This window comes from Lytechinus variegatus, chromosome 17 (assembly GCF_018143015.1).
Source record: "Lytechinus variegatus isolate NC3 chromosome 17, Lvar_3.0, whole genome shotgun sequence".
In the NCBI taxonomy this organism is placed as follows: Eukaryota; Metazoa; Echinodermata; class Echinoidea; order Temnopleuroida; family Toxopneustidae; genus Lytechinus; species Lytechinus variegatus.
In genome coordinates, this window is record NC_054756.1 from 1,004,099 (window position 1) to 1,148,277 (window position 144,179).

Here is a 144,179-nt window from a genome sequence, read left to right on the forward strand (position 1 = left end):
TTTTGTCAAATTTGACATGTGATTAACAAAATGAAAATCAAGCCTAAGCCATTTCATGTAAATCACAGCTCAGAGTAAAGCAAATATCGTCACGATGGCCTTGGTGTGTGGGGGAGTGGGGTGGTGCACAATGCACTCTTCGAAGTGTTTTGGGCAAGGAAACAAGTTAATAAAGGTAAAATATATCCTCAAATATATTTTACTAGCTAAATTTCACGTGTTCTTCAGGATTAAGGTCTATTCGCAAAACTATTTCAAAGTTCTGCGCAAATCATTTTTCACTAACTTTTCGACAGTTACATCATCATTTGCTTTAAATGGATCTGTACCAATGTTAAAATGTGGAAACATTTTCAGGATATTACCAATGTATGATTTTACAGGATTCGTGTAAACTTTTTTTTGATATGTACTATATATATATATATATATATATATATATATATATATATATATATATATGTGTGTGTGTGTAAAGCTTTACATGTACAACAGCTTTTGGCAACTCTTTTTATTCAATATTTGAATAAAAAAGAGTTGCCAAAAGCTGTTGTACATGTAAAGCTTTACACATTTGTATTTCTTCTCCCATACGTGTACTGTATCAAAGCAATAGCTTCGATCCAGAGGCATGGCGGCTTGTCATTGTTCAAAACTCACCTTTACCCGACAAAGGAAAATATAATTGGTATAGTGTCGAAAATCTGTCTATCTGACGGTCAATCGGATCTGGCTCGCCCTAACCATTAACCCGACTCTGTGGTCTAGTGGTTAAGACACCGGCGTTCAAAGCTGGGGGCCCGGGTTCAATTCCCGGCAGAGACATTTTTTCGGCATCACCAATTTTTCCAAAGGGTAGATAGCTCTGGGGAACCTTGATTTAAGCTACGCCTACCATTGTTCTCTTCAACCATTTCTTTACAATATATAGGCCTATATACTTCTTCGGTTTGGACCCTAACAACTTTTCCAATACCAAAATAAATGGAGCCATGTCGTGCACCATCTCTGTTTTGGAGTTGAAATGGAAACCCTTCTTGTTGGCCTTGTCAAACTTGTTCTTAAAACTCTTTAAAATCGTGTGCACATCCCTGGTGACCACGACATCAAACGCAGGCCTACAGACGACTTAAACGTGCATAAATCGATTGAAGGCTGCGATTCCCTTTCGTGATCTGGTGTAATGACCTTTCCTTTTCATTAATTGACGTAACTAATTGGTTTTGTCTGCAATACCAACGAAATAAAGTTGTTTATTCTAAACAGTTGCTCTGAATCAAGTAAGCGGATGTCCATCCCTACTCCATGGTCATGATGGTGAACCTCTAGGGATCCAAAATGGCTCCATACCAGACTCTTATATCACCAGTTCGTGTAGTAGCACCAAAGTTACAATAGGGAGACTCGATCATTCTGATGATATTAATCATTCTGGCCAATGTGATAAAGCTTCTGACGATTCTGATATCTGGGTAAAGGTAAATATTTTACTTTACGTATGTAACGATAAAATTTGCACATGAATTCACTTGAATAACTTGAAGTCTTATACACCATTGAAAAATACTAATGTTTCTTTTACTTCCATTGAAATACGCAAATTATTTTCATAACTTATTTACCAGAAAAAGGAAGCAATCTTCCGATGATACCTAACGATTTCAAACCGGTTTCTTACCCCATCAATTTTAAACGCCTTGTTATTAAAGTGCTGGGTCAAACTTTGATGTGTAATCACGTGACAATGACATTTATTCCCATGTTACCCATACAGTGGGTATTGGAGAAAACAATCATCAATGATATTTCTTCAAGTAATTTACAAATCATTTAGAGTACATTCTATACATGTAAAACCAAAGCAAAAGTTAACATTAAAATAATTTGATAAGTACAGTTGAAATAGTTTTACCCGGAAGCTTCAAAAATATTGTGGCGTAACCGGTCCCTGTCGGGATAGTGTTCTGCCGTATTGCAGTCTCCAGAGCCCGGTCCATGCTTCTCTTCATTGTCATATTTCTTTTTGGGCAGATTCGTTTACAAAAGTCTACTGTGCAACGTGATACACTCTTTAATTCCTCTGATATGTAACAAATCACCTGCTCACTTATCCCAAATCATGGAAATGAAGCAATTTTTGAGATATTCGATATACAGTTCAACTTAATTTATTCGGAGCTCCATCTTACAACCGAACGCCACCGCAGCTCCCTAGCGAACTAACGTACTTCTTCAATAATCGCAAAGCATATCAAAACATAAAACATCGCCTTTTACGATTTATCTATGAGACACATCTGAAATGTATAACTCATTATGCTACAACATAATCAAAATTCATATATCATTAAAAAGGAGAGAAAATACAAGCAACGACATCATCATATCGTTGGCTATCATACCATAATTAAAAAGCTCAAAATACTTTTTTTCGATTGTAGCAAAGTCTAGAAAATTTGAAAATTAGGCCTACAGTTGAAATAAAGGATTAATGCCCTGAAGCTTAAAATGCAGCTTTTTAAACAATAATTAGCATGTGCATACAGCATTACGTCTAACAGAAGGCAAGTAATGGTATCAGCATATCGTTGGATGTTATACCACTCAAGAAGTAGCTCAAAATAATGAATTTCGAGCATAACCTTTTTAGAAACGGATGTGTCGTTTTTTCACAATCAAATAACGGATGCATTCTGAGTGTATGAGGTCTGTGAGTGTAATAATTTTTTTTTTTAGATGAAACTACAAAAAGTGATTCTATCATTTTCATTCATGTTGACGACGTCACTTCCTAGACGAAGATCGGTTTTCACTGATTCGCGCTCTTCTAGGCGACCCAGATTGGCTGGCTCCTCTAATGCGCCTTTGAATATCTTTGACCAGATATACATGTATGGCTCTTTACAAATGCTGTGCATCGTGATCATCTTATACACTAATTCGCGTGTTTCATGATACACATGTGCAAGTTGGGTACATATTGTGACGTCACCCATAGGCAATAATCGACCTGCTCATTCTTCGCAGTCTTTCTGTTTCAAACTTAAACAGTTTTTTTGCTAGTTATATTGATTAATACTGAATTCGGATCGACGTAGTAAAAAAAATGATTATATATAAATTTTTCTTCGAATTCTTACTTGCAGTCCATGCTTTAATATATTGCCTCCTACGGTAGCTTTTTTTTTTATTCGTTTTCTATATAGATCGATCTTGGAGAACCCTTTTCCATTACCGGTATCATCACCCAAGGAAATCATTCCTATTCATATTGGATTACATCTCTCTCCATTTCCTATTCGATCGATGGCGCAACATGGATATTCGTCTTTGAACAGGAATGTGGTTCTCGAAAGGTTAGTACAAAACAAGCGTGCATATTTTATGAGAAAAAATACTGCTTTCTTACTATTCGATAATAATAATAATAATAATAAAACAAAAGATCAGTTGAAAACGGGTTTATTGAGAAAAGCACGTGTCAGAGTCAAAAGCTGGATGAATTACGTGTAAAAGAATTAGTATTTGCGAATTGAATGACCTAACGGATAAGATATTAAACCATCTCGTCATGAATTGCATTAGCGTAATACAAGGGAAGGCGTGAAAAGAGTTTCATTATGATCATGGGCCCTGTTGTACAAAGAGTTAAGATTGATCCGATCAATCGCAACTATGGATGGCCAGCAACGTCAACATCTATTATGCATGTTTGTTCAAAATATTTTCTAGCTGTGATGTATATTTATGCATTCATTGTTTTCAAGAAAATTCGCTGCGCTTCTCTTTGCATAAAAAGGGCATTGTGCAAATTTTTCGTAGAAAAAATCATGACACTGATGGATTTCAAGAGTTGCAATTGATTGGATCAATCGTAACTCTTTGTACAACAGGGCCCCGATCCCTGTAGCATACAACTTTTGTTAACATAAAACTCTGCAATATAAACAAAAAACTCTGGTAAATTAAATATTGCCGTTAACACTTAACAAATTCAGAATCTCTGCCCCCCAAAAAAATTGTTTTTTCTGTTATGTAACAGACCCCAGGTGTGCTTCGTTTGTTTGGTAATTCATGTCAGCGCTATACATGCAGTGGCCGGGGTATTGCAAATAATACTGAATGATTTCAATTCTTCCTTCTCTAAAATGTCAATTTAGACCAAGCAAATCAAGTTTCAAGTTTATTTCATTTTTCAACTCGATCCCTTGATGTATCTCAATATTTTGTTTTTTTTAAATCAAATTCGTGAAAACCAATTAGTCACTGGCAATCAGATCGGAAATAGGGGCCCGGACCCCTTAAAAATTCGAGAAAATTAAGAGGAAAAAAAAATCAAAGGAAAGAGACATGATACCATTATATGGATAGTATACAGTGCGTATCAAAAAAGTTTACACTTTGAAAAAGACCTGGCAATTGAAAAATATACAACATGTGGGCATTTTTTCACACATATTCTTGGGTTTGTGTCTCATCTATCTAATGAAAGTAAAAGTGTTTACGGAATATTACACTTGAGTGAACACTGTCCATTTTTGTGAAGCTCGCAAAAATCTTTTTGCGCAGAAATGCTCGTTTTCATGCAGTGTCAAGGGGAAAGGGGCGAAATCAAACATTTCTCATACATTTCCCTTGCCCTTTTAATCATTTGAAATAAAATGAATACATTCATACATTTTATAACAATTTTGCCACCCACACTGAAATTTTAACACTTAATTAGAACAACCATTACCTTTTTTGTGCCAGCTGGATCTGAGGACATAACTGAATCTGAACAAAAGTTTACATCAGACATCTCCTGCATATTTCCCTAAGTTTTTATCATTTAAAATGGGTTTACATTTTATTTTCCATTTAGTACTCGTTTCTCCACACTTTTCTCAAGCTTGACAATGATTTACAAAATGGGAATCAAGCCTAAGCCATTTCATGTAAATCACAGCTCAGTGTAAAGCAAATATCGTCACGATGGCCTCGGTGTGTGGGGGAGCGGGGTGGGGCGCAATGCACTCTTTGAAGTGCTTTGAGCAAGGAAACAGGTTAGAAAGGTAAACTATATCTTCAAATCAATTTAACTAGGTAAATTCCACGTTTTCTTCATGATTAAGGTCTAATTTTATTTCAAAGTTCTGCGCAAATCATTTTTCACTAACTTTTCAAAAATAAGTATTGCTCACCAAGCGGAAGTATTTTTCGACAGTTATATCGTCATTTGCTTAAATGGATTTCTACCGACATTAAAATGTAAAAAAATCACCAGGATATTACCAATGTATAATTTTATAGGATTTGTTTATAAGTGTAAAAATTTTTTGATACGCACTGTATATAAAAGATTACCAATTCAGATTCTTGTATTTTTAAAAACAAAAATCTTAATGTTTTTTTTTTACCTTTTAAGGACGTTCCACAATTAAAATGAATTCTATGTCATTTTCACCATATTTTTCAAAGAGTTATTCTGGTATCTAGGCATTATGAAATTGCAAATTATGATATAGGTTCATGTGCTTATTTTTTTTCTACGGGTCTTCAAAGTCACCGTATCTGAATGATATGCAATATTGCGCAATTAAGAGAATTATGCCTCTCTTCTGACCTGACGAATTCACCAAATGAGTATAAATCATCTTTACTCCTTCGATATCGCATCAAACTTCATCGAACTTTCGGGATATATAACTAAGAGGATACCAAAGTAGGAGAATATCTTTTGATTAGCAAAGCTATATATATTTGGAGTCAGCAGCGCCATTAATTGACAAGAATGTTGCATAAACCTCCAAAAATACATATACAAAAGACGTGAAACTACTCATAACTAAAAACAGTATAGTTTAAGGTTCACTTTATTCGAATTCCATGACATTTGATTCAAATTCGGCAAAATTGTAGAGGAATGCATTGTGAAGATGCAAGAAAATTGAAAATATGGGGTCCATGTGCTTGTTTTTGTCTCACCTGTGAAGCAGAGTGAGACTATAGGCGCCTCTTTTCCGACGGCGGCGTTAAAAAACGTTAAAAATATGGGGTCCAAGTGCTCGTTTTCAAGCTATCAGTGTCCAAAGTGTTGCAAGCTGGCTAGAAGCAGCCGAAAATGTGCCGAAAACAAGCAAAAAGTCTGATAGTCTGTCTAAAAATGCAAATGGTTCCATAGTATTGCTTCGAAACAGTGAAAAACCATATATTGTCATACTTTCCACATAGATACTTAAGCACCTGAATATTCAAAATATGCAAAAGCTAACATGGGTCCATATGTTTGTTTGTTGCTGTTGTTTTTTTTTTTTGCTATGAGCATGAAGTTCACCCAAATGGATGTTCTAAGAATTGCGCATTTAAGAGAATTCGGCACTTTTAAACCTCACGAGATTAAAACAAGTAGTTTAAACTTTATTACTTAGGAAAAGTTAATGAAAATTTTATCAAATTTCGCAAAATGAATAACAATTGTATCCTTAAGTTAGATAATCTATTTATATTGCGATTAATTGTTTGCTCTTTTAAGTCTAAAACTTTCAGTTCTTAAAAAATAAAATAATATGGGTTGATATGCTTGTTTTTAAACGATGAGCACTTTTATTAGAGCAAATTTATTTTCAAATCACCCCCAAAATCTATGTGAGGATGTATTCAAAATCAAATTACCATTAATCCAATTTCGGGGTCATATTCGTCATACTGTGCAGCAATGCAGGGTAAAGTATTTCGAAATTGTAGAGGATTAAAAAAAATCCATGGAATGATTTCACTTTATCATCTTAATAAAATAACACATCAGGACCGCAGTTAGTGCAGATAGGGAGAAAGATCGGGGGGGGGGGGGCGTTTCATGAAAGGACTTGTCGGACGTTTTATCCGACAAGTCCCATTGTATCTGACAGTTACCATAGGAACAGTGCCTCTAAGCCAAGCAAAATCATGGAAAGATGTCAGATCTGACATTTTGTCGGATGAAAATATTGATGAAACGCTCCCCAGCCCATACCTATAGGGCACACAGAGAAATGTTTACAGAAAAAATGTAAAAAGTGATGTAAAATAGGAACTCCATAACTTCTGTGTAATTTTTACCTAACAGTAAATTTCACAAATATTATGTAAATCATTATGTAAACTACAAAACCCAATTTATTGTGTAAATATTACCTAATTAAAATGTTTTACAGAAATTATGGAAAAAGTGATGTTAAATAGGAACTCCATAACTTTTATGTAATTTTTACCTAACAGTAAATTTCACAAATATTATGTAAATCATTATGTAAACTACAAAACCCAATTTATTTTGTAAATATTACCTAATTAAAATGTTTTACAGAAATTATGTAAAAAAGTGATGTTAAATAGGAACTCCATAACTTTTATGTAATATTTACCTAAAAGCAAATTTCACAAATATTATGTAAATCATTATGTAAACTACAAAACCCAATTCATTGTGTAAATATTACCTAACTTGAATGTTTTACAGAAATTATGTAAAAAGTGATGTTAAATAGGAACTTCATAACTTTTATGTAATATTTACCTAACAGCAAATTTCACAAATATTATGTAAATTATTATGTAAACTACAAAATCCAATTTATTGTGTAAATATTACTTAACTTGAATGTTTTACAGAAATTATGTAAAAAGTAATGTTAAATAGGAACTTCATAACTTTTATGTAATATTTACCTAAAAGTAAATTTCACAATTATTCAAATCATTATGTAAACTACAAAACCCAATTAATTCATTTTCTATTTCCAAAACCAACCTACATACCTGAGGCCTAAAATATTATAGTTTACATTGTAAATTACCATGCAAAAAATCATAACCATTGTGACATAAAATGATACAGGTGTAATAAGTATAGTTAAACTGCCTTTGAAAAAAAAATCTAATTGTGTCAAGATATTTCCCAAATAATTTTAGCTAAATTAGTGTATTACTACCTTCCAAATGTAGACGGGAGGGGCAACATTTGACTATGTGAACATGCATAGAAAATTAAAATGCATAAATAAGTCAAATATTTGACAAAGAAACCATGTACATTATTTGGTGTTTATTTCAAGAAATAACATCCCTTGACAATAAAACATCAGATAGAAAAGAAATTAAGTTCTTAAAATTAATTAACCAACTTGCATTGAACTTTTTTTAAGGTAAAATAATAAAGCTGCAATATGTTCATTACAACTTCTCTACAAAGAAATCTGGAATTTTCTGTGACATGCCATGACTTACATCTGAAATAAACATAAATCCAATCTAATCACTATATCAGACATATTTATAAAGAAAATGGGCCTTTGCTCTCTCGGTGTCATATTTCAAGACATACCTCCCCATCACCAGGGGGGGGGGGGGGGTAGAAGACCAAAAACTCTTTCTTGTAAGCTTTTGTTTACAATAGACACATGTGACCACCAGATAAAGACTTCTCAGATATTTGTGCCACCTATACGGTATTCTGTATTTCTATCAATTATGCAAAATTCTTGTAATGGCTTAGTACACAGTATCCAATGTAAATCTGGGGCTAGTACTATCTCTTATAATCAATATCACATGATTCAATTGAAAAATTGAATATTGTCATTGAATGGTAAACTTTTACCTCCACATGTTTGTAAACAAATGTATGCCCTATCACATACAACCCCATTTTGTTTTTGTTTTTTATTTTAAATTGGTTGCATGTTCGAAGCAACTTTCAGAAAAAATTATCTTAAAATATAAATTAAATATTGTATTCTAAAATGATTTCATTGTATTGGGGGTATTGCATATTTGAAAATTAAAATATATTCAGAAATGTCCCCTTTATTGAATACCCATACACACTGTTGATATCTTTTGAACCTCTGGTTTCCCTATGTCTTTATAAAATTATTGACAAAAGTGCTTTCACTCTTAACATTGGTATCAATTACATTTTAAGGCTATAGTCTCAATAGACAGAGATGGATTCTTGGCATATCTTACCATTGTAGCCTGAACTGATGGCAATTTTAATCTATACAGTGCGTATCAAAAAAAGTTTACACTTTGAAAAAATCCTGTAAAACTATACATTTGTAATATCCTGAAGATTGTTCCACATTTTATGATTGGTACAGGTCCATTAAAGCAAATGACGATATAACTGTCGAAAAATATTTCTGCTTGAGTGAGCACCACTTACTTTTGAAAAGTTAGTGAAAAATGATTTGCGCAGAAATTTGAAATAGTTATGCGAATAAAAGTATACCTTAATCATGAAGAACACATGGAATTTAGCTGGTAAAATTGATTTGAAGGTATCTTCTACATTGTTTGACTTGTTTCCTTGCCCAAAACACTTCGAAGAGTGCATTTTGCCCCACCCCACTCCCTACACACCGAGGCCATTGTGACGATATTTGCTTTACACTGAGCTGTGTTTTGCATGGAATGGCTTAAGCTTGATTTTCATTTTGTTAATCATTGCTAAGCTAGGGAAAAGTGCGGAGAAACAAGTATTAAATGAAGAATGAAATGTAAACAAACTTTCAATGATAAAAACTTAGTGAAAAAATGCTGGAGATGTCTGATATAAACTTTTGTTCAGATTCAGTTATGTCCTCAGATCCAGCTGGCAAAAATAGGGTAAAGGTTGTGCTTATTAAGTGTTGAAATTTCAATTTGGGTGGCAAAATTGTTACAAAATGCTTGAATTTATCAGTTTTATTCCAATTGACTAAAAGTGCAAGGGAAATGTATGATAAATCTTTCGTAGTGTAAGTTTGATTTCGTCCTTTCCCCTTGACACAGCATGAAAACGAGCATTTCTGCGCAAACAGATTTCTGCGAGCTTTACAGAAATGGACAGTGCTCACTCAAGTGTAACATTCTGTCAAAACTTTTACTTTCATTGGATAGATGAGACCCAAACCCAAGATTATATGTGAAAAAAATTACCCGCATGTAGTATATTTTTTAATTCCCAGGGCTTTTTCAAAGTGTAAACTTTTTTTGATACACACTGTATAGGGAGCAATGTGTCATTGAATTATGTTTATGCTACACATAAAATGCAATCGGGTGTTCTCCCATTTTAATCTAAAAGACTTGACATGACCTCTTGAGAGGGATATCAACATTAAGCATTCTTACAGTTTATAGGAAACACTTTGAAATATTAATAATTGAGTTCACAATTAATACTGGACAGTTTTTAACCTTTTTTGGGGGGGCCAAAATGGGTGCGGAAAAATCTACCATTTATCTTTCTGGCATCTTAATCAAATAAACAAGTCATTACAATAGAATATGACTATCAAATCTATAAAGGTTCCTCCATTGTAATTACTTCACACAGAGCTCTATAAAACTAGAAGGCCATGAACCATTTACTGGCATGTTACACCATATAACACTTATTCAGTTTACACATGGTGATGGTAATAACAGTTCTCAATTACAACTAAGATCAAAAGAATTAAAAAAAATGATATCAATGTAGTTTCCCCCTGTAATGTCTTCAAAGAAACATGCATTCTTGAACAACTTACATGTATGCTCTATAAATGACAATGATCAAAATTGAGTTATAAAAAAGAAATAATGAATTTCTTAAGGCTAAACCTTTTAAAAAGCCTGTTGAAAAAATGTGTACTAGTTCCTTTTAAATATAAACAATAAAACAAACAAAAAATATACAAATAACAACTAAAGGTGTTTCCCTTTCTAAACAGTGATTGTTTAAAAGTCTTACAAGAGCCATGATTTCTTGGCAATAACACTCCAAGTTAACAGTAATTAAAATGCTTTGTAAATGAGCTAAAAAGCAGCTACAAGGTCTGATAGGCTTTCTTGAGAATCATATTCAGTGTCATTAACGATATCAGCATCTACATTCATTTCAACACGATTACAGTCATCGTCACTTGATTCCCCATGACTGCTTACATTAGATAAGTCAGATATGTCAATATGAGGAACTCTATTAGCTTGGCACTGGTCATCAGCGTGAACTGAGGGGGTTGCAAATGCCCTATGACATGTATGAGGTGCCTTTTGTATGATGATCCACTGCGCAAAATTTCCTTACATTCTACACAAACAAGTTTTGTGCAAGTAGATTTTAGTATACCATGGACTACTTTCAGGTGGCAAAATAGCCCAGAAATTCCTCCAGGAATTTTAGAAAGACATTTGCAGCAGATGAAAGATGACATGTTGATTATTTTTGGCAGCAGTTACTGGAGAAAAACAAAATGAATTATTAAATAATCAAAACACATCCCTGGAGATACATACACTTTGGGATGAGGCAAGAATTATTTGAAAGCAATTTTGTCAGTTGAAAAAATATAAATTCTACATATGGATAAACTTAACTGTTAAAAGTGATAATGAACTATTGATATTTCTTTTTCAGAAATTTATTTTTCCCGTTTCCTGTTATTTATTAAAATCTTAGTACATGTATCATTTGTATTTTTTTCAGTCATGAATCAATTTTTCTTTCGTTGTCTTAATTTAATTCTTATTCATATTTTAATCTGTTTTTCTTTTGGTTTTATTTATTTTCTTAATATCAACAAGGTCTCATCATATCTTTCTAGGTTGAAACAGATTTTACTCTAAAATTCAAATTCAATAGTTCAGGAATATCAGCAAAGTTGTAATCAAATGAAAAAAAAATACAAGCATGTACCTGGTAGGCAATGTTTCAAAATTACCCATCATATTAAATATTCTTATTTAATATTTTGAATATAAATGATGATTAAAGCCTGTGTATAGCTTTGGTAAAGGGTCAACAATGTGATTGATAATCAAATATAATTCGATATAAAAGTCTTACTGAAGCATAGAGACCGCTAGATATTTTTCCAACCACCCCTTCTGAGAAAATTTCAAATCTTCAAATTTTGGATATCAGCGCCTTCTCTCGGCGATGCTTGTTTTTAAATTTGAAAAAAAAATGTCTTTTAGCATTTATCTAATTTAATAACAGACAAAGAATATATCCTGAAAGTTTCAACCCATTCCATGCTCTGAAATAGGTTTTAATTGAAAAAACAAAAACATGCAGATATTTTATTTTTATTTGGGCACCCGATCAAATTAAATTTTCATGTAAATCGCAAAATTTATCCTGTAAAATACATTTTCATTTCATATCCTCCACCTCATAACTGTTATAGGGCATATCCATTCATATTAGCTAGCAATGAATTGGAATAGTGTTAGGTGCATTTTGGTGGATTTACCTAAACTATACACATGCTTTACAACTAGAATACAAAATAGTCATACCTGTACAGAGAATTTTTTGATGAATTTTAGCCTAGGTCCCATCTTTGGAATAAGCTCTTTAATTTCCACGCTCTCCAACAGCCAGAAACTATCATCATCAATTCCATTTACTGTTTGTGGAGAAACAAATATTTGAAAAGAAATTAATAATAAGCTTAAATGTAAAGTACTTCACATTTATGATAAACAAGTGGATCCCCTCTGGCAGTTTCGCCTTGATCACATAATTCATTATTGCAGCAGTGCTGACTTTGAAAACAACTACATGTAAAACAGAGAGGAAAAAGAGTACACATGCATGTGATAATGGTTATATATAGCATGTTGACTTTGACCTGAGATCATGCACATTTGTCCATTTGCTGATACTTGATTTATGTGAAAAGGATATAGGGCCTACTTGCAAAATATTCTTCAAAAATTAAAAATGTTATATTTGATTAAGAATAAGATTTCAGTGATGTCACCCCAACATGGACAAAGTTTGACCCTTAATGATCTTTGACCTAGATCATGTGACCTAACACTCATACAAGATTATCAGCAATACTTAATAACCTTTTAAGCCTCATGAAATATGCCCTTATACTTTTAAAGTAATGAACATAAAAAAATGAGCATTTTCTAAGTACATTGACCCTGAATTACCTTTGACCTTAAACGTGTGACCTGGAAACTCATGCAGGATGATCAGTAATACTTGGTTACCACTATGTCCAAGTTCATGAATTAGGTCCATATATTGTTTAAGTTATAACATTTAAAAAAAATCAACATATTTTATGTTTATTGACCCCAAATGACCTAGATCTATAATCTAGATCTAGTAGAATCCTAGAATCAAACTGTATGAAGTGCATAAATGGTGATGGCTAATTTAGTTTTAGACATACCAATTTGTATTGACATTATTGGTTATCCGCCCAATTCCCCCCCCCCCCCCCGCCTGGGCATCAATGGCATGCGCCTATAGCCCTAGGCCCGAAAGCTGCCTGGCTAAGGAAAGGTTGGCCCTCGGTGCCGGCAGCGCAGGGCAGGTTGTCACGGGCGAACGGTACCGTTAACTTCAATGACGTCGTATGCCTAGGCTACAATCTACGAACAACGGTAGATTGTGAGTCGGCCAATTGATTTTCAGCCATTCAAGTTTAACATTTATAAAGACCAAGGTAAAACGCTACAAAGAAAAAAAACGAAACTCACCTTCGAAAGTTTCAATGAGGACTTCATGGTCCCATTCTTTTAATAAGATTTGCCAGGTCGTTATTCTGATACTGGTCAGTCACTCTTAACTTCAAGATCTTGCGAGCGCTGGGTCTGGGTACCGGAACGTGGGGCTGGCGCGCCCCCCGCCGACCGCCGGTAAACGGTAGCTAGCTTTTGTACTTATTGCACGTACGTGGCCACGCGCGCTGCGCTGTGTGGTCTCTGCACATGTACCGTCAGTACATGTGCTCAATCGCATGATGACCGTCGCCATTTTTCAAACGGTAGAAAGAAATATAAAAGGAAAATGTGAAACACCGGGGTAAAACATCGCGTTACTTTTGTTTAGGGGGGGGGGGGGGTTGGGAAAGCTAACACCTTTTTCCCCTGTTGTTTTTTATGACTTGATTAATAAGCACGCATAAATTTAGGGCCTATCCACCTTGATGCACCGTGAAGCATAATATAGCCTAAAATGTCAAGTGATTTACACATGGACTTACAACATTTTGCAATTTGATGATTTGACAACTGAAGTTCGTTGTGCTTAACGAAATTTAGATTACAGAATGCAAATATGTAATCCTTACAGAAGAATTAGGCCTTTCATAATTTTTTACATAATAGCCAAAAAATACAAAAACTGAGAAGTGCATAAAGAAATATTACAAAAAAATAAATGGGACCTTCTGCCAGTCTATGTTATGGCTCACTAATAGTTTATTGAAGTGGCTACACTGGCTGCCCCCAAAATAAATGTTATTATTCATTGATATTAGGCCTACATAATTAAATTTTATATAATTATGTGCAACGCTTAACCAAAAACCTTGCAAAAGGAAGTTTAAATAATGAAATATTCAGTAAACATCAGAATTTTACATTTTGGCAAGGCATGAAGAATGTAATTCTTACCGTTATTACATAATGAAATTACATTGAAACAACTAAAACATTTACAAAAGGAAGCATACTGAAATATACTTTAAAATTCTATATTTTACAAGCCATGTGAAATGTAATTTTTACAAATATTTCTTAAATATTACTTAATGAAATTGCATTGTAACATTTGTTACATATTTATTAAGCAAAACATTCACAAAGAGAAGTTTACATAATAAAATATTAAGTAAACATTATGATTTACATTTTACAAGACATGTGAAATGTAATTTTTACAAATTTTTCTAAATATTACCTAATAAAATTACATTGTGACACTTGTTACATATTTTTTAAGCAAAACATTTACAAAAGGAAGTTTACATAATGAAATGTTAAGTAAACTTTAAAATTTTACATTTTACAAGACATGTGAAATGTAATTTTTACAAATATTTCTTAAATATTACCTAATGAAATTACATTGTGACATTTGTTACATATTTTTTAAGCAAAACATTTACAAAAGGAAGTTTACATCATGAAATATTAAGTAAACTTTGAAATTTTACAGTTTACAAGACATGTAAAATGTAATTTTTACAAATATTTCTTAGATATTACCTAATGAAATTGCACTGTGACAATTGTTACATATTTTTTAAGCAAAACATTTACAAAAGGAAGTTTACATAATGAAATATTAAGTAAACTTTAAAATTTTACATTTTACAAGACATGTGAAATGTAATTTTTACAAATATTTCTTAAATATTACTTAATGAAATTGCATTGTAACACTTGTTACATATTTATTAAGCAAAACATTCGCAAAATGAAGTTTACATAATGAAATATTAAGTAAACATTAAAATTTTACATTTTACAAGACATGTGAAATGTAATTTTTACAATTACTTGTTAAATTTTACCTAATGAAATTAATTTGCAACGATTTTTACATATATTAAGCAAAATTTTACAAAAGAAAGTTTACATAATGAAATATTAAGTAAACATTTCTCTGTGTGTATAGGGCACATGAGATTAACTCATCTGCGCGAAAAAGCATGTCGGACAGGCGTAATAAAGATCACATGATTTTATTGATTAAATACTTCATTGAAAATAGTTCAAATGTTTGTATATCAAAGGAAAAACAATAGAGATAATGTTATGTTTATACTCTTTCATAATTAAGGCGTTTGGGGAGACTAGACTGCATTTTTGTATTTCATTTTAATTATTATTACCACCAGTGCAGTTATGGTTTTTCTGACAATGAACTGGCCGAAATTATGGTTAGTCTTATTTCAGGCCATTTAACTTTTGATTGAGCTGGGCAAGTACCCGATTGATATATCAATTCTTAATGTACTGTTAATTGTGACTAATGTCAGTGAATTAAAGCAAAATCTATCGAGGGATTGATTTTTAATGATTTTTTGATGAGCTATGATATAACATGTGAGTGAATGGGAGTTTGTAATACTCATGTGTTCCCTATAACGCGACTATACCTCTACACTGTCGTTATATATAATAAGCTACTGAAATGAACAAAAGCTGTGGCAAAAAAAGTCAATCCTGACTGGTTGCCAACCAAGGAAAGAAGAAGAAGTTGCTATGGCTGGGCGTCGCAAAGTGGGCCAGAATGGGTAATTGAAAGTGCGCCAAAATTATATTCCGTGTTAGATTTTTACTTTAACATGTTGACTATGGGTAATTTTGGGCGTAGAATTGACTGAACATAATTTAAAGCCGATATGACGTCAACTTGATACCAAATTTTGATTGGCTACTTGAAATATCTGTTAAAACACAAATTACATAGTGTAGTATATAAACTTTGTGCTATGTGATACTTTAAAGTTGGCGAGAGTGAATGTTAGTTTATGCTTAAAAAGTGTTTTAAGAGATGCCGAAAATAATTTTTACTGCATCAAATTGATTATTACATTTATAAACAAAAAAACTATAAAATCTGAAAAATATTAACCGTGCTTTATCAAGCTGTGTTGACTTGTGTAAAACGCAGAGTATAAACACCACGAATATATCACTATTACGAGAGTTTTGGGATGATATTATTCTACAAGTAAAGTTTTTCCCTGGAAGAGTTGTGGGTATAGGCCTAATTTGCTTTAGCAACATTTATTTTGTTTAAATTATGCCCGGAATCCATATCACTTTCATGGAATGGAAGGGGAATCGTCCTTGCCGTGCAAAAGCGAACGGCAATGTACCCCCATGCGGTGCGCTAAAAATGACTGCGCGGCATAAAAATGACCGTTTTTGAACAGGTTTTTGGGGTGTTGTGTCAAGTTAAATCGGCTCTAATATAAAAACGGGCAAATACGGGCAGCTAAATTTGATATCGACTTAGCTTAGACAACGGGAAAAATGATGTTTATAGAATTTAGACGGAAATCCACGGAAATCTAAACTATTCTTTTGTAAATGCAAAAAACATGGATTTTTCAGCCTATTTCGAGGAAAAATCATCCTATAAACCTCTTAAAATTTGTCTTTTATCTACTTTGAACCCTTTCACACGAAAAAAGAATATATCAGGATTATCTGGGAGCCATTTCAGATTCCTACATGAAAAACCTCCTGTGAAATGGCCTGTTTTTCAACTAGGATGTCATATACGCGACATTTCGCAAAATGTCACATTTTACGATTTGAGGTAGGAAATTAACAACTTTTATGCAAATTCCGGAATGAAATATTTTGCTGAAATATTCTTCAAAGTATTGTCTTTCAGCTGGGCATGACAAAAAATAAAAATCTGAAGTTGCCCAAAATGATTTTTGGCGCACTTTTGCTTCGCCCCGGCCCGCTGTGCGTCGTCTCAGTGCTAGAAATTATACAAACTGATAGGTTATATTTAAGAGCAGTTGATAATTATATAACTCGGCATTTAGTGCATTTATCGCTTACGATGCCGAAATGACGCTTTCAAATGTATGTTCAATGCTTATTATCAATTTTTTTAAGTTTCTACTGCCAAAAGGAGAAGTTGGTTTGAGAGAATGAAATGAAATAAGAAGGGATTTCAAAATGATAAATAACTGCAAAATATTATCAAGGATTCCTATTTTCAATATTTAGAGTACGCAGAGAAAGTAAGATGAACAAAACATTAAAATACATAAACTTGTTTCAGTCAGATATTATACATCATAGATTGCGCACTTGAATACTATTCACTTCGTTGAAAGCTACGGGAGGGGTGGAGCAGAGTCGGGGTACATACCCCATCCTACTGGCTCGTAAGCAGGGCGGGGTTGATGCCCCCTCCCCCTCCAACTTAACGGTTACAATGAGGAAGAGACACAAAATGAGCAAAAGAAATGCTTACACTCTTTGTTTGTTATCAATTTTCTTTTATTTATTTTGTTTATTTTTACTTTACTTTTTACTTGTAGCTGCAATACCGTAGGAAGCGTACAAAATATGTGAATGGAACACTGCATTTTTACATTAAAATGAGGGGCGTCTAATGAGAGGTTTTCTTTTCTTTTAACACGTTTAGTCAGATTAGGTATTGAATGCAAAGTATCAATCTTTTCAGGAAAACCCACTCTTTATTTTGAGACCAAAATTTTCAAATTTTTGTCATTTGACCTCAGTATAGCTGATTGATTACCCGTTCATCAATTGTGACGTCACCCCGCAGAGTTTGAGGTATGCGCAGATAATGATGCGTACAAACATAGCTGTTGAACGTCCTTAAAAAGGTCAAAAATATTTTCGTGGTTGATATACATAGCAGCTTGTTACAACAAACTTGACTCAACGCCTGCCCCTTAAAATGTATAACCCACTACGCTACCATGGCTACTGCACTGCAAAAACTCTGGTGTTGATTTAACACTAGCCCGGAATCTATATATGTCCACACCAGAGAAGTGTTAAACAACACCTTCTTCGTTTTTGTCTAACACCAGATAGGTGTTTATACAACACCAATTAGTATTAAAACAGCATTGGTTTGATGACAAACTGGTGTTGTTTCAATACTCTTCTGGTGTAGACATAATACAGATTCTGGACTGGTGTTAAATCAACACCGGCGTTTTGCAGTGTGCATGTATATAATAGACGCTAATAATGGGATTTTATCAAATGTGAGGGCGCCAAAGCAATGTGTTAAAATATTACTTTGACAGCTGATTGCGTGGTTGAAGTCTTGAAGAGGTCTGAAGAATGAAGTATTGATAAGATGAACATAAATGAAATATCTTTAATTTATATCTTGTTTAAAGTAATATCATGGTTTGAGAAGTCTGTTAGAAAATAGGTTCTCATTCAAATCCCTCGTTTCATTATCAAACGTAGAACTACACAACATGGACTATTCCTATTAAAAAGAACTTACTCAATTTTGTTTCCAGGTGTTCGCTGCAAACTTTGATATGCATTCTCACGTGACTCTGGATCTCATTCTACCAATCCGCGCACGATACGTCAGAATACATCCAGTCACCTATAATCAAGTCCCATCTATAAGGTTCGAACTACTGGGTGTAAGACGTACTACTGAATGATAAACGTATTTTGAAATTGAAACAATATTCATTTGTTAACTTTTCAAAATAAATACATTTGTTATTTTGATCCACTGAATTAATGGGATATGAATATTCATAAACATGGTTACGGATTGACGCAAAATGGACATGCATATTTGAGGAGAAAACATATTGCTTAAACTCAGTGAATTTTGAATTGCTATCATAATTTTGATTTATTGATTCGATTCTATGTTGTTCTAGCTTTAATATGCTGCATTACATTAAAACATTGGTGTAATAATTCATTAATTACGACTTAAAATGTAAACCCATACCCAGTTACGAAGTGACGGTTACAGAGTGACATCAGAAATATCCACTCACGGGCAACATAAAATGAACTTATATTTTAAATGTTTTGTTTGATATGATGTAAAATGACGGCCTTCAGATTATCCAAAAGAAAATTTTACAAAAAAGCTATAGATTTCTGTTAAATTGAAATTAAGTAAAAAACAATAAAATGTAGTCCCAGAATTTCTTGTATGGTTTGGATTCTCCTATAAGGAGATGCAAAAAAAATTGTGGCTAATTATGATCCCCTTTTGTATTCATGAAATTCCACATGAGTTTTGATAGAAAAAAATGATCCAGATTTTAAATAGAGCCTATATACATTCTGGGGAAATGTCCACTTTTGCTTGGAATTGCCCAACTATTATTGAACTTATTGTTTGATCATTGCTGAAGGATTATGTGTTTCAATTATTGTAAATTTAAAATGACGTTCATATATTACGGTGCACTCTCTTGTACATATATTTTCCATTACACCAAATTGAGAGTTATTTGTAATTATATCTACGTAGAGTGACAACAATTCTCCACGCAAGTCTTAGCATATTTAAAAAAAAATAGTTAAAGGACAAGTCCACCCCAATAAAAAGTCGATTTGAATAAAAAGAGAAAAATCCAACAAACATAACATTGAACGTTTCATCAAAATCGGATGGAAAATAAGAAAGTTATAACATTTTAAAGTTTCGCTTAATTTCACAAAACAGTTATATGCACATCCTTGCTGGGATGCAAATGAGGACACTATGACGTCATCCACTCACTATTTCTTTTGTATTTTATTACATGACATATGAAATCTTCGTATTTTCTTATCATTAGCATGTAATACAACGATTAATTCCTCCCTGAACATGTGGAATTAGCATGGTTTAATACTTTACGGTTCAGTAAACTTGGTCAAACCTTAAAAAAAAATGAAATATTGCATAATTCAAACATTAAAAAACAACACAAATAGTGAGTGATGGACATCGTCGACTGACACACCCAGTTGTGCATTATCACCGTTTTGTAAAAAATAAGCAAAACTATGAAATGTCATAATTTTCTCAGTTTAAATCCGATTTCTATGAAATTTTTAGCACTATGCTACTTTGATTTTTCTCTATTTATTCAAGTCATCATTTTCCTGGGGTGGACATGACCTTTAAATACCTTTGTTCTTTTTGCAGTAAGGCGGTAAATAAAAGACCCAAAAGGCATTACTATGTACTGGATGTTCCTAAAGGCTTATGATTCAGATGTACTCTTTGAAAACGGGCTCTGTCATATGTGATTAATGCAACTGCTACCCTTTTAGAATAATGTTTTTGAAGTAAAAGGAAATGTTACAAATTAAATGTAGTGAGATGTTACACTGTAAAACTTTGAAGTGCTAATTTAGCACTTACAGTGCTTGTATCGTGACTGCATTACGAGTGCTGATTTTTTAGTTTAATTTTGAACTAGAAAATCAGCACTCACTATGTAAGCACTGTAAGTGCTAAATTAGCACTTCATTTTTACAGTGTAGCAAGTACATGTACATGTAGTAAAGATGAGTCGAATAGCAATTTCAAATTAAACACAAAGGCATCAAACTTGCTCATCTCTATGTAAGGAGTCTAGTATGGAAGCATAAAAGTGCCACCCAGATATTGAGATAATTATCTTGGGAAGTCGAGATCATGATAGAAAAAGATCAGATGACGAGATCCCAGATCTCATCATGTCGACATCATGTAGAAGAGATGATCAAATGACAAGATCCCGGATCTCGTCATGTTGACATCTTGTAGGAAGAGATGATCAGATGACATGGTCCCGGATCTCATCATGTCGACATCTTGTAGAAGAGATGATCAGATGACAAGATCCCGGATCTCGTCATGTTGACATCCTTTAGAAGAGATGATCAGATGACAAGATCTTCGATCCATGATCATGACATCTGATCATCTCTTCCACTGGATGTAGACATGACGAGATAGAAGATCTTGTCATCTGATCATCTCTTGTACAAGATGTCGACATGACGAGATCCGGGATCTTGTCATCTGATCATTTCTTCTAAAAGATGTCGACATGATGAGATTCGGGATCTTGTCATCTCATCATCTCTTCTAAAAGATGTCGACATGCCGAGATTCGGGATCTTGTCATCTGATCATCTCTTCTAAAAGATGTCGACACGATGAGTTCCGGGATCTCGTCATCTTATCTTTTGCTATCATGATGTCGACTTCCCAGGATAATTATCTTAACATCTCGGTGGCACTTTTAAGCTTCCATAGTCTAGTAATTAAGGTTGCTGATGTACAAAATTTGCTTATTAATAATCATTATGATATATTCAGTTTGTCTGAAACATGGTTGATATTCTGATGGTTTATTTTCTGTTAAAGAATATAAGTTTGAGAGAAGAGATAGGGGAATCCATGGAGGAGGAGTGGGGTGTTGCATATCTGATTACTTTCTACGTGAGAAGAAAAGATCTTAAACCTGTAACATTAGAAGTACATGTATTGTGGCTCGAATTGCTGCATGCTAATAGCAGCTCACTGTTCGTTGGTATATTGTATAGGAAACCTAATAGTCACTTAGAATTATTTGAGAGTTCAGAACAAAATCTCGAGAAAGTATTTGCCAAGTCAGGCAATGTTATAATTCTTGACATGATTGAGGATTTTGACTGTAACATGTTAACTGATACTTGTCTGTCAAAAAAAAGTTAAAAATCTATGTATGACCGAGCAGATGAAACAGGGTATATCTGAACCCACGAGAGTTACACCAAACAGTCAATCACTTATTGATTTGAATAGTATTTCTGAATCACTTATTGAAAGTGTCATTTAATCAGGAGTACAAATAACACGTTTAAGTGATCACTATGTAATATTTACTGTAATTAAAGGTACATGTAAATATGAAACTCTTTCTCCAAAGATAAGCAAATTTCGCTCGTTCAAACATTTTGATTTTGACACATTTAAAGAAGATAATGAGCAACATTGACTGGAAAGAATTTTATTCATCTGGTCATGATATAGAAAAAATATAGAAATGTTTTAGAATTACTCTGTTGGAAATTTGTGATAGACATGCCCCATTTATATCAGTGAGTCTTAAGCAAACGGGTGTACCATGGATTAATGATGACTATCTGAATCTAGAACGAGAAATTGATAACTGTCGAAAACAATTCCGAAAAACCAAATTAATATCTTGGTGGCAAACATCTCAGCATTTTCGAAATAGAGCAAACAATTTGAATAAACTTTTTAAAAAGAATTACTATCAGAATGAATGTCAAAACTGTGGTAACATTCAGAAGAATTGGAGAGTTCTTTCAAACTTATACCAAAGAAAAATAAGAAAGACGATAATGATATCAAACTTACAATGGGAAATGAACAGATACCTACCAAACAAATAGCCAATGCTTTAAACAAAGCCTTTAATGACGTAGGACTGAGACTTCAGACTCCTTTGGATAATACATCAGTTGATGCATTAAGTAGTTTACAAACATTAACTTTACCCGAATGTGAATTTAAACTCAGTGAAAAAAAAATATTACGTTTTAAGGCATTGTCAAACATTGTTTGTTCAAAGGCTGTTAGAGTAGATAGTATACATCCCAATTTTCTTAAGCTGGCTGCTCCTTTTTCAGTAGAGCCATTGGTATATTAATACATTTCTTTTCTTTGCCTCTTCCTTGAGGATTTATTGTTTCAAAATATTTACATATATACATATTTACATGAGAATAACTTTTTCACAAATGATGTAACATTTACAACAGGAATGACAATATATCATTAATTTTCTTGAACTCTATAATACATAAAATTGTTTAGATCCGTAATGATTTAAATAAAACTTCAAATATGAAACAAAATCTGTGATCAGTCTCTTATTGCTGTGATTTAGATTCGAAGGTTGCATTTTACATAATGTTTATAAACTACAAACAGGACAACATTGATCGTCAAATTTATAAGATCAAATTTGGGGTTGTCTATTTTATATCCAATTAACAATGTTTTCATAGTCATCACCATTTCTTCTTTGAAAAAAAAAATCATCTTCGATGTAATTTTTCAATAAACTTTAACCTTTTTGCAAAAAACAGAAAATGGCCAACAGTCTCGATTTTATTAGATTTCACATTGATTCAATATGCCAAGTGTTGTAAACTCGCTCAATATACAGTGCGTCCCAGAATAAACGAAACCGAGATTTAGCGATCATTTATCATTACTTAATCATAAATAAAATAGACAAATGACCTACCAATTTAAAGCTTAGAATATCCTCTTTCATCTGATATTACTTAGCTTATTTCTTATTCACGCATGAGTGAGCAAAAACAATTTGAAGAAAGGATACCAAAAAGTCATTTGGCGAGGGGTATCTGGGTTTCAAAAAAACCCCCACATTTATGAAAAGTTAAATATTTGCTCTTTAATTTGGTACCTCAATTACAGAAAATGGTCAAGAAATAAAAAAGTTCTGGTCATTTGAAATAAGGCTTGTATTTCCATAATTTCATGAGATAAACGTGTTTTCACCGGTTTCCCACAGAAGCTTTCGCATGGTGAACAAAAGATTCAATGCATGGCTGATCGTCAACAAAACGGAGTGTCGAGTGAGTTTGAAAGCCAGCCTGGAGAACCTCTTCATTTTATGAAATTATTGAAATTCAAGCCTTATTTCAAATTACCAGAACTTTCTTATTTCTTGACCATTTTCTGTAATTTAGGTACCAAATTAAAGAGCAGATATTGAACTTTTCAAATATGTGGTTTTCTTTTTGAAACCCAGATACCCCCGCCAAATGAGTTTTTGATATCCTTTCTTCAAATTGTATTTGCTCACTCATGCGTGAATGAGAAATAATGTAAGTAATATCAGATAAAAGAGGAGATTCTAAGCTTTAAATTGGTAGGTCATTTGTCTATTTTATTTATGATTAAGTAATGATAACTGATCGCTAAATCTCGGTTTCGTTTTTTCTGGGACGCACTGTATAGAAGTCAATGACAGGACTCGTTGGATGGGCGTAGGATAGGACGTAGGATTTTAGGATAGGATAATATGATTATGGCTAAGAGTAAGGAGTTGTAAAAATGTTCTTTAATGACCTTCATGACACATTTTTTTTGAGGCCACATTATTTGGGTAATATTGGGTAAACAGATTAATATCAGGTGGTACACTGTAAAAACTTCGGTGTTAAAACTGACACCAATTGAGGACCACACCCTGAGGTGTTAAAATTACACCCTAGAGATTAAACATAACACCAGAGAGTGTAAATGTAACAACAAAGAGTGTAGTAGTAACACCTATAGGTGTAAAACTAGCACCACCAATGTAATACCGGTGTAAAATAACTGGTGTGGTCCTCTATGTACACCGGTTAACACCACAGTTTTTGCTATGTAATTTCCTGAAAATTCTTGAAATATTAGTAACATCACACACTGTAAAATATGATGTACTAAGTTAGTACAGTGCTTTTATAGTGACTGCACTACGAGTGCTGATTTTCTAGTTAAAATTCAAACTAGAAAATCAGCACTCGTAGTGCATGCAGTCACTATACAAGCTCTGTAAGTGCTAAATTAGCACTTCAGTGTACTGGTTATTGGGTAAATGGAGTAATATCAGGTGGTAATATCATGAAATTGCTGGAAATAATAGTTACATCATACCGAGAAATATTGGGTAAATGGATCAGGTCCAGGTAATAATAGTGAATGCAGGGAATGGATATACCATTTGCCAAAAGTCGCTCTTAACTTACGAACTACGACACCGCTTCCTTCAACGCAAAAAAAAATCCTTTGAAAATGCAAGTCAAATCGCAATGGAAAGCTGAGAGGCTTTTGTCGAAAGTTGGTTGACCGGGACAGCATCGGAATCTCCCAACTCTGGACGACATACAATGCGTCTCTTCGGATGAACTGCTATCCCGGTCCACCAACTTTCGACAAAAGCCTCCGAGCTCTCAATTGTGATTTGACTTGCACTTTCAAAGGAATTTGTGCGGTGGAGAGAGCGGTTCCGTAGGAAATGCGAAATCTCTCTATTGACAAGCCGAGCGCAAGAATGAATTTGATATACTCTTTGATATAATGACACTATTGAATATATAGCATCTACAAGGCTCCGTTTGTCTGGTTTTCTATTGAAATTCACACCATTATCACTGATTATTTCAATCAATTTAATAACACGTACCAAAAAGGTACAAGAATGTATTCTATTATCTTCCGACGATAAGAAATCATGACACCGCTAAGCAACCTATCTCAACGGTTTTTATGTCTCCGCGGAAGAAAATAAAATACTTTGATTAGTCATATGGCACGTACAAAATTTTACGGCAACATCGATCTTATCCTTTTTACTGGTTTGCAGTTAATCTGGAAGACAAGCACCTACCAATACACATGCCCGTGCGTGCACCCACACACAAGCTCCCGCGCGCACAAAACTGACATTTTGAGGAATCATTTTATTGTTGTAGAATCATTTTTACTGTAGGCCTGCTTCTTCTGGTGCCTTGAGAATGGAGGTAAGTCTGTCTGCAAACATTGATATCTACGGCTGAAAGGCCTATCAGGCAATGTAACTTCCTCTTCAGTATATGACAGGAAAAAAGGTGTTTTGTTTTGCATTCTAAGTAAAAATAAAGGCACGAAAGTTATATTTTTTAAACTTGTTTGCAGTGTTTGCAATCCTACATGCAAATGTGCAGTCTGAACTAATCTTTTTTGCGTTCAAATTAAAGAGGTAAGTTTGCACCTTTCATGAAAGTGTTATGTACAAAACAGTTAAACATTAAAAAAACATGCAGAAAAACCCTAATTCCAAGGGTTAAATTACACCCTTTTTTCTTTGAGCGTACAATATCTTTCATCATTGCTAGAAGTTTTTAGGCATCTTATTCATGACAGTATTATCCATTTTATTTCACCTCTCTTTATTTGTACTAGCGAACTTTCTGGGTTTTTATAGGGGCTATCTTGGAATGAGCGATGTTACATAAACCATCTTTATTTCATAATCAAATAGGAAAGGGAGAAATTACTTCTTCTGTCATGCGTGGATTAAAATTTACGACCAAGACAAAGGCTGTTTTAGTTGGAGGAAGGGTCGCAGGAAAGGTTGGAGTACTTTAACCTTCATCCGACCACGATACTCCTGGAAACCACTAGGAGTTTCTTTATCAGAGGAAGGTCGGAGTAACTGTCCATACGAGCACTACTTCGACCTTTCTTTCGAATAGGCTTCATCCGATCCTTACTCCAACCAAAATAGTCTTTAGGCCTTTTCTCCCGAGAATTTTGAATCATCTTTATCAGAGGAAGGTCGGAGTAACTGTCCATACGAGCACTACTTCGACCTTTCTTTCGAATAGGCTTCATCCGATCCTTACTCCAACCAAAATAGTCTTTAGGCCTTTTCTCCCGAGAATTTTGAATCATCATTGTGATGATGATTGCAATAAGTCATTAGAATCATAGTACCATTCACACGTTCACTCAAAAACTGTGATTTGAATTCGAATTCCTAAGCGAAGGCGGTATTGTGTCCTTGGTGACTTGTCAATCAAACCCAATCAAAGCACTGCATCGCAAAAAAGAGAAGAAACTACGACGAGTGCATGACAATTGTATTATCTACGGAAGTGCTTGAAAGGTCACATAAGCTCGCCCCTCAAATGATGTTGTGCAGGTAAACCCTTTTAGACGTAAAATTCGTACCGTAATTTGAGTGAAACTTAACTGGAATTCACCTCCGGAATATAATTTGTGATTGTGATTAGCGTTCGTGATTCTAGTTTGGTTTCACACGTGCTAAAAAAAATCGTCTTTATAATTATTTTTCACTGGAATTATAATTCAAATTACGATTTGGGTACAGTGTGAAAAGCCGGTTTGTCTTGGTAGTAATAAGACATATCTTTGGAATTTTAATCTATGCATAATCATGATAATAGAATACTATTCCGACCAGGACCCCACGCATCTGATCAAGGCTAATATTTGGGCTTATTACTCGTCTATTTTAGGAATAGATATTTACCGTTATATCCCCAAGTGTTTTGTATTTTTTCTTACAAATATGTCAGTTTCACGTGCAGCTGTATGAGTTGAACAATAATTAATATTTGATATTGATTTAAAATATTCAAACTTGAACTTTATTGTATTTTCATGTACAAAATTATCGTAATTTTTAACTTTGTAGTGAATGTTGGTACCTCTCAAGGGGGGGGGGGGGGGGCACTGCCACTGGATTCGCCAGTGGATTTCATGTATTTATGTTTGAACGTGTTTTTTATCATTTAATTCTTTAGTCTAAGGCTACAACCACAAAAATAAATCCGACCCAAAACCGATCGCTAGTCTTTCATAAAAAATAATGTAATAACTTTAGTTGGCCCGGAGTCACTCTGACTGTGGTAACAGAGAGTCCTGGCTCCGCGATGCAGAACGCTTTCAGGAACGTAGTGAATATATTGTCAAATGCTCTTCAAGCAAATGAAGTCTTTGACGAGGGTTGGTGAATCAGAGCACCAGTTTCGTCCATGACTCTAGACAAACGACATATTTTCAATTTTTCGTCAGCTCCGAAATGTAGGACGAAACTACTGTCCCGATTCACCTATTTTCGACAGACTTCCAGCATTTCATTGTGATTTGACGGGCATTTTCAGTTTATCTGCTGCGTGCTAGGATTTGTTATGCCCCACGGTAAGAATATCCCCTATATCATGTTTATCCGAAGTGAAAGATATCCTATGCGATGTGAGCAAACTGTAAGATTCTCAGTAAGTAGGTTGGTTGTATTAATATTATTCATTTGAAGTATTCATCTACAATTTTTAAAACGATTTTTTTTCTTCAGAAGAATAGGCTGTCATCTTTTCTGATGCTTATTGTCACCACGATGAGTGTGATGTTGGGTAAGTCGAGGTAACATGCGTAACTATTGAGTCCGGGATAATAACTATTATCTCAAGGGAATAGGGTTTGACAGAAACAGAGTTAGAATATGTACGTGCTGGAATAACTGAATACGGTTTAGACCTGTTTTGTTCTTATCGAACCATAATTAGGGAGAGCAAATGATTTTGTTTAAAGAAGAAGTATTGATGTATCTTCATCGGCTCATTTTTTTTCTTCTAATGCTTTCTTATGTTCAGTGCCTCACAAAAATTGTGTTCTTTTTTTTTTTTTTTATACCCGGCAGCCGATAGTATGGGGTCTGCCGCAAAATTTGAGTTCACATTCATCATGTAATTCAATGTTGACATGGTTGAAGGATTCCAGAAGCAATTCACACTATTTCATGAGTTTTAAACGTCAGTTTATTATGAACATCTCAATTGGTAACCTAGTCCGACGCACATCTTTAGTGCATATTTTTATCAAATTCATTTATGAGCATCCCCGTAAAATGGCAATTGATGATACGTTATTTTTTTCAAACATCAGTGCTCTGTGCTTCTACTGAGGCCCAACTTGAGAGTCTGACATTCTGCGAGGACGGGTACAAACTCAACTACACCTTACCCATGTTGAAGCAATGTGAAATGAAGGAGAATGCTGAAAAGGATGGCCTGATTCAGACCATACCCAAACTGATCCCAACCCCGTCAATTGACAGTGGTTGTTCTCTAAGACAGAATCTATCAGGAATTCCTCAGGGACAGCGCGTCTGCAAAGTACCAGGTGGGTGTTTAATAAAGCGGTTCGTAAGTTAAGAGCGACTTTAACAACGACTAGTGGTCCTTTCTACGCGCTAAATAATCACGATAATGGTAAATATCATTTACCACAAGAAAGAGTCACCAGTCGTTCTTAAGTCACTCTAACTTACGAAAAGCTTTATGAAACGGTCCCCTGGTATATATTACACCCGTGTAAAGATGGAGGGAGGGTGCCATGGGGGACCTGGAACCCCAAAAATATGACAACGATAAAAGAGTAATGGAAATAAATGGAACGAAAAAAGGGGTGAAATTTGATATTTTCTGAATATCGTGTCAAAATCTATCACAAGATACGATTTTTTGTCACTATCAAACATATTTTTTGCTTGATCACAGCTTTTTATGAATTTTTCCAAATTAGCAAATTTGGTACCCATCAAAAGTGTCGACTCATTACACCACTGTGGTAGAATATAATCAAATTCGAGTTTTCTTTTATTGAATGTTGTATAAGCCTCCAATTAGAATATATGAAAACATTTCACTGAGGATGAATCAAAAATATATTGTTGATTTTTAGAATGCAGAATTACTTCTCTTCCAACTCAGGTTGGAGGTTTTAAAATTTTACAATAGCTTACTTCAGCAGTGTGCAAGATAGAATGTTCATCCAAAAGATGAAATAAAGCGCGAATTCTACCTCCAAGAATACCCTTTTTGTACCATTTTTTCTTGTGTCGTTCGGATAATGTTTCTTGAATTTGCTCTCGGTGTGACAAAGGTATTTTAGGTACTATTTTAATTTAACGTTTTATCTATATCTTCCTTAAATCTGTAATCCTAGACTGTTGGAATTCACCGTGTGAAAACGGTTGGTGCGAGGAGACTATCTCGGGTTATGTCTGTCATTGCTCAGCGATGTTCACCGGTCTGCACTGTGAAAAACGTAACGCATTTTGTTTTCTTGCGGTATTTCTTCACACATTTTCAATACCAATCAACACAACAACGAACACATACATATTTACATACAGAGAAGAGAATAAACCTCAAAAGAAATACTTCAACCCTCAATTATAAATAATATCGTAGAAAGACGATAAGCTTATTAGGAATAACATTGTGATAATTCTGATTTGATAAAGTAAGTGTTATGAAGAAGTATAATAATTACTATCAGCATTATTACTATTATAATTATCATTACATTAATACAAATTTTCTTGCAAGTAATATAATGAAACAAATGACAAATTGTAATATAAATATGAAAGTGAGAATGAGGGACTTAAACAAAAGTCAAGTTTGTTATGAGGAGCAGACCTTTAATCATGAGAATGCGATTTGTGCCAATCAGGTGCCCGTTGCAGAAAGAGTTGCGTTTAAACCAAAACAAAAAAATCAATCACAAGTCCTAAATTGCCTCTGTTGATTGGTTGAAAATCAAGTTGCGCATGATTTTTTTTAGTTGCGTTTGATTGCAATTCTTTCTGCAACGGGCCCCTATTGTGAGCAGATAAGGCATGTTTTCACGTTTTTTCTCGTCTCCACGAAGCCTCAAACATCTCATATTCGGTATTCGTTTCCATAGCAACAATTGTCAAACAACCATCGAAAAAAAGAAACAACATTAAGTCTTGCATCTTCTACTCGTGGTGTGTTGTTATTCCAGGGAGGGTGTGTGTGTATTTGAAATAGTGTGTATGAGGATGTACTTGTGTGGGTGTGCCCCTGGGTGCGTGTGTGTAAGAGAAAAATTGGGGGATTTGGGGAGTGTGCCAGCCCGTCGCATGGATGTAAGGTTGCTGTACTTACCGTCTATAACCATGACAACAAGATCAATAAACACTTTGACTCGAAGCCACAGACTACACTGCAGTTTATTACCACGACAACGTCATGAGTGGATATTTTATGATTGCGACGCCCCAATTTATGTCATGAAAAAAATGATGAAACTGCGATTCGCCATGATATACATGTAACCCATTTCTAACAAAATATATACATATAAAGTAAGAAAGATAATAAATATCAATAATAAGTGTAATAATGATCAAATTTATTTTGATATTTTGGACTTATATCGCGCCCACTCCAGTGAGGAGTGTGGTGTGTCATGACCTTTACCCCAACTTGCTAAATATAAATATAAACATAATTATAGATTAGTCTTCATTTATCCTCGCTCAGACGTTGATTTTTAGTCGGGGTATTTTTTTTTATTATGCATAGATTAAAATTCCAAAGATAACGTACTAGGCTGTTTTAGTCTGAGTCAGTGGCGTAACTACGGGGGGGCATGGGGGGGGCACGTGCCCCCCCCCAATCGGCTGACCAAAAAAAAAAAAAAAAAAACGGGGAAAAGGAGAAAAAGAGGAAGGGAGAGAAACGTAGTGGAAAAGAAGACATTATTGTTCATTATAATTTAATATTATATCATAATTATGTTATATTACATAAGAAACATTTCTTTTCATAACTTTATGAAACATAATTTGCATAGGGCCTATGTCTTCATTGTTCCTGGTGCTCGCATTGTCTATTAACCGAGATATATAATCCTGTTATACTATAAAACTTCCCGTTTTCAAGTCAATATACATCAAACTGCCAAATGGATTTCCTCGCACTTCGAGTTATTATTGTTTTATGTACAATAGTGTGCTTCTTTTTCATGACTACTTAAAAGTGATGGCCCCATTTAAGGTCTTAATATAAATCATTTCCTGTCCGTGCTTACGTTCGCAGTAGTGGCTTTGTGTAATATGTCTGCTCTCCATGAATTCGTAGAATCAGTCCTTAAAATGTCCCTTTTTCTGATCTGAATATCAAAAATTTTCAGCTCGCGCTTCGCACTCGCATCATTTGGTTAGTGAACTACGTATGGTCTTCGTGAATTCCTACAAATAAGCCTTAAAATGCCCCCCTTCAGGTCTGAATTTCCTAAATTTTCAGCTCGCGCTTCGCGCTCGCAAGATTTGATTAGTGAGATGGGTATGTTAATCATGATTACAAGTGCTTTATGTGCATGTTTAGATGTAATTCTAACAAAATAAGCAAGCGCTTATGGGCAATCGCATTAGATGACTATGGTGAGATGTGTATACTCTTAATGGATTCCTAGAATATAGTCCTTAAAATCTTCCTGTTTGGAGAGTCAATATTTAAAAAAATTTCAGCTCGCACTTCGCGCTCGCATTATTTAGCGAGACAGGTACGTATCATGGTTACAAAAGACTGATTATAATGTCCCTATTTAGGTCTGAATATCCGTTTAATGGCACTGTCCTTAAAATGTCTCTGTTAGGTCAGTATACCTGGCAACTGGGCGCGCTTCGCGCGCTCACGAAGTGACTCAAAATTTTTGCTGGTGCCCCCCCAATGCCGTGACCCACGGTACGCCACTGGTCTGAGTAGTGTCCGTCTGGAAATACTTTGACCTTCCTCTGACTACTAAAATTCGGCACGTTCAGTTCTAAGCTTTTTTCAAAGCAGCAACAAATTCAGGGGCGGGGGCACACTTTTTGAAGCATTAAAAGGGGTTTTTACGCTTTATATGTTTTAGATGTTACCAAGCGCCCTTACTCATTAACTCCCTTTTACCCCCAAAATGCCCCCTTCGTGAACGTGTTCTGTGCCCTTTTCATGGACCCGTTTTATGTGTTAGCGAGTGCCATATCTTGCATCAGTGCCAAATTTCCTTTAAAAAAGCCCCCCCCCATGAACGTTTTATGTGCCCCTTTCACCTAAGAAGGGTCTATTTTATGTCGTTAGCAAGTACTCCTTTGCCCTCTTATATGTGCCCTTTCTCGTATCAGTGCCTCTGTTTACCAAAGAAAAGTTCCCGGCATTGAAATTGTTCAATGCCCCTTTCACATAAAAAGGACATGTATGTGATAACGAGAGGCCCTTCGCCTTGTCCCAGGTGTCTACTCTTCATATCAGAAAAAAGTTGCCCTGATAAAACTACTCGTTTCGTGCCCGATGAGTGGCCGGTTTCATTATTTAGGACCGTTCTCCTTCCTTCTGCAAGTGCATAATGAATGATTTTTTTTGTTTCATGAATCATGTGAGTGGGGGTAGATATGTCATTTTTTGTTTTGCCATACACAGCAGGGGGGGGGTTGTCAATTCCACTTAAGAAAATGCAAAAGCACCTCAATGATTATTAATATATCATATATATATATTCATATTATATATTATTATACTCATTACCAAATTCGAAAATTTGTTTTGTCCTAGTTTCGGAACTTTCAGTATGTTCATCTAACCCCTGTCGCCATGGAGGCACATGTGAGGAAACCGATAAAGGGTTTAGCTGTATCTGTCCAGAGAGCTACAGTGGTCAGACTTGTGAACATGGTGAAGATAGTAAGATGATTATTCTGAAAGCATTCATCAGCACGTTATTCATATTACGAAAACGAAGTTTGGGGAAATTTCAAGGGATAGGGTTGAAAGTCAAGTTCACCCCAGAAAAATTATGATTTGAATAATTAGAGAGAAATCAAACTAACAATACGCTATAAATTTCATCAAAATCTAATGAAAAGTAAGAAAGTAATGACATTTTAAAGTTTCGCTTATTTTTCACAAAACAGGTAAATGTACATCTCAGTGACATGCAAATGAGACAGTCGGTGATGCCGTCACTATTTTGTTTTTTATTGTTTGATATATACAATATTTCATTTTTCAGGACCAACTTCACTGAACCATATAGTACTACAAGAATGCTATTCCAAATGTCCAGAGAAATCAATCTTTGTTTCACTTGACAATGAGGAGAAAATTAGAATATTTGATATTTAATATAATAAAATACAAAAGAAATAATGAGTAGATGAGGTCATACACGTAAGTCCCTTCTTTTGCATATCGACCGGATTTGCATTTAACTGTTGTGTGAAATTAAGCGAAACTTTAAAATGTCATAACTTTCCTATTTTACATCTGATTTTGATGAATATTTTAGTGTTATGCTTGTTGGATTTTTCTCTATTTATTAAAATCAACTTCCTGTCGGGGTGGACCCAATCTTTAACTTTCAACCTTTAAGTCCGCCCAAACGGAGTTTACGTGCCTTTTCTTAAACTTGTAGCATGCCAGATAGTTTGCAGCTTTATATACTGTTAGAAAATTTATCCTTAAAATAAAAGAAGGTCCTGCAGCAGAGTCTCGAGAACACCTGTAATCTTACCAGATTGCGTAATCCTACAGGAATTTGGAATATGGAACCTTCAAATTTCCTTCTAATAAAACACCCTTTTCCCCTTTTTAAACAGACCTGGGGCCTGTTGCATAAAGAGTTGCAATCAATCGCAACTCAAAAAATCATGCGCAACTTGATTTTCAACCAATCAACAGCGCGCATTTGAGACTTGCGATTGATTTTTTGACTTGCGTTTAAACGCAACTCTTTTTGCAACAGACCCCTGTTCTGTTAAATTGCAGAATAATACCTGTTTTGTGAATTTACAGAATGATTCTGTTATTGTTTTCTGAAAATCTTCTTTTTCTGTAAAATCAGTGTTTTTTAACAGTGTAGGATCTATTCATATTACTTGGCGGGTGGCAATTGTTGGCAGCAGTATGTTGAGATTAATCACCCTAATGTTCATAGTCAAGGAATGTATTTAAAAAAAACCCATACAAAACAGGTAGATGTTATTGGATATTAATGAACCAACCTAATGGGGTTGTGTGCAACAGCAATACCTTGTACAAAAGCCAAAAACATAAAATCTTGCCGCCTGCTGAAATCGAAACCCCTTACGAACATCATAACAAAATATGATTCATAATGATAGAAACATTCTGTTCAACTACACCATGGTATAGGAAAAGGAGAAACAACATGTGTCGTGGGAATTCAAAGATGATTAGTGTGATATGTAAATGCCAAATAATTAGCATCAGCTGGATATTACCTTGTAACCATTTTCATGCACTATAAACAATTGTGAAGCTTATGTTATTAATGTAAAAATATTTGTTTATTTACGTTACCAAGTATTGCTTAGATATTCTTCACTCAGATTTTGATTCTATTTTCATATATGATATGATGATTTATGTTGCAATTTTAATTTTGTTTTCATCAGGTCATTGATGAAAGTGAGCTCTATGCTGATATTTCGTACCTGGATAAATATATTCTAGTAAATAAATAAGGTTGCACTGTTTGCAATTGGCTTGTATCTATATTTGAATTTAGATCCCTTCATTAAGTCAGTGAAACTCGTAGGAGGAGAAGGTAGTCACGATGGAATGGTAGCATTCTCTCCATTTTCCAACCTCGGAATCTCTAACACATACATACTGATTCACCTTGCTGGATGGAACTCTAATGCGTCCCGGCTCGTTTGCCAACATCTGGGATTTAAAGGTATGGTACGGTGCCCCGAGACTGTCCAGTGCCCCATGTTTGCCCAAATGCGTACGTATCTGCGCGATTCTACAAGAGAAAACACGTAACAACATCAAAATTCACACCTGCAATGAAATCAATGGACATTCATTACAAAAATCCGAAACAAAATGTTTGAAACATTGAATTTCAGTCATTTGCTGTGACGGCCTCAAAGTCGGCCTTTCTTCATCAAAGTACCCGAAGTGATGTAAAGTAAACAATTTAGCAGACATGGAGCACTATTTTTGGTTCAATTCGAAAATGACTAGCTAAGGGTTTTTCTCCAGAAAATATATTTCTCTCAAATTTAGAATATTGCGAAGAAGCTACAGTAAATGGTCACTGCTTGTATACTAACCAGGTAAACCCCTTGGGGGAATTCGCATTGATCCTGTCGCTTAAAACAGTGTGGAAACAAAGAATAGCGAAATTCAAAGTAGTAGAGAACGCCCAGACGTTTGTTAAAATCAATTTTCTCAGTGCCATCCTTTTGTTTCTTCAATATTAAATGCACTGTTATCTTCGAGCATATACTATGATGTGTATCATCCAAGTACCATCATTATCTTCGTGCATGTTGGCCACATAGGCGGCGGAGCAGAGGATTATCTTTTGTGTTTGGGGGGACGCAACAATAGCCGTCCTCCCCCCCCCCAAACACAAAAGATAATCCGCTGCTCCGCAGCCAATGGTTGACCATACTTTAATTCATTGTTTTTGAAATTAGCTTATGCAAATGAACAAAATGGTGACAAAAGAACGTAGACGGCGTCAACACGTTGCAGTTTTATCATTGTGTTGATACCATCTTCGTTCATTGGTCGTTACTGGATGTTAATATCTATTGTGTTAGGCGTATACTTGACCCTGACTGGAAGTCACTTCAATGTGTCATACATTATGGATGACCTCACCCAATCCGCCAATGTGGATTGTCCTGATACTGCTTCAGACATCAGCGACTGCAGCTGGTATAATGAGACACAGAATTACAAGATTGAACTATCTATCGGGGTTGTCTGCTGCTCGGGTAAGTATGGACCTAAGTCGGGTATATTTTACCCTGAGATCAATTAAGTTAATACCAGGGGCGTCGATCCATTTTTCAGATTGGGGGGGGGGCAAAATCATTAATGTTCCAAAGGCGCTCGATCGTACAAAACACCCACACAACACACACACACATATATGACTCATGAGACCCAGACACGTATCTCACAAACAAATTAATGCGAGCGCGAAGCGCGAGCTGATTTTTTTTTTGTATACTGACAGGAAAAGCGTGCCTGTTTAGGACTGTTTGTAGTAACTCATGAGGAGGATACATATCTCACTACACAGATAGTACGAGTGCCGAGAGTGAGCTGAAATTTCCTTATATTCTGACCTGAAAACTTGATATTCTAAGCATTTTTGATACCAATGATAAGATTTGTATCTAAAAGAACAATAGAGCTGAAAATTTTGATATTTCGATCTGAAAAAATGACAGTTTAGTGGACGTTTTTGATGATGAACAAGATATATATATCCAAGAAAAGATGATTGCAAATCGAAGCAGGAGTTTTTTTGAGGCTTAGAACTGAAAGTGGGACATTTACATTCACCTATTTAATCATGAAAAGTATGGGTTTTTGCTACAGAAATGATGCGAGCGCGAAGCGCGAGCTGAAAATTTGTATATTCCAATCTGAAAAGCGGACATTTTGAGCACGATTTTAAATAAAGAACGAGTTGTGTATTACCATCTCGCTTGCTGAACATTACAATCTTGTTTTTTTTAATGCATATCCGGAATTATTGGGGGGGGGGGGCAAAATGATATGTTTGCCCCCCCAATATTTTTATTGGTGGGGCAATCGCCCCCCCCCCTGCCCCCCCCAGGATCGACGCCTCTGGTTAATACGCTGGGAGCCAATGAACTAGGTAGTTGTACACACGCGTGACCAGTGTCGAAATTAGCAAAAAACAGGTACCCGCCCTATCGGCTGGCAGAAATGGGAGAATGAAAGAGAAAACGCAGAATAGTAAAATATTTGGAAGCACTCCTTCACCAGGCACAGTATAGGTAGACCAAATTTAATCAATGGAATGCAAGTTAACGGTCTACGACTGTGTCACATATCCAAAGCAATAGCCATAGCTGAATGTCTCCTATTTTACATGAAACGGCACTCTCGATAGTTATCAAAATAAATTTCAACACATCGCTTCTATCATAGTAAGGTGTTTTTTTTATCAACAGTATGCATGAAAAACAGAAGCAAGATGTTTAGGTAGTGAGGAAGTTCTGAAATCACAAACAAGTTTAACCAGCTCGGTCGCTTTGTTCCCTTGCTATTCGTATTTTCCTCGCGATTTACGTTCCTTGTCCTCTATAAAAATGCTATATCCCTCACCCTGACAAGTAGATAATGATCCAAAAGCATGAGTTGTTACTCAAAGATTTGGGTCTCATTACCCTATAAAACTCAAATACATTTCACCACGGTTTTTTAAACAGAGAGCCTGTTCTGCAGGGAGTCTGGAGACCCAGTTGGCCTTGAAAATGGCTTCATTCCCGACTCAGCAATTACAGGATCCAGCTCCTACCGTGGAAAAGAACCTTTCCTTGGAAGATTACACTCTTCCCATGCATGGGTCCCCCGCCGGGAAGACAGCACACCTTGGATTCAAGTCCACTTCAATTCAAGTTACCTCATTACTGGTTTCATTACACAAGGGAACGTCGATCTATTTAGGGTAGGATCGAGTGATGACGGAGTAGCATGGACACTCTATATGGATGTGAACTCGGCTGCTGAAAAGGTAAACTAAATACCCTTCCATTAATCATTGTTGAACGATATGCATGTTACCTCGTCATGAGCAATTTTTTTCTACAATCCTATAAATATTGCAATTGCTTAATCATTCTCGATTCTAATAATTTGGAACTTGAGGAAACGGAAAGAATGGGTAATGACCAAGGTCTTCAACCACATATAAAGTGATTTCGTACAAGAAAAAAAATTGACAAGCAAAAAAAAGATCTTTAAGATCAAAGGAGCGGGCCAGGGATCAGTTGTGATTCGTCAGGGGGGGGGGGGGGGGATATATCCGTTGCATCACGCTGGTGGTAATGACCTAAACCCCAGAAAATTTCAAGTTGAAAAGGAAATTATTTCAAGAACCCATTAAATATTAAAATTTTAAGTTGAAAAGGAAATCATTGAATGTACCCATTAAATATTGATTCACAATGAGCTTATTATACGTAGCAGTCTGTTGTTGCTATATTCTACATTGTCATCCAGAAAACACTCTTCATCACCTATCACACTAAGAATTTTTCGCATTATTTCCCAAATAAAAACGTTGAATAATATAGGACAGTAAGAGGAAAGAACTTTTTTGTTAAGTATTGAAAATGTTTATGAAAAAAATAAATTAACTTTACAAAAAAATCCTCACTTTAAATTCGTACTCGAGTGATTAAACGAACACATGCTGTCTCCAATGACTCTGTACATGATTATTCAAAATGAATTTATCTGGTGCACAGGATAGGAAAGAGTAACGTCATGAACACAGATATTTCATTGCACTGTCCACCGGCGGCCCCTTTCATAAAGGCAAAGAGTCAGTGTCCAATTCTTACTTGCAACGTCAAATTCGATATTTGACGCTTCGGCGCATTTCAGAGAATGTTGACGCTCAAGCATAGGAGCGTCAAATATGGTTAAATATTTGACGCTCGTCGAGGAGGAACGTCAAGTTGACACTGCTGAGTGTGAAGTTTTGAAATAAATTCTTGCAAATTGGATGATAGTAGATCGACTAAGCTCTAAAAATCACAAAATTATGAAAATTATGACTAAGGCATGAAACTTTCACAAGTATTAGTATATGCCGTAAGATTTATTTCAAAGATGGGAGGTGAATTTTACAAATGCAATTTTCGGCCGTTGCCATGGCGACGGATCAATTTCTCCAAAATAGCATGCATTCCCATGTAAATAGTAAATAAACATGATATAGTTGACCAAAAAAGATAATTTTTAAGCATCCAGTCGAATGCATATGAAATTTTAAAATATTCAAGATCACCGAGATAGTTCCAGTTGGTCTGTTGCCATGGCAACGGTTTTTGTCTTCCCCAGAAAAGTAAACATTTTGATCTAAAAAAACGTTGCAGAATCTAATTTATCTTTAATTTCCCTAATTTCAAAGTGTTTAACAAAGATATGTTGGTTGCTAAATGTATAAGTAACATTTTAAGTCATTGCCATGACAACCAAATAATATCTAATTAACGAAAATAACATGGTTGACAAGAAAATGCACAGGTCAAAAATAAATTAAGAATTGACTTAATCTGTTGGCATAAGTTTGGACACACTCATTTGAACAAAAAATGTAATAAGTGTTCTGCATGTGTTCTTTAGAAAGATAAAAATAGTTTTGCCTTGGTAATGCTTGAATTTAATGAAATGTTGCAAAGGACCTGTTGCCATGGCAACAGTTCATTTTTCCTCCAGAAAGGAAAAAAATGCAGAATATGATCATTTCATTTTCCCTAATTATAAGGTACTAAGGTATTAAGGTGTCTGTGGCTAAACATATTAATATAATAGCCATTGTAATCGCAAAAAGATAACATTTAATAAAAAAAAACCAGCACGGATGACAAGGTTATGGACAGGGGGAAAATACATTAAAAATTGAATTAATCTACTTGCATAGGGTAGGGCGCACCTATTAAATTTTTGAAGAAAAATTGGGTTCTGCATGAACTCATTAGAATTATAAAAAAAATGGCTTGGTTACGCCTGAATTTAATATCAAGGTTTGTTATATATCTTGATTGCTCAAGATTGCATATCATTTAAATACGGCGGCTTTGAAGACTCATAGAAGAAAAAGTTAACCTCTATCATTTTTGCATTTTCATAATGCATAGATAACAAAGTAACTATCTGCAATATTTTGTAAAAATGACAGGGACTTAACTTTAACTGTGGAATGTCCTCGAATGAAACTGGAATCACAAGCTGAATATCTGTGCATGAGGACCCAAAAAACTTGGCATTTTAAGCCCCTTGTTTCATTTACTTCTGTCATCTTATTTTATTCTCACCCCTTCTCCCTTTTCCTTGTTCCCCGTCCTTTCTTTTTCTTTGCTGTTGTCAAACGGTGGGGTTCTGTGAAACCCAGGTAACCCTTTCTGGTTATGGACCTATGCCATTTTTACACCGAACCATCTATTGACCAATGCAAAAAATGCATGGTCGGAAATTCCAGGGGGGTACACGTCCCCCTACTCAAAATAGTAGGGGGGACACAATATCAAATGTCCCCCCTACTATTTTGGGTCTTTGGTGATGCTGAGAAATATATCATTCAAAATGGGAATAAAACGTGCGTTTTAGTACGAGATGACCTTTTTTTTTGCTTGTCAAATATATTTTCGTCGAAATGATCTTAAATTTTAAATTTTAGGTAATAACCCTTTTTTTTCTTTGCTTGTCAAATTTTCCAGACCCTTGTCCCCCTACCTTTTGGGAGAGATTTACGCCCCTGAAAAAACGTTCTATGGGCAGGGATGGAAAATGCTTCACACTTTAAATGGCAGACATCATGGTCTTCCCGTCTGATATATAAAATACACAGGGTCATTTTATTCCCTCCAAATTCAGACTTTTCAAAGGAGTGTCAATTACCAACCAACTATCTTCAGGAGACCAGTACTCTGCCGTTTTTTTAGGATTTATCCGATCAATAACTTTTACTCCCCTTCTCTCACGTTTGAGCTGATTGGACATGGACCACTAAATTATGACGTTGGTATGTATAACATTTAGTTGATATCGTACTGATAGCCCTAATATGATCTGAAGGCAAGTCAACACCACAATCGTCCATGCCCCCCCCCCTTGACAGGCACAATTGAAATTTGATATGTAAAACATGCCGTTATGACACAAGTGTGCCCCCCTCCCCTTTAGAAAGCGAGGACTTTCTTACTTGCATGTCACTTTTTGTGGACGAAATGACTTTAATATTTGGGTGATAACTTTTGTTTCCTTTTTGGGGGCTTGTCAAATTTTCATCAGGATAATGTGTCTCCTCCCTCTTTCGAATGTCCTGGATGCGCCCCTGTTCCATTCCAACAGTACATATAGGAACGACGGATCGATAGACTATCGAGAATATACGGTGCGTGTCAAAAAAAAAGTTTACACTTGGAAAAACTCCTGTAAAATTATACATTTGTAACATCCTGAAGATTTTTCCACATTTAAACACATTTAAACACTGGTACAGATCCATTCAAGCAAATGACGATATAACTGTTGAAAAATATTTCCGCTTGAGTGAGCACCACTCACTTTTGTAAAGTTAGTGAAAGAAGATTTGCGCAGAACTTTGAAATAGTTATGCGAATAAAAGTAAACCTTCATCACAAAGGGCACGTGGAATTTAGCTATTAAAATTGATTTGAAGATATCTTTTACCCTTTTTAAATTGTTTCCTTGCCCGAAACACTTCAAAGAGTGCATTACGCCCCATCCCACTTCCCCACACACCGAGGCCATCATGACGATATTTGTTTTATGCTGAACTGTAATTTACATGAAATGGCTAAGGCTTGATTTTTATTTTGTTAATCATTGTCAAACTTGGGAAAAGTGAAGAGAAACGAGTATTGAATGAAAAATGAAACGTAAACCCACTTTAAATGATAAAAACTTAGTGAAAAAATGCTGGAGATGTCTGATATAAACTTTTGTTCAGATTCAGTTATGTCCTCAGATCCAGCTGGCACAAAAAGGGTGAAGGTTGTGCTATAAGTGTTGAAATTTCAATTTGGGTGGCAAAATTGTTACAAAATGCTGGAATGTATCCGATTTATTTCAATCGACTAAAAGTGCAAGGATAATGTATGCCAAATTTTTTGCAGGGTAAGTTTGATTTCACCCTTTCCCTTTGACACAGCGTGAAAAAACGAGCATTTCTGCGCAAACACCGGTTAACACCACAGTTTTTGCTGTGTTGAAAGCACATAGAGACGTTATTTATAATGTGGTATGTGCTATAAAGAACTGACTATTATTATTATAACAATTATTATTATTATAAAATGTCCAAAAAAATCGAGCTCGCATTTCGCGCTCGCATGGTAATTCATATTCAGGCCACATAAACTACATTACACTGCTTCCGAGAATGAAAACATAGTTTGGATCGACTAACCATTAAAAGAAAAAAATGGCGGCCGCGACGTAGAAAGTGCGGATGAAAATATTTTCGACCGCCCCCCCCCCCCGCCCCTTTATGAAAGCTAGAACTGCTATTGGCATGACGAAAGAAAATTTGACTAATGAGAGTGTAGAACATGAACAAGATTCATGGTCGTGGGACGTCGGTAATCGGTGCCGATACTTGTCGGTAATCAGGTCCTCTATACTGGAAAAGGCCAGGCCCTAGTCTGCAGGCACAGACCCTCATTGGAACTTTGATCCACAAGTGTGCCTCCACGCAAAGACTAGCACATACAAATGAGTAGGCTGCACATTCAGACCCTTATTTCGAGTGAAGGGTTTGCCCAGCAGACTAACATCAGACGTAGGCCCACGGACGACTTAAACGTGCATACATCGATTGAAGGCTTTGCTCCACTTTCGCGATCAGTTTTAATGACCTTTCCTTTTCATTAATTGACGTAATTAATTGGTTTTGTCTGTATGCCTTACCAATGAAATAGATTTGTCTATTCTAAACAGCTGCTCTGAATCAAGTAACCGGATGTCCATCTCCTATCCACGGTGAACCTCTGGGAATCCAAGACGGCTCTATACCAGACACCAGTATCACTAGATCGTGTAGTGGCATCATGCCAAAAGCTACAATAGGGAGACTCCATCGTTCTGATGAAATGAATCTTTCTGGCCAATGTGATACAGCTTCTGACGATATTGACTATTTTGATAATTGGGTGAAGGTAAATAACGACGAAATTTGCAGTTGAATTCACTTGCAAAAACTCGAAGTCAAAAATACCATTGATAGACATATTTTTTTATTTTTTTTACTTTCATGCAAATACGCATATCATTTTCATATTTGCCGTCAGGTGTCATCGGAAGATGACACCTGACGACTACATACAGATTTCCCACCCAGTACGAAACGCCTTGTTATAGTAGTGCTGTGTCAGTTTAAACTTTGATCTGTAACCACGTCGATCGGCCCTCACTAACTTCCGTGCTTCATGATACGTGCGCAAGTTGGGCACATATTGTGACGTCACCTATAGATAATTAAATTTATCACAGTCTTTCTGTTTCAAATTGATTACAAACCTCATTAAACGTTTTTATTTTTTCCAGGGGTCTCACTGCTAGTTATACCGATTAATCCTTGATTGGAATCAACGTACATATATACAGCGCGTCCCCAAAAAATGTCCCTCTGACATAGGACAGAATTAATTCTAAAATGTGGTAGGATTTTCAGATAAATGTTCACGAGTAGAAAGCTCATTTCATGTTCTAACCTCTCTGAAAATTTCATTTGTCACGCTTCAGCGGTTTTGAATACACACTATGTTACGTAACAATGGTGCATTTTAGCTCATTCCAAGTTTGCAGCATTGATGCATTTCTTCATTGTCTATGGCATGTTAACCCCCATTCTTAGATCCAGGATCTGAGAAGGGATAATTCCCTAATCATATCTAGGCTCATCAAATCATAAACTTGACCATGTTCAGAAGGACAAGAAACATAAAAAAATAATTTTGTTTGATGATTGATAAGGGGAATCAGTGCACCAACTTGAAAGAAAATGTGAATGATGGATGAGTAAAATGAGCTGAAAAAGGGGAATCCACAAGTTAATCACCCTTTGCGAATAGGAAAATTTTGACCTTTTCTTTTAAAACGTTACACTAAATTATTAAACTTGACCTTAGTAGCTAATTAACACAAAAAAGTAATGAAAACAAAAATGCAGTATTGTTGGAATTATGCATGAAACAGACATGACCCGTTGTCTCAATCATTGTGCATCTCCCGTTTATCAAACATGAAATGAACTGTCAAATACTGTTTTTACCCTTCTGAACATGCTCAAGGTTGTGATTTGATGAGCCTGGTTAGATCATGGAGATTTCCCTGGTCAGATCAGGGAATTCCTTGGTCAGAACAAGGAGATAGAGGTGATATCTCTTTGGTCAGAGTGGTCATAGGGGGTTGATATGCAAGAAAGTGCAGAACACAAAGCAGTGTTGCATGCATACAAACTTGGAATAGGCTGAAAAGCACCATTGTTACATAATAGGCTGTGTATTCGAAACCACTGAAGTGAGACAAGTGAAATTTTTATAGAAATTAGAACACGAGATGGGCTTCCTATATCCATACATTTCATTGAGAATAATTTTTATTTTGGGAATTTATTAAGCCGCATATCAGAGGGACATTTTTTTTGGGACGCGCTGTATATATATATATATATATATATATATATATATATATATATATATATATAAATATATATATATATATGTTTGTATATATATATATATATATACATGTGTATGTATATATATATATATATATATATATATGTATATATATATATATTGTCTAAGAAATGGATGAACAGTACAACAGCTTTGGCAACTCTTTTATTTTAGATATTGTGTAAAGAAATGGATGAAGAGAACAATGGTAGGCGTAGCTTAAAAAAAAGTTCCCAGAGCTATCTACCCTTTGGAAAAATTGGTGATGCCGAAAAAATGCCTCTGCCGGAAATTGAACCCGGGCCCCCAGCCTTGAACGCCGTCAATTGGATCAGGGTCGCCCTATCCACTAACCCGTCTCTGTGGTTTAGAGGTTAGGGCACCGGCGTTCAAAGCTGGGGGCCCGGGTTCGATTCCCGGCAGAGACATTTTTTCGGCATCATCAATTTTTCCAAAGGGTAGATAGCTCTGGGGAACTTTGATTTAAGCTACGCCTACCAGTTCTCTTCATCCATTTCTTTACACAATATTTAAAATAAAAGAGTTGCGAAAGCTGTTGTACATGTATAGCTTCTCACACATTTATATACTTTCTCCCATACGTGTTTTGTACCCGGGGGCCACTTACATTGACGAGTGGATACCATGCGCGACCAAAAAAACACGTAAAAAGGATGTCCTTTTCACGATAGGGCACGTTACGTACGTAACGTGAAAAGGGTGTCAAAAACACAAAAATAATGAAAAAAGGGTATCTATTTTGCTAGGAAAATTACGTGTTTAGGGTCGAATTTGCGGGGATGATAAAACAAAATTAAAATGTTTTATAAAGGATGTCTTTTTTGCCCCAACACTACGTGTTTAGAGTCCTATTTGCGCGAGGTGTAGAAGGTGGGGTCGTACTAAACCAAATAAGGTAAAGCCGACAACCAAAGGACCCGTAACAATAAAACATTCCTGTACTTGTTTAGGGGTTCATTTCAGGGAATATTTGCCAAGAGTATCGTTTTGTTTCCAATACTTGTTAAGGGTAGGGTTTCACACGCCAATACTTGTTAAGGGGTGCATTTTCAGAATATGGAAATTACGTGTTTAGGGTGCTTTTCAAGACTCCATGGTCACGCATGGTATCCACTCGTGAATGGAAGTGCCCCCCCCCCCGGGTTTTGTATCAAAGCGCTAGCTTTGTATCAAAGCAATAGCTTTGATCCAGCTGAGGCATGGCGGCTTGTCATTGTTCAAAACCCAACTTCACCTGACAAAGGAATTTATAATTGGTATGGTGTCAAAAATCTGTCTATCTGACGGTCAATTGGATCAGGGTCGCCCTATCCACTATCTCTGAGGTCTAGTGGTTAGGGCACCAGCGTTCAAAGCTGGGGGCCCGGGTTCGATTCCCGGCAGAGACATTTTTTCGGCCTCACCAATTTTTCCAAAGGGTAGATAGCTCTAGGGAACCTTGATTTAAGCTACGTCTACCATTGTTCTCTTCATCCATTTCTTTACACAATGTTTAAAATAAAAGAGTTGCCAAAGCTGTTTCAGAAACGGATTTTGAATTCTCTTTTTTTTGTCACATCATGGGCACTTACGAAGAGTGTGACTTTACCTTTCATTTTTGAGAGCTATGCTCCTTTTAAAATCTATGATTTTATTTCTACGGCATTTACTAAACCATTTATGATTATTTCATTTAATATGCCGAAGCAGACTATTTCTATTTTACATAATATATACTAGTGGTCCTTGCTCTGTTGTCCCCTATAGGGCTTTAGGAAAGAAAGGTGGTACACTGTAAAAACTGTGAAGTTAAATCTGACACCAATTGGTGTTAATAGAGGACCACACCCCGAGGCGTTCAAATTACACCCTAGAGATTGAACATAACACCAAAGAGTGTAACTCTAACAACCAAAGGTGTTGCAATAACACCTATATGTGTAAAACTAATACCACCAATTTAACACCGGTGTAAAATAACTGGTGTGGTCCTCTATGTACACCGGTTAACACCACAGTTTTTGCTGTGTAGCTTCACAAACATCTCATGATAATGGACGTTGGTGGTGCATATTTTGTTTTCTATACAGATCGATCTGGGAGAACTTTCTACCATTACTGGTATCATCACCCAAGGAAGTAGTTCCTATTCACGTTGGATTACGTCTCTTTTCATTTCCTATTCGATCGATGACGCAGCATGGATATTCGTCTTGGAACAGGAATGTGGTTCTCCTAAGGTCGGTGCAAAGCAACGTGCATTTTTTGGTGATAAAAATTGCTGATTTCTCACAATTCATGAAAAGAAAAAACCCAAACAGATCAGTTAACTTACAAACGGTTTTGTTGAGAAGAGCACGTGTCGCAGTCAAAAGATAAATACGTTATGTGCTGATTAATTAAAGAATGACAATACTTTGAATGACGAAAATTGCAAGGCAAATTCTTCGCGTTTTCTTTTGTGTGTTGAGGACATAAGATCAAATTCTCCTTATGTTCAACCAACACAGATGCAACTTTTATGATCGTTAACCTTACTCAATTTTGTTCCCAGGTGTTCACAGCCAACTATAATATGCACTCTGACGTGACTACGCTTCTTCCTCGACCAATCAGCGCACGATACGTCAAAATACACCCAGTCACTTATTACGCAATCCCATCTATGAGGTTCGAACTACTTGGTGTAAAACATACTTGACTAATAAACGCATTTCAAAATTGAAACAACATTCATTTGTCAAGGAACAGTGCACTTATATTGTATAGCTTCGTTAATAGTCAATCACCTGTAAATTGGTTCGAATTGTGGACCTTGTAGACTTTGCATCAGTCATTTTTATGATGATCTAATTGGCGTGCTTTGGAGAAAATCGCTACAATTTTGAAGCGTACATGCCTTGATTGTACAGTAAATATTAGGAATTATACAGAGGATAAGTTAAATTAACCAAGAATAAAGTAAAGTAAATCATTAATAGGGTTATTTTACATTGCATTTATGTGTTTTACCTAGATTTACGTATTCCAAAATAATGTTAGTCGACCCCTTTACACATTTTCTTAGTCCAGTTTATGATATTGCTACTCTAATTTATGTATACTTCTACAAAGGCTATTTCTAAACAGGAAGCGGTTTGGGAAATTAGGATGACGGATATTTTTCTTTTCTTTTCAGAGTAAGTGATAAAAAAGACAGGCCTACTTTCAGCCGATTATTTAATTTCTGTAGAAGCTTATTAAGGTATTTTACCTTATAAATAAAAGTAGTTAAGTATCAACGGTCTATCTCGAAAATCGCTGTTCTGAGAAAAATTACTTTAAAGTTTAGAGGTTTCAGCTTTATTGTGAAACGTAAATAATGCATTTTTAGCAAAGGGAAAATAAGAAGCACAATAAATACTAATGACTGCAGAATTCTTAACTTTGGGGGGGGGGTTAATTCTGAACTAAATGAGATTTTTTTGTTTAAAAAAAATTAACGCTGGTGTAAAATAACTGGTGTGTCCTCTATGTACATCGGTTAACACCACAGTTTTTGCTATTCAATAGCACTGCAAAAATGGCGGTGTTAATTTAAGACCAGTTCGGAATCTACATATGACCACACCAGAGAAATGTTAAAACAATACTGGTTTGGTTTTTTACTATTTCCAGATAGGCATTTATACAACACCAATTAGTGTTAAAATAGCATCGATTTAACTTCAAACCAGTTTTTTTTTTCAACACTCCTCTAGTGTGGTCATATATTAATTCCGGAATGGTGTTAAATTAACACTTTAGTTTCTGCAGTGCAGATATAGGCTTTTCCATGCTGTACTTACACTGTTAGAAAAAATAGAAGAAGTTCCTGCAGCAGAGTCTCGAGAACACCTGTAATCTTACCGAATTGCGTAATAATCATTCTGTAAATTCATAAAACAAGAATTTTTCTGCAATTTAACAGAACAGGTCTGTTTAAAAAAGGGGAAAAGGGTGTTTTATTCAAGGAAATTTGTAAGATTCCATACATCAAATACCAATTTCCTGTAAGATTACGCAATTCGGTAAGATTACAGGTGTTCTCGAGACTCTGCTGCAGGAACTTCTTTTATTTTTTCTAACAGTGTAGTTGTAGATTTTTTTTTACTTTTTACGAGTATTGTTTCACTGCATCTGCCAATATTTATTAATCTTCATTTTTTTATATATCGGGGAGTGACATACGGTAATGTTACAGTACTCACATCGTTACCCAATGTACATTTAAAGGTCAAGTCCACCTCAGCAAAATGTTGATTTGAATAAATAGAGAAAAATCAGACAAGCACAATGCTGAAAATTTCATCGAAATCGGATGTAAAATAAGAAAATTATGACATTTCAAAGTTTCGCTTATTTTTAACAAAATAGTTATATGAACGAGCCAGTTTCATCCAAGTGAGAGAGTCGATGATGTCACTCACTCACTATTTCTTTTGTTTTTTATTGTTTGAATTATACAATATTTCAATTTTTACGAATTTGACGATTAGGACCTCCTTGCCTGAAGCACAAAATGTTAAAATAATGGAATTCCACGTGTTCAGGGAGGAATGAAACTTCATTTCACATGACAATGACGAGAAAATAAAAATATTTCATATTTCATATAATAAAATACAAAAGAAAAAAGTGAGTGAGTGATGTCATCAACTCTCTCATTCGGATATAACTGGCTCGTTCATATAACTATTTTGTTGAAAATAAGCGAAACTTTAAAATGCTATAACTTTCTTATTTTACATCCGATTTTGATGAAATTTTCAGTGTTATGCTTGTTGAATTTTTCTCCTTTTATTCAAATCAAGTTTTCGTTGGAGTGGACTTGTCCTTTAAGTATTCGACAGTTTTTACTACGCTTCAATTTACAGATTCGAATATGAAAATAAACGCAAATCGCTCTTACTTTCCTACAGTTTGAAATTAAATAAGACGACACTATCTAGTTTAGCATTAAGGACAGGATTCATTGGGAGCGTGGAGCGTTGTGGCCCAGTGGATTAGTCTTCGGACTTCGAAACAGAGGGTCGTGGGTTCGAATCCCAGCCATTGCGTAATTTCCTTCAGCAAGAAACTGATCCACAATGTGCTGCACTCGACCCAGGTGAGGTAAATGGGTACCGGTATCGGAATCTACATATGACCACACCAGAGAAATGTTAAAACAACACCGGTTTGGTTTTTGACTATTTCCATATACAGATATAGGCGTTTATACAACACAAATTAGTGTTAAAACAGCATCGATTTAACTTCAAACCAGTGTTGTTTCAAGTGTGGTCATGCATATATTAATTCCGGACTGGTGTTAAATTAACACCGCAGTTTTTGCAGCGCAGATTAAGCCTTGTCCATGCTGTATTAAACTTGATTATTTTTTACGAGTGAAATATATTGTTTTTAATGCATCCGTCAATAATCAATCTTGATTTTTTTTTTATTTAGGGGAGTGACATACGGTAATGTTACAGTACTCACATCAGTTACCCCATGTAGATTATTTTTATGAAAATAAACGCAAATCGCCTTACTTTCCTACAGTTTAAAAGTTAGAAGGACGACACTACACTGTTAAAAAACATGATTTTACAGAGAATACATGATTTTACGACTGACGTTGTTTTTACTGTGTGTTGATAAGTCTATATGTTTTTTATGATGCTTTTACAACCAATTTTTCAAATCAATTTCTCACTGTTTTATGAAAACAATGAATGCTTATATTCTCTTACATCATATTTAGGACATACCAAACGGGTCGTCACGTGGATGTTTGAATAGTTGGTCTTACAGAAATTACGACTTCTTTCCACTTGACAGAATCCAATCCTAATACTTACATTTTTAATCATTTGATATCTTATCCTTAGGGTTGCATGTTTTAAACAGTGTAAAAATTATTTGAAAAAATGATATGTATTACCATTCTGTATATAATGAAAAGGTTTTAAGTCTAAGATACCTTTATTTTTCCTCAAAATGACCGATTAACAGCTAATTATTCCATAGATCTCAATGTAATTATGAATTTTGAAGTGTGTTTTCTCTCATTGGACCTGCTGGACATAAAATGGTGTGTCGAAAGTTAATGCAACATTTGATCACCCTAGTATTTTGCAATTTTAATCTTGTAACATCAATAATTAAATCTGTAACAAAAATCGAATAATTATCTGTTATTGTGTGCATATTAATTGCACTTTTCAGGTAAAAATATTTCATTTCACATTTTTGCCCCAAACATGCCTGTTATTCATATGCTTGGCAAAATGACTATATCATGGGTCGAAATATTTGTTGAAATGATACACAATTTTTTTACTAACAAGTAAGTTTAAATATTTCTGCAGTTTACTAAATGATTCGGTTGCGAATCAGAGCTGACATACACATGTATTTCATTCCTGCATAATTTCAAAATTGTCAAATTTGTATAACACTGAGTTGTTCCCTGCTTTTAACTGCCTAGACATATGAGGCTTACCGTCGTATTTATTATATAAATACTAAGTCAAGTTAGTTTTAATTAACATTCACCGCATCCACCGGCTCCGCCACCCCTGTTACTGCAAACTTAATGTGCTATATACTGTATTGAACTAATTTATAGTTATATGGATAGCCTATAGTTCTCGCTTCGAAATGAGATCTTACTCAATAATTTGGTCAGGATGCCGTGATCTCGCAACAACTTATCCATGGCATTCGTGTGGATAAGTGTTCATCCGCCACCCTTTTAGCATAACCATCCATTGAAATGAGACCATAGCTGTAATGTCAACAATCCCATACTTTTTCTTCTCATTGTAAAATTAAGAAATATTATCGGATCGATTTATTAACCAAGGTATATAAAAAGAGGAGACTGTTTCTCAGTTATTTTTCCGCATAGTGTCATATAAGCCCTACAATGGGCCCACACTGTAAAAACACTGTAAAAAACCAATTGGTGCCAATAGAGGACCACACCCTGAGGTGTTAAAGTTACACCCTAGAGATTAAACATAACACCAAAGAATGTAAATATAACAACAAAATGTGTTGTAATAACACCTATAGGTGTAAAAATAACACCACAAATTTAGCACCGGTGTAAAATAACTGGTGTGGTCCTCTATGTTCACCGGTTAAAACCACAGCTGTGCATATAGCACTGTAAAATAGGCGATGTTAATTTAACACCAGTTCGGAATCTATATATGACCACACCAGAGAATGTTAAAACAACACCGGTTTGTTTTTTTATTATTTCCAGATTTATACAACACCAATTAGTGTTAAAATAGCATCGATTTAACTTCAAACCAGTGTTGTTTCAACACTCCTCTAGTGTGGTCATATATTAATTCCGGACTGGTGTTAAATTAACACTTCAGTCTGCAGTGCAGATATAGGCTGTTCCATGCTGTAATAAACTTAGTTGTAGATTTTTACGAGTTTAATATCATGAATATATTGTTTCACTGCATCTGCAAATATTTATTAATCTTCATTTTTTATATATCGGGGAGTGACATACGGTAATGTTACAGTACTCACCAATGTACATTTAAGTGTACGACAGTTTCCACTACGCTAAAATTTACAGATTCGAATATGGAAATAAACGCAAATCGCTCTTATTTTCTTACAGTTTGAAATTAAGTAAAATGACACTATCTACTTTTGCATTAAGGACAGGATTCATTTCTAACGAAGCCAAACTTTATAAAAATGTTTCCATGAAATAACATTAACAGAAGTAACCTCTGTATAAGTGATCAATTTCAAGCTTCTAAAAATAAATATTTTTATCCATTTAGTCAACGTTGTTACTATCGTACTTTATTCTTATAAATCAAGTGAGCTCCATTCCTAAGTCACTGACGAAACTGCACGTTTTAAACGAAATGCGGCATCAAACATTTTTCCTTTGAATTCAAATTTGGGAAATCAATTTGTTGGAATTTAACCTATATCATTGCTACTATTTGAGATGAAATATATAATTAAATATTTTAATGCTATTCCAAATTTGTTAGATGATCTACGAGGGCGGGGGGGGGGGGTCGGTTCACCCTACCTCGGGCTACCAAATAAAGAGAAAATAATGCCCTACATTTTTCACCAACCCCTGTTTGTGTTTTCCAAATTTATAGGGACAAAATAACATTCATTTTATGGTGAATCCCTGATTTTTTTTTGCTTGTCAACATTTCTCGGTAACAAAATGACCTTAATTTGTTAATGAACGTACCCTCCTTTTTGCTTGTTAGAATAATATATGTGTAAAAATGATCTTCATTTAGAAGTGGAAACCCTCTCCCCCTTTTTGTTTTGCTTGTCAAATTTCTAAAAGCTAGATCCGCCTCTGATCTTTGTCTTATGCGTCTGTGACAAATATCTTTTACCATGCGATTTAACTCAATCTACTTGGATGCATCAGATAGTTTACGTATCACTATAGGGCCCCTACCTTTTTAGTATGAGCTAATTATACACATAATTACTTTGAGGAAATAGAAACGCAAACAATTATTATTTCACCACTAAGTGTGTATAATTACCAAGCAAATAGTAATTTTCCACTATAGTCACATTTCAACCACATCATACTTATGTATATATAACGACTGAAACTAAAATTTGCTAGTCATCCGTATTCATGGTCCTAACACGTGGCACTCCTCTTCATACAATCGTTTCCAAACCATACGAAATCAAATGTAATGTCTTTTATCTCCTTATAAACACCAACTTAAAAACTATAGGGTATTCCTGGATTAAAAATAATTAAGAGTAGAATGAATAGGGCCTAAACCTAATTGGTTATAACAATTTACCTGTGAGGGTTAAATCACCTAATGACGCACACACACACACACGAACACACGCAAGCACACACACACTAACACACCCACCCTTACAGACACACAAAGTCCCATCTACCTGGGCACTCTCACACAAAATAAACATTGTGAGGAATAAAGTAATAAACAAATGAAAACCAAAACAGATAAATGAATAAGTAAATAGGAAAATAAATATCTTAGAGAATAAATGAATAAATAAATGAGTAGATTAATAGATACAAAATAAAAAATCGACAAAGTAAGTGATGAAATTAGGTGCAGTAGATGAATCTTATAGTGATGATTTTCCCGTGTATTCCCCCCTGAGGCCTGACATCTCTATTCCATTGTGAACGACGAGCATGTAATATATTCAACACAAGCTTCGTTCACACGTGGGTTGCTAATCGGAGTATGATTATATTATGTATGGATTAAAATTCCGAATGCTATTTTGGTCGGAGAAAGCCATGTCAGAGGAAAGATGGGAGTTAGTCTGCTATACAGACTCTGAATTGCTCGTGAGGTGGGATCTTAGCGCGCGAAGCGCGTTGCTGCTGGTTTGCAAAGCCTGAAAGGGCGAGCGAAGCGAGCCATTTCAGATGCAGCCACAGTAGACCTAGTCTGCTATGCAGACTCGCTGAATTAGTTGTGGTACACACACTTTTGTAGACTAGTACCCTTTTCATAAACCTATCCTCCAATTAGCCGCCTAAGAGTAATGCGGATAATTCAATAAAAATTGCATTCATAAACTCCGAAAATAAGCTGCATTATTTTTACGAGCGCCCGTCCTGAAAAAGGCGGATAATCGCCATGACAACTGGACACGCCCCCTCCGATGCGGTTGTGTTGGAAAAGGGTGACCTTGTGACCGCACCATGGCAATTATCCGCATTATTTGGAAATGCGTTCATAAACTCAAAATCTTGTCCCGATGCTGCTATTATGCGGATAATAGCAGCATCAGAGTAATGCGGATAACTCTTGTCCTCCTCCAATTTTACGACCAAATTATGCTGCTATTAGCCGCCTAATTCATTTTAATTGGTTTCGGAGTAGTGCTCGTCTGGACATATTTACTCCAACCTTCTTCCGACCAAGTTACTCCTGAAAACCAGTAGGAGGATCTTGGTCAGAGTAACTCAAACTTTTCCTTTGGGCTATCTCCGATCAAAATAGCCTACGCATGGGCCGTGATAAAATGAATAACTTTGTAAATTCAATCAATGTATAATATTTTTTCTCCGAGTAGCAACCCACGTCTGAACAAGGTTTCGATCATCAAATGCATCAAATGACAACATTTTTTGCATTCTATTCATGGTGGTATTGGTGACATCGTCGCTTTACGCGACGAATGGTTTCGTTTCCTCTCTTCCTTAGTTTTGAACCACAAAAAACACGCACACCCTCTCATATGTACCATTTACACAAACAGTTGCGTTGAGGAAATACATATCTAAACGGGTTTTTTTTACCACTATCTGTGTAAATATTTGAATGCACAGCGAGAATGATTTTCCACACTGATTTCCCCATCTCTCTCTTTTAAAAGTTACTGATCCGGAAAACCAGGAATTGGTGAATATTGTATGGAAGTATTTGAAAACGTCATTTTAAAGCTGGTGTTCCTGATTTATTACATTCCTTGCACTTCATAGGTCAATGGCAACACATACGTATTTTTCGTGCTTTGGAGCATTTTTTTCAGAACTATACAAGAGCGGACTAGTGTAATACATTGTAGTTCGAAACTAACACGGGATAAAGCTGAGAAATCATGGAGCGAGGTTTGGATCTGAGAAGACTTCATGTCTTTCTTCAGTCATCATTGTCGCTACTACTGTTGTGTCCAGCACGCTTTTCCATAACAGCAGGGAGTTCAACAGATCAACCATGTAGTAAGATGTATCATTAATTTTGGCCAACAAGATCATGGTATGGACGAGAATGGTCGTGATAGTGGGCATATGGCAGTGATGAGGACCTTCTTCATGGTAGTGGTATGGAAGTGGTCAAGGTAGTCGTAACGGTGGTCATGGTGGTTAGAAATGTACTGAATTCTGACCAACAAGATCATGGCATGGACAAGAATGGTCGTGATAGTGGGCATATGGCAGTGATGAGGACCTTCTTCATGGTAGTGGTATGGATGTGGTCGTGGTAGTCGTCATGGTAGAGGTCATGGCAGTGGTCAAGGTAGTGGTCATGGTAGAAGTCATGGTAAAGGTACGGTAGTATGATAGTGATCATAATAGTGGTGTGACAGTGACAAGGCTGGCACGTTTTAAACGGTGTGTTTTAAAACACGTGAGAAAATGCGTTTTAAAACACACGTATTTGCGTGTTAAACCAATTTGTGTGTTAAACCATTGTTAAACAAAAAACGCTTTTTAAATCACTGCATAGACTTGTGTGTTGTAAATTTCCATGGATATGTGATTACAGTGATTTTAGAAAAAAACATTTCTTAAGTCAGTGGTGCATTATTTTATTCTAACTACCCCCAAACTCCTTCTAAATAAAACATAACTGTTTTTCACCTCTTTCTCGATCTATTTCCCCGTTATTCTCGTTCTTTCTAGTATGCATTTGATCAGAATTCCTATAAAAAAGAAGCTGTTTAAGGGCATTTTAGAGTTAGAACCAGATTTGTAATTAAAAACACTAACATTGGCATTTGATTTAAAATGAAATAATTTGGATTCAATGAAATTAAGCTTTGAAACCCCATAGATTATGTCATTTTCTATCATTGTGCAAATTCATAATTGTCCACCCTAGATTGACAAGACTTGAAATTCCCTGGGATTGCATGTACATGTACACTTATGAGAAAAAAATATTCATCTTACTTCAGTGTTTTTTTTTAAGCATTCAATTTCCATGATTTAGTAATTTGGGGAAATAGCTTGTTGGAAATGCGGTAAGACATTTGTAGTCATCACTTTTACTTACTCCAAAAATGTATTTAAAACATCAACAGGTCTAGCTTAAATCATACTATGTGTTCACTTGATTTACAGAAAGTCGCATCATTCGCTGGAAGAAAAAAAACCCTTTTAAAACGATAACAAAAAAAAAAGTTCTATGATTTTGTTTTCTTTTTTGATATAAAAAACGCTTTTTATTACAACCATGGATGGTGGTATGGAAGTGGTCATGGTAGTGGTCATGGTAGAGGTCATGGTAGTGGTCATGGTAGTGGTCATGAAAGTGGTCATGGAAGTGGTCATGGTAGTAGTCATGGTAGTGGTCATGAAAGTGGTCATAATAATAATAATAGGCATTTATATAGCGCCATCTATCTAGAAGTATTCTATTCCGAGGCGCGTTGTTATCATTATCATGGAAGTGGTCATGGTAGTGGTCATGGTAGTGGTCATGAAAGTGGTCATGGAAGTGGTCATGGAAGTGGTCATGGTAGTGGTCATGGTAGTGGTCATGGTAGTGGTCATGGAAGTGGTCATGGAAGTGGTCATGGTAGTGGTCATGGTAGTGGTCGTGGAAGTGGTCATGGAAGTGGTCGTGGAAGTGGTCGTGGAAGTGGTCATGGAAGTGGTCGTGGAAGTGGTCGTGGAAGTGGTCATGGAAGTGGTCATGGAAGTGGTCATGGAAGTGGTCGTGGAAGTGGTCGTGGAAGTGGTCATGGAAGTGGTCATGGAAGTGGTCATGGAAGTGGTCGTGGAAGTGGTCATGGAAGTGGTCGTGGAAGTGGTCGTGGAAGTGGTCATGGAAGTGGTCGTGGAAGTGGTCGTGGAAGTGGTCATGGAAGTGGTCATGGAAGTGGTCATGGAAGTGGTCATGGAAGTGGTCATGGAAGTGGTCATGGAAGTGGTCGTGGAAGTGGTCATGGAAGTGGTCATGGAAGTGGTCGTGGAAGTGGTCATGGTAGTGGTCATGGTAGTGGTCATGGTAGTGGTCATGGTAGAGGTCATGGTAGTGGTCATGGTAGTGGTCATGGAAGTGGTCATGGAAGTGGTCGTGGAAGTGGTCATGGAAGTGGTCATGGAAGTGGTCATGGAAGTGGTCGTGGAAGTGGTCATGGAAGTGGTCATGGTAGTGGTCATGGTAGTGGTCATAGTAGTGGAAATGGAAGTGGTCATGGTAGTGGTCATGATAGTGGTCATGGAAGTGGTCATGGAAGTGGTCATGGTAGTGGTCATGGTAGTGGTCATGGAAGTGGTCATGGTAGTGGTCATGGTAGTGGTCATGGTAGTGGTCATGGTAGAGGTCATGATAGTGGTCATGGAAGTGGTCATGGTAGTGGTCATGGTAGTGGTCATGGAAGTGGTCATGGTAGTGGTCATGGTAGTGGTCATGTTAGTGGTCATGGTAGTGGTCATGTTAGTGGTCATGGTAGTGGTCATGTTAGTGGTCATGTTAGTGGTCATGGAAGTGGTCATGGAAGTGGTCATGGTAGTGGTCATGGTAGTGGTCATGTTAGTGGTCATGGTAGTGGTCATGTTAGTGGTCATGGTAGTGGTCATGTTAGTGGTCATGGTAGTGGTCATGTTAGTGGTCATGTTAGTGGTCATGGTAGTGGTCATGGTAGTGGTCATGGTAGTGGTCATGTTAGTGGTCATGGTAGTGGTCATGGTAGTGGTCATGGTAGTGGTCATGTTAGTGGTCATGTTAGTGGTCATGGTAGTGGTCATGGTAGTGGTCATGTTAGTGGTCATGGTAGTGGTCATGGAAGTGGTCATGGAAGTGGTCATGTTAGTGGTCATGTTAGTGGTCATGGTAGTGGTCATGGAAGTGGTCATGTTAGTGGTCATGGAAGTGGTCATGTTAGTGGTCATGCTAGAGGTCATGCTAGTGGTCATGCTAGTGGTCATGATAGTGGTCATGTTAGTGGTCATTGGAGTTGTCATGGTAGTGGTCATGGTAATGGTCATGTTAGTTGTCATGTTAGAGCTCATGGTAGAGGTCATGGTAGAGGTCATGGTAGTGGTCGTGGTAGTTGTCATGAAAGTGGTCATGGTAGTGGTCATGGTAGAGGTCATGATAGTGGTCATGGAAGTGGTCGTGGTAGTGGTCATGTAGGTGGTCATGTTAGTGCTCATGGTAGAGGTCACGGTAATGGTCAGGTAGAGGTCATGGTAGTGCTCATGGTAGAGGTCATGGTAGTGGTCATGTTAGTGGTCATGGTAGTGGTCATGTTAGTGGTCATTGGAGTGGTCATGGTAGTGGTCATGGTAATGGTCATGTTAGTTGTCATGTTAGAGCTCATTGTAGAGGTCATGGTAGTGGTCGTGGTAGTTGTCATGAGTGGTCATGGTAGTGGTCATGGTAGAGGTCATGATAGTGGTCATGGAAGTGGTCGTGGTAGTGGTCATGTAGGTGGTCATGTTAGTGCTCATGGTAGAGGTCATGGTAGTGGTCAGGTAGAGGTCATGGTAGAGGTCATGGTAGAGGTCATGGTAGTGGTCATGTTAGTGGTCATGCCCCTACAGAAATTTAAGCGTGCCGCTTGCTAGTAACTAGCATGCGACTAGCAGGGCGCTCGCTTAATAAGCGAGTGCATGCTAGCGAACAGTCCCTGCTCGCTAAAAGATCGCTTAACTATTACTCTGCACGCATATTACACGCTTATTAAGCTAGCCGCATGCTAGTTACTAGCATGCCGCAAGCTTGCGCAAGCTAGTCGCACGCTTCCCGCAAGCTTGGAAATTTCTGTAGGGGTGGTAGTTGTCATGGTAGTGGTCATGTGAGTGGTCATGTTAGTGGGCATGATAGTGGTCATGGTAGTGGTCACGAAAGAGGTCATGATAGTGGTCATGGTAGTGGTCATGTTAGTGCTCATGGAAGAGGTTACGGTAGTGGTCAGGTAGAGGTCATGGTAGTGGTCATGGTAGTGGTCATGTGAGTGGTCATGTTAGTGGTCATTGGAGTGGTCATGGTAGTGGTCATGAAAGAGGTCATGTTAGTGCTCATGGAAGAGGTGGTGTTAGTGGTCATGTTATTGCTCATGGTAGAGGTCATGGTAGTGGTCATGGAAGTGGTCATGATAGTGGTCATGGTAGTGGTCATGTTAGTGGTCATTTTTATTTATTTTTTTATTGATATATTCATATTCCACAATCAACAATGTACATTTCGTAATAAATCATGTTTACAATGAAAAAAAAATGCATAACACTTGCAGGACTCAAACGAAGCAATGAAATGAAAAAAAAATGAAGGGTCCTACTAAAAAGTAGTGCTTGTAAAATGTAGACCCCCTATGAAAACTTTATACAAGGGTAATATAATACAAAAAGAGTAAAATAATCAGCAAAATTCTATACAATTATATAAATATAAACACTGTAACACAAATGTATATACACTACATACAAAATTAAATATTGACTTCGAAATAATCAATACTACCGAGGATAAGTATGAAGTTCACAAATATTAGATTGAATCAATAAGAATTCAGAAGAAACTTTTTGATGAGTAATCTAAATCGGTTAAGATTAGCTGCCTCTTTAATTTCTCTGTCCAGAGACGAATTCCAGAGTTTTGGTCCTGTGAAAAAAAAGAGTTTTGCTAGAAAATACTGTTCTGCTTTTAGGTGAGTGATAGTCATTTGATTGTCTCGTATTATATGAATGTAAAGTATTGTTTCTCGTAAATTTCTTTTGTAGGACATTGGGTACACTATTTCTATCTAGCTGATACATGAATTGGAATAGTTGCAAGCGGTACAGGTCATTGACTTTAAGGATACGTTTCTGACAAATCAATTCATCCGTATGAGCTCTAAAGGACATAATGCCTATTATTCTCATTACTGTTTTCTGAAGTGGCAAGACTTTATTTAGTCTCGTTTGAGAGGCATTACCCCATGCCAGAATTCCATAATTAAGATACGGTAGAATTAATGAACAATACAACATGGATAGCGCCTGTGCTGGAAGAACTTTTTAAGGCTTATTGATGACTCCAATATTTCGTGACACAGTTTTGCAAATAGTGTTGATATGATTCCACGTATTAAAGCTTGTTATCAATAGTAAGACCTAAGAATTTTGTTGTTTGCACTTCTTTGATTTCAGTATTATCTAAAAGTATTTGATAGTGGTCATGGTAGTGGTCATGGTAGAGGTCATGATAATGGCCATGGTAGTGGTCACTAGCTGCTGTGGTCAATGTAGTGGTCATGGTAGTAGTCATGATAGTGGTCATGGTAGTGGTCATATTGGTAAAGTTTAGTGGTCATGGTAGTGATATGCTAGTGGTATGATATTGGTGTGGTAGTGGGTATGGAAGTGGGTATGTTAGTGGTATGGTAGTGGTCATGGTATAGTGGTATGGTAGTGGTCATGGTAGTGGTCATGGTAGTGGTCATGGTAGAGGTCATGGTAGAGGTCATGATAGTGGTCATGGTAGTGTTCACTGCTGTGGTCATTGTAGTGTTCATGGAGGTAGTCATGATAGTGGACATGGTAGTGGTCATAGTGGTCATAGTAGAGGTCATGATAGTGGTCATGATAGTGGTCATGGAAGTGGTCATGGAAGTGGTCATGGTAGTGGTCATGGTAGTGGTCATAGTGTTAAAGTTTAGTGGTCATGGTAGTGGTATGCTAGTGATATGATATTGGTGTGGTTGTGGGTATGGAAGTGGTTTTATAGTGGCATGATAGTGGTCATGGTAGTTGTATGGTAGTGGTATGATAGTGGTGATATATTGGTATGGTAATGGTCGTGGTAGTGGTATGTTAATGGCATGATAGTGTGATCACTATTTTCGTCATTATTATCAATACTTTATTATTAATGGATATGTGACAACTTCAATACTGAAAACTCTGATGGAAACGATAACGATGATAATATTTATTATTGTACCATCATCATCACCAATATTCTAGTAAAATAATAATGATGATAATATTACGATAATTGATATCATCATTGTTATCATTTCCATCATACTTTTCAGCATTAAAATTATCATGTATTATTTTTGTCTTTATGTAGTTTTGGGTGCTGTTTGGTGGTCCATCATAGTATTCGTCATAATTTATCATCACATGTAACTGCAGTTATAATCTAATATTAATTTGCAATTATAAATTGACCAAGGTAATTATTATTTATGTCGTTTTCCTCTCACCTCTGTATTTCTAGATGTCCAGCCTATACATAAATGTCTCATCAATACATATGACATGGAAAATAATCCAACGTCAACTTCTGCTCCTCCTATTATAACAATGTCATGTCCTGATTATGAGAGTAACGAAGATCAAGAATTCTACTGGGCAAGCGGGGATTCATGTTGCCCCCAAAATGAGGTTACTGCAGGTGACTTTCATTATTTTTTTCTTTGTGGATACATTTATCATAAGAAAATCGTTTTTATTCACGAATGAAATATACATGGCATAAGAAATTTCGCCAATACTCTGAAAGTAGAGAACTATTAACAAACTAAAATAATATATGATGAGACAAAATACTTAATTATTTATTCTTTATTGAAATATGAGAAGTGGTTTTTTTTAGGTACATTGACAAGATTTTTTCGCTCTTCTGGTCAGAGATGGTAAACTCTACCGCCACTCCCCGAATCCGCATTTGCTATTTGTGATTTTCAGTAAGCAGTTTTCATGATTTTTGGCAAATATCTGCTAAAGGGGGCAGGCATTAAATTTGCGCCGTGCTACGTGCAAAATTGTATACTGTCCGAAAAAAGACCTTTATTATACATCGCTGCCCATCCATCTCCTGTCTTGTTATGCGCCATTAATTTGAAACTATGAAGATTGCTAAAGTTTCTTAATCAGACAAAAGGAAGCACTTAATATGAGCGAAATTACACATTTTTTTTTCTCCCAAAATAAATCGCAGAGGTTCTCCGTCCTTCGCGTGCATGGGAATGGAAGAATCTTTTTCCTGCATCATCCCTTTGACATTTTGAGCTACTTTTTCTTCGTAATTGAGTTGTATAATATAAGAAATATCAAAATTAGAGCAGGTTAAGGTTTCAGACAAAATTCAGAGCAGCAACGCCATTCGTGGAAAGGAATTTTTTTCATCCTGCATAGGCCTACTTACATGTATCTTTTACTCTGTTTTGCAAATGTAACGTAGCTACATATTTTGCTATCGAATCTGATCTAACCAAGGTAGGCATTTTAAACCACTTCTATTTTTTAAGTTTTAGGGAATATTTTTGCTTCTGCGTTTCGCGCGGGAAGAGAAATTATTTCATATTTCTCGATCTTTCCCATATTTGGGGTGCTCATATTTTTTTAAATCTTAGTGTTCAAATTAAATTCGAGTTCAAATCGGTACTAGAGACTAAAGAGACTTCTCCTTTTGATTTAAATGTGATGAGACATCGAAAGCGCTTCGCGCGGGGGAGGGGATTCTCCCCACCCTGCACCCTAGGGAGCGCGCTTAGCGGGCAAGTACCGCTCCTACAAAATTAAATCCTGGCTACGTGGTTGTAGTAGAAGTAGTTTTGTAATAGAAGTAGTAATGGTAGTAGTGTTAGTAGAAGTAGTAGTAGCAGCAGTAGTGAGAGCAGTAGTAGTAGTAGTAGTAGTAGAAGTAGTAGTAGTAGTAGCAGTAGTAGTGAGAGCAGTAGTAGTAGCAACAGTAGTAGTAGTAGTAGTAGTAGTAGTAGTAGTAGTAGTAGTAGTAGAGTAGTAGTAGTAGTAGTAGTACTAGCAGTAGTAGTAGCAACAGTAGTAGTAGTTGTAGAAGTAGTAGTAGTAGCAGCAGTAGTAGTGAGAGCTGTAGTAGTAGTAGTAGTAGTAGTAGTAGTAGTAGTAGTAGAATTACTAGTTTTAGAAGTAGTAGTAGTAGTAGTAGTAGTAGTGCAAGTAGCAGAAGTAGTAGTATTAAAAGTACAGTAGTAGTAAAAGAAGAAGAAAAAGAGGAGGTAAATAAGTAGTATAAAAGAAGAACCAGAATAAGAGGAGTAGGAAAGTAGATGCATAGAAATAAGAGACGTAGACAAGGTCAATTAAACTGTGTGGAAATTTCATTTTATATGCATTTGCAGAAGTAAACCTTAAACCTGGAATGAGAACAAAAATAGAGTGTTCGCTGGTGGCCTCGGATCATGACGCCATCACGAATCCTGTGATCTACGAGTGGACAATGCAGGCTCTTGAAGGGTATCGGATTATTCTGACAGTAGTTACACACGACGTCTACAACACATTTACAGCGACAGATGAAGAGGGCGACAGCGAGTTCACATTTTCTACTAGAAGCTTTTTCGAGGTTGGGGACTCCTTCTTATCATCGTCCAATGTTGTCCACATGGAAGCTTCTTTAGAGAGTTTGGATTCACAATTCACCGTCATTGGGCAGGTAGTCAACATATTAAGTGAGTTGTTAACTTTGTTTCATATAACTTTGCCGTGATGGCTGGCTTCGTTATCAAGTGCCCGCTAAAGCAATTGTGATTCAAGTGTAACTTAAAATATATATATATATGGCACCTTTTTATTGCATATTTTTATTTTTATATATTTATTGATATCATTATAATTATGATTATCATTACTGTAAATAACTGATCTTATGTAGTCACTACTCAGCTATTTTAAAACCGAGGTAATGACTTGACAATGAACAAGAACAAATTCTTTATTATTGAATAAAGTGGAATTATCGTCTTAACAATATTATTATTTTTATATATGCAAAACGACGAATTGCAATATTATGAAGAAATCATGATTTCATGTAATCACAGACATGACAGAAGAAAGTGGAGATGTGACATCATCAGCACACCTAATGAATATTGATGACGACCTGCATACATCTCTTTTCACAAAATATTGCTAAGGTTTTAGGGCAGCAACGACATCTGAAGAGAACATTATCACCATTCCGAGTGAATATGTGAAGTTTGTTTGTGATATTTCCCTCAAAAACAAACGTAAAAAGTGATATTCGATTCATAACATGAATAAATGTATTGCTACAGATACATTCGACATCACCGATGATCCCCAGGGGTGCTCTGACAATGGAAGGAACTTATGGGATACAGATACAGGTAAGGACCCGAGCTCCATAAAGCTGAATAACACAGGCGCCGGAAGCGGGCACTTTTTTTTTTGGGGGGGGGGGCAAAACGAGATTTTGCCCCCCCTCCCATGTGTTTCCCTAAAAGTAGGAAAATCATAAATTATTTAACATGTTTAAGGACAAAAGTAAACGATGAAGGCACTTTTCTGCCTAAAAATTGTCATTTCCATTGTCAAAAATGAAAAAATTTCGCCCCTGACGGGGCAATTACATGTTAGCCTCGCGTCTTTTGACGAACACGTCCCTCTGTGAAACATACATCCGATAAGCCCATCTTTCCATCATATTACAGTGTGATAACTTTTAACCTTTTAAAGAATACATTTCAGACTGAAACCGAATGGCAGATTGAAAGTGATTTACCAATGCATGCTGGCTGTGTCGGCTAACAAACGCGCGGTCGCCCAGAAACGCTCAGACCGAACACGATATCACTAACGAGCCTGAACGCTAGTAATTACTCTAGAGAAATATGAAATCTATGTCATAGCTGTCAAGCCCAGAAACCATAACATCTCGAGGTCGTCATATATTACTCTAGGACATACTCTCAATCACCCAATATCTCGCCTATCAATTTTACGTCTTCCGAAGAAGCAAAATTGAAGATAAATTGGAAGATAAATATTGAGAGTAGGTCCTAGAGTAATATTTCTTGAAAATGTGTGTAGTTCTGAAAATGACTGTAAAACAGAAAAGGTTAAAGAGGCTTGAGTAGTTGGATTATTGGATAAATGAGAAGAGGCTAGCTTCAGTCGGCGAATGGAGTGCAGAGCAGGAGCTAACACTCATCTATCAACTAATCAAGCCTCTTCAACTCTTCAACCTTTTCTGGTTTACTGTCTTTTTCAGGACTACGCTCATTTAAACAAAAAATTACTCGGCTACATAGGCGGCGGAAGCGGGGGGGGGACGTGTCCCCCCTAAATTTTAGGTGGGGGGGACGGTCCCCCCCTAAATTTTTTGTTGATAACCTTTTTTTTTTTTTTTTTTTGCTTGTCAATTTTTTTTCCTGCGTCCCCCCCTAAATTCACGCGTGCCCCCCCTGAAACGTCTGTTGTCCCCCCTAAAATTTAGGTTGAAGATCTTTGTTTTTTTTTTTTTTTTTGCTTGTCAAAAATTTCTGGGGCGCATGTCCTATTTTTTACACGTGTCCATCCCAAAATTTCAGGTGGACACCCCCTAAATTTATTGGCTTCCGCCGCCAATGCTCGGCTATCAACTGTCCACTCCCTTATCAATTTCACTTCTTCCTCTATCCACTTTTTCGAATACTCCACATGGTGTACCGTCAACCACATCTGCTATTGGAATGTAATTGTTTTCTTCTAAATAAAGTTACATAATGTACATTATGAACTGCCGTAGTTTGTTAATCAGTTCATGCTTATTTACAAGTGAATATTTCCTGGAATTTGATATTCATCATTTCCTAGTTATGGTCACATTTTCCCCAGAAAATATGTAAAGAAAAAAGAAGATTTTGAAGGAGTCATCCAAAAGTGCTTCCCCAGCCATACAAAACATGCAAAGGAAACACATAAATCGAGTAATGTTTTAAGCTTTAATGATTTTCAGGAAAAATTTAAATTGTTAGAAAATTAAGCTTGTCAAATTTCTTTCCCCTCTACTTACAAAATATGAAACGTATTGCCAATGCATGGATAATCAGGGACTATCTCCAATGCTGATGTCAGAAATGATTTGCATAGAATGGAGATTTAAGTGCTTATCGACGTCTGCCACCTCAGAACAGTATGACACTTTGAATTTGAAAAGACATTCATTAGAATTTCTTTTGTTTCTGTTGTTACGCTTATTCTGCTTAATACACTCCTTGTTCTGACAGGAATTACTTGAAACTTATGATGATTGTGCTCTCTCGCGTCGTCCGTGTATGTAAATGCACATAAATAAATGTTTCTGAAAGGACATTGCATGAAAAATGTAATTCCTGTATTTTGAGTCAGTATAAGCGTAATACGTAATTTAATTGATCAGACATGAAAACCACATTTCGAAACGATCGTTTTGCGCGTAGATTTCATAGGTTCTCATAAATTATTGGCAATAGTCTTTCGTAGTGAATTCTATGTTTAATTCTCAATAAATTTATTTTTTGAATGCTCTTGTAAACGCAACTTTTATACTCCATTTTTACACAAAGTTTTTACCGTGGGGGCGCCACACCCTCTCCCGCTCGATCGCTTTGGTTTCTCACGCTGTCAAAAATATTGTGACCCCTTCGGGATTTTGTCTCCCCCCCCACAAAAAAAAAAACTGAAAGTTCGTTGATATTCCAGACTTTGAATTTAGAAAATTATTTCAAATTCTTTATTGATATTTAATATAATATGTTTTAGGTATTTCACTTCACTTATTGCTCTCGATTCGTTCGTCCTTTAATAATCAATATCATTCATTCGAATATAAAATTGTAAAAGATTGAATTCCTCGTGCTCACGTGTTTTTTTTATGGTTAAGTGCAATTCAAATAGGTAAGTTTATAAACTATACACGATTCATGATTGAAAATATGACATAATTGTACCACAATCTATGATATCCATTATGGTGCAATTCCATTTCGTACACTTAGATAAGATATTTATAAGATATTTATTTATTCGTCTTTCTGTCTGCACATACATTTATCTTACAAGTGTGATTTCACATTCTACAAATGAAAATCAATTAACCATACATCATTGTTACAGTAGAGAAAAAAAAGAAACACAGCAAATAACTAATTACGTATTGAGAGAAAGACAAGGAGAACCCCTGAAAAAGCAAGGCTTGTAAGGCTAGGGTCTCCTTTGTTTCAAGTACATGACTAAATAGTATTCAGTGTGTACATGTAATATCCTTAAAAATACAAGAGAAACAAAACAACTAAAAAAAAGCAACAACAATAAAACACACACAAAAAAGAAAAACTAAAACTAATCAATGACAAAAAACACACTAAAAATAGAATACATTGCTTGAATGTACAATTATGAAGTCTAATAAACTAACAATATGATATAATTAAGGTATATATGATGGAACAAGAAATAAGTATGGATAACATGGCATGAAAAAAAGAGGAAGATCGTATGTAAAATAGTAAAGTAAAAAACAAAACATGACAAAGGTAAAAGATACACAAGAAAAGAATACAATAGGAAAAAAAACATGGGCTGACCCTCTGCAGAAGAATCCAGTTAGACAAGATACAAGATAAATAAATATTGATATATCATAACATTCTCCAGTCTTATATACAGTTTTTTTTATAGGCTCCAAAATTAAAAAATAACATAGTATATAAAAGCATATCTTAACCTAGAGCAACTCACAAATAACAATTAAGAAGATAACCTTTAAGTACACGCTGAAAAGTATAAATGCTTACCGATTTTTTAATATTTGAATTGAGAGAGTTCCAGAACCTGGGTCCTGTATTTATAACTGTCCTAAAAGCAAAACTTGTATGTAACTTTGGTAAGTGGAATGCAGAAGCATTTCGTGTATAATAATTATGTATGTCACTATTTTTCATGAACATTGTGACCAGAGCTGGTGGCATGATGCCTGCATTGTATGCATACATTAGAGTACCAAGTTGAAAATCATAGATATCTTATAATTTAAGAATTCTATGCTCATAAAAAAGTGGGGTAGTATGCGAGCGATAGTTAACATTACAAACAATTCTTAAAGCTCTTTTCTGAATCAAGTAGACCCTTTCTAGATTGGTTTTAAGAGAATTACCCCATGCAAGAACACCGTAATTGAGATAAGGGAGAATTAGTGTTGAATACATCATACAAAGAATATCAGTAGAGAAAAAGGATTTCAATTTGTATATTACACCACAATTTTTTGATAATGTCTTACATAGATGATTTATATGGGTTTTCCAAATCAGTTTTTCATCTATATGCAACCCCAGAAATTTGGTCGTCTTTACTCTATCTATTAACACATCATTAAATATAACATCACCTGGAACTTCTCTAATCCTGTTGCTAAAAAGCATGTAATTTGTTTTCTGCAAATTTAGAGATAATTTATTTGCTTGAATCCACAAAGTGACTTTCCTCAGTTCACTATTAACTGTTTTTAAAAGGGTCTCAGGATTTCTGTGGGAATAATACAAACTTGAATCATCTATATAATCATAATCATCAATATAACATCACCTGGAACTTCTCTAATCCTGTTGCTAAAAAGCATGTAATTTGTTTTCTGCAAATTTAGAGATAATTTATTTGCTTGAATCCACAAAGTGACTTTCCTCAGTTCACTATTAACTGTTTTTAAAAGGGTCTCAGGATTTCTGTGGGAATAATACAAACTTGAATCATCTGCAAATAAAATGAATGATAAAATATCAGAGGAATAGTGAAAATCATTAATATACACAATAAATAATAACGGACCAAGGAGGGATCCCTGGGGAACACCACAAGTGACATTCTGTAAACCTGACTCAGCATCCTTTATCGAGACAAATTGTTTCCTGTCAGCTAAGTAACTCTTGAACCAGTCCAATGCTGTACCCCTGATACCATAATGTGATAACTTGCCAATCAAAATATCATGATCTACTGTGTCAAAAGCTTTCGAATAATCAAGAAATATACCAATTGTATGCATCTGTTTGTCTATGGATTGTGATACTTTATCAATAAAATGTAGCAAGGCATGGGTGGTGGTATGTTTCTCACGAAAGCCAAACTGAAATTTAGAAAATATATTACTCTTGTTGAAAAATTTCAGAGTTCTAACATAGATCACTTTCTCAAGAATCTTTGAGAATGCAGTCAATAGAGAAATAGGTCTGTAATTATTCAGATATTGAGGGTCCCCTTTCTTAAAAATGGGTACGACCTTCGCAATTTTCATGTCAGTAGGAACTTCCCCACATGACATTGATAGATTAAAGACATGAATTAGGGGTTGAATAATTCCTAAGATAATTTCTTTAATTAAGTTGTTAGTAACCCCATCATAACCGGGACTTTTCCCGTTTTTAAGAGATTTCACAATGGTAAGCAGTTCTTCCCGAACTACTGGTAAGAAAAATAAACTTTTACTATTTCGCTCTTTCATAAAATCTCTGTAAGTATGCTGAGAAAGTGGCACTGCCCGTGAAAGTTTTGGACCAATGCTGCAAAAGTAATCATTAAAGTTGTCTGCTATAATATTCCTTTCTTCCACCACATGACCGTTAATTTCAATACTCTTTACATGTGATATCTTTTCCTTTGATTAGAATACTTTCTTAATCACTTTCCAAGTTCCCTTGATATTGTTTCTTGTTGCTTGAAATTGAGTGCAATAATATGATTTCTTTGCAGTACGAAGAACTGAAGTAAGCGTATTTTTATAATTTACATAACGTTTACGTGAAGATTCAGTACCACGCACTTTATACGAATAATACAGCTTGTTTTTCTTGTTAATGGATCTCAACAAAGAAGCACTAACCCATGGCATAATAGGAACAGTTTTACGATTTCTTCTACTTTGCTTTACAACTGGTACATTTTTATTATACAGAGACATGAATTTTTGTAAGAACCTTTTAAACGATATGTTCACACCATTTTCTTTAAGAACTTCACTCCAGTCAGTTTCCATTAATGCTGCTCTCAGCTTTGCGATATTAGCGGAAGTGTTTTTCCGAATTGATTTGGATTCTTGTCTACAGCCTCTATCCAAGTTTAGACGAGCGAAGATTGGGAAATGATCTGAAATATCTGATACAATGATCCCTGAGGATGGAAAAGGTTGTCTATTACAGAAAATGTTATCTATGAGCGTAGATGAAGCTTCAGTTACCCTTGCTGGTTTAATAATTAATGGCATTTAGGAAAAAGACAGCATCATATTAAGAAACGCATCATAATGATAATTATGATTAGACACAAGATTATGACCAGGAATACGATAAAGATTTGAGTCATTCTCACTCGAGAACCACGTCTCAGTGACTCCAATCACTGTTCCACTATCGTACACTTTGTATTACCTTTCCTCTGTTCATCCAATCATAAAAGCAAAACGAATGAGATGATAATTGTAAAAATTAACTTTACATCCTTTATTTACATTTGTATTGTAATTAGTTATTTAAGTTTCGTTAAATGTGTATACGTACATGACGTATGTGGATGAACGTAATACATTAAACATCTGAACATGTTTCATGGTGCTGAAGTCTCACAGCAAAAACTGTGGTGTTAACCGGTGTACATAGAGGACCACACCAGTTATTTTACACCGGTGTTAATTCGGTGGTGCTAGTTTTTACACCTATAGGTGTTATTACAACACCTATATTTGTTACATTTACACTCCTTGGTGTTATGTTCAATCTCTAGGGTGTTATTTTAACACCTCAGAGTGTGGTCCTCTATTAACACCAATTGGTATCAGTTCCAACACCACAGTTTTTACAGTGCTTCAATACCGCATTTCTATAAATTTCTGTACAGCAAATTACTCAGTCAAACCACTTGGCCACCGTCATGCGATCCTTCACGAAAACCACGTTTGGCTTTCGTAAATTCTCGCCCCCTCCAAAAAAAAAAACTAAAAAGGCTCTTTTCAAGAAAGGACACGTTACATACGTAACGTAATAAAGATGTCAAAGGCGCTAAAATAATGAGAAAAAAGTATATATTTCGCTTGGAAAACTTCGTGTTTACGGTCCAATTTGTGAGGGTATAAAAAGACTAAAATACTTTACAAAGGATGTACATGTAGGATGTGTTTAGGGTCCAATTTGAGCGAGGTGTGTGGGGTGGTACTACACCCAATGAAAGTAAAGGTAAAGCCGACATTTGTAACATAACAATTAAGATATCGTTGCACTTGTTTTAGGGGGTCAATTCAGGTAATTCTTGCCGATGGTACCGTTTTTTATCCGGTTTCGCATGCCAATACTAGTTAAGGGGTGCATTTTCAGAACATTGGAAATTTCTTGTTGAGGGTGCTTTTCGCAACCCCAGGTTCACGCAATGGTCAATGGAAGTACCCCTCCCCGGCCAAAAAGTAAAAGCAATACTGCGTGTTGCTTTTGAGCATCGAGGCTGCTGGTAACCGCTTACATACACGAAGGGAAAAAACCATGGCATAGAACCTTTAGTCTAAAAATTGCTCAAACAACTTTTGAATTCATCATTTAATTTACATTCATGAGTAAGACAAAATAGAGAAACAACAATATCATTGACTCATGTTTGTTCTTCACCACCCTCCTATTGTAGGATGCAGCGACGATTCACACAGATTTGAGGGATCCTGTTACTTCTTCTATTCAGTGGGGACGGATCTTAACTCGGCGAGGCAGATGTGTGAGGCAAGGACCGAAGGATCCCATCTCGTATTTATTGACAACAAGGAAGAGCAGGATTTCCTAGCGTCTACCTCTGATGACATCAACCAAGGTAGCAAAGATTGTTCAGATGACCATGACTGTGATTACTGGGTCGGAATTGAGCGGAGTAATGACGGAGAACTTACTTGGATGGATGGATCACAAATAATTTATGAACATTTCAAAAAGTTCGACGACGATGATGAATGCTTTCGGTTGAAGAGTGAGGACGACTACGTTTGGGAGTCACATAATTGCAATCACAGGCATTACGGCTACATCTGCGAAAAAGAAAACGGTAGGTTTGGTTTGTGAAACCGGACTCGTAAGTGATGTCAAGTCAAAGTTGATTTTCATTTACAACAGCAATGTTGATTAATGTAATTATGGCCTGATTTTTTGTCAAATATGAATTTGTTTTCACAAATCAAATAGAGTACCAAATACAGAAATCAAACAATACAATTACCGATGACTTTATTTTTTTTTATCCTTCTAACACAAGAGAAATTATTAATATTGTTAATAACTTACAGACCAAGAAGAGCCCAGGTTTTGATGGTATTCCTAACGGTTCCAGGTAAAAATGGCAAAGGTAATAATGGTAGAGGTAATAAAGGCAGAGGTAAAAATGGCAGAGGTAATAATGGCAAAGGTAAAAATGGTAGAGGTAAAAATGGCAGAGGTAAAAATGGCAAAGGTAATAATGGCAGAGGTAATAATGGCAGAGGTAATAATGGCAGAGGTAATAATGGCAGAGGTAATAATGGCAGAGGTAAAAATGGCAGAGGTAATAATGGCAGAGGTAAAAATGGCATGCGTAATAATGGCAAAGGTAATAATGGCAGAGGTATAATGGCCGCAGAGGTAAAAATGGCAGAGTTAAAAATGACTGAGGTAAAAATGGCAGAGGTAATAATGGCAGAGGTAATAATGGCAGAGGTAAAAATGGCAGAGTTAAAAATGACTGAGGTAAAAATGGCAGATGTAATAATGGCAGAGGTAAAAATGGCAGAGGTAATAATGGCAGAGGTAATAATGGCAGAGGTAAAAATGGCAGAGGTAATAATGGCAGAGGTAAAAATGGCAGAGGTAATAATGGCAGAGGTAAAAATGGCAGAGGTAATAATGGCAGAGGTAAAAATGGCAGAGGTAATAATGGCAGAGGTAAAAATGGCAGAGGTAATAATGGCAGAGGTAAAAATGGCAGAGGTAATAATGGCAGAGGTAAAAATGGCATGCGTAATAATGGCAAAGGTAATAATGGCAGAGGTATAATGGCCGCAGAGGTAAAAATGGCAGAGTTAAAAATGACTGAGGTAAAAATGGCAGATGTAATAATGGCAGAGGTAAAAATGGCAGAGGTAATAATGGCAGAGGTAAAAATGGCAGTGGTAAAAATGGCAGAGGTAATAATGGCAGAGGTAAAAATGGCAGAGTTTAAAATGACTGAGGTAAAGATCATGACATGCTACATCAACAAGGAAAAGACAGAGCCTTTCCAGTTAGTTAATATCAGTCATAATTATTGGCCTTGAATGGAATCATATCGACGGAATGAGCATTATGAACTGAAAAGATATAATTTAGATTTTTTAATCATTTTAGGTCAGCTCTATACTTATCGTTGATATCAAACTCAAATATTTTCATGCAAAAATGATTTCAATTAGTGAGTGATGACAGGATTTATCCTGGCCATTTCGTAGAGTAGAACAGCACTTCATCACATACATACCACTCGAATTTTAGTGTTAACACCAAAATGTGCGCTAACCATAAACACACTGAAATAGACAAGTTCGGTATTTCTTCGAACCACTTGCAATACTTGGATAACAGAAAAATAACAATACGTTCTGTAATAAAAGTTATTTTTCATATTTCAACATCATAATGGATCCGAATAGATATTGATATGATACGTATTTATAATGTAAATGATATAATGATAGCAATTAGTGTTTAATTTTTCAGAGCAATACCTCATTGCAGCTTGTCCAGTGGATGGCAGGTTCCTAAACTATTTTCTATGGTAACAGTTACCGCATGAATTCGGAAATGTGTATCGAATCAAGAATTTTATTTCAAATTTATAGGCTTTTCTTAGGTACCATTCTATCGACCTGTTTTGAAGGGGAAAATCACCCCGACAAATGATTTACTGTAAAAATAGCAGAAAAATTTATTGGTGAAGGGTTACAGAAAACCCATCAAAGATTAAGAAAGTTATTAGAAGTTTAAGTTTTTGATCTGTGACGTCATGTACGAGCAGCTGCCCCGTATTACTTTTCAAACTTTTAATCAATGGTTCATAATGGCTAAAAAGTCTTCCAGGAGCGGATATGAAATGATTTGTATGTTGATATACTACAACAATTATTTAGAGGGGTCCACACAATACAAGCACTGCTTTTTAGAGGATCCTTCCATTTTCTCAGAATTTTATAATAATATTTTGCTAATATATAATACTTTGTTTTGTTTTACTTATGGAAAAATATCATTTATTGTACTTGCCTCAGTATTGTCTGTATAAGTTCATTGTAATTATTTCGACCACCTATACTTCGTTCTGTTGAAAAGGAAATAAATTGAAATTGAAAAAATTGAAAAACAATTAAAAACATTTTCATTTTTTTAATGACATTTCATTGATAGTTTTTATTACACCAGATTTGGAAAAAAATGCTCGCAAATGACGTCACCATTAATATATACAATTCTAAAAGCTTTTTAAATCTTGATGGATTCCCTTAAACCCTAACCAATATCATTTTAATTACATGTATATTCTGCTATTTTACAATAAACTTTATGTCAGGGTGAGTTTCCCCTTTAATGAACTAAGTACAATACTTGGGATCCAAAGTGTGCTTCAAATTTGAATATTAGAAGAGCAATATGACATGAGAAGGATTTGCATGTAAGTCCAGGAATAAATTAAGAAAAAAAAACAACTCGGGTGTTATAAATTTGGTGAAGAAAATCTACAGTATGATTTTAAAATGTTACCCTTTCCATTAGTCAAACATTATAATGCGAATTTTATTCTCAGAACCTTTTTTATTTAATCTACTGTACATGGAGGGGCTTTTTGATTTTTGGCTTGGGGGTTGAAGACTGGCCATTTTTACCTTTGCCATTTTTACCTCTGCCATTTTTACCTCTGCCATTTTTACTTCTGCCATTTTTACCTCTGCCATTTTTACCTTTGCCATTTTTACCTCTGCCATTTTTACACCGAGCCTTCCTAACTTCCTACTTAAGAAAAATATTTTAACTATCCGCGTCGATCCTCTGGTCCACATATTTAATATTTCTATGAACAAAGGGATGGTACCTAATCTCATGAAAATAGCCAAAGTCGCCCCCCCCCCTTTACAAAAAAGGCGATAATCAACTTGCTTCTAACTACCGTCCTATTCCATTGCTCACTTCGTTATCTAAAATTATTGAAAAAACTTATACATACTCGTACACTTACGTTCTTTGATAAATACAATACTTGTTAGAACAATTTGGGTTCCGCGAAAATCATAGCACCTCGCATGCAATTCTGACTTTTATTCATAAAATCACTTCTTCCATAGATAAAGGTTATCATACTGTTGGTATTTTCCTGGACTTCTCCAAGGCCTTCGAAACCATTAACCACGAAATACTTCTTCATAAACTTTCGTTTTATGGTATTGGGGGGAAGACCTTGGAGTGGTTCAGGAGCTACCTAACAGACAGGTCTCAATTTGTGTCAGTTAACAACGTTATTTCTTCTACTCTTGCTATTACAGGCTTATTATATTCACTCGCGTTTTTTATTTTTGACCATTTTTTTTTTATTTCGGTGCGATTTTTTTTTCCACGGTGTCTTCAATGGGACAAACGTACTGGGAAAATAAAATGAAATTGAAATTCGAGTTTCGTTTTAAGCCGGAAAGTGCAAATTTTGACTACTGTTTTAACATAATCACATTCCACATATTTGACCTGATTTCTGTTGATTTGTTTACATCCCACATCGTTATCTCCCATTTACTCCAACATGTACTTCTCTCTCTGCACACTGAGCAATTTGGTACCGGCACTGTACTGAAGTTTATTGGTCGCAAACACACGAACTTCTAATATCTACGGTATCCTTAAAAAGATTCTTGTGCAAGTCATGTTTTTTACTTTTTCGTGCTCTCTGGACACTCTTAGCCTCTTGACACCTAACTTGAATTTCTCTGAATCTCTTATGTCTTTGTTGTTGTTTATTTTTGGTCGGTGAAAATCATCCAATGCATGAGCGTGCCAGCGAGGGCTTCAATGACATATGATATTCATGACTGCATGAGGCCGAAGATGATAATACTGTTGCTGGAACACTACGATCTGGAAGCATTAACTATTTCATTAGGTGAAATGATTCCTACACGTAAATTACGGTAGGCCATTGCACGCCAGATTAAATCTTAGAGCCATAGGCGGCGGAAGCGGGGGGGGGGGGGCTCCTCCTAAAGAGAGAGAGAGGGAGAGAGGGGGGAGAAGAAAGGAAGGGAAAAAGGGAGAAATAGAGAGAGAAAAAGACAGACAGAAAGAAAGGAATGACGAAAGAAGCTGTTGGTTGTTACGCTGAACTCCGTTGGCGCTCCACTCACCAAATACAGAGAAAAAAAGAAAAATGTTTGAAAAAAAAACTCCTCGAAACAGCTGTCTGGGGCGGATTGTTATCTTGGTACTTAGAACAGTAGTCGAGTATATTTTATTTTAAGGCACTTAATTGCCGGCTTAAAACGAAACTCGAATTTCAATTACATTTTATTTTCCCTGCATTTCTGTCCCATTGAAGACACTGTTAAAAAAAATCGCCAAAAATTCAAAACCCGAGTGATTACGAACCGCACGCGACGCGAGTGTTAATAAACTGCCCTATTACATGTGGAGTACCATAGGGTAGTTCACTTGGTCCTCTTATTTTATTACATATATTAATGACAGTAAAATAAGTTCAAATTACTAACATTTCTATTGTTTGCTGACGATTCGAACATTTTCTTTTCTCATGATAACGTAAACAAACTTGTAAGAATTGTTTACTCAGAACTCATACATGTCACTGACTGGATTAAGGCGAATAAACTATTACTTAACTTACAAAAGACGAATTTTATGCTTTTTAGTAACAGAATAAATACATTACCTGATAATCTCATTTTTGATAATTAGTGTTCTTTATAATGTTTCAGAGAACAGATTTGGGGGGTTACTATTGATAATAAACTATCATGGAAACCCGACACATCAATAATACATGCAAAAATTATCACCTACCCCCAACCCGTACTATATTACCAAAATACTCTTATCTTTTTTGGACATGTGTATTGGAATTCCCTGCCCAAAGACTTTAAAGAATCAACAAGCCTTAATATTTTTAAACACAAACTTAAAAAGATGCTCATTTGTCAATACTCCACACCAACAAACCACCTAAACTAAAACTATAAAATGATTTAACCTTTTAACTACCAATAAATTTCACTTATTCTAAAAAAAAAACCGACACAGCATGATACAATACATTACGCCCTGTGCACCTGCCATATTCCTCTTTTCATTTACACTTTTTATTTGCACCTCCCTTATCTCCCACTTTCTTTCCTTTGCCACTTTTCCCTCCCTATTATAATTTTGTAAGTTTTATTTATTTATCATTTTTGTTATCACTGTAATTATTATTGCATGAACTACTCTTATTTTTTTGTCGCGTATTCGCCTTATTTTTATATTAGTGGATTACTTGTTTTAAGCTCGTCTTCGGCGTCCGTCTCGATTGTTGTACATAAACTCCTCAAAAAATTTTGGAAATCTGATCGATAATTCCTCCTCAGTTTTAGTAAATATCAATGTGTAATTAATATTAATGAATAGAGCATTTAATTTTCTTTAAAATGATACATGGTATGATCATGGTTCACATGTAGGTGCAGTGCCTTGAAATGTTGGGCAAGGTCAAAATTCAAAAGTTGCAACAAAATTACACAATATTGAAAGTCACTGTTCTTTTTTCCGTGATGATGAGTGAGTTCCTCAGCGGTTCCTTTTGACTTTGATCGATAATTCCTCCTCGGTTTTAGTAAATATATTAGTAAATATTTTAGTTTTAGTAAATCAATGTGTAATTAATATTAATGAATAGATCATTTAATTTTCATTAAACTGATACCCTACATGATGTGATTATTGTTCACATGGAGGTGCAGTGCCTTGAAATGTGGGGCAAGGTCAAAATTCAAAAGTTGCAAAATGACACAATATTGAAAGTCACTGTTCTTTTTTCAGTGGTGATGAGTGGGTTTCTCAGCGGTTTCTTTTAATTATTTTCATGCACTTTATACATCAACATTAACATGGAATCAAACACACCTCTGCGCAAGCAAACACATGACAAACAAACATACATGGGTATTTCAAACCACGACTCAATCCATGTTATCTCACAGAACCAGTACTACAGAATCAAGGGCTTGATTTGAATGGATTTCAATCTCTACTGACACAGTCAAATGAATCACTTTCTTTATTGACCTTTCATGACTATTTCTGCTCGTATTGCAGCTTTTCAATTCAGACCTCATCCAACACATTTGAATCCTGCTCTTTTCGTGATGGCATGATCATAACAAGCATGGTATCATTTTAAAAAGAATTAAATTATCTTTTGAATGATGTAAAATATGCATTGTGTAAATTGGGAGTTGAGAGAAATTAATGGCTAAACACAGATTTCCAAACTTTTTTTGAGGGGTTTAGTTGTATAATTATATAGTTTGTTTATAATTAGTATTGAAACTAAGTTTAGGGGCTTGCCTTCTATACAAGCTTTGCTTTTCTTGGCAAGTCGCTCCGTTCATTTTTACATTCTTTTCATAGATAAAATTATTGCAACACACTGTAGTTTTGTTTAATTTATATTTAATGTGTTACGAAATGTAATTGATTTGTCTGTATATATTGAATATGTATTGTTACTTTGATTATATTTTGAAAATTTTGTTGAACGGAAATGAATAATTTAAATCTACTGCATATTCTTTTCCATATTTTCTTGAATGTATTTTTTTTTCGAAATAACATGGTTTTCTTAACCAAACAAAAATATTCCGTGAAAAAACATCGCTTCACAACAAGGAAAACACAAATGTCTAGCTTGTGTTCTGCTGTGACTCTTTCCTTTTCATTCCATTGACATTCCCTTGTTTTGTTTTTATTTTATAACAGACTGTGAGCAGAATTCTACAACTTTACCTGTGTATGAACCTTTGTACAGATATGGAGGATCATGCTACTATTTTCACTCTAACGAGCCCATGGGATCAAACATTGACGGAGCAACCAAAGCGTGTGAGGGGATGGAAGGCTTTCATCTCGTTTACATTGAGAAAGCAGAAGAGCAGACATTCCTAGTTTCCACTTCTCAAATGATCAATCGTGATGAAGGCAGAGATTGCTCAATGGACCATGACTGTGATTACTGGATAGGATTAACAAGGAACAGCGAAGACCAACTCGTGTGGATGGATGACTCGCCAATCACCTACAAATATTTCAAAGCATTCGATGTCGACGATGAGTGCTTTCGATTGAAGAGTGAGGACGACTACGCTTGGGAATCTCACGATTGCACTCACGACCACTATGGCTACATATGTGAAAGAGAAGTTGGTAGGCAAACGTACAGCAAGTTTTGTTATTTAGGGTAAAGGAGCAATGTTACCAGGAAGGGGTGGGTTTGGGATTTATCGGGAGGTACGGGTATTTGAAGAAAGAAACGTAGAAAAAGGGGCAGGGCTCGCACGATCCTTTAGCTCAGCGTCTGTAATGCAGGTACGAGCCCCCAGAATATACGGGTGTAAAATCACATATCTTTCTCTGTCTTCCCCTTTTTTTTGCTTGAGGTCACTCTCATTACTGTTTTCCACCAAAGCGTGCTTTCTTTATCTCAATGGCACAATATGAGCAACACGCAAATAAAACGCGCTTCATGATGCTACAAAACGCTAACAAAATAATGAAAGATGGGTCTCTTTTTTAATTAATGGTTAATTATGTGATGACAGTGTCCTGGACAGGTCCTTAGACCTGGGGGGGATGATCCCTAGCTGGGTCATACTTTATATATATATATATATATATATATATACATGTATATATATATATATATATATATACATATATATATATATATATATATATATATTTATATACATATATATATATATATACATATATATATATATATATATATATATATATATATATATATATATATATATATATATATATATATATATATAGAATGAAGGAGATAACGTACTCGATAAAAACAAAATATCATGGGCCAAAGCAGACGAGTTAAAGATAACAAAATAACACGATCTGCCTCATGGATTATCTCGTGTGTCTTTTAATCACTTTGCTTTCAGCAATAAACAGGGCATCCAGTAATAAACAAATTTCCTTGCACATTTTTCATGGCAGTAATCTTTTGTTTGATTAATGACAATGAGTAAAGATGATCATAAGAGAAATGTCATTTGTCGGATGTCTAGTTATCATCTTGGTCATGACAGTCCTGCTAAACTTGATCTAGAATAACTAGTATTCCTTATTTTACTAGTATAGTAGTATACTCTTTTAAAAGTAGCGATATTGTTAATGATCAAACGAATGAATCAACAACTAAAGGAATAAACAAATAAACAGCCAAATAACTAAAAAAATATCAATTACAATTATAGTAATAGGGGTAAAATAAAAAAGCTCAACATTATATTTCTTATCCACGTGCAGATATGCGGACACTAAAATGATAAGCACACTCTGTTTAAAATTACCATGATTACAAAGGCTTGATTGAATTAAGTATGGAAATGAAATAAACCTCACCGGGTTGTCGGAAGTAAACTGTATAGATATTAACTTGTTATAATTTCGATTCATTTCTTATTATGTACCTTGTTATGATGATTATGATAAAAACATAGGTAAGGAAATGTAACAGTTTATAACCTTCAAACCTAGAAGACTGCGCACGTACAGAAATCACTGGTATAAGTAATTCCAAAATACATTGCGCCTCGACTTACTTCTTCTTGAAACTGGAAGACGTTTATTTTCACCCAATATAGTTATGCAAAACAGTCCTTAACAGTAAAGGATTATAATGCCCAACATGAAGGAAAAACAGGCATACTAATGCTTCATATGGCAGTATCAGGTAACACGCTCGAAAGGAACATACTTGCTAAGTTCCTATTCTCTTGAACGATTCAATAATCAGTACATGTATAAGTACAAAAGTATGAACGCTAACTTAGACCATAAATTAATCTTATCCATGGATTGATTCAATCTGCCTTCGTGAATTAAGGCATGTCTTTATATTGGATGATTCTACCTTCTTTGAAAAGCGCAAAGTACTCTGAAAAAATTAGTGAAATAGTTCACTCTTTAAGGAGTGAATATATGAGTGAATATTGAGTGAAAAAAACCTCGGATATCACTGAGGCCATCCAAAATTTGCACTTTCATTCCAAAATCATTCATTTACTAATTCGCTCCTTAGAGACTGAAAATTTTCACCTTTCCTTTGCAAAGTAGGGGTTGAGGACATGGCCAGCAGGGAAAAGGGTCAGTGTATGTGTATAGGTAATTTCTTATTAATTCGTTTGAACAGTGTTAATGTGTTATGAAAGCAATTGCTCTGAAAGGGAGTGATTAAGCGACACTTTCTTAAATCTGTAATGAAATATTTTGAACTAAGGAAATGTACTTGGTGAAACTCTGAATAACGATCCTTAAATGTATATGACGACGCAAGACAGTTGTTATTACTTAAAACTTGCAAGTTGTAAATGCATATAAGATGATTGACTCTGAATAAAAGTCCAATTTTGATCATGTTTGTCATTGCTGTACGTTATGATTATTACTGCTATTATTATTGATTTTAACTAGCATTCATTGCTTTATTACTGTATAGTTTTGCTTCTTCCCCCACAGAAACCTGGGGGGGGGGTGATTGTACACACCATCCCCCCCACCTAAAATTCTGGGGGGATGCATCCCCCCCATCCCCCCGCTATCTACGCCCCTGATGGTTAATTATGTGATGACATTGGGGAGAAAATCATTGTAAAAAACACTTTGATTTTCACACTGCGCGCGAAACGTTAAAGATAAAAGCAAAAGTACGAAATTCTTGTTATTTTCGAATGGTCGTTAAGACAAAAAAAAATCATTTCCGTGATTGTCACCAAAATGAATGGGTTTTTTTCTTCACGTCCGTTTGAAAATAACAAGAATTTCCATAATTTATTTATGGAGAACATGAGCACCATGAGCCGTGGTGTGTGTGTGTGTGTGTGTGTGTGTGTGGGAGGGGGGGTATGTAGGTGTGTGTATTTTTATAACTGATTTCATTGTTTCTCCTTTAAGTTATATATGATTTATGCTTGTATTAAGTTAGTGAAAAAAGTCAAAATATGAAATGTAAAATATTATTTTATGTGTTTTGAAATGTTAAATTGAAATGTTATATTTTTGTTCATGGAATCAGAATAAAACAGTATGAAAAAAAAGTGTATTGTAAGCGTTTGTGCGTGACGAATTCCATTACTTTCCACCAATATACAGGCTACCATGGGGCAAATCAGAGTGACATGGGATGCATTACCTATAAAGCCCGACCAGCAGTCTCCCGAACAACGCTAACAGACACGAATGACGACATTCTACTCATGTTCAGATACTACATCAAAACATTCGAAGAATCTGCAGGAAACAATGAAACCGTCAACTTGTGGACAGGGAATAATATCGTTTATTGTAAATCCAGCAATGTCGAAACTATACCTCAGACAAGGACCAGTCTCAAAATCGACATATCCTGCGGTGTCTCATCCGATCAATTGGTGGTAAGTCTGTTTTGCTGTTCAGTCAAATTCTGGGTCAAAATAGAAAATTCAGTGTCAAACAGTCTAAACTGAGAATTAAAAAGTAAGGTTGCATTATCAAGTTACATGAGTAATTTTAATGTAACGATTTTCCGGAATGGGCGCCTCTATAAAACACAACCAAACGAGTTTTCACTTGAGTTTTTTTTTTAATCACCAATTTTGGGTAAACATGTAGGTCTATGTGTAAATCTGATACACCATAATGAATGAGATAAAGAGCAAGGAATATAAAGAGGGGAAAAATCACTATTCGAAAGTCAATAAGAATATGAATTAACTGAACTATCGTCAGTTAGGCATAATTCTGTTCTAAGCCTTCTGCTTATCATGCTTAAAGAAAAAACAAGGGGGGAGGTACTTACTTTTTCGAAGAAACCAGAAGGGGTGGCAATTAAGATACATAAATTCAATAAACTAATCTTCTTTAAAGAGTTACTCTGGGATGTAAATAACTATATCTAACATGTCTAATTAAAAATAGTAAAATTTATAGAAAATTACATATGATAATAACAAATATTAAAGTTGTTGGATTTTAGACCTTTTAAACATTTTTGTGAAAACAATTACACGCGCACGTAGTCATAAATATTCCTTAGGCGGTCTGATGCTGGCATGTCTCCTCTTTGCTTTGTTCGTGTTATTACATCAAGTAAAAATTGATTCATTTTGATACATGTGTGAATGATACACATGTTTCCCTTTAACATGATAAAGCAATATGTAGAAATTAATATCTAACGCACTGAAAACAGTTTTCAATCCATTTTTTGGAGGAATTTGAATTAATTAACCTAATTTCATGTGATAAACGCAAAAGAACAAGTGGGATATGTAATCATCAATTGCTCATTGAATATTCATAAAGACATCCATGCATGCAACTATTTCACCGAAGGCAAATCTTTAGAATGTCCCAACTGTGTTATTCCTCGTCCGATTTTGATCAAATTTTCAGAGTTTTGTTTTCGAATTTTCTTTATCCTTTCGAATCCTATTATGTCCGGGCTGGAATACCCCATTAAGGCGAAGTTCCAAGCTAAGGGAAAAGGACTAGTAAAAATAAGCGACATCCTGTTCTTAGTAAGTGAGAAAACAAGTCCGGTCGGACCACAGCCAACATCAACCCCTTTGATGACGACAAGACAAAGTACTACAGGTAAAATTATAATGGACTGATGCTCGAAAATACAATACCAAATAATACCACTTTTATGTGCGATGGAGGTGCCGTGGCCGAGTGGTCTAAGGCGCCTGACTAGACATGTGAAAGTCCGAGGGGTCCGGAGTTCAGTCTCCGGCCACGGAACCTACCTTCGTGAGCAAGGCACTTGATCGACAGTGCTCTTTTTCCGACATTCAAATGAATAGAAATGCTCTTTACATTCTTTGTGACTATTTGTGACCTTTTTTCATTTAAAATAAATATCATGTATGATCTAATCTCTGTCCAAAAGATCAGCGTTTTACTGTACATCATTGCCTCTCTAAGCGCACATAAGGCTGAAAGTAAAAGATCGATCTCTTCTTGCGAAGAAAGAACTTTCAAACGTTGTAAAAATAGGGGATCTATAACAGGTTTACTGGTTGCGCGATCAATAGCGAATGGTAACTCCTCAACGATTTTGATTGTCATTCAATTTTATAGGAGCAACCACGAGCACGTCAACGTCCCCGAGGACGAAACCTCTATCAACTTCGCTCCGCCCATCAAGTAATCCAATGACATCATTACATCGAAGCTCACTCTCACCTACTGCCCATCCTAGCACTTTACACATCTCAACCACAGAGTTTTTGGGGATATCAAGGCCATCTTCAGGTTAATTTCATTCATTTATTCATTATTTACATCATTTTCCCATCAAATTTCCATAAATTGCGACCGATACGGTTCACCTTGCAGACTGCCTTCTCTTGTCAGCATGTCCCATGCATGACCGGGCTTTCTATCCGGCTTGACCCTTGAAGTTGAAAAGCATTTGATTGATGATTTGACAAAGTGAAAGAAAAGGATGGATAACGAACATAGATTTATATAAATTAGGGGAAAAAATAGTCGCTCTCATTTAAAATTCGGTTAATTTTCCTATTATTTGACCTTATTTCCAAACAGGTGGACATGGAGTCGTCATTTCCGTGGTAGTGGTCCTTATCATCGTCTTGATCATCGCTTTGATAGGATTCTTGTGGTACAAAAAGAGGTACACACCTTATCAATATCTATTTAGGGGAATTCTTTTTTCTATATATTCCCGTTTGAGGCTATTGTATATACATGTATATCTTACATCTCTAGTAGATTATACTGCACGTACAGGTAAAACAAAACTTTTTTTTCTTCTGCTTCGTTTATATTCTAAGATTCAAACAAAATAGAGGTACATAAAGAAACATTTTAAAGACCAGTATCATGAGAAACTGTTTGTTCGATCAATTAATGACAAATGATTTACATCACATATCATCATATCATAAACACGTATATCCAGAGTGGATTATCAAGAAATGTCGCAAGTTATTTGGTCGGGGTGCCTAGGAAAGCCAGTTTTATTATTTTTTGTAAGTAAACCATGCAAGCTTAATCCGTTTATACTCTTGTTCCAATATTTTTTTCCAGGAGAAATTCAAAAGATCACCAACATCCCAAAGGCTCCAATGGAAATTTACAAAACCCTGCATTCGAGAATGACATTGGCGAACAACACGAGTACGCAGAGTTCATTGATCCGGAAAAGAAAAATGCTTCCAACCGAAACAGTACTTCTGATGCCATGCAGCATTACTACTCCGATCTACCTTGTTCTGCCTCTGTGACCACCAACCCTGCTATTTACAACGAGGTGGGGGAACAGGACTACAATACTCTCTTCGGTGGCAAGGAGAGGGACGACTATCACGAATACAGTCAACCCGACAGCAAACAAAGCAATCCAAATGCCAAAGACACTCCAAAAGAAAGCTCATACCAGGAACTATTCGAAGATGGAAAGAGGCATCCTGTAGCAGGTGCTAACCAGTTGCAAAGATCCCTGGGAATGGAACAAGCGGTAGCTACAAGTCAATCGAAAGTTGGCGAGCGCAACAGTACAGGTGACCACGCATATCAAGACTTACGTAAGGACGACGTCGGTTACACTTCCCTTCAGAAGAGTCCAGAGATTGGCCAGAAACCTGCGACCGGAGACACTGATCAAGAATTGGAGAACAGCTACCAGGCTCTTCATGCTGACAGCCCTGAGTATTTCACCCTTGAACCTGATGAAACTAACACGTCTCCGAGCCAGGAAAATCTTCAAAACAGTACCTACCAACCACTAACACAGGAGCCTCAATATCACGACGCCGGTCCTGAGAAGGGTAACACTCCGACCAGAAAAGACGCTACTTATCAACCTCTGTTGACAGATGTAAGCAACCACGTTGGCTCAGACTCGGTTTCCGTCAATGCATCAAAGCAAGGAAAAAACAATCCATCTGATCATCCGCAGCAAAGATTGACGGCTTCATCTTCGGATGGTTATGCTTCATTGGTATCAACAGCCGAAGAAGAGGACGAACATGAATATGAATCTCCAAAGGGTAGGCCAACGACAAGTGACTACGAAGATCCAATAAATGATGAACCATACAATCATCTTCAGCGCAAAGCCGATCAGGGTCCGTCAAGTTATCAGCCACAGACAAGACAAACAGAAGATGATTATGAAACTCCTGTAAACAACTATGATTCTACATCCGATACTTACCAGACATTGGGCAATAGTCAAGAGACGTCCGATGGTGCAAATGAAGAATACTCACATCTTCAGAGACATTTCGGAGCCAGACCGGGAGACTCTCCTCGTATCTCTGATAACACTAACCAATATGGTACACTTGATTTGGGGAAAAATACAGGAAAATAAATTTACGCATGGCACTTCATACAGGGCACTATATTTGACATCGATATGCTGACGAAGAAATGAAATTATTAATATCATGGCTATTGTTTGTTAAAACAAATGATTATCCAATAATGCATTTTATCGTTCTGCACGCTTTTCCTTGTTTGGGCCCTGTAGGGGAAAATCTAATTTAATTTTGAGTGGAATTTGAAAAAAAAGCAATAGTTTGGAAGAAATATGATGAGTATGGAAGTTATGACAATTTAAAAGACAACATCATTTGGCCTATGTTTCAAATTGGCAATTTTGATTTGGGATTGTTTTCACTTTTGTGTCTTCCCATGGTCTCCCGACCATCTCTATTACAATTTTCTCAAATCACTCAAAAGGCTGATAAGAGGTCACTAATGGTTGGCAAATTGTTTTAGAAGTCTTCAAGTAGAATGGCCCCGAATTAAAGACCAATGAAAGTCGATACTGAGAAATCAGTGAAGAATGGGGATCGCTATACTAAGGACCATTAGAGATCTATGACAAATGAGTGGAAGCCTATTAAAAAAAATATTTTAAAAGTAAAGGAAAGTTCTTGTTCAGTCTGTCAAAATTCTCTTTAGGTCTTGGTAAATCTTTCAGAGTTCTTTTAATGGTCTCGGGTCAGGCTTTCAAAGAACTTGATTGATCTTTCGGAGTTTACCTGTAAGATGGTGCAAATCTGTGCAAATTTGTGGCAAAATCGCTCTGAACGCCATGTAATTTATTTCCCTGCTTAGCATGTAAACTGCATGGGTGATGATTTATCGCAGGTCAGGTGTCCCATTTGTGTAAATACTGTATGTTATGAAAGAGGTGAATTATTTATCTTAATGTAATTTTTATATCAAAGGAAATTTTACTTGTTGCCTTAAATACATTTACTCAGATGAATGAATGCTATACCATTCAACCACGGCCGTAATATTGAAAAGGGAAAGATCTGTGGAATTCTCTTCCACAGAGATTAAAAACCAATACTTCAATGACCACCTTCAAGGGCAAGCTGAAAACATAGCTTTTTGACAAACATCGACTTTTTGTTCAAAACTGTATGTGTAATTTTTTGTTCTGCCCTGAAGCGCCTTGAGCATCTAATCAATATGGAAAGTGCGCTATACAGTTCGTACGTATTATCATCTTTATTATTTATTATCATGCTCATGGAATACATTTACTATTCATCTTAATGAATAGATGACAAAAAAGTATAAAAAAGAAAAGTTTATTTTTCCCAAGTTTAGTACATCTTTTTCGTTTCATATATCTTAAAATTAAAATGTTAAATATGATTTATTTGTGGAAAATTAATGCAAATTCCTTTGTAATATTTGCCATAACTTGAATATCTTCTTGTATTCTAAAAAACAAAACATTTCTGAAAAAGTCTCAATGATCAAATATTAACAGTTTCCTGCACCCTTCTGGTGTTTATCTGTCACTGTTTTATGATATGGATCTGTGTTTGGTCAGCAGAGAGATAGGGTACTCAGTGAACGGAGCATGGGTCAAAGGATACCATTGGCCAGAAAATAGAGACGAAGTTTAAAAAAACAAACATAAAAAATAATGACCAGGATATTGAACAACAAAATAAATAAAAGGTCTATGTTCACTTTGTTTACGACTCAGATGTTATAAGGCTGCGTTTATGCGACCTCAAGCCAGAATCATGATTTAAATCATGATTTGAATCATGATTCAAAATACAACATGAATCACAATATCACAGAATCAGCGTTTAGACGACCTTCATTCCAATGCCGTTTCTCCTCAGTTTCCAAACGCCCCCTTTCCCGTGTTTGTGATTTGAAAGAGGTTTATTTTCACTTTTGACTAAACGCAATCATGATTCAGATCATGATTATTCTAGGGTAAAATAATGGCGCATAAATGCACCCTAAAACCACATGGGCTAAGCCCGTTTGGTCAACTATACAAATATCTTGTGAAAACAGATATATATGCATTTCATGAATATTCATTAGGTGAGCAGATGAGGTCACATCCCCACTTCTTTTTTTCTTGATAATACATGAAATCATAATTGTTTCATTTTTTCATACAAGTTTTAATGATATAAACCTGTGGCAGCAATGACTATCTAATGCATTAAATCAGATGTCAAACCAACTTTTCTAATTCTTGGGGGACAAACTTTGAATAAATTTCATACCATAAAATAGAAGAGAACAAGTGGGGATATGAAATCAGTTTTGCTCACTAAATGTTCATAAAGATCTGCACAGAACTGTTTTACCGAAATATTGCAAATCTTAAAATTAACCGACCATTATTCTCTTTCCTATTTTGACCCATTTTTTTCGATGTTTGACCTCAGAAATCTTAGCATTGGCATGTTGGGGGATCACCCTAGCATGTACTGATTTCAACATTCAAATTCTCACAACTTTGTTATCATTTGTTATGACGCCTTCATCGATCTCGCTCTTTGTTTTCATACAAGCAAACTTGCTTCAAGGGTTTCATTCTCCTTCAGATTTACTAGATTTAAAAGTAAAAAAAATGGAAAACAAATTTTAAAGTGATTGGGGGCCCTGAATATGTCATAATTTGATGGTTTATTCGTGTTTTTATACAAATTTCTTACCAAACGTTTGTTCTTGAAGCCCACCCCTGGTTATGCAGCCCCTGATTGAAACATACATTATGTGACACAAGTAAAATGGTGGTTCAAGGGCCCATCCTATAGTTGCAATTGATCCGATCAATCCTAACTATGGACAGCCAGCAATGTCTACATCTATTATGCATATTTAAAAAAAATATTTTCTAGCTAAGATGTATGATGCAATTATCCTTATCTTGAAAATTCTCTTTGCTTCACTTTGTTTACAAATAAAAGGACATTGTGCACATTTCATGTTGAAAACATTATGACACTGATGGCTTTCCATAGAGTTATAATTGATGGTATCAATCATAACTATTTGTAAGACAGGGCCCAGATCTACCCTTTACCCTGTACAGCACACGACAGATACATGTACAAACATTTTTTCTCAAGATAAATATATTTTTTAATCATAGACTCTGAGGTATTTGGTATTTTCAATGATCTTTTCTACTCAACCAATAAGAGTACAGTATAGAATATATTTATGACCCACTAGCAATAGCCCCCAAAACGAAGAAAATTTACAACTCCAAAATGGCAGGAGAGTTTCTCATGGATGAATGTGTGCAGGACTTTTCATTATGCTTTAAGATTTTGCTTAACTTTTCAATGCCATGTCTCTGTTCCAATTGTTCCAATCTGAAAGTTAATTTCTTATACGCTTTGAACGAAGCAAGGGGATAGTGGTTAAAATGCAGATGACGGGAGTGAAAACACAAGCTTAACGTCAATCATTTTTGGATCTCTAATTTCAGACTGTATAGCGACAACATTGCATAGATGAACTACGAGTAGATGTAGACTAGTATCATTGAGTATCAGCACATGTATAAGAAAGACAAGTATTTTGTGCTTAAAAGTAGGTTTGATAAAAAATACTCTAATAATTCCTACAATTTGGATCTAATAATGAAACATTGATAAAACAATCAGGTGATTACTTGGCTCATAGAATAACATCTACTTTCGCAATGAAGGGAAACACTTTCTGAAATCAACAAAAGATGTTCTGTAGCTGTAAAAATAGTTTTACAGAAACACTGAGCCTAGGAGAATGGCAAAGGAAAGCCAGTCCTGTTATCTACTGTACTGTAATTGATAGAGCACGTAGTCTTAGTATTAAATTCATTGTAATATAAAATGTTGTATGCATACTGTCCTCAGAAGTTGGGGGTGGGGGAGGTACTATATATTTTTTTTTATATCATTCATTGCCCTGAAGACTGTATTTGGCTAAATTTTAAATGATGTTTGGTTTAAAATGTGCAATTTCATGCCTCAACTCTAGCTCAATAAAAATCCACATGGTACAGTATATGTGTTTACTCTTTGGTTGAAATGTATAGACATGTATGAACAGTTATAATTTACAAAATAGAGCTGCACACAATATTACACAGTTGTCAACATGTCATTCATTTTCTTAACAAGAATATTGTAATGTTTTTATGCTAATTCCCTAAATGTTTTATATGAGTTCCATGGGCAGCAAGTTCTCCGTTCTCCTTAAATATGCGTGCAGTTGTGTAAGCTACAGATCTTCCTTTTCTCAAGACTTCCCCTTCTAATGTGATTTTGTCACCAATCTTTAGAGCTTTCATGTAACTGCAAATTCAAATAAGACAAAACAAAAGGAAGAAGATAAAGTTTTTACACTTGTTTCTTTTTTACTTAGGATAAGTCCACCCCAACAAGAAGTTGATTTGAATAAAAGGAGAAAAAAATCCAACGAGCATGACATTGAAAAATTCATCAAAATTGGATGTAAAATAAGAAATTTCACAAAACAGTAAATTGCACATTCTGGTTGGTATGGAAATGAGCAGACTTATCATGACGTCACCCACTCACTATGTCTTTTGTGTTTAGTTATATATGAAAAAATATTGTCACCTAAAAAACCAAGGGTCCACAATTGATTATGTTGACAATCCCAGGACATCATAATAACTTGATGATGTTGTAATGACTGTAAATACTTCATGTACATGTCATCCACAATGATTTCGTACATCACAAAGGTTGCACAGGCTACATCCACCAACTTTTTAATATTTTTTTGAGGGAAATTGCAGACATTTTTCAAGGAAAATGAATGGCCAGTAGCTGTGTGTTGCCTTGTGAATAAATGAAAATCCATTGCCATTGCAACATTATGCATCATATCCTACTGGCTTAGACAAACACATGTTTATCTTTGGTACAACTGTATGTTATGCCATGAATGTATGAACCTTCTAATAAAACAACATGTAATAGATAAGTGTTTGGTACTGCAAAATCAGAAAATAGCATTAAAAAGGATAGTGAATCACAGCTCATTGTTTAGCATCCATTGTCTTATTTGGTTTTGTTATACTATATCATTTCATTCTAGCGTTCTGTTGCGATTCCACTCCAATGAGTGGATGTTAAAAAGCTTCAGTCTGTAATATTTTCCAACATATTACCGAAAAGAATAACAAAGATAACTAAAGAATTCCACTTACTTTACACTAAGATTCAGACTGACACCAGGACGAGAATCTTCTTCATCTGCAATGAGTGCTATAGTCGTCATAAAATCAACAGCAGTGGCTGTAAATCCCCCATGTAGAGTACCATATTGATTGCAGTGCTCTTCTTTCACGATGTAATCTGCCGTTACTTTGTTCGGAGATGCAGCAATGACATTAAACTGATGGGGGAAAAAAGACACAAAGGTATATTTCTTAAATGATGATACTGTGCTTTATAGACCAAGTAGATCACTTCTACTCAATTATCATCTACAGGAAGATTCAAGATTGCCTTCTTCGCCAGGAAGTTAAGAATTGAAGATCACACCATCTGGCCTAGGGCCTGTAACTAACACAAGTCACAAAGCTTACTTAGCAATCACCGTATGGCAGTGAGTCCAAACTTCGCGCGCGTCCATACTTCGCGGACGGTCATTATCTAAAAAACTAGCCAATATCCTTAAAATCTGACATCATCAACTATAAAAGTGACCTAAAATGACCCTTTGGTGAAAGTTTCTTTAGGATGAGTTCAGTATTCATAAAAATATTGACAAAAGATTGGCAAATTTGTCACCGCTAGTGCCCGTTTTGAAGAAATCAACAAGCATCACGATATCACCATTTTGCAAGCAGAAATCATAAAAAATGTGAGTTAAATGTGGTACTAACCAATTCTACAGGTATAGCATTTTGCCATCAATCTGATATAAATATTTCACTTTTTGAGCTCGAGTTTTTGTTTAAATCTCCACAAAAGCTTTGGTGCGCGATGTTAGGTCACAATTTTTCTGAATGGTTTTCCAGCACAGCCCATATTCGCCGATCGGAATAGAATTTTGAGATCGCCATACCGGCGAAACCCCTTGACCTACTTTACATTTTCATCCATGATTTTATAGTTTACGATCTTGCCGTCAATGTGGTTGCTATTTCTTGGATTGGTTTTGCATAAATTATGAGGATTTTGTGAAAAAAATTAAGCCTGATGATTATTGCTCGAAGTTTGGACACCCCATCATAGTCTGCATTGACCACAAATCACAATGTGCAATTAATCGTGAACACCAAGCATACAATCAATCCCTAGTCTTTATGTCAACATACTTCACCACACAGGGAGTAGTAACAGATAACAAGGTTACCGGTATATCATAACCTTGTTCATGGAATAAGTTACTTGTTCACCTTGCCTGTGGGGAATCTACAGGTAGGACAATGGTATGCCAATGTTGTACAGAGCACACTTTAAAAAATCATTAAAATATAACTCTTGTGACCAAAATTACTAATTTCCATACAGTTGCATTTTATTTTTTATTAGTAACTTGGGAATAATTTTTGTATTCACCGGAGCGCTCAAGAACTTGAATTTTGGGCATTTTTGTGTACGCCCTCTATTGGTGGAAAGTAATATGGCAAGAAAATTTTCATTTTTTGATCTCTATTTTTAATTTAAAAAAAAATAATTTAAAGAACCAAATTTACATTAAGAAATAAGAGTCAAGTTGTATGAATAATAGGTCATTAGGTGTAATGTAATGGAAACTGTTAGTGTAAAAAATCAAGCATTTGCCCCAAAGAAAAAGAGAAAATAAGCCAAACATTGCCACCTTTATTTTGCCACACATAGAGCTATAAGTGAGAACAAGGTTATATCATAACCTTGTTCATTGAATGAGTGGAAAGAGTGCTAAAGTAAAGTGACTGGCTACTTGATAATTACAGCCACGAATCGTAACGCGTGGGACCACACACACTCTCTTTCTCAATCTTTATTTTTACCGTAGAAAAAATGTTGTCGAATCCCTTCGATCTCGCACAATATTTCAGAATATCTGCGGCCCGCTTTGTTGCTCCATTTAACGACATCTTTTATTAAAATCACGATAATGAGCCATGTAAGACCATCGGTTGAAGCTAGACAAATAAATGACGCCTACGATACCGGTACCGTGCTTGAAATTTAAGTTCTGTTGGTAAATTTGGGTAGTCATTATGAAGCGCCACTTGTAGAAGAATTAGAGAACGGGAGGGAAATGAAAAAGAAGAAAAAAATTATAGTCCGTGATATAAAAGCGGGCATAAAATAAGAAATGAGCATATCTGCCTGTTTTTCACAAGGAGCATTTTCAATATCTAAACAAGACTGTACTGTACAAATAAGTGTATTATAGCAGCAGACAAGGACTTTTCTTATATATAATTAAGACAATTGATATAAATTAATCGATTGATTAATCGATCCATCCATTAAAATCTAGGTCTAGACTCTAGGATAGAGCACTAGTAAGCAGGAGACTGGCCAATAAAAAAACTGAACAAATTTATGCCCACCTAAGTTTGCATTATTATTGAAACTTTTTGGTATGCACATTGTCAAATACCAATCGGCGTCTCATAGTATTTAGATAGAAAGGGAATTTCCCTTTCTTTTCTCTTTTCTCGGATGACGCTACTGGCTTGTTGGAGGAGTTGAGAGATATTAGACGCGGTCGATGCTTCTTCTTCTACAACCATTTTACACAGCTGTTTCTGTAGAGTTTTATTAGGCGATTTCCAGTCGATGTCAGCGAAGTAAGTGAATATTTAACAATAACATATTTCTTCGATAGACATGGTATGTAGACTTGTAGAGATAGAGATAGAGCTGAACATAAGACTTAGAGTTAGACAAGTTAATCAGCCTATATATTTCTGGGCCGTGGGCGTAGCGAGTTCTGCCTTATGCGTTCTGGGTATACTGTATTCTGTAAATTTAACCAAGGCCAGGGAGCTCCCTGATCCGCTACGGGGGCGGGAGCCCAGAGCTCACCGTACATATACTCATACTCACGGGACTAGGGTAGATTGTGGTCACAATAACTTGGAAATAAAATTCTGAAAACAGAAATTACTAGTGGCAAAACTGGCAATTGACCTGTAGAAAATCTAATAAAATATCGTAAGTGGTTACTGCAACTATATTAATTTATTTCATGGTGTTTTGCATCACTTCATTGTGCGAAAAGCAATAAAGGAACAGTGTAAGAATGACAACAATACATATACATTTACAGAATAAAAGAGAGCCCAGGACATGGTCACATTACTGACACAAGCAGGGCAGATTAACATGTTACAGAATTTATTAAACTACCAAATAAGATGGAACATTCGGTGAAAGTATAATAAACTGTTAAACTGCATATTAATGTTAACCTACCCGGAGGCTACCCCATGAATGATGGCTTTGTTATTTTGATTTAATTTCTGGCGATTTGAAGGTAAACTACATGTATTAAAAAAGAATCTGAAATAAAAAGGATGCAAGTTTTTAGTCAGTCTGTTAGTAGGCTTTGTTGACAGGCATATTTAAGGGTGAATTTCGTCATTTTGTAGTTTGTTGACAGGCTTATACGCAAGGATTTAATTTTGTCATGTTTAATTTGATTACGTTCATAATTTTTCTAATGAAAAACAAAACCACTAAATAATGTTAGGTTGTGATATGGAAAACTACCAAAGATGGAAGACCAATCTACAGCCATGGGACGTTTGAAACAGGAACAACGAATAACAGAGCTGAGCAACACTAAGAGTGAGAACATCGATACTGCCAGCATTCCAGGTAATTGTGAAAGAAGTTTGAGTTCAAGAGGAAATCAATTATATATGAGTGATCAGGCGGCATGCTTGGGCTGGACTTAAGAGTGAGTGGAAGGGGGGGTGACCATTCCTTCATAATGTAATAATGTAAAGGAAATATGATAAAGAGTAAGAAAGAGGAAGAATATTATGAACAAAGAAAGAAATATTCACTTCATTGGCACACAAAAATATCACTTTTAGGTCCCCCCCTCCATCAAAATATGCTGGCACTGCCCTTGACAGCATTTAATCGATGGGTGAAAAAGGTAGAATCAGATCAATTGAATTTTTGAAAAGTATGTCTGTTTTGGAATTTACTGTTGGATCTATCCTTGTACATGCTGTCATGTTGTTTCATACCTAAAATCAATTGATTAGAAATCTGTACCCTGATTGTCTTGTGTTAGAAATCATCGACGTACTGCATGCATGTGAAGAGGAAATATTCAGTGGATGGCAGAATTATCAGGTAAGTATTCTTTTTAATGTGTTTGAGATAATGGAGAATGATGCCATAATCTGCCAGAAATAGGGGGGGGGGGGGTAAAATCATCATGAGTGCTTTTCATTTCTACATCTTTCTCTAAAAAGGATAGGGTTGTTTCTTTTAGCCCCCATCTTTTACAATAAATGTCTTGCATTTCCCATGTTTTGTTTATATTGAAATGGATGGAGAATTCAGGCAAAGATGGTGTGTCTGATTCCGGCAGAATGATAAAGCTTTGACTTTAAAATTTCAATCTTTTGTTCTTTCAATTTTCAATCTGACAATTCTTCATACCTTTATAAAAACAAAGGGGTATTTCAGCAGACAGCTGGTGACTAACCCACCAATGGGGGTCCAGGATTTACCATTTGAGGGGAGGGAATGCCAATGGGCCACTTTTGTGTGTGTTTGTGTAAAAAAAACATTTGACACAAAATCACAAAATGGTCACCATTCTGTGGAAGGAAGTGGGTAAATAAAATGTCTCTTAAGAGATTTCAGTGGAGGCCTACCCTACCAATTTTCTTTCATTTCAAATGCAATTCCCCTCCCCCCACACACATACACAACCACAACTGTGCCCACAAGCTGAAATATCCTGCCACCATCCCTTATTTGAGTTCATGTTACTTGTTTCTTTAACTTTTCTCTAAACTTATTTTTCACATTTTATATTTCTGTTATTACTGTAGACATTATTTTGCAAGGATTTTGTAGAGAAGCTCAGTGAGGTGTCCAAACATGCAACTGACATTATTAAGGTAATTAGTCATAGAGAGTAATATAATGAATACCATAAGTGTGGTAAGTTTGTTTTCAAAAGCAATAAGGTTGCCACTGATGTTTGTTTTACGTGACCAATAAATTTTTATATGGCCGAGTGGTCTGTACAACATGGAAACGTTTCACTTTCTATTTGATCTACAGCAAATTTATGACATAGTGCTTGATATTACTTTAGTCATTTTGTTTTTTTTTATTTGTCTTTGACTCGTTATAACAGTATTTTGCAAATTTGTTATTAGAAAACTAAAACCTTTTAGTTTCTACTGATAAATGTTAAGGGCCTCATTTTTTTATTCAATCAAAAGACAGCACTTCTTATTTTGTTTTTTACTTTCTCCACTCAGGATTCTTCTGATAATGCTATTATCCTTAGTGGCTGTGGAACGTCGGGAAGACTTGCCTTTTTCATTTCTGTAAGTTGAAAAAGAAGTCTTGCATCAGCGAATAGATTATTTAGTAGCTTTTCTGTCGGGTAGTCGATGATAAGATACATATGAATGATTGATTGTAATGTCTGGTACTTGGCATGGCTATATCATATGGCATTGAGAATTTGTGGAGCGTTGTGGCCCAGTGGATTCTGACTTTGAAACATAGGGTCATGGGTTCAAATCCCAGCCACGGCGTAATTTCCTTCAGCATCCACATTGTGCTGCACTCGACCCAGGTGAGGTGAATGGGTACCCGGCAGGATTAATTGCTTGAATGCATGAGCGCTGAAAGGCAGTTTGAGCTAAAAGCCGGGGGAATAATGATAATAACGCGCTCGGAATAGAATATTTTTAGATAGATCATATTGTGCTATATAATTATAAATGCCTATTATTATTATGATGAATAGGCCTATGTGGAATGTTGTGGCCCCTGTGGATTAGTCTTGAAATAGGGGGTTTGGGGTTCAAATCCCAGCCATGGCATAATTTTCTTAAGCAAGAAATCCATCCACGTTGTGCTGCACTCAACCCAGGTGAGGTGAATGGGTGCCTGGTAGGAATACATTTCTTAAAATGCCACGTGCTAGAAAAGGCTGCGGGGCTAAAGCCAGGGTAGTAATATCCAAGTCCTTTGGAAGCGCATAGGGACTTTATGTCATACTGTGATATGCGCTATACAAAGGATTATCTTTCGTAGGAGGGGGGCTTATTAAAGATGTCCCCCCAAAAAAGAAAAAAGAAGATAATCCTTGCGCTGACACCTTGATGTCTTGAATATCATACATTCAACTTTATCCATACCTACAATTTTTTTGCGAAAAGATTTTGAATGTTTCATGTTAAGAAGAATTCAAAATGCCTTTTAATTCTCATCTACCTATATTTTGATAAATTAATCAATATTTCAAGAATTTTCACTTTTGGTAGTCGAGGAACTGGAGTTAATAGATGCTGTTTTATATTATCATTTTGATGCAGACCAAGATGAACAGCTTGCTACGTGAAAGGGGATTCCCCGAATGCTTTGATTACATCATCGCCGGGGGCAACAGGGCATTGACACATTCTGTTGAAGCATTTGAAGATAGCCCTGCAGCAGGCCAGGATGAGCTCATCAAGGTCAGAATAATAATACCTTGGTCACATTTGCTCTACGGCGGCCGCATGGCGAGTCGAAAACAGCCGTTTTAACATTTTTTTGTACCAGCTACATATTGGTGGTTTGAATAAAAATGAATAAAACCGCTGTTTTCGACTCGCCGAAAGCAAATGTGACCGAGGTATAGATTATTGATACAGATATGATATGAGACTGAGAGTCAGTACTACACGTATATATGCACTGGCATTAGAGGCAATAGTATGAAAATATGGACTGGTATGAGAGGCAATAGTTGTTTCTCTTGGCTGAAAGGCACTTCAAGATTAATCCTATATATTGTAAAGAAACCGCTTTGTCTCAAATATTGACCTGATAATAGTTCCAGTGTATTTCTAGTGTAGCCTAATTATGTAATGTGCTTCTAAATCTGTATAGTTTTATCCTAGAAGTCATTTATTTTTTAATTTGAACTGGTTTAAATTTCTTTAAATCATATATGTTGATCCATGTGTATGATTTATTTTTAGTTTTGAATAAATCCATTCATTATGTAAACCTTGCTTTTGATTGGCTGCTAAGTCATGTTACAATGGTTGTAATCAAAATAAATTGCATAGCTACAATGAGAGGGAAAGTATCGGCTTATATAAATCCTGCACATGTAATGTACTTGTGATGTACTTCATATGATTTACAGGTCTCTGAAGGAAAGAAGAAGGTTCTTTTTATCGGAATTTCTTGCGGACTGTCAGTAAGTATGTTGATTATCAATAGGAGGCATTTAGCTCGTGGTATGACTGTAATAGAAATGTCAAAATGGGGGAACACTTCAAAGCACTGGTTTTATAGCTTTCAACCCCCTTCCTTTTCATAAATTTAGTTTTTATAAGGCATACATTGTCTTATTGAGATGAGAGTGTACTTTTTTTCCAGTGCACTAACTGTTCCTAGCCATTATACACTGTATTTGCCCAAGGCGACAAGGCAATTGCTTTTAGCAACTAATCAGCAACTAAGGCTGTGCACTTGAAGTTTTCCCATTAGCGACAATGATTCTCTTTTGAAAGGCATACATTATCTTACTCAGGGAAGACTTCCCTAGCATGCTGCACTTGAAATTCTCCCATTACAGACAATAATTTTCTTTTGAAAGGCATACATTATCTTACTCAGGGAAGACTTCCCTAGCATGCTGCACTTGAAATTCTCCCATTACAGACAATAATTTTCTTTTGAAAGGCATACATTATCTTACTCAGAGAGGACTATTTTTTTCATTCAGTGCACTAACTATTCCTAGCCATCGTATTAGCCCGCAATAACAAGGCGATTTCTTCCATTGCCCACCTCACTTGCCCAGCATGCTGCGCTTGAAATTCCCCCATTACGGACAATGGTCCTAATGGGCTTTCTACAAAACTGCATCGCTTAATTCCTGCAGGCTCACTGCATGGGCTGTCTTGTAGCATCCTTTCCATCTTATCCTTACGCTCTAAGGCATCTGGTCAAAAATCAGGGCCACGCCTTTCCCGCAGGAATCCTGCAAGAAGGTTTTCATTACAAATCATTGCAGTGAAGACAAAGCATTGTGGACTTCAAGAAGGCTGTACTGAAAAAACACAGCATTTTTAATATCTTGGGATTCCTACTAAACTATGTGGAGCAGGTTGCCTGTTTTGCTTATCATTGTTCTCATAAAATTTATTTCATACTCACCCAAATTTTGTTTGCTTTCTTGTTCATTTCAATGTCATTGCACATCTAAAAGACATGGCACAGGCCTTTGACAAGATGCCTTTTTTGTTTACCCTTATTCTTATAACATTACTTTTATACTCACCCAAATCTTGTTTGACTTTGATTTCTTCTTCATTTCTATTTTTGTTTCATTCAGGCTCCATTTATAGCAGGCCAGTTGCACTATTGCATGTGTCACCTAGATACATTCCTACCAGTCTTACTAGGGTTTAATACTTTACACATGGTCAGTGATAAGACTATAGAAGGTTGGGATCAGTCACTCCTATCAGGTGATTTCCAATTTCATGAATTCCTTTGCTTTCTCTTAATTGGTTTCGTAACAATTTTTTTCCTCATTTTGTTTTGTTTGATTTCACTTTGCTTCAGTTCAGTTGAACTTTTGCTTGTCCTGTCTTGCCTTTCTAACTTTCCTAAACTTATAATCATGAATCTTCACCTGAAGTATTTGTCTTTTCAAGTTTTATATTCTTCTTCAATTTTTGAAAAGTATTCCAACTTTTCTTTTTGTTTTATTTGATTTTATTCATTTTAAAGACTTTCTGAAATACATCTCATATGAAAATCATTTTGGTTCATACAATTTCCAAGTTTTATTTACTGTATATTGTCACTTGATCTTATGTTCTCATAACTTTGAGTTATGGTTGAAAAGTGTTCAATTAATTCAGGGAGTTGCACTAAGGTTGTTAGGAAGTTAGCTGACAGTGTTGGTTTGGTTCCTTAGTTTGTAATTACAAAAGCCTTTGACAGTAGTGGTGCATGCAGAGTTTAATGCTCTATGTGAATATGATGGAACAATTAAGTCCCTCTATAATAAATAGTTTGCTTCTCAAAGTGAAATAATTGTTGTTTGAAATCATAGCAAGTATTTAACTAATCCCTGTTGCTGATAAACAGAACTGTTGTTACAAATAATGACAGATACCATATTTTTACAAATAATTACAAAGACCATATTTTTACTTTTAAACAGAAAATGAAATAGGATCTAATGAGAAACTACAACTTTGTGTGATTTTATGTCTATATAAGCCATTGTTATCAGAATCCAGTCTCAGATTAAAGTATTTTATTGAAAGGGTACCACCAAGCACTTTTTCATGTACCTCGAGTTATTGAAAGGTGCACTTTTTTGCACATCCAAACTGATTTTTTCTTGATTTTTATGTGTAAGTTAAACAAAAGCATTATACATTTTACTCTTTTCCAGTAACTGAACGTTTAAAGCTTCTGGAGAAAAATGGCCAGGGGTATATTTTGAATCCAATTGTAGGGGTAAGTGATCTAGTAATATATAGCTAATTGAGAAAGATACATTTCAATGTTTTGTTTATTTTGAAAACATCTGTTACTGACAATGCTCAAGGCATATGAAAATTATAAAATGTTCTAATGTCTACAATCACAAAAGTCTACCTTTTTTTGGTAAGCTTGCACTGACGAGGTTGCAAGCTTCGTCAGACATTTTTGGGGAAAATACATCTTTTTTTTTTATCAGAGAATACAATTTTTCATTCCCAGAGGTTGGCAGGTCTGATATTATACAGGGCCTGCTGGAAGCAGCTTACAGCTGAAGTGGCTGCCCTGGGTAATAAGAGTTAATATTATTATCTATTATTGTTATTAATTTTAGCCAGAAGCCATCACAGGTTCTTCAAGAATGAAAGGAGGCGGAGCTACGAAGTTGATACTGGAGACCTGTTTCCTCACTGCACTTTCACAGGAAAAGAATGAAAAGGTAGAATGGTAATTTCTATTTCTGATGCACTGTACTCTCTTGCTGGTTCATGTCTGACATAACTTTAGAAGATGGAAACAAAAGATTAGGCATCTCGATCTTTCAGATCTAATTTAATTTTCATTTTGCAAGCTAATAGAAATCAATATAACTATAGATATATACATGTACAGTAGACATGAGTAAGTGAAAGGTTTTCTTTAGTGTCTCACCGCTGCTTGGCTACTCAAGGCATTCCTTATCAAGACAGAGACTGAGATCAAAACATTAGTATTAGAGACTGACATGAGACTTCAGACATAAATTTATAATCCCTTTAATAATAACAATAATAATAATGTTCCAGATTTGTATAGCGCGTAACACATCGGAACAAGGTCTCTAAGCGCTTTACAGATATATCATTACCCCTGTCATTGCATCCTGGCATGCCCACATACAATGTATACACCTTCTCCGCTCCCTGGGGAGCATTCCAATAAGAGTTCCAAGAATCGATTGCTAGGCATACTATATAGGCTTTCGCATCCTACCGGGTACCTATTTGACACCTGGGTGGAAAGTGGCAAATTGTAGATTGATGCCTTGCCAAAGGACCCTAGGACATGGTGGGATTCGAACACACGACCCTCTGATTACAAGGCGAGGGTCAGAACCGCCTTTCTCAAGACATGTCTTAATACAGCCAACTGACTGATTGAGCTCACAAAGCAGAGATTGACTCTTGAAGCTAAGGCTTATTCAGTGTTTTGCTTATGTTGAGACAAGATACATCACCCTTCAAAACAGATGCGAAGACCAGGGGCCCGTTTCATAAAGGACTTGCAACTGTTATAATGGTAAATTGCTGATTCATCCACTGCCACTCGACACATGGTCTACCTTCGTTCAGTCTGATGCCATTTCATCCATCAACATTTCGTATAACAACCATTTGGTCCAATCACCAGTTCGTCTACGACCATTTCATCTCATAAGTTCATAACCATTTGGTCTAATATATTTGTTTTATTTTCATTAATTTTGCCCAATTAACACTTTGTCTGATTAGACCAAATGGTATATGGCCTAAATGGCTACCAACTGGTAGACAAAATGATGGCAATTAGACCATGTGGATATTGGACGAATTGATGGTAGACCAAATGATAGTAGACGAGTTGGCAATTGGACAAATTGGGACTGGACCAAATGAAAATAAACCGTTGTAACTTTGCCATTATGGCATCTACCATTGAACCTTGATTATGATTGGCTGCTGAGCCCTGTTACCATGGTTACCATGGTAGTTGTCATAACAGTTGATTTATAATACAGGCCCCTGAACATCACCATCAGAGAGAAACACAAAACTCCAAACATACAATTACTGTGTCAAGACATGTCTCAAGTTACCCAACCCATGAAGATTGGTCCCTACGTGTACCACCCTGTCAATGATATTCTTCCTCTATAGATGAACACAGACAATCCTTCAGCAGATGATTCTTTCAAGCCAGAAGAAATGATTACCAGTCTCTTTGAGTGCTACAAACAGGTTTGGGGGACATCTTACCAATCTTCAAAGGACCAACTCTCTACAATACTGGAACAGGCTGGAAAGACGTAAGTACTGTGATCCTGCCCTGTATTCTTTAGTAGGTGTACCTATTTCTTTCAAGGGTTCTTAACCATGTTCCATTCTTATTTTTTTAAACTGATTTCTGATTATTTTTTCTCTGTACAATGTATGATTTAAGACAGTTCATGCTTCCTCCATTAATGCTCCAGGGGGGGTGTTTCACAAACATTTAAGTATGAATTTGAGTCACACTTAAATTCCCAGTTGTGTATGGTAAAGAAGACATCACCACATTGGTCAGATCATGCCAAGAAGATGCGCATTCCTGCGTATTGATCAATAAGATTGTACATTGCATATCATATACACGTCAGCATTTAAGTGTGACTCTATGTCATACGTGAATCCTTGTCAAACATCCCCCCCCCCCCCCGTGGTTTCTAATTAAATTTGCATGCTTATTGAAAGAAGAATTTTGATTTAAACTAAGTGTCAGTCAGAATGGCCTGATTTGTCTGCAGTCTAACAGAAACCCAAATCCTTCCAATGATAACATTGTCAGGAACAGGGTCTGCTGGGAGAACAGTTTTTGTAACCTGAGTCACTTGTGTTCACCCTTTAATATATGAAGCTATTATAATTACCAAATATCCTAAAATTATTGGATGACTTATCAAGTAAGCATTTAATGTCATAAGGGGAGGGGGGGTGGGATGACAATGACTCTTCCCCCTCCCCCTTTCCGACCTTTATGGGTTATGATAATCTCTTGGTATTATCATTTGTTTCTTTTTTCACCTGATAGACTTCTTGACAGTGGACATGTGTATTACCTTGGTTGGGATACGTGGGGTGTTCTAGGGATGATTGATGCTTCCGAATGCCCACCTACCTTTGGTTCAGGTTAATAGCAATGATTTTCTATAAAAAAATATATATTTATATGTATTTCTTGGCTTTTAAAATCATGTGTGATGTGGTTCTGACTTGGTTGGGATACATGGGGTGTTCTAGAAATGATTGATGCTTCAGAATGCCCACCTACATTTGGTTCAGGTGATTAGCAATGATTTTCTATACAAAAATATGTATTTATATAAAAATATATATGTATTGCTTGGATATTAAAATCATTTGTTTCAGTTTCAGTTTGGTTTATTTTCATATCTCAAAAAAAATTATCAAATACAATGTAACGTCCATCAAAAGACAGTAAATCATTAATGATAAAATAATAAAATACATCACCATTATTCATAATAAACAAGACAAAATGTTATACAATTGAACATTCAGATTGGAGACAGATATATCAATAAGATGAAGATATGAAGGGCAAACTATTAAAAAGCAGAGCTTGTAATTTATAGTTTCCCTATTAATAAAGTATAACTGTCAACTTGTTTTAATATCAATATGTTACAAGAAATTAAAGAGAAATAAAAAAAAAGATTTGTGATGTGGTTCTGACTCCGTTGGGATACACGGGGTATTCTAGATGTTTTGAAATGCCCATCTACATTTGGATCTGAGTGGTAATTATCTAATTTTAAAATATATCATAATTATCTCTAAACTATTATTTTTGATTGATAGGCAAAATATAATATTTTCTTGGCAGAAGACATAACATTAGCATTTTTTAAAATTCCTATTAACAAAGAGATAGACCTAGTGACTTTTTTCTCTGCAGTATGTTACAGTACATGTTTACAGGGGTAATTCTAGATCTCAAGTGACCAATCAAAGTGAGCAGACACTTTGCCAAAGACTGATTCTAATCTCATTTTTTTTGTCCAATAGATTTTGATGATATCAGAGGGTTTATGAAAGGAGGTCTTATGTCGATAGCATCTTCCTCTCAATCTGTGGTGAGATTATATATTTTTAGAAAAAAAATCATAGGATGTGTTTTTTTTATTGATTTTCTTCTGTCTTTTTGATCTACAGATTAAGACATCATTTAGCAGAGTTATAAGATAGGCATGCACCTGTCATGAAATATGAAATAATATAAGAATTAGATCAAACATCTATATAGGCAAGTCATTATAATGAAATGTTTTATGAATAATTACAATAACATGTGTTTTTCAGCATACAAATGTTGCACATATTTTTTTTTCAAAGCAAAGCCTGAACCCATGATTGGATTCAAGCAAGTTTAATAGCCAAGAATGAAATTGAGGTTGATCCAATCAATATCAATCAGGGAAAGCTGTCAGTATCCCATGATTTCTCTAGTTTAGTGCTGAAATCAGTGTCATTTCTGGTTCCATGACATCCCACATGGCATTTGCCTCCTGATTCTCTCATTTTTTTTAACCCACTTCTGCATTTTCTCCTGCAACATATGGATCCCCATTTATTATCTTAATTATTTCTATCTTAATAATTTGCAAGTCAGGATCCAATGACCAAGCCTCTGCATAGCACTTTGAGATGGTGTTGCAATGTATTCAGTGCTAAAAGCAGATTATTATTATTACTACTATTGTTTATGTAAGTGATCTTTACTTTATTCTGCCAGAACCTGCAATGCCTGACATTGTTATGTATGTCAAGGAAAATTATGTTTCAATACATTGTATTATTCCTTATATGATTGTTAAAGTTGAGAACTATTGAACTGAATTGAAAATCTCATTCCTTCAAAATATTCTTTTTTTTTCCTTGACAGAACACTGCCAGATCTCTGGATCTACCTGAAGATGAAACATCACTGAAATTCTTCAATGCTTTTGTTCTTCCATCCATCACTGCCAGTGATTCAGTTGTATTCCTTCTGCCTTCAGAAAGTAAGACCCCTTTCATAAACCCATTTATGCGGGTAAAAGCAGCATAATTTGGTCATAAAATCGGAGGAGGACCAGAGTTATCCGCATTATTTTGATACTGCAATTATCCGCATAATAGCAGCATCGGGACCAGATTTTGACTTTATGAACACATTTCGAAAGTAATGCGGATAATTGCAATGGATCGGTCACAAGGTCACCCTTTTCCAACGCAACCGCATTGGAGGGGGTGTGTGCGGTTGCCATGATGATTATCCTCCTTTTTCAGGACTGGCGCTCGTAAAAATAGTGCGGATTATTTTCGGAGTTTATGAACGCGATTTTTATTGAATTATTAGCATTACTCTTAGGTGCCTAATTGGAGGATAGGTTTATGAAAGGGGTATTAGACCAAACAATACTGGCTTTCAATTTCATACATTTAAAAATCAGTACTAGCATGACGAGAAATTCTTTACCCATATCTTCAGAAAATCATGTTATCTTGTAAACCATTTCTCAACTGATTTCCTGTTTGAATCTCAGTTCTCTATCTCAAAAACTGATTCCACTCTAAGAGGGAAAATATCCAATTGAAAAAAGTGTTTTCACTTCACTCTTGAAATACTCAAGCCATGATAATTTATAGGACAATTCTACCCCAACAAAAGTTGATTTGAAAAAAAAGAGAAAGATCCAACAAGCATAACACTGAAAATTATATCAAGATTGGAGATAAAATAAAAAAAAAAGTTATGACTTATTTCGCTTAATTTCACAAAACAGTTATATGCACATCCTGGTCAGTTTGCAAATGAGGAGACTGATGATGTCATCTACTCACTACGGGTATTTCTTTTGTATTTTTATTATATGAAATATTCTAATTTTCTCCTCGTCAAGTGAAACAACCATTAATTCCTCCCTAAACATGTGAAATAAGCACTGTTTTTGTCAAATTTTTCAATTCATCATTTTTCTGGGTTAAGAACATCTCAACTTTCTATATAAGCTAGAAATAGTGACATACCATTTTGGTCCTGCATAAAAGGGTAGATGCACATACTTTATGAAATTGCCCTGAGGTAACGACACAAAATCTGCTTTACATTTGTTTCTCCAGATGCAAGAATTGATGATGACCTGAAAACTTTATTGCCTTCAGTAATGGAGAAAACACAGCATGTAGGCATAATCTCGCCCTCTCCCCTAGATAAGACTCAACTTGCCATAGAAGGATGTGCTTTGGTTCAGCTCGGGAATCTTCATGAGGACACAGTGAAAGGTAGACAAGTTTATAATCATTATATGAGTTTAATTTTATGTTTTATGTTGTTAGGAAGTTTTTTAAAAGTTGAACATGTCAGTGCCCTTTGATAAATCAAGATGGAATCAATAGTCACAATTGATTCTATTTTCTATGTACTTTATCTCACAATTCTAACGCCCATAATTCTAAAAAAAATATTAAAGGCCAAGATCTAGCAAAGTCTCTCCCTTCCCCAGAAAGGTAATTCATTTGTAAATAGGATGAAGTATTTGGGGACATAGGTAAATCTGTCTTGTATGTTTAGTCCAGTCTTATGTTGACTGTATGCCCATCACAAACTAAATGTATGCCTTTGTGTATCATGGTCAAGGTAGCCATGCTAAAGCTGTGTACATCATGTAAAAATACCACTAAAAATGCAAACTACCAATTAAACCTTTATACAAACCTTATGTCATCAACTTGAAGAGCATCTTTTGCTGTGTACTTTTGTTTCTGATTCCTTTAAAAGAATCATGTATGACATAAAAAAGAACGGTAGGAAAATTATGAATTATTCTATACCTTTCCTAGATCTGAACCTTCAATGGAAGAAAGTGCTCGATGCCAGACTGGATAGTTCTCTTTGGAGTGCAGTATTGAAGAGTGTCAACGAGTTTGCAGTCAAGTCAGCCCTCAATGCCATCAGTACTGGTGCTCACATTGCTAAAGGGAAGGTCTACCAGAACTTCATGGTGGACCTAAGACTCAGGTAACAACCTTTATTTCATTACATCAGTCTTTATTCTGAAGTCGAGTTGAATTTAAAATCTGGTCCCCCGTCTTACAAAGAGTTGCAATTGATCCGATCAACCACAACTATGGAAGGCCATCAACATCTAAAATGCATGTTTCTTCAAAATGTTTTGTAAATATTAAGTATATTCAATGGGTGATTTCAAGTCCGGTGTTGGCCTTGGTGTTGGTGCTGATGTTGAAATTTGGATTGCTTCTCCTAGCTCCAAGACTTATTCAGAGTTTGTAAAACTGATCCAGATTACATCATTGACATCTCAACAACCAGTGAGTGACTTCTCGCGATCATCTTCATTTTATGTTTGGTGTTATGATCATGTAAAAATTGACACCAACACCAAAGGTCAACACTGGACTTGAAATTACCAATTGTTTTCTTTTTCTTGACAATGCAGTATGCTCCCCTTGGCTTACAAAATGACATGGAGCAAAGTTCCTGTAGAAATAAAAAAATATGACTGATCAATCGTAACTTTTTGTAAGACGGGCCCAAGGTTAAAGTTTTAGTTTAACTATGGAAAGCCAATTGTGACCTAAATCTCAAACAGTAGGGATATTATATATTAGCTCATTTGACTCTTTGAACCACTTTCATTGTCTGGAAAGGATAAATAAGATATTTATGTTTACCATAAAAAAAAATAGGAAAAAGCAGTTAACATGAAAATGTACAATGTAATCAAGACATTGCCTTTTTTGGCTTCCCTATAAGTTAGATCATGATCTTAGTTAGACCTGGCATTAGAATACAGGCCAATGAGTTTTAACATCGTCTGTATTCTTAAGTCCGGCTTAACTTTGGCCATGGTCTAACTCTGCTCTGTAATTATCGGCAGCTGAAAAAGTCAACATTTTTGTTTATAACTTTAATTTTTTTTTCAGTATGCTCCTTTCTCTTGCTTTAATGGGAACTAAAACCATTTTCCGAGGCAGTTATGAATGAGAGTATTCTATTGTTCTCCCACAGCAATTCTAAGCTCCTTGATAGAGGTATTGGAATCGTATCAAGGTGTGCTCATTGTTCTAAAGAGGTTGCTAGAGATGCTGTGATGCGAGCGATCTACATGACTGATGACATCACTTCCTTTAGAGATACACCCGTCTCATCCATCATACACACTGCTGGAAATGTAGAAAGGGTGAGTTTGAATATTACATTTATAAATAATAATAACAATAATTGGCATTTATATAACGTTTTATCAATCTACAACCGTTCAAAGTGCTTCGCAAATATTACCTGGTCACTGGATTCATAGCATTTCAAAAGCCTGTTAGGCCCACACTTGCTAAACCAACCACAATGATGGTTGTTTCCTACCGGTACCCAATTAGCACCAGGGTGAGAGTGGCAATGTGTGGATTGACCACTTGCCAAAGGGCGCTAGGCCATGGTGGGATTCGAACTCTGATTACAAGGTGAGAGTCACAACTGCTACACCAAGGCGCTTCCATTATTATAGATAATAATAATAAAGGATTTGTATAGCACATGTATCCACCTTGCTAGGTGCTCAAGGCGTTTCCCTTTTTATGAGTGTGTTGTGGTGATGATGCAGCGCATTTAGGGGTATTGGCAATATGCTTATGCATGTAATTGCTCATACCAGAGATGCCTGTTTCATTTGTAACATCATGAATTTAAAAATGTGCTTTATTTGTTTCATAAAACGGGTCTGCAGTGTAAATTTATACTGCAAAGGTTGTTAGAATTCCTCCAAATATTTGAGGATTGGACAGAGGAAGAGGTCACACCCGTTCCTGCTATATATTATGACATCACAGGCATATCTAGTAAGTGCCAGCACCAGTAGCCTTTCGTTTGAAGGAATGCATATTTCAGATGACTTCTTAAATTTTTAGTGCTATGGCAAAAATGATGCACACATGATAACCAGTGGTAAACCAGAAAATGCACAGTTCTGTAAACCAAAAAAATGCAGTTTGAAGGTTGTGTAGAATAAAAAAGTATGAACTTGTGACTTGTACCCGCACTCACCATTCTGCCATACTTTGGCAAAAGGAAGCAAGTTACAAAAGTATCATTTGTAGTAAATCACCAATGTGTGTGAGTCATGTACGTATGTGTCAATTCAATTTAACAGCATGTTTGCTTCAATATCTTTCCATAGAATGATAATTTCTTTCCCAAATTTTGCCTGAATGTGCAACATACAAAGGGTGTTTCAGATACAACAATAACTCAAATTTGACTGATGTGTCACTTGCTTCCTTTTGCCACAGTTGGGAGGATTGGCCACATCCTTTTGCCCCCTCTCTCCCTCTCTCTCTCTGTTACTCATGAGTCATGACTTCTCCCTTGATGCCCATGTATGATTCTCTTAGGTTGTACCTGTAGCCATCGTCCTTGCCATCACAACGTGTACCATCAAAGAAGCTCTCGACCACCAGAAGAGGGCACCAATCATCAGAACATTAATTCTCAATCTCCGATAAGACAGATGTTCAGGTAGTCACATTGAACATGTATCGCCCAATAACTAAACAACATTGATGTATTTTTCAATACATGGTTAAGAAGATTGCCTCCAAAAATAATGAATGAACAATTTTATGCAGGATTTATATATACTCAGGTATGTGCAAAAAATAAAATATTGCCATGTTGATTGACTTTTATAAAGAGAACAGTAAAATATTGATTATAAAGAGAACAGTAAAATATTGATTATGATGTGGAAGATAGTTTAACTTTATTGGATTTTAAGTCTTATCTGAAGCATCAAGGGGACTGATGGCTTTACATTCTCTCATAGGGACTTGGTAATTAGGATGAAAGATATTAACTATAAGAGTGTTATGATTCATGAAGCATGCACATCCACTGTGCAAAGTAAAGATGATTGTTATATTGGTATTAGGCCACTATCAGCAAGTAGGTGTAGAAGCATTCCTGTCAGGTACTCATTTACTACACCTGGGTTTAGTGTAGCTCAATATAAGAAGGATTTCTTGCTGGATGGCTGGTATTATAATCCACAACCTTCTGATTAAAGGGTAAGAGCCAGAACCACAAATTCTTTTAATACCTCATCATTTTACAGGAGTGAGGGCGTCGTGGTTATGGCTCCTATCTTTCGATCTGAGGGACATGGGTTTGATTCCCAGCCATGGTGTGTTTTCCTTCAGCAAGAAATTTATCCACATTTCGCACTTAACCCAGGTGAGGTGAATGGGTACCCAGTAGGAAGAAATCCCTCGAATAATAATCATATTAATGTGACCTATAAAGTGCCAAACCCACTTTGTAGAGTGCTCAAGGCGCATAAAGAGCTAAGAGTTAGATAAAAAAGTTTTTAGAAGGTTTTTGAAAGTTTCGACAGAGGTACATTTTTTAATGTCTTCAGGAAGGCTATTCCACAAAGAGGGGCATGCTAAAGCAAATGATCTTCCCCCCCCCATGTTTTTGAATTTTTGGAATGACAAGGAAGCCAGAAGTGGATGAGCGCAAAGATCTGCTTGGTCTGTAGTGATTGATAAATGAAAGACTGTATGGTGGTGCTGATCCAAGAATACTATGAAAAGCAAGCAACAAACTCTTAAAGATAATCCAATTTTTGATAGGGAGCCAGTGCAGTGAATGCCAGAGCGCCTGTAGGCTGGCCTGTAGGGTTAAATGAAAGTAACATTGTAATGCGCAGTTGAGTATACAAATGCAAATTGTGCAAAATAAATGTAAAATTATTATCATTTTTAGTCGTGCATTATATGTATGTCATTCACAGATGCGTTCTGTGTGTCCTCTTTACCGATGCTCAAGTAAGGGGGCTGAGAAGGAAAGCTCTGTTTGCAATTGCTGCTGAAAGGTTTGTTTTAGGGGGTGCTGCAAGAAAATATTTGCAAGTTTTGTTGCAAAGGGAAAGTGATAGATTAATTTCAACCAAACCAAAAGAATCCAATTCATATTCCTGTTTATGCAAGAAATATTCCAGCGATCGCTTACAAGTTTATAATGAAATGTGCGGCTTTCAATTCAATTTGGGAGTAAAAAACAATTGCAAGTTTCATGTAAAAACCCATTTTGACCTAGGTTATGGTGCCATACTATGTATTGACATCAACTCCCAAAACCCTGCAAACTCTGATGTGCTTATTGTGCAATTGACAAAGTTAAAGTGCATTATATCTTGATGTAATTGTGTTTTGATTTTGTACAAGTCTAATTCTGTTGTATCGATAGTTTTATCATATTCATGCTGTGCTCTTCAAAATCAGGGAAGATTTTAATTTTATAGAATTTCAATTTTAATTTTATAGAACCTGATACAGTTCATTGTTTGGCAAATAAAAGGGCAGTGTGACACTACCAATTGCGAAAAAAAGTATACCAAGTATTCAATCAGAAAATATAAAAGACGGAATACAGTATTTTTTCAATATCGGCTATGTTGTGCTTTCAATTGCTGAGCGGCGAGTTATATTGATACCTCAACTAATATATTTCATGTATTCAGAAACTTTATGTGTTCGTAATTAACAAGACCTGTTTTTATCATTTTAAATGTACTACATGAATATAATCATTTTAGCTGGATGTTGCTACTTAAATTGTTAAAGGTCAAGTCCACCGTAGAAAAATGTTTATTAGAATAAATAGATAAAAATCAAACAAGCATTGTGCTGAAAATTTTATCAAAATCAGATGTAAAATAAGAAAGTTATTACATTTTAAACTTTCACTTATTTTTCACAAAACAGTGATTTGCACAGCTCAGCAACATGCAAATGAGACAGTTGATGATGTCACTCACTCACTATTTCTTTTGTTTTTTATTGTTTGAATTAAACAATATTTCATTTTTACAGATGTGACAATAAGGACCTACTTGATTGAACCATAGTTGCTAATTGCACATGTTCATTGAGAAATTAATTGTTGTTTCACTTGACAACGGGGAAAATTTGAATATTTCATATTTCACATATTAAAATAAAAAATAAATAGTGAGTGAGTGATGTCATCAGTCTCCTCATTTACATACTGACAAGAATGTGACTATAACTGTTTTGTGAAATTACGGAAACTTCAAAATGTCATAACTTTCTTTTTTTACATTCGATTTTGATGAAATTTGCAGTGTTATGCTTGTTGGATTTTTCTCTTTTTATTTGTTTCAACTTTTTGTTGGGGTTCACTTGTCATTTAAGTATGCACAACATTTCAAAATACTAGATGTTGTCAATCACATTGGACTATTTTTTATTAATAATCATAAAAGCCAAAGTTGAAATAGACCGACTTATTTACTTTAAACACAAACTTTCAATGCCAAATTATATTTTTTTGTCAAAAATTAGATGAGAAAATTTTAAAAACTCCAATATGGAACTTGATATCTCAAACTTTTCATGATTATCTTCATAACCTTATTATATACGGATCAAAGAAAAAAAAACATAATGCTGTTAAAGATATTTGCCAATGCTCGAAATGTGATTAAAAACTTTCAGAGTTCAGGCTCTGAAACCCTGATCAAAAGTAAGTAGAATTTGCCCTCCAGGCCTTGCCCAGCTGGTGAGCATAGCCTTTTCTAAACAACATAATTCTCATGATGTATTACTCAATATATTCACATGCAAGTTAAGGAGATATGTATTTGTGTAATTATTTTTTAGCAAATCAAAGATTTGCCCCAAATGAAAATTTAATGTTGTTTAAGTTGTAACTGTAAAGAATATTGTATTATGTGTTGCCTATCCATTATTGCAAAGAAAAAATGATTTGTAAATGATACCAGATGTTTGAAGGATACATTTTTTTAAACCATATTTTTACCATATATTATATAGTTTAAGATATATATATTTTTTCACAATTCACACATTCCATGAATGATGATTACTAAAAAAATATGTATATGTTAGATTAAAAGGAATATAATTTGTCATGACTTGCCTGTAATGATACCAACTGTTTAAAAAATATTTTGAAGTGCACATTTTTGATAATATATATAACATATTTTACAATATGTTTTCTATGAATGAATTATAATATTAATATGATTACTTCATATAGCATTATTCAGATTCATTAAAATCAATTCATCAAATTATGTGTCTGTGTATAGTCATAGTATTAGCACTCGGCCTAGTTCTTGGAAGTGGAAACATAAGAAGCACTTTTTATTTATTTTGAAAGACATTATGAGGAGAAAAATGTTAATTATCGTAGACAAACAAAACAATACCCATGCATACACTTGTTCATAAGCAAGAATATAAGGGTTTTGTTTCTTATTGCTCCAATCACCTTGCCACCCCTCCCCCTTATTATTCTTTTTCTCTAGATGTCTTTCTGACCGTTTTTCTTTCTATCTTTCTTTTTCTCTTTCTCTGTCATCTTTAACCTCTGTCGTTACCCTGTTCCCCCATACAAACCTCATAAAAAAGGTTTGTTTGTTTTCTATAAAATATGAAAATACATTAAACAAATGTTACACATATTAATGTAAGTATATTTACACATTTAATACAAGACATGATTACAATAACAATTGGTGAATGAATATTTGAAGCATGGTTTGAGAATCAGAAGTTTAAACAGTTCATTTACATATTAAAGTCCAAGGGCCCGCTTCCTGAAGAGTCACAACTATTATAACTTTGCCATTATGGCAACTACCATGGCAACTTAACTCGGCAGCCAATCACAATGAAGGTTGCCATGGAAGTTACAGCGGTGGCAAAGTTAAAATTCGTTGTCAAGTCTTTGTGAAACAGGACTCATGATTCTTGATGTTTTAATGGTAGTGGTTAACGTTGATGATGTGAGAATCTCCAAAGCAGTGGCGGGATCACCTAAGAGAGAGAGATGGGTAAAGAACCAGATGGTTTTACTTCTCAATCTTCAGCTTCTTCCTCTTCTTCTTCCCCCTCCTCCTCATCAATGGCTTGTTCTTCATCAGGTATTTTACTGTACTCTGGGGATTTGTCACCAGACCTACGCAATTAAGCAAAGAGAGAGAACGAAAGAAGGATGGACAGACAGAGAGAGAAGGAAAGAAAGATGGACAGACAGAGAGAAGGAAAGAAAGATGGACAGACAGACAGAGAAGGAAAGAAAGATGGACAAACAGAGAGAGAAGGAAAGAAAGATGGACAGACAGACAGAGAAGGAAAGAAAGATGGACAGACAGAGAGAGAAGGAAAGAAAGATGGACAGACAGAGAGAGAAGGAAAGAAAGATGGACAGACAGAGAGAAGGAAAGAAAGATGGACAGACAGAGAGAAGGAAAGAAAGATGGACAGACAGAGAGAAGGAAAGAAAGATGGACAGACAGAGAGAGAAGGAAAGAAAGATGAGAGAGGGAGGGGGAGGAAGAAAGAAAGAAAGATGGAGAAAGAAAAAAAAGTGGGATGGGAAGAGCGAGCAAATAAACAGGGGGAGAAGAAGAAATACCGACAATTGAAGTAAAACGAACAGAAAGAATTAGGAAAATGTCCTACCATAGAAGAAAGGTATATCATGTTGTCATGACAACGGTTAGAATGCAAAATTCGTGATAGGCTATCAGGTCCATCTCACAATAAGATATATTTTTCGCATATTGAAGGTATGAAATTGTGAAATTTAGAGAAGGAAGCAGGGGGGGGGATGTTTTGCAGGTCAAGACTGACTTTTTTCGGATAATGAAATAATGAAATTGAAATAAAGGAAATCCAACTGACATACTAAATTTGATTTCTATGGTAGGCCTAGTTGATTTCATTCATTACAGTATACCTTAATATGAATTTATGTGAGATAATAGTTAAGCTGTGACAGTCCCATTCTTATCAAAGCTGTCGACCATTCACTACACTCTTTGATATACTGTACTGGAAACCCAAATGTATTGCGATTGACTGCTATGTTAATTTCTACTTTGACAATTATGTAAGATGCCAATTTGTTTACAGATAACTTTGGATAAACTTGTATTTGTTTACGGTAATTATTCACAGAATACAAAAGATATCATTAGATTTCAAATATTATGGAGTTTATTTGATAGAATAATACCAGACAAATGTAATCAATATATACCGTGGTTTGGTTGCTATGGTAAATCCGCCAAAGATGATGAGAAGAAGAAAAGCAGCACCCACTGAGATAACCCATGGCACTGGCACACCAAATATACCACCTGATTCTGGAGGAAAACAAGAAGATGCAAAGAAATTGTGATGATAGAGAGAACTTGCTAAAGCAAGGGGGAAGAGACAGCAGATTCAGAACTGCACAATGATGCTTAGCTCGATCCAGCCCTTACGACCTCCCTTCTACCCCCTTCCCTATTACATGGTAACCGCCCCCCTCCCCTTACAGTCGCAGATCCCGTATTTGCCAAAGGAAAACAAAAACCTGTGGTCTAAGGAAGAGGGACTTAAAAAGTCCCTCGTGCCCCCATTCCATTTTAATTGACGATACAAATTTGTTACTTTTAGAAGTTACGAGTTTATTCCCATACCATCGATCAAACGTTTCATCAACATTTTTTTCCGACAACTTGTCAGATCTGATAACTTTCCTACGTTTTGGTTGGCCATGAAGCAACTTACCATGGTAACTTTCGGGACTTGTCGAATAAAACGTCTGACAAGTCCTTTCATGAAACGTTCCACGGGTCCAAGGATTTAACATCATTTCCCGTCGGTTATTATAATACAGGTGTGTACATCTTCTTTAACATGATTAATTCAAATATAATGGGCCTAATTGATATTAAGTAGTTATACATGTCTCCTTTCATTCATTTCTTTGTTTATTTGCTCACCTCCGGGTTTTGTTCCTCCTACATGTAAGTTAACTTGAGTCGTGGTGACTGTAGTTTCCCAGTATGTTGTTTGACATGTGTAGGTCCCAGCATCGCTTTCTTGAAGCTCAGCGATATGGAGATTTCCCCCTGCATCCACTCGTATCCGAGGGGTGGTATGATCAACGCTCTCGTCATCTTTGGACCAACTATGACAAAGAGGACACAATTTTCTTGCAGCAAAAATTAATTCTCAGCAAAATCAACAAATGGCCTGTACGAATAAACATAGGCGGCAGCAATATCGGCAGCGATATATGGAAGTGGTGGTGGTGTGGGGGGCAATCTTTTTTCCCTCCCCTATCTGTTATTTTTCTTTATCGTCAATTTTAAGCAAGGCGGGAAAGAAGTTGGAGGGCGGGGGGCATGTTCTGCATTTTCATATTGCGTCCAAATTCAATGATTTTTAATATGAACATCTAACCATGAAAATAAAAAAAAATTGTTTAGGCCTCCTGGGCCCTGTTGGATAAAACTTTTGCCGGAGTTTTTACAGCAAAAAATGAGGGAAACTACGGCCGAAAAAAATGCCGGAGTTTTCCATTGCATAAAACTTTGCAGTCTGAGTTGTTTTGCCATGAAATTTTGACCCAACTTGAAACTCTGGCAAAAAACTAAGGTTTTTGCCATAGAAAACCTATGGCAAAAATAAGTCTGGCAAAAGTATTATGCAACGGGACCCTGAGGATACTTCTACTACTTCATCTTGGTGTGTATACCATCATTAGTTCCCTAAGCGGTTATCTCAATACTATGATTAAAAACATTCCGTTTGTTTCTTTTGTCTGTTAATCTCAAAGGAATTTAATAGAATAAACGGTGATAAAATCACACAGTGATGCATGTTTATGGACTACAATATTGTTATACCTCATTTTGATGGATGGCTGGTGTTTCTGTACAAGTTGACTCAAACATGGAAAGTCTACACTCTTTCCTGGATCTTCCCATCTTTCGTGCTGGAATTCTGTCGAAGCAGAAAAAAGAAAATAAACAAAAATAAACATATGAACGCTATAACCACCGTTTATTTTTATTGATGGCAGTATGGCAGTGAGTCCAAACTTCGCGCGTGTCCATACTTCGCGGACGGTCATTATCTCAAAACCTAGCCAATATCCTTATAATCTGACATCATCAATGTGAAAAGCGACCTAAAATTACCCTTCAGTGAAAGTTTCTTGAAAAAGAGTTCAGTATTTATGAAAATATTGGCAAAAGATCGGCAAATTTGTCACCGCTAGCTCCCATTTTGAATAAATCAACAAGCATCACGATATCGATATCACCATTTTGCAAGCAGAAATCATCAAAAATGTGAGTTAAATGTGGTACTAACCGAGTCCATAGCATTTTGCCATCAATCTGATATAAATATTTCACTTTTTGAGCTCGAGTTTTTGTTTGAATCTCCACAAAAGCTTTGGTGCGCAAAGTTAGGTCACACTTTTTCTGAACGGTTTTCCAGCACAGCCCGCATTCGCCGATCGGAATAGAATTTTGAGATCGCGATACCGGCGAAACCCCTTGACCTACTTTACATTTTCGTCCATGATTTTATAGTATACGATCTTGCCGTCAATGTGGTAACTATTTCTTGAATTGGTTTTGTATAAATTGTGAATATTTTGTGAACAAAATTAAGCCTGATGAATATTTTTGAAAAGTGCGCGAAGTTTGGACACCCCATCATATTATTTCTAGGCACACCCTTTTTACTTAATATCGTCTCAGCTTAATTGTTATTATCATAATCACCATGAACCTTGTCATCATAGACATTATCGCAAGTCAACTGATTTATATAATTCCTTTTTCATCTTCATCATCATCATCGTCGACGTCATCATCATCATCATCATCATCATAGTCATCACCAGCAGCAGCAGAAGCATCGATATATCATCAAGCACCACCATTACCACACCACCGCTACCACCACCATCATCATCCTCCTGCTCATCCACCTCCTCATCATCATCTTCATCATCAGCAGCAGCAGCAGCAATATATCATCAAGCACCACCATCATCACCACACCATCATCACCACCACCACAATTATCATCATCATCATCATCGTCATCATCGTATCATCATCATCACCACCACCACCACTAGGCCTACTGTCATCATCATCCTCTACTCACGGCTTTCCCCGATGACTTTCAAAACTGTTGATGTGACAAGGAGAAGAAGCAATCTGCAAACTTTCATCCCAAGATTCTACTCCAAGTTCATGCGCCTTTTTATTGGAATGTCTATGTTTGTAAGATCACGAGGTCTATAAGCTCTGCTGGATTTCATTTCTTTGTTTATCGGAAGGATGAAATTTGTGCCAAAATCACTGAAAATAATGATAGAAATCGATTTTTGCTGCTGATGATTAAAATCGAGAGAAAATTTTAATAACTAAGCGCGTCAAATGATTTGCGCGCATTTGCGCATGTTTTATAAACACAACGCATCCCCCGGCCCCCTCCCACAACCCATGCCGCACCTCTGCAGCCGACATTCATGGAACTGGTCCTCGTGCCACGCCATGTGCTGCTCTCACTGAACTGATTCTGGGTGAATTGTGATGTAGGCTTAGGCTATGAATACTAGATTTCTTTAACTTCCAATAGTTAGAGGCGTTAGTTATAGACTAGTCTACGTTATTTTTTTTTTAAAGTTTGAAACCACACCAATTTGCAATCTGGACAAAGTATGAAGTTTTCTTGGTGCTGCTTCAGACGCTCGATTGGTTGAGACATTGGAAAATTATGAGCCTCTAAAACGTTTTTTTTTAGAGAGAGGAGACGTTTGAAAAGTTTTAATGGAAGAATATAGCTAACGATTTATGTATTCAATAATTAATTATTTCTCTTGTGTCGGGGTAAATCATTCAACATCATGGAATTTATTGGATCATTTTTCTTGACGCTGGCTGGTTTCCTGGCCCTGGTGACTGGGCGAACAATTTTCACCTCAAGTGGAGACAACTTCAAGCAATTCGACCCTATGAAACATATCCAAGAAGGCGGTGAATTTTATAGTGATGTGACGTTTCATGAACCTGTGGTAATGATGGCTGTAACAAATGACAGCTTTTCGTGGTCCTACACCTCAAAAATAAGGTGAGTAACTCTGGGTTAATAAATTTAGAATTAGAAAAAATCGATTGGAACATAACGTTAGGCTAGATTTTATGCCAGGACTTGGATCAGACAATTTAATGGGTTCATAATGATGACGACGATTTGATTCTTGATAGGAAGATAGTGTTGGTAAAAGGTTGTCGAATCCGGGAGACCTGCAATTGGGAATGTTGGGGGACTATGATGGTGCACATGATGATGTTGATGATGACGATGATGATGGTCATGATAATGATATTGATGATGATGATGTTGATGATGATGATGTTGGTTATGATGATAATGATGATAATGATATTGATGATGATGATGATGATTAATAAAAGAAGAAGAGGAGGAGAAGAAGGAAGGAGAAGATGATGATGATTGTCATGATCATGATGGCAATCTAATGACGATGATGTGGACAGTATCAGTCGTCAGAGGGTGACGAGGAATCTTCCTGAAACCAATATGAAGTTTTTGGAATATTGGTGATGACGATGATAATGATCATGATGATGTTGCAGATAATGATGACGCTAATTTGGATGAGAGTGGTAGTTAAAGGTAAGTTTCTTGAATACTCTGACCATGGACCTACTACAAAGTCCATGCTCCGACAAATCCTATAAGCGAATCAGTTAGGCATTTTTGCTGACGATACGATGACGATAATATGGTTATTCATGTCAAGAGGACGAACATACTCCGACAGACTTCTAGGCAAATCTGAGAAGCGCGTTTCACCAACATTTCCGTCCGACAAGTCGTCAGGTCTGATAACTTTCCTTGATTATGATTGGCTGAGAGGCAGTGTTACCACAGTAACTGTCGGATAAAACAGTACCTGTCGGATAAACTGTGTGATCTTCTTTCATGAAACGCTCCCTAGTTCGGGATCGGTCGGTGGGGGGGGTGGCGTTTGTTATGATGGTGCAGATTTATGATGGCAACTGGAGGACGGATAGTTGATGAAAGAGGTTGTAAGAGGGTTACAAGAACTCTCCAGAAGACCATTAAGATCACTGAGCGTGTAGAGGGTGACGATTATGGTAACGGGGCGGATGACGATGCCAATTGAATAACGTGGATGATAACAACCGCCATGTCAGAGTGAAGATGAATCTCGGGGAGGCCAAAAGAGGAGAATTGTGAATATTTTGGGGTGACGACGATACTAATGACGATGGGATGGTGATAAAAATAGGATGACGATAATGTAAATGATAGCGACAGTCAATAGGTGACGAGGAGAGCACGTATCATCGCATGAATAATGATGGTGTAGAATGTTGATTACAGCTCCGTGACAGCTACTGAATTACGATATTGTTGATCATAGACAGGGTCAATGGGGGATGATGTTAATGACTGTGCCGATATTAAATGATGACGGTCCGATTTTGTGAAGATGAATATAATAACAGTGTCGGTAAAAGATAGACCAAAGAGGATTGGGCATGCCGGGGTGGCGATTAAAGTGACGAAGTGACAATACAGACATGGCAGATGATGATGATGACGATGATGATGATGATGATGACGATGATGACGACGACGACGATGATAATGATGATGATGACGGTTATGATGATGATGATGATGATGATGATGATGATGATGATGATGATGATGATGACGATGATGATGATGATGATGATGTTGATGATGATAATGATGATGACAAACAATAATGCTGACGATAGCGACTGGATTAAAAGAAGGACGAGAATGTTGGGGGTGACCGTGGTGGTGATGGTTATGGCGGTGCGGACTATGATGAAGATGCCGTGATGATGATAGCTAATTGACTGATTCACCCCAGGGTTGCTATTGATTTGTTCATTGTGAAATCATCTTTTAATTTAATTTGTTTTCCTCCCCTTCTATTATCATCCATGATGTCTATTATGATCATTGTTATTCAGTCATAGACCAAGCTTTCGTCCTTCGTTGTCACGTGATCGTCGTGATCTCTCTAATGTTCTTGCGTTCGTTCGCATGGGTAAGGAATGCTTGGATCGGACGAGAAGACGCGCAGTCATCGTCTACGAGAACGAACCATTGAGATTACGCTGCGATCCCTGGTAAGAAAAGAACATGAAGTCACCCCCAATTAAATCAACATTTTTAAGATATTCAATAAAATTGACATTTCAAAGAATGTCAGTGGTACAAAGTCTCATAAAATAGGGGATACGGTTCACCAATATTCATGGACACAAAATAATTTTGCCATATTATATCTAGAGAAGTGATTAACAGACATGAAACAGCTTATTTTTCACGATTACTAGAACTGTGTTCTTTATAAATGACGAACTATTTCTCTTTCTTTTGTAAGAAAAGGCCCTGTCAATATTAATTTATTAATCTGATATTCTTTAATGGAAACAGGGGTAAACTGGATTATGATCTTTCTATTTTCGTTAATCATTTAACGTAACTAAGCTGTCATTTTGGTAGAAAAATAAGTTATCGATCTATTAAAAATCCCTATTCAGCAATTCTCATCTTGAGAAGATCCATTGGACCAAACAATCTCCAGGGAGTGACGAACGTCGAGTTCAATACGATAGTCGGTCGGATGAATCTCAAGATCGTCTTGTCCTCGATGCCGACATGGCCCTTGAGATTCGCCGAACCATTCTTTCATCCGATGGCGGTATTTACAGGTGCAAGACGAGACGGGAATACGGAGACGAGTGAGTATTCATTTTAAAGGAAAGCCGTGAACTTTTTTGAATAATGATCATGGACTATGAAAACCTATGGCAGATAATATAGGTTATTGCAATATCCACCAATATATAGAATAATGACAAGCTAAATTCGGCATTTCCTTTTAATTTAAACTTATTTTTATTTTGGTTCTGTGCAATATAAATCTAAGAGCAGTTGAAAAATTAAATCCATGCTTTGCCAGTATCAGTATTATTAATTTTTTTTCAAACAAGTGCACACACAGTTACGAATAATGTATACAGCATTTTCATTTATTGAAAGCAGGATAAAAGAGCATTCATAGTTTAAATGCCTTGCTCACGGGGTGCCGCGGCCGGGAATCGAACCCCGGGCTTGCCGGCCACCCCTCTATCTTACCATTTGGCCAGAATCACTTAACATCCTAACCCTTGCATCTTGTTTTGCTCGTTACTTTTCAATAGGGAGCTAGGATATTATAACGTGGAAGTCATCCCTCTGTCACCCAATGACATCGAAGAAATACAAGCAGACGACAAGAAACCAAAGGGAGAAGAAGTGATTGAAATGAAAGATAGAACGTCGGTAGAAGTCTACACGCATTGGTCCGAATGGGGGCGCTGTAACGCCTGCGAGTCGCAGGGGAGCAGAGTGAAATTAGGTAATTCGTGTGAACAGAGATAGCCAAAAGAGAGAAAGAAAGAAAGGAAGGAAGAAAGAAAGAGAGGAAGGAAGGAAGGAAGGAAAGAAAGAAAGAATCGTTAACTGTCTCCAGTAAACGCCGCATTTGCTGGCTGCATGCAGTCACTTTCGAGTAAGATCAAAATTAGTTCCCCGAACAATGTTTTTTCAGATATTGATATTTTTTATCTGATTTTATTTGTATTTCGTTCCCTTCAATGAACGCATATCTCGTAAGCCATTTCTCAATTCTGTATGTTCTCCATGTCCACCTTTCATATATGATAGAACATTTATAATATAGAATTGTCTTTTTATTCTTTTGTAATAAAATAATGTAAACAAATTGGTCAAGATACCATTATAGTAATGCGACTCCATACTAAGCCCTTTTTCTTATTTATTTATTCATTCATTTAGTTATTTATTTATTCATTTATTTATTTATTAGTTTTCTTTATTGTATTCTGCGGGGTAGGCCTGTTCAGATATGCAAAACTGCTTTCCAGAGGCGCTCCGCAGTTTAACAAATAACTCAACATCATAACAATTCAGTGTATGAATCATTATAATAATGTAAAAGCAGAATACATTTTCTTATTAATATTCAGGCACATAAAGTGTTTTGTTAGCGACCTTAGCCTCAATCATATATATGGTTCCATTATTTACATACCTCATAGCGACAATTCATACCCTGGAAGATTCTTTATAAGGTGATACATAATGAAATAAGATAAGATTAATCGTTATTTCATTATCACAAATTTCATAGTTCAAAATAAGAATGGGCATGATGCCAGAACTATTTTGTTCATATTGACTTAACACAGTTATACAAAAAAGCTGACGTCAAATTAACGATGACGAACTTTACAAAACGAGTGCACTTTTTCTTAAAGGAGAATGAAACCATTGGAACAAGATAGCTTTTGTGAAAACAGAAAAATCAAAGATACAGATCAACAAAAGTTTGAGAAAAATTTGACAAATAATGAGAAAGTTATGAGCATTTGAATATTGCGATCACTATTGCTATGGAGATAGCAAATTGGCAATGCGGCAAAGATGTGTGATGTCACTGATGAACAACTCTCCCCATTACTTTAGTATATATTTCACTTGAATTGCCTCTTTTATCACATCTATCCATAGATCATGTGTTCTTTCTACATGAGGGCATGTAATACATATTTTTTAAGAATACATAATGGATAAAGAGTTTGTATCATCGTAAGAAAAAGCAAAAAGAGACATTTTGAGGGTATTTTATAGTCCACCAAAGGGAAAGTTGTTCATCAGTGACATCACACATCCTTGTCGCATTGACAATGGGAGGATCTCCATAGCATTAGTGATTGCAATATTCAAATGCTCATAACTTTCTCATTATTTGTCTGATTTTTCTCAAACTTTCTTTATTCTTATTCTTTGATTTTTCTGTTCCTACACAAGCCTATTTGTTCCAAAGGTTTCATTCCCCTTTAATACGTTCTACGCCCGGTGCTAGGATCTAGAGGAGAACTAACTTCAGAGACTACGCTTGTTTTGCTCTCCCAATCTTCTTCAAATTGGAAAAGATGAAAAGGAGAACAAGGAGAAAAATGAGACTGTCACTGTAATTTACACATTGAAGCAATTTCATACTGGGGTTGGGAATAAGCAAGAGAAAGTCTTCAAAATGAAATGATGACGACAAAGCAAAGCAACTACAAGGGGGCGCGACACCCTCCATCTTCAGAAGTTGCCAAAAAATAATAATCGTAATAAAGACTTATATCGGTCATGATATGGGGGGAAAAGCCAAGACTATTTAACTGGAACTAGTTGACATTTTATTGCTCGTAAAACCATATTATTCTATCAGGTTATTGGTATCATGGGTATTGTGCAAATAAATAAACTTTACAGAGACAGTCTGTTGACTTAACACAATTACAAGGTTTTAAGCGATGATTGATTAACACGGGACAATCTTATAATCTCTATTCCATGGCAAAATGCCAAAAAGTATTTCGACAATACTCGTCTCTCATTATTACCTCTGGTATTTTTTTCTTTTAAAGATTGAACCAACAATACCTCCTCCCACCCCCTCGAAGAACTTCTTCATACCTAAATTAGGAGGAATTTGAAGAAAGAACAACAAATTAGAATGAAAATGTAAGCTTTGGTTTTGGTTTTCAAACTTCTTGGAGGCAAAAGAGAGCACCCCCTTTAGTGGATAATGTCATTGCTAAAGCAAACAACTATTAAGGGTAAGCTACCACGAGACGATGATCCTTAGAGCCCCCCCCCCGTCACCATTCAGTGTTGCGTTAACCAATGCATGAAGACTGCAACACTCGTACGTATTATTACATTATTAGTAAAAATCTATTAAAAAAAAAACTATAAGATTTCTGTATTAAAAAAGGTCAAACTTTTGGCTCACTCGCTTAGCTTACTCGCACACGCAGCTTTAAAGTTCAGTTATGCCCCATGTCCGGCCCCCTCAATGGGGGGGGGGGGATTACACTTCACGTATTATACAGAGACAAACAGACAACTAGTACTTTACCCCCACTCTAATCATGTCATATCTTCTTGGGCAACATACTGAGTAAATATTACTCCATTAATCGGCAGTCTTTGAAGTCTTTTCACCATCCATGCTGCACTTTATCATCATATCAATTAATAAATATTAATTTAGACAAACTATTACACTTACTTCAGTTGTTTTCAAAGTCTGTCAAACGAGAGAGGGAGAGAGAATATTGGCTTGTAAAAACTTGCAGAGAATAGTGCAAACTACTATACATAAATGCCAGAAAAATAAAATAATTTTTGAATTTTGAAATAACTATTTTTTCAATTTCTGTATTTCACAAATTCAACAAAGACAATTTGGTTATGTAATAGAAAATCAAAAGTAGTTTTTATCTTGTTATCTCTGCCCAGGGTACTGTTATGCAATACGAGACCTTAAATATTATTCAAGCGGAGTTCCATGTCATTCAATACTACTTCCAGACGAAATGAAGAGTCAAATAACAAAGAAGAGGTAAATATTTTATATATGCCTGAATTCCAGAACATTAAAATATGATAAAGGCCAAATTTTAAACAAGATTTTATCTATAACTTACTGATGAAAACGCGTGTGTTTGTAAAATACATCATTCAAAATCGAAATACATGTATTTTAGGACGAGATGACCTTACTTTTATAACCGTTTTATTTATTTATTATTATTTTTTTTTTGCTTGTCAAATTTATTTTCGTCGAAATTACCTTAAATTTGGGGTGATAACATTTTTTTTTCTTTTGCTTGTCATATTTTCCAGCCCCTTGTCCCCCCTATCTTTTGGGAGAGATTTCCGCCCCTGTTTGTGTGCAAGATTCGATATTTCCAGGGGGTGCGTCCCTCACAGGATTAATGTAATTGTTTTTCGAGGGGACTATCTAATCTCACTCATTAATCTATTCTCCAATTTTCAATTAATAATGTGTCACTGAATATAACTGTTTGATGTCTTATTTTCAAACAGAAAGAACGTTCGCGTCATCGAAGATTGCATTGTCCCTTGTGACGAGGGTGAGGCCTTACTTCGTTTGTTTGCCATTTTTATTTGCACAACGATATTGCCTGGTACTGCTAGCCAAAATATATCCGAATTCATACCTTTGAAACTTATCAGTATCAGCCTGAATAAATAGGTCATGCGACATACTTATTTTATCAATATTATTCTTCATGTTTTGAGCGTTTGTTTTCAACATGTTTGGATTATCCAAGCAGTGCCGGTATCGTGAAACTTTAACCCCAAACATTTTTTTTATTCTTGGAAAATTATGAGCAATTTATAATCCCCAATAATGGTTGTGTTTTGTGTTGTCATCTTTGAATTTTCTGCTTCTTCCTTTTCTCCTTTTTCTCTAATTATAACATGACTTCTTACAGTGATCCTATAAATTATTTAAGCCCTGTTTCATACGAATGCACAATTTCAGTGTCAGTTAATCAAATCGAAGGATTTCGATAGCGTTTCTGCTGCTGAAAATCATGAAAAAGTTTATTAAAGGACAAGTCCACCCCAACACAAACTTGATTTGAATAAAAAGAGAAAAATTCAACAAGCATAACACCGAAAATTTTATCAAAATCGGTTGTAAAATTTATGGCATTTTAAAGTTTCGCTTATTTTCAACAAAATGGTTATATGAACGAGCCAGTTACATCCAAATGAGAGAGTTGATGACATCACTCACTCACTATTTCTTTAGTAATGTATTATATGAAATATGAAATATTTTTATTTTCTCGTCATTGTCATGGGAAATGAAGTTTCATTCCTCACTGAACACATGTAATTCCATTATGTTTCACATTTTGTGCTTCAGGCAAGGAGGTCCTAATCGTCAAATTCGTAAAAACTGAAATATTGTATAATTCAAACAATAAAAAACAAAAGAAATAGTGAGTGAGTGACATCATCGACTCTCTCATTTGGATGTAACTGGCTCGTTCATATAACTATTTTGTTGAAAATAAGCGAAACTTTGAAATGTCATAACTTTCTTATTTTACATCCGATTTTGATGAAATTTTCAGCATTGTGCTTGTCTGATTTTTTTCTATTGATTCAAATCAACATTTTTCTGAGGTGGACTTGACCTTTAAACGGGTCCCAGATAAAATAGTACACCAACAGCACGATGATATCAGCAACCATGATGTGTATGCAAAAGCAGAATAAGTATTAGAAATATAGTATTTACTGAGAGGCCGCGAAACCACAGGGGGGGAGGGGCGGGGCTGTAGGGAAGGTTCACCACTACACCCCCCACACCACTTTGTCAAAAAACATGTCAAAAACGAAAACTATTTTTAAAAAAGAACATTAAATGAATACATTACTAAAATCACAATCAAAGTGTCCATGGTAGTAAAAGGGAAAGTTTTACAAACAGTTGTATTTATGATCTTATAAGTATTTATGCCCCACCCTATAGGAGACATCGTAGCCAACCAGTTTAATAGCACCATGATGCAAAAAGAAGACAATTTTCATTATATCTGTGATAATGCGATATTATTTGTGTATTTAGCATATGAGAAAGCTCGAGAGAAAAGCTGGAACGTTCATGGTGGAGAGATAGCACAAATCAAAGGACTCCAAGGACCAGGTTTAGTATATTTTCATTCAATTTTGAAAATAAAGGTTAGGATAATATTGGAATAATAATGATACTAAATAAACGTAGTAAAACTCTTCGTTGATGAAATATCTAATAATCTATGTAAAAATGAAATGTGCACATGATATCAAAACACGCCAAGTTTGCCGTGCTCAGGAAATAGATATTTTAATATATAGACCTACCTCATGCTTTCGACAAATTCTGCTCAAAGTAAGAAAATAGGAGGAGAGTAGGGGTATTGTACATTTTATCAATTTTTATTCATTTTTTGCTAACCTAGAATTGATAAGACGCGTGGCAAGAGTGGGATCAACCACAGAACTCCAATGTCCCAGGTAACCATGGTAACTAGTCTTACTTTTGCCCTCCTAGCCCTACTCATTACCATGATCACGGTGCTGGTGATCTACCGAGGACGGGACCATAGCAGTCCTCTTCATGGAGATGATTGAATACCCCCCCCCCCCTTCTCAGGAAGGTTGCCAACTAAAGTTTAATTTTAGAAGGATGCAATTATGGCATGTAATGCATCATTAACCGCCCTAAGTTATTTCGTTTTCATATTTTAGTTTGGCATATCTTTTACTCTCTTTTTTTGTAGGGGGGGGGGGCAGGTCTAGAAGATCAAAAATTATCTGTATGATGAGGCCCTACACACACATATCCGTTTGCCTTTTTCCATGGGGAGGGGGCGAGAGGCATAAAGGCTTTCGAAGAAAATCGAAAGCAAGGAAGCGAAGCAACCGAGCTTGTCCTGGGGCACTTTTTCATTTAGTAGAAACAAAAGTACGTTTTCATTTATTTATTTATTCATTTATTTATTTATTTTTATTTATTTATTTATTCATTCATTTATTTATTTATAATTTTTTTTAATTTATTTATTTAGTTATTCATATATTTTTTTTGGGGGGGCTGCCCCTGCCCTCTTCCCCGCTTCGTACAGACATGCCTAGGCCTACATAATTGAATGCAACACTCTTTTATATTTTCTAGTTCACTTCTGTTAAAGCTATCTGCTCATTCATTAAGGAACATTTTCCTTTTCTCTCAGAGTTGGGCTCGGTATGGTAGCGACGTGGTACAACGGTACCAGGAGAATTGATCAGAAAGAAATTCTTTCTACGAACGGGAAACTGACCGAATCGATTGACGGTTCCCTGGTCATCGCTGATGTCCAGAGGTTACAGGCCGGACGATACGAATGTCGGGTCGACCGCCAGACGAGAGCTGTCTACAGACTCGTCGGTATGGAGAACCAATTATTATAAAAATATTTAGCATATCCGGCTCGTGCCAAAGTTGAAAAAAAGTATTTTAAGAAAATATCAAAAAGTTACATAAATTTAAACAAATTGAAATGAAGTTCATTTAATCCATTAATGATAACATCCATGAAGTGGTTCATCAAAACAATGTTTGTAAAAATAAAGTACATGTATTTTGTTAATGAAAAAAATCTTCAATTTATATATTGTTCTGAATATTCCTCAATAGGAGTTTGCTTTGTCCAACTTCAAGTAAGTCTTCTCATAAATATGTGCTTAAAATCATCCCGCCTATTTTAATCATACATTAAATCACTATTCATTTCAGAATGCATCATAACCCAATCAATCGTATGAATTTAATCAACGTTTATCTTCTATCAAAACAAATAAAAATTTGCGCCCTTTTTAATCGTTTTATTTCATCAATTTCTCATATTTCTAGTTATTGCTAGTTTAGCTGCAAGCCAAGAAGGTAAGATACAAAATGTTTTTAGTTTTAATTTACACAATTAGCTCTCTGTTCGATATATAATTGTGTAGTTTGTAGCAAGTTTAGTTTTTCTTTGACTCCTCAAAATGTATGATAACATAATTATTGTCAGTGATACATTTCGGATATGAGGAGAGTAAATATGTAATGAACAATTGAACGTGGATCGCCTTTCTATTACGCTTCCGATCATTCTCGTGTGGAAAGAATATTGTTGCTATGTCGGTCAAACTTATAGGCTGTCAGGGAAAATCATAATGTAAGCATTAAAGGCAAATTCGATTAAATCGGCATTGGGGGTCCGGGGTGGGGGGGGGTATTGCGAGAAAATCTTATCGTTCATGATGCTAGCTTGCCATTTTTATGGTTGAAATTGGTGAAATGCCCAATGCCTATCTGCTTCACAAGTTATACATGTTGGCCCGTATTCTGAAGTCGGGTCCCAGTCGGGTTTAACTTAAACTCAGGTTTAAAGTTGTGGTTTAAGTATGGGAAGCCAAAAGTATAAAAAATTATTTTGTAAAAGTTGTATGTTTATGTTTACTGTGCTCTTCCTGATTCATCGATAGTAATCGTGAAGGCATGCTTCTATTTATACTTCCTAGACAATTATGAATGATTTGAAAGCCAATTGAGCTGAAATATTATATCCCCTCTACCATGTCTACTGGTAGTGATTTATGTAACAATTGGCTATCCATACTTGAACCACAACTTTAAACCTGAGTTTAAGTTAAACCAAGACTTCAGAATTTTTCCAAAAGTAAATTTTACATAACTTCATCTTTAATTTGCTGCCATAGCTGATAATCTTACCAGGATCAATATGTTATTGGAAATGAAAAGCGCTGTATACGTTTCTCTTCAGTTTCACACTCTCTCTAGAATGAATGGATTTCTGATTCTTCAATTTGTCTGGTTGTTTTTCAGATATTTTGAAATCTATAGTGATCCTGACAGGAGTTCTGGCTGTGTATTTCGTCATATTTATCATCATGCTCATAACAAGACACTGTACAAGAGTCATGGCTCGGAAGAAAAGACGGAGATGATTGATGGTCATAAAAGTACGAGGAAAACTACCATCATAACTATCATGACTACTGAGATCAAAGGAGATGATGGGAGGGGGCAGCATAATGTCCGAGACCCGTTTACTTTCCCATTTACTACTATAGAAACCTTCATTGTGCTTGGCAGCTGAGCCCTGTTAACATGCATTACCGTACACATTTTTTTTCCCGGTGGGGGGGGGGGGGCGAAGAAACTCCAAAAGCAAGGAGCGAGAAACGACCACGCTTTTGTATTGACTGAAGTGAAAGTTGAGAATTTCGTTCACACTTATAATAGTTTTTAGTAAAATAGGAATGTTGGTTCTCAAACTTTGTGAGGATGGGGCGGATTCCTCCCTCCCCACTCCACGGCCATAGTATTATTGTAGCATTATTTATGAGACGGTCCTAGCTCGGTAAAGCTGGGTATGGGCGCTTTTTGTGGTAACTGCATAGGGCCTTGAAGTATTGCTAACAACAGATTGAATTCCCTGACATAGCAACACACCTGCCTCAAAGCAGGAAATGCCTTCCATGGACCCTCCCACGGTATGTGTTCTGAAGTTGGATTCATCTTGGTGGTGTGGGTTCCTGCCCCTGAATTATGATTGATTTGGGGGCCCAAAATTTGACTTGCAGTTGATTGTAATTTTTTTGCAACGCTATAAGTGGCAGATTACCAAATCCATATTCGCATTATGCTTGTCGAAAGGCACCTGTTTATTACAAAACATTGAAAATTTTAATGTAAGAATGCTCTTAAAATAGAAGTGTGCCCGTCTCCTTTGGAAAGTGAATACCTTTTTTTCTTGGCTTGTCAAAATTTTCCTCTGAAAATGTGCCCCTCCCCCTTTGGAAATTCCTGGATCCGCCCCCTCATACATGTATAAATAAAATTTTGGTTACACCACTACTACTTTGTATACTAGAAGAGAGTCTATACAGTGCGTCCCAGAATAAACGAAACCGAGATTTAGCGATCATTTATCATTACTTAATCATAAATAAAATAGACAAATGACCTACCAATTTAAAGCTTAGAATCTCCTCTTTCATCTGATATTACTTAGCTTATTTTTTATTCACGCATGAGTGAGCAAAAACAATTTGAAGAAAGGATACCAAAAACTCATTTGGCGAGGGGTATCTGGGTTTCAAAAAGAAAACCACATTATGGTCAAGAAATAAAAAAGTTCTGATCATTTGAAATAAGGCTTGTATTTCCACAATTTCATGAGATAAACGTGTTTTCATCGGTTTCCCACAGAAGCTTTCGCATGGAGAACAAAAGATTTAATGCATGGCTGATCGTCAACAAAACGGAGTGTTGAGTGAGTTTGAAAGCCAGCCTGGAGAACCTCTTCATTTTATGAAATTATTGAAATTCAAGCCTCATTTCAAATGACCAGAACTTTGTTATTTCTTGACCATTTTCTGTAATTTAGGTACCAAATTAAAGAGGAGATATTGAACTTTTAAAAAATGTGGTTTTCTTTTTGAAACCCAGATACCCCCCGCCAAATGAGTTTTTGATATCCTTTCTTCAAATTGTATTTGCTCACTCATGCGTGAATGAGAAATAATGTAAGTGATATCAGATGAAAGAGGAGATTCTAAGCTTTAAATTGGTAGGTCATTTGTCTATTTTGTTTATGATTAAGTAATAATAAATGATCGCTAAATCTCGGTTTCGTTTTTTTCTGGGACGCACTGTACAATGATAGTCTAGTTGCTGAAAAATATCTCGTAAATATGAATTGGGTTACATAGAAATCATAAGTCAGAAGGCATCAATGTAATTACCACTACATGTAATGGACAAACCAAACTGGTTGACACAGAGAAAGTAATACTTATTTCGCTTTCATGTTGTTTTTAGTAATAACTTTTAATGCATTGCAACTGAAACATATTTATTTATAAACCAGTAATATACAAGTATTTAGATAATGTTGATCACATCACATACATGTACACTGTAGAGCATAATCCGTTTTATAATATCATTTCACACATTGATTAAGATTTGAATTGAATGTGGATTATCTGTGCACCATTATTGGTTATTGATTATATATATATTTTCTCAGTGCATTCTGTAGAGTATGATAAAAAGATTCTGAATGGTGAGCAATGACACAGTACATTGAATAAATTGTAATAAATACTTGAAATAACATTTAAATACAATTAATCAATCGTAACACTAGTAAAAGTAATATTGGCACTAATAAATAAAAGTCATATAAATAGGATTAGCAGGTACAGTAAGAATGCGATCAATTAAAACTGAATACTGGGATGCAATCAATCTTTGATGAATATTGAAAGATTGAAACACAAAAAAGGAAAATATTATATTGATAATCTCTACTCACCGGAAGAGGACCAACCCAGGTTTGTATATTGTATCAGAATGATGTCATTTTTTTCAATAATGTACAGAATACATGTACATACAGTCTTCTTCTGAAGACACAATTGACCAAGTAAAACAAGATGTCATCGGTTCGTTTTTTATTTTCCATTTAAGGCTAGTTTACAACAGTTTATTTCGACAATTATTTGGACATACATGTAAGCGCAAAATGTCATTGAACAAGCTTTAACTAGTCCTCAATTAATGCAAGGAAGTCTGCATAAACCATGGTTTAACAAAGAATTCAAAACAACTATGATTTTGGTTCAAGAGCACCGGGAGATAAAAGGAAGGAATCATTGCCCCCCCCCCCCTTATGGTAACCTGTGCTTGATATCTATGGGAGTTGTTAAATAAGTATAATGACAAAGATATTATAACTTCAAACATGTACAATGGAATTGCAAAAGGAAAGGAAAGCAATTTCATACAAGGTGTAGGTTACGTAGTATTATAAAATAATTTCTCTTCATACGTTTTTTTTTCATTGTACAGTATTCACTCCAAACATAAATATATTCACTCCCCCCCCCCCAAAAAAAAAAAAACCGGCATGCTGGGTCCAAAGTTCTCAACTCCCAACCTCTTCATTCTATAAGATTCAGATTAATCTACACACTACATACTTGTACATGTAGGGCATTTCTGAGAAGTAAACACAATTATCCCGGAAAAAAATTGTTGACAAAGGTCAGTAAATGTACATGTAAACAAATTTGCCTGCGACAACACCAGTGTTCCAGTTCATAAAGGTTTTTTTACTATATTATATAACATGCATCCCATGTATGTTACATGTATGCACAACTTCTGTAACAAATTGAATGATTTCAGTAGCGTATACCTGTCAAATTTTTTATTGTTTACTTGTATTGTATTTGCTATAGAACAATAGACAGTAAATCACTTAATTATAATCTTTCACAAATTGAAAAGGTTGTCTCTGTCTTTGACTGCGAAACAAACCCAAATCATTATTCTTGTGTTTGGGGGGGGGGGTGAAATGTACTACACATGGTTTGTCATTAACATCAAATCTTTATTACTTAATTCCATATTGAATTTGATTTACCTACATATATAATTGTTTTTATACACCTTCTGCTGAAAGAAAAAAAGATGATTTTATCGTAATTATCATTTTTATTTGACATTTCAACAAATATCAAGTTACAAGGTAAATGTATGAGTACAAAGAGGGAAGAAACAAGGATGTCTACAGTATAAGTCCTGGGGACCATTTCATGAAGTTGTGAGCACTGACAACTTGTCTTTCTCCGACAGTTACCATGGTAACAGTCAGTAGCTAGTGCCCCTCAGCCAATCAAAACCAAGGATTTCACTGAAATTGTCAGCTCTGACAATTTAGTCAGCCCTGCAGACAACTTTCATGAAACACCTCCCTGGGGTCCGAAGAGTTGCAATCAATAGCATCTCTAAAAATCAATAGCAAGTCCCAAATGCATGCTGTTGATTGGTTGAAAATCAAGTTGCGCATGATTTTTAGAGTTGCGATTGATTGCAACTCTTTCTGGCCCCGGGTTGCCTAGGAAAGGAAATTAAGTAAAACAAATTACCTGACAAATCCAGCAGACCGGGCATCCGAGATGGAATCATTGGTGAATGCACTGCTATATTTCTCATTCCATGATTCTCTTGGTAATACATACACAACTGTAAAATACATAGGTCAGAGGGTAACACAAATTATCCAAGCCAAAAGCACCAACAAGTATGCACTGCAGATGCATGAGAACCCAAGATATTTTTTTTAGCACTACATCCTGACTTATGGATCCTGCCGAGTATCGCTGTAGTGTAGAAGTAATAATGATGATAATAGCAATAATACATCTAATAATAATAATATGGTAATATGCCCTTAATTCGCGTGTTACCTAATTTTGCACACGGTATAATATCTGAATATCTAATTAATATTTTGAAAACCTATTGGCGAAAGTCTGATCCGCCCTTGTGGACACACACCGGAAAAATGGCCGGTGCCCCCCCCCCCCTGAAAAAGCAAGGACCCCCCAGTGCCCCCGGAAAAAATCCTAGCTACGCCACTGGCTCGCATTGTTTGATTGTTGAAATATGTAAGGCCTCCATATGGCTAATTGCAGAGTCGTTAACAGATCCCTTTTTGGGTCAGATCAAAACGTATATTAATAATTTCTGCTCGCGCTTCGCGTTCGCAGTAATTATTTAGGATGCACATGGTTTAGGAACACAAACATTGCCCAGAATATTTAAATCTTAGTACCAAAAACTTGAAGAAAAAAATAAATAGCTCGCGCTTCGCGCTTATGAGATTATTATATAATATGTTGATTTATAAGAATAAAGCTTATGACTATTAGGACTACCCCTTCAAAGAAACAAACAAAAATCAACTTCGAGCGACCGATCGGGAAAATGTGGCCTAAAAAAATCCACCCCCCCCCCATTGGCGAAGGCTGGATCCGCCCCCGGAAATGATTTATTAAATCCTGTTCACCCTAGGCCAGGGTCAATTTTCTTCAGCTTTTTTTTACATTTCTGTTCCGTCTATAGACTTGAGTTCATCTGCATTTCTTGAGTTGTCATTCGTTCTTTCTACTACGAATGTCTTTCCTCCAATTCTCTTTTGTCATCTCTTCATTCCTTCTCTATTCTCTCTTCAGACGTTCCACTCATTCCATTCCTCACCCGACTCCTCAGTTTCTATTCCATTATTACATAATCCCCCATGGGTGTCGATCGGTATTCTTGGTTGGGGGGATGATTGACACAAATGTTCTTGTGAATGGGGATATTTCAACATTACCCCCACTAAAATCACAAGTTAGGACATTTGGGAGTGGTTAATATGCATGGTGTTCTTGGAAATTCCTTCATTGTTGTAGTGTACTATACTTGTATAATTTTTTTTTGAAAATTCAATTTGTGTTACAAGTAAGCCTATTCTAAACTCATACCGAGAAAAAAATGACAAAAATTGACTGGACCATGTACATAGTGATCTGTTTATTGAGCATGATGTATACACAGGGGCGTCGATCCATTTTTCAGATGGGGGGGGACAAAATTATGAATCAACGTTCCAAAGGCGCTCGATCACAAAATATATATATATAAAACTCATGAGAAAGAGACACATATCTCACCTTCACCAACAATGCGAGCGCGAAGCGCGAGCTAATTTTTTTTAGTATGTCATGAAAACAGGAAAAATGTACCTGTTTAGGTTTGTTTGTAGTAACTCATGAGGAGGGTCGATACATGTATCTCACTAGAGAGCGAGCTGAAATTTCTTTATATTCTGACCTGAAAGCTTGATATTCTAAGCATTTTTGGTACCAATGATTAAGATGGGTATCTAGAAGAACAATAGATGCGAGCGCGAGCTGAAAATTTTGATATTTTGATCTGGAAAAAAGGACACTTTAATGGAAGATATATATCCAACAAAAGATTATTGCAAAATCAAAGTTCTTTTGAGGTTTAGAATTGAAAACGGGACATTATATTCACCTATAGATATAATCATGAAAAGTATGGGTTTTTGGTACATGATGCGAGCGCGAAGCGCGAGCTGAAAATTTTTATATTCCAATCTGAAAAGCAGACATTTTGAGCACGATTTTAAATCAAAATCAAATTGGTATCTCAATCTCGCTTGCTGATTTCAGTGTAGCATTACAATCTTATTTTATTTTTTAGTTGCACATGCGGAATTATTGGGGGGGGGGGCAAAACGATATGTTTGCCCCCCAATATTTTCATTGGTGGGGCGATCGCCCCCTGCCCCCCCCCCATCCAGGATCGACGCCTCTGTGTATAGAACTTCTCTCTTAAATCTAACCTGACTGTCAATATCTTTATTCTTCTTAATGCATGATGATAAAATGCAGATTCGGACCAATTAAGATTAGCACAAATTACAACCTGTGTGGCTTCTCGTGCGCCATCGGGCTTACCGTCATTCCTTTATTTATCTTGCCACCCTTTTACTCCCGTTTATTTTTCCACCCTTTTGAGTTAATGATTTATTTAAATTAATTTATTCACCACTGGTGGGATGGAACACCCTATCAACAAAAGTTGATTTTCGTTGGGGTCCTTTTATGTCATGTGTTAAAAAATATCAGATACATAAACATTTCATTCTTTTTCATCTTGAAGCTCCACCCATCTGTTTAATAGTCCTGAAAAAAGAATGTTTTTATTTAATAACAATATACACAAATTGCGAGGGAAACAAACTGATTGATGGCATACTATAATCATCATGATCAAACTTTTCATTTTTTCATCATCATTATTATAATTTTTCTACCCTAAATTATTGGGGGGATGATAATACAGGCCATCCCCCACTTGAAATATTGGGGGGGATATATCCCCCCATCCCCCCGTGATCGACACCCATGTAATCACCCATGATTTTATCATCTTCACCTCATTCCTCATTGGTTTATATGAATTGGGTTCTTACATTTTTAATTAGTTTGGACCTTCCATTATCTTTAGTTTGATTGGCTTTTATTTCTAATTTGAATGAATTATGTAAATTGTATATATCATTCTGAGTTTTACTGAGCTGAGGCAAGGTAGCCCAGAGATTAAATCAGTACATTGTCAGGCTACCAGACATCTTCGGGTTCTGTTCAATTCATTTTGCGTCTCTACTTCAGTTTCACTTATTTCCCCCTCTACTTTGGTTTGATGGTCGAAAATTAATGCTTTGAACTTATCATTTCTACCCCTGAACTTATGATTTTCAACGTAACAATAGTAAAGATTAAAAATCTTAATTCAGAATCTCCAAATCTGTTTATGACTCCATATTGTGTTACAGGGATACTCCGGGTTGAAGATATATCGAAATAGAGTAAAATTCACCGAGAAAAATGCTGAAAATTTGATCAATGAATCGGAAAACAAATAACGAAGTTATCTAATTTCAAAGATTTGCATTATTTAGGTGAAATAGTTCCAGGCAATTCATGCCAAATTTCCAAAACTTATGATTCATTTCGGGGACAGAAAATTGCATGATGATCGCAAGTTTCTTGCAACGCTCCATACCTCTTACCCTTTTTCTTCCCCTTCTCTCTCAATTTATCTGTTTTGTTGTTATTTAAAAAGGCTACAAAAATTGCAATTGGTATAAATAGCAGAATGTCATAGGAATGAAATAAATTTTAAAAGAAAACGGAGCCGAACAATATACACACGCTAAGTGCAGTTAAATGTGCAGCAGTGGCATAGCTACGGGGGGGGGGGCTGGGGGTACGTGCCCCCCCCCCCCCCCAGAAAAAATGGGCAGAGCAAAAAAAAGAAAGAAATAGGGAGAAAGAAGAAAAGAAAAAAAGAAAAGAAGAAGAAAGACAGAAGGAAAAAAAGAAGAGGAAAATAAGATAAGGAAGACGAGTGAATGAAATAATGTGAGGGGAAGACTTGCAATTAAAAAAACAAATCTTTCAGGTTACTATATAAAATTTTTGCTTGCGCTTCGCGCTAGAATTGCCTGTTCGATGAGATTCATATTTAAATAGGGTGATATGGAGCAAGTTTTGAAGTCAATATACAAAACATATTTTAGCTCGGATATCGAGATTACAAATTTAAGTGGTCTGTAAATGTCCGTTTCATGGTCTAGATATCAGCATTTTAAGCTCACGCTGCGTGGTCACATTGTTTGATTTGCCAAGTTCATATGTGTATTCCATAATGTCCCATTAAACAAAATGTATTCAGAATGCCCAGATTCTAGGTCTAAATGGCCGGTGCCCCCCCCCCCTGAAAAAGCAAGGACCCCCAGTGCCCCCGGGAAAAAATCCTAGCTACGCCACTGAGGTGCAGTGGCTAGGATTTTTTTAAGGAGAACGAGAGGGACCCCGTTTGGGTCGCCATGTGCAAACTGGGGACGGTCAAAACGATACAAACCAAATCTCTAAAGCACGTGCACTCTCTTTCTCCTTTTGTTTTATTCATTTGTTTTAATTGCTTCACAATCGAATAAGTCACGAACTCTCAATGCGACATCACCCAATAATGATCATGATGCTAGACAATGCATGATTCTACAACCAGTGGCGTATCGTGGGTCACGTCATTGGGGCGGGCACCAGCAAAAATTTCGGGTCACTTAGGGAGCGCGCGAAGCGCGCTCAGTTGTCAGGTATACTGACCTAATAGAGATTTTTTAGGGACATGCAGTGCCATCAAACAAATATGTATCTCACCGATTAAATAATGCGAGCTGAAAATTTTTTATATTGAGGGCTAAAAATTGACATTATAAGCAAATTGTAATCATGATACTTAACTGTCTCGTTAAACAAACAATGCGAGCGCGAGCTAAAATTTTTGTATATACTGACTCTAAACAAGGAAATTTTAAGGATTATATTTTAGAATCCATTAAGAGTATAAATATCTCACCATAGTCATCTAATGCTAGTGCCATCCTTTGCTGATTTTGTTAGAATTACATCTAAACACAGTCATGAAGCACCTTTTGTAGTCATGTAATCATGATTATCATACGTATCTTACTAATCAAATACTACAAGCGCAAAAGCGCGAGCTGAACATTTAGGAAATATAGACCTGAAGAGGGGCATTCTAAGGGTTGTTTGTAGGAATTCTCTAAGACCCTACGTATTTGACTAACCAAATGATGCGAGCGCGAAGCGCGAGCTGAAATTTTTGTATATATTGACCCCAAAAGGACTATACTTACGAATCCATTTAGTCAGAGTACACATATTACCATAGTCATATAATGCGAGTGCCAAGCGCTTGCTGATTTTGTTAGAATTACATCTAAACACATGGAGCACTTTTTGAAGTCATAGTAAATTTTGTAATCATGATTATCATACGCATCTCACTAATGAAATACTGCGAGCGCGAAGCGCGAGCTGAAAATCTAGGGAATTCAGACATGAAGAGGGGCATTCCAAGGCTTGTTTGTAGGAATTCACTAAGACCCCACGTATTTTCACTAACCAAATGATGCGAGCGCGAAGCGCGAGCTAAAATTTTTTGATATTCAGATCAGAAAAATTGACATTTTAAGGACTGATTTTAGGAGTTCATGAAGAGCAGAAATCTCACCAATCCACTAATGCGAACGTTAGCACGGACAGGAAATGTTTTATATTAATAATTTAAAATAGGGAATAACTTTCAGTAGTCATGAAAAAGAGAACATACCACTACTTAAAACAATAATAACTCTAATTGCCAGGAAATGTATTATTTTGTTGTATATTGATTTGAAAACGGGAGGCTTTATTAGTACAGCAGTTTTATATGTCTCGTTAAAAAGTCTATGCGAGCACCAGGAACAATGAAGACACAATTAAGCAAATAATGTTTCATAAAGTTGTGAAAATGCTTCTTATGTTATATAACATAATATAACACTATGATAAACAACAATTTCTTCTTTCCCCTACTACGTTTCTTTTCCTTTTCCCTCTTTTTCTCCTTTTCCCCGTTTTTTTTTCAGCCGATGGGGGGGGGGCACGTGCCCCCCATCCCCCCCCGTAGTTACGCCACTGTCTACAACAGTAAAAATATATTGTTGATCGAATACTTGAAAGTGCCTATCGGTTGCTGGCCCTCGGCATTTTAAAAGTTGTCATTTAATATTTTAATCTACCAAATTTATCAAAGATAATGAAAATTTTATAGGCCTACTGCTTGAATTCGGGAAGATTAATTTAATTTGAATTATGTCACACTTTTGTATAAAAAAAATACACGTACTACCGACCCCCCCCCAAAAAAAAGAAAAAAATTAATTGAGCACCGTTAAAAATGTCGGAAAATTTTGAAGTGGGTAACCCATCACGTAAATAGTTAGAGCGTGTGGCTCTAGGTGAATTCAATTTATTTTTAAGATTGAAACCTAAAAAGAGACTGACGAGCATGCGGGAAACGTTTTACTTGACACAATAAATGCTAGCGCGCAGCGCGTGCCAAAATGTAACAAAGGCGACTGAAAATTTTATTCTTGGGCTGTTTGCAAGAATTAATGAATGGGACTTATAAAAAATGCGAGTGCGAGCTGTGCAAGCTGATTTTTTTTTTTATATTCGAATATACCGGCACAGTAGAAAACACTATTATAATCATAAACAGGCCCGCATTTGGTATCTCACTAAAACAATAAGCTCGATTGCTGTCGTTGCTCAGTTGACTTGAAAACGGTATGAATTTATGCGTCATGTAAGAAATGTCTCATTGAACAGGCAACTCGATTAGAACCTGAAAGATTTTAATTCCCATTTTTATTCCCCTCCCCTTATTTTGATCTCTTTTCTCATCTTTTCTTCTCTCCTTTTCACCTTTTCCCCTTTTTTCTCTTATCTCTATTTTTCTAGGCAAATCGTCCGTTGGTTATTCTTTTGTTAAGAAAGAAGACAATTCACTTCTACAAAGAATTTACATATCCTATTGATAGGGGCGTTACTACTGGGAGGGACGTCACTACATATGGGGCGGTAGCCCTGAACCCATGAAAAAATGGGAAAAGAATTAAAACGGGCATGAAAAAGAGAAGGGAGAAGACTCCGGTTGAGATGTCAGGGTCATTTACATCTACTTATTTCTGTTATTTACTCGAGAGATTTCATCCCCTCCCCCCGTTCAAGATAATGGCGCCGCCCTATTTTTCAAAAAAAAAAACGTAGTCTGAAAGTTCAATCTCTTATAGAAAATAGAGACACATAACGGGAATGGCATGATAATATCTGAATCCCACATTTTTTCCCAATAAATCAATTTTATAGCATCTAAACTTTGGATATACTAGTACTAATAATGACAAACATGACAATGGTAATAAATGATATCAATGATTATAATAATTCTGCATTTACATTGCCTTAACGCATTTTGGTAATGAGACTAAGATCGTTTCAAAGTGGACATTGGTTACACCTATCATTACAAAGAAGTCTTCCAGGACTCTATAGAAGGACAAGCAATGTTATAAAGAAATTTAAGCTACTTAAACTGATTGCGCTTAAATCAATGGGATCTCTGTAGTTCAGAGGTTATGGTCAATGGTAGAAGGGTTGGGGGGGGGGGCCTGCTCATGATTTCGTATAAATACCAACCGCGTTTCAATTATCTTTAGATTCGTCTCGCTGCATTGGTGAGTGAACTCCATTTTTATTTTGTAGGGCCTACGTACATCATATACCTTTCTTTTCATGTTTATTTTGGACATTTTTAAGTTTATAGTACTAACCTACTTGAAATCAGGATATAACCTATATACTTTTACCGCTCTATTTTATTATGTCATACCTTATACTTATTTGAATTCCGCAATAATAAGGGCGTCATGTCCGTGGCGCCGCTTTGAACCGGTCAAGGCGCCAATATGTGGCGCCATTTTGAAATACTTTGTAGTTCTATATACGTGTATCAATTAAGATGTTAATACATTTACAATCTGCATAACAAATGTGTATTGGTATGTGTATAGTCTATTTCGTCGATATCCAGGACCTTTCATTTAATTATGTATACATTTAACTGAATGTACGCCATTTTGAAACGTGTATATATTTGACTAGTATACATATGATTAGTTGCGGCCCATTATTGCAACCGTGTGCCTTCCGCAACTCAATAATGCAACAATTATATAGGGCGTCATATTTTGTTGTGCCGCTTTGAAGCGGTCATGACGCCATTTGAAAGATGCATAACAAATGTGTATTGGTATGTGTATAGTCTATTTCGTCGATATCCAGGACCTTTCATTTAATTATGTATACATTTAACTGAATGTACGCCATTTTGAAACATGTATATATATGACTAGTATACATATGATTAG

The 144,179-nt window shown here is 35.9% G+C and overlaps 5 protein-coding genes and 1 long non-coding RNA gene across 7 annotated transcripts; 3 read left to right on the forward strand and 3 right to left on the reverse strand.

Moving 5' to 3' along the window:
- Nucleotides 1-10,982: 10,982 nt before the first annotated feature.
- On the reverse strand, nucleotides 10,983-13,557 carry LOC121430861. The gene is made up of 3 exons (XR_005972076.1): nucleotides 13,492-13,557; nucleotides 12,289-12,398; nucleotides 10,983-11,225 (listed from the first exon to the last, which is right to left on the reverse strand). It is a non-coding gene; the product is annotated as an uncharacterized LOC121430861 (long non-coding RNA).
- An 11,985-nt stretch (nucleotides 13,558-25,542) lies between these two features.
- Nucleotides 25,543-48,328, forward strand: LOC121431462 (lactadherin-like). Of its 2 annotated transcripts, XM_041629045.1 has the most exons (12): nucleotides 25,544-25,830; nucleotides 28,170-28,227; nucleotides 28,760-28,996; nucleotides 29,822-29,923; nucleotides 33,226-33,354; nucleotides 35,201-35,371; nucleotides 36,249-36,425; nucleotides 37,899-38,203; nucleotides 41,074-41,221; nucleotides 43,162-43,379; nucleotides 46,994-47,143; nucleotides 47,458-48,328. In XM_041629045.1, the coding sequence occupies exons 1-12, from the start codon at nucleotides 25,825-25,827 to the stop codon at nucleotides 47,602-47,604; spliced, it is 1,848 nt and encodes a 615-aa protein (XP_041484979.1). In that variant the 5' UTR covers nucleotides 25,544-25,824; the 3' UTR covers nucleotides 47,605-48,328. The 2 variants fall into 2 exon arrangements, with proteins under 2 accessions (XP_041484980.1, XP_041484979.1); XM_041629046.1 differs by lacking the exon at nucleotides 29,822-29,923 and having other exon boundaries at nucleotides 25,543-25,830.
- A 6,723-nt stretch (nucleotides 48,329-55,051) lies between these two features.
- On the forward strand, nucleotides 55,052-87,168 carry LOC121430937. The gene is made up of 11 exons (XM_041628373.1): nucleotides 55,052-55,662; nucleotides 61,883-62,059; nucleotides 63,768-64,097; nucleotides 64,707-64,778; nucleotides 72,073-72,480; nucleotides 79,446-79,889; nucleotides 82,863-83,143; nucleotides 84,212-84,344; nucleotides 84,834-85,007; nucleotides 85,302-85,389; nucleotides 85,806-87,168. The coding sequence occupies exons 1-11, from the start codon at nucleotides 55,542-55,544 to the stop codon at nucleotides 87,091-87,093; spliced, it is 3,516 nt and encodes a 1,171-aa protein (XP_041484307.1). The 5' UTR covers nucleotides 55,052-55,541; the 3' UTR covers nucleotides 87,094-87,168.
- Nucleotides 87,169-90,346: 3,178 nt separating this feature from the next.
- On the reverse strand, nucleotides 90,347-94,232 carry LOC121431031 (acyl-coenzyme A thioesterase 13-like). Its single transcript, XM_041628493.1, has 3 exons — nucleotides 94,027-94,232; nucleotides 92,233-92,420; nucleotides 90,347-91,348 (listed from the first exon to the last, which is right to left on the reverse strand). Exons 1-3 carry the CDS (start codon nucleotides 94,111-94,113, stop codon nucleotides 91,195-91,197), a joined length of 429 nt encoding a protein of 142 aa, XP_041484427.1. The 5' UTR covers nucleotides 94,114-94,232; the 3' UTR covers nucleotides 90,347-91,194.
- Nucleotides 94,233-94,509: 277 nt separating this feature from the next.
- On the forward strand, nucleotides 94,510-111,082 carry LOC121431405 (glucokinase regulatory protein-like). The gene is made up of 18 exons (XM_041628970.1): nucleotides 94,510-94,818; nucleotides 95,724-95,851; nucleotides 96,279-96,340; nucleotides 97,051-97,119; nucleotides 97,489-97,557; nucleotides 98,557-98,697; nucleotides 99,378-99,431; nucleotides 100,575-100,710; nucleotides 101,652-101,716; nucleotides 102,075-102,179; nucleotides 103,636-103,784; nucleotides 104,546-104,643; nucleotides 105,544-105,611; nucleotides 106,421-106,538; nucleotides 107,641-107,802; nucleotides 108,361-108,538; nucleotides 109,550-109,721; nucleotides 110,929-111,082. Exons 2-18 carry the CDS (start codon nucleotides 95,749-95,751, stop codon nucleotides 111,037-111,039), a joined length of 1,860 nt encoding a protein of 619 aa, XP_041484904.1. The 5' UTR covers nucleotides 94,510-94,818; nucleotides 95,724-95,748; the 3' UTR covers nucleotides 111,040-111,082.
- A 3,884-nt stretch (nucleotides 111,083-114,966) lies between these two features.
- On the reverse strand, nucleotides 114,967-118,363 carry LOC121430454. Its single transcript, XM_041627723.1, has 4 exons — nucleotides 118,272-118,363; nucleotides 117,363-117,550; nucleotides 116,633-116,738; nucleotides 114,967-115,546 (listed from the first exon to the last, which is right to left on the reverse strand). Exons 1-4 carry the CDS (start codon nucleotides 118,274-118,276, stop codon nucleotides 115,447-115,449), a joined length of 399 nt encoding a protein of 132 aa, XP_041483657.1. The 5' UTR covers nucleotides 118,277-118,363; the 3' UTR covers nucleotides 114,967-115,446.
- Between the last annotated feature and the right edge of the window lie 25,816 nt (nucleotides 118,364-144,179).

Bases quoted from the DNA above. Each gene is read 5' to 3' on its own strand.
- LOC121431462 (XM_041629045.1), top strand. The intron at 33,355-35,200 runs GTAAGATGATTA...ATTTGAATTTAG, and splicing joins TTGTGAACATGGTGAAGATA to ATCCCTTCATTAAGTCAGTG. The intron at 38,204-41,073 runs GTAAACTAAATA...CTCCAAATTCAG, and splicing joins TGAACTCGGCTGCTGAAAAG to ACTTTTCAAAGGAGTGTCAA.
- LOC121430937 (XM_041628373.1), top strand. From the start codon at position 55,542: ATGGAGCGAGGTTTGGATCTGAGAAGACTTCATGTCTTTCTTCAGTCA. The intron at 72,481-79,445 runs GTAGGTTTGGTT...ATTTTATAACAG, and splicing joins CATCTGCGAAAAAGAAAACG to ACTGTGAGCAGAATTCTACA. The intron at 79,890-82,862 runs GTAGGCAAACGT...ACCAATATACAG, and splicing joins CATATGTGAAAGAGAAGTTG to GCTACCATGGGGCAAATCAG.
- LOC121431031 (XM_041628493.1), bottom strand. From the start codon at position 94,113: ATGTCGTTAAATGGAGCAACAAAGCGGGCCGCAGATATTCTGAAATAT. The intron at 92,421-94,026 runs GTAAAAATAAAG...TTCCCCCATCAG, and splicing joins TCGACAACATTTTTTCTACG to TTTAATGTCATTGCTGCATC. The intron at 91,349-92,232 runs GTAAGTGGAATT...TTGAATTTGCAG, and splicing joins AGTCTGAATCTTAGTGTAAA to TTACATGAAAGCTCTAAAGA.
- LOC121431405 (XM_041628970.1), top strand. From the start codon at position 95,749: ATGGAAGACCAATCTACAGCCATGGGACGTTTGAAACAGGAACAACGA. The intron at 97,120-97,488 runs GTAATTAGTCAT...TTCTCCACTCAG, and splicing joins ATGCAACTGACATTATTAAG to GATTCTTCTGATAATGCTAT. The intron at 109,722-110,928 runs GTGAGTTTGAAT...TGATTCTCTTAG, and splicing joins CTGCTGGAAATGTAGAAAGG to GTTGTACCTGTAGCCATCGT.
- LOC121430454 (XM_041627723.1), bottom strand. The intron at 116,739-117,362 runs GTGAGCAAATAA...GTTTTCCTCCAG, and splicing joins AGGAGGAACAAAACCCGGAG to AATCAGGTGGTATATTTGGT. The intron at 115,547-116,632 runs GTATATATTGAT...TTAATTGCGTAG, and splicing joins ACCATAGCAACCAAACCACG to GTCTGGTGACAAATCCCCAG.